Genomic DNA, 144,179 nt, shown 5'->3' with positions numbered 1-144,179 from the left:
TGGCCAAGACCTGCCCACTTGCTGACTGACACGGAAACTAACCAACCAGAGCTCCTGTTGTATATATGCACTTATATATATGTTTCAGGGCAGCTGTTACACCCTGATTTTTATGGACCAACATGAGATAGCCATTCTAAAAGCAACAAATACCACAGTAGCCAGGGCTAAAAGTTGATGTTTAATTATATAGGAAAAAAGAATATTACCAAAATAGAAAACAGCAAGAAATGTATTAAACAATCATGAATAAGGACTGGTAAGCTAACTAATTTAAACTTACTCAAAGGTAAAGGAAACTTCCTTTCTCTCAAGAAAAAAAAAACCCACAGCAAAAGTCTTCCGGGTCAGCTCATTGACTTTTGTCAAGTCAAGTCACCTTTATTTATAAAGCACTTTTAGCAATACAGATTGTGTCAAAGCACTTTACGGTATTAAATAGAAAATAGTGTGGCCACAATGCAAAAGAACAATAGTAAACACACAATTTTCAGTTAAAAGCAGTTCATCATTGAATTAAGTGATGTCATCATCCAGCTCAGTTCAGTTTAAATAGTATCTGTGCAATCAAGTCAACGATATCGCTGGATATTAAATGTCCCCAAATAAGCAAGCTAGTGGAACCAAAACTCTATCTGTGACAGAATGGAGAAAAAACCTTGGGAGAAACCAGGCTCAGTTGGGGGTCAGTTCTCCTCTGACCAGACGAAACCAGTAGTTCAATTCCAGGCTGCAGCAAAGTCAGATTGTGCAGAAGAATCATTTGTTTCCTGTGGTCTTGTCCTGGTGGTCGTCTGAGACAAGGTCTTTACAGGGGATCTGTATTTGGGGCTCTAGTTGTCCTGGTCTCCGCTGTCTTTGAGGGCAATAGAGGTCCTTTCTAGGTGCTGAACCACCATCTGATCTGGATCCGCGTGACTGCAGTGACCCTCTGATCTGGATACAGACTGGATCTGGTGGCTACAGTGACCTCGGAATAAGAAAGAAACAGATTAATATTAACGTAGATGCCATTCTTCTAATGATGTAGCAAGTATATCGGGTGTTATGGGACGTATTCCAGGTTCCAGTTGACCTCATTAATGCAGCCTAAAAATCCTTTAATGGATTTGATTGTTATAACACATGCAAAACATCCACCCCAGAAAGCATTACAATAATCTAACCTTGAGTTCATGAATGCATGAATTAAAATTGCTGCATTTGACATTGAGAGCATAGGTCATAATTTAGATATATTTTTGAGATGGAAAAATACAGTTTTACAAACGCTAGAAACTTGGCTTTCAAAGAAAAGATTGCTATCAAATAGCACACCTAGGTTTCTAACTCATGATGAAGAATTGAGAGAACAGCCATCGAGTTTTAGACAGTCACCTTTATTTTTTCATAATTTAGTAGTAAGAAATGACTCCTCATCCAGGTTTTTATATTGACTATTAATTATTTTCGTTTTTCAGATTCGTATGTTTCACAGGGCCACAAACAAATATAGAGTTGAGTGTCATCAGCATAAGAGTGAGAGCTAACATCGTGTTTCCCGATGATATCTCCCAGGGGTAACATGTAAAGCTTGAAAAGAAACGGCCCTAGTACTGAGCCTTGAGGTACTCCATTCTGCACTTGTGATCAATATTGCCTCATTCACTGCTATGAATTGATGGTGGTCAAATAAGTAAGATTTAAACCATGCTAATGCACTTCCACTAATGCCAACAAAGTTTTCTAGTCTATTTAAAAGAATGTTGTGGTCAATAGTGTCGAACGCAGTGCTAAGATCAAATAACACTAATTGAGAGATACATCCATGATCAGATGATAAGAGCAGGTCATTCGTAACTCTAATGACATCACTTTTAGTACTAAGATACTATGCTTTCTATGTTCTCGGTGGTAACAAAACAAGTAATCACTCACCATCCTAAAATAAAAGATAATAAGGGGAAAACAAGACCAAAATCAAACACAAAAGCAAAAGTTTCCAATTCAAGTTTAATATTACATATTAAACTATTATACATTTTTCTGTCACCATGTGCATGTAACTGAAAATCTCTGACTTAGCAACAGTTACCAAGGGGGCAAAGCTTAGTAAAGGCTCAGTTCCCTTTGAGGTTTGTGTTTAAATCTCAACCTGGTGAAGAGTCTGCCATCTAACAGCTTCCACTAAACACATGCAGTCATGCATGAGTGTGTTATTTTCACCGGTCGGTTTGAGCTTGAGTGAATGCTAAGGACAGCATTCATTGACTAAAACCTCACAGGTCTCAAGTTTATATAGCAAGGCTATTCATAGTACATGACCTTCACAGTGGAAAGACTAGCATGTGAAGGACAGATGAAACGCTCTCACACTGTGAAGGAAGACTGGCTTCATGTTTCAGCTCAACTGAGGCTAGACGTCCTTCCACCACGTCGTGAGCAACGTTCCATAATTAAACACGACCAAAGGCATGGCATATTCTCACCTCAGTGTTCACCCAGCTAACTCTTTCCAGACTCTTCAGCAATAATTTATAATAACTATACTCTAATAAAGTACAAATAATTTTCTATAATTAACTATTAGTTTATACGAAAAATAAACAAAATAACGACTTTGCTCAACAATTCTTCTAATCCTCCTCCAGTCAGGCTTGCTCCATTATGGATAGTATCAAGACATATGCGTCGTGATACTCTCTATAATGGAGACAAGCCACAGCAGACTGTATGAGGACTGATGTCGATTGGACTATTTTACTGATCTCCTTATGTCCCTACGGTGCTGGACCTTGATCGTTGTAGTACCCTTGCTGTCTTTGGGAGGGTCAACAAGCTTTCGGAATGGATAAAAAATCTTAATTTGTGTTCCAAAGATGAACGAAGGTCTTACATGTTTGAAACTATACATTTAACATCTTATTAACCATATTTAGTTCTCACTGTAGATTAAGTGACAGAACATTAATAACGTGTTTTAAGCCAGCCATTACTTATAATAAATCATCCACATATGCCAATGTGTGTGTGTGTGTGTGTAAACATTTTCAATTTGAAAAACTGTGTAAATGTTACTTATTTTGTCTTCTGGGAAACATAGTTACATAGAGAAGTTACATATCTTCTGTAGCCTTTGCGGGGGAGTACAGTACTAAATACTACTAAATAGTACTAAAAATATTATATTTAGGCAAAATAAGAAACATGCACACATCTTGATACTGTTCAAAAGTTTTCACCCCCAGCTCTTAATGCATATTAATTTCTTCTGGAGCATCAGTGAGTGTTTGAACCTTCTGTAATAGTTGGGTATGTGTCCCTCGGTGTGAAAGGATGGATCTCAAAATCATACAGTCATTGCTGGTAAGGGTTCAAATACACAAAAATGATGGAAAACCACAGAATTTGTGGGAGCTGAAGGATTTTTCTGAAGAACAGCAGACAGTTGAACTTTTCAGGACAAACAAAGGACTCATGAACAACTATCACTAAACAAAAAAACACAGCTGTGGATCATTCACCCAACAACACAGTATTAAGAATCAAGCAGATGTAAACTTTTAAATGGGTTCATTTTTTAAAACTCTGCTATTATTTTCTCTTGTGGACTATATGTCAACATCTTTTATGTGAAATATCTTATTCAGGTACTAAATAAATAATAACATGCATTTTATGATCCCTCTAACTTAACATTTTTGCAGATTCTGAAAGCGGAATGTAAACTTTTGACACTTAACTATAGCAACTAATGGTACTAAAAACTGTAAAGAGAATTAATTATAAATTATTAGTTCACATAAGAGTTATGGATCCATGTGGTGTGTTAGTCTTTGCTTGTCTCATACGGCTATCATGAGAACCACTTAAAAAAACAAAAAAAAACAAAGCTCAGCTGATAACTGCATTCCTGACACATTTCAGATCCTCAGTCAACTCTCAGATACAGATACAGACATAACATTGCCATGACATAAATACCAGAATAGATACACTAGTTTTAAGAAAACTATGATTACGTATTCATTATACACTAGAAGACGAGAAGGTTGGAAATATAACCCTTCAGAGCTAACAAAGAAAAAAAAACTCATAATTTATTAATCTTACTTGGTTTTAACATTTACTAGTACATTGTCAAAATAAAAACGAATGAAGACTCCTGGTGCATCACTTTGATGGCCGTGCACGGATACGCCAATTACCAACAGAGGCTATGGCACCTGATGCACTGTTGGGCAGATCCGGCTGGTTATGCTATGGGCAATGTTTTCTTGAGACACTTTAGGCTCCATTATCACAATCCCTGACAGCTGTTAGTTATCTGAACATTGTTGCAGTGAATTTCTGTTAATGCCTCCAAATTCACCAAATTGAAAAGAGAAAACCACCCTGCAATGTACAGTAACTGGAGGATCTGCCGTTGACATTATGGATACCCATAAAGATACTGGACCTCAGGAGATTTATCACCACCTCACAGAATCAATGACCCACCATGTAGCTGCTGTTTTATAGGCTAAAGGAGCTCTTGTGGGTTATTAGATAGGTGCCATAATGCTATAGCTATTCGGTAATGCTCATTGTTAGTTAGCAAACAAATTAACTAATGTTATCTAATAGTACCTTATTGTACAATGTTACCAAAAACACTATACCATGAATCCCCAGCTAACAAAAATATGTTATAAGAATGTTTTGCTAATGTTCCCATTTTTCACAATGTCACAAATGGGAACATGTGTGTTGTCAGGAGTGAGGAAACATGGAATGCACAAAACTCTTCTTTTAATTTCAATTGATAAACAGGAGCACAGGACACACACGGGTATATGAATAATTTCAGAAAAACATGAACTCAATAGACTTGGGAAACAGCTGTATAGAATGACTAAATTAATGAAGACATGGAACACATGGGGAAGAAACTAGACAAACCTGGAAACCAATTAACAAACCATGGAAGACAGAAACTGGGTCACGGGTGAAAAACGCACATAAACAAGTTAATAGTTTTGACATGGGTGGGAGCTTGGGGAGAGGGGGCCAGCAGACAGAGATCACGAATGGAAGAGCCAGGAAGGAGGGAGGAGCCAGGGAGGAGACTGGAGGAGCCCGGAGCAGGAAGAGCACAGCAGGACAAAGGACAAAGCCATAATGATGGCCCAAGTGGGAGCTAACGGTGGGAGTAGCCATGGAGGAGGAGCCCAAGGTGGAGACGGAGAGCCGAAGAGCCAGGTTGATGGGGAGTATCCAGAGGTCCTAGGTGGAACCGATGGTGGCGGCGACCGAAGCGGAGATCTGCGAGGCATGGACCCAGAACAACAGAAGACTAAGGGGGATGAAAGAGCCTGATTGAGCCAGAGGGACGAGATGTGTGAACATAAATGTGTGTTGGCAGTGTGTATACACAACCACCCAATAATGATAAAAATTCCACCCAGTGTTTTTTTTTATCTACTAAAATCATTACCCCATTCTCATATCAAACCATTCTCAGATTCTTGTCTGTGTGACATCACACAGATCCAGGCCCCTACCAAAATTGTTGATTGACACTGGTGTTTTACCTCAGACCCTCCCAGAGTGACTGTCATCAGTGTGCCATTGTTTCACTGCTTGACCAGATGTAGACAAGAATAAGTCAAGTCATCTTTATAAATAGAGTGCTTTAAACAAAAAAAAAAAAGATTGCGACAAAGCAACTGAACAACATTAATTAGGAAAACAGTGTGTCAATAATGCAAAAGTAGTTAAAGATAGTTAAAGGCAGTTCATTATTGAATTCAGTGATGTCATTATATCAGTTCAGTTTAAATAGTATCTGTGCAAATCATTTGCAATCAAGTCAACGATATTGCTGTAAATGAAGTGACCCCAACTAAGTAAGCCAGATGCGGCAGTGGCAAGGAATTTCAATTGGTGACAGAATGGAGAAAAAACCTTGGGAGAAACCTGGCTTAGTTCAGATGGGGGGGGGGGGGGGTCAATTCTCCTCTGACCAGATAAAACAATCAGTTCAATTCCATGTTGCAGCAAAGTCAGACTGTGCAGAAGAATCATCTATTTCCTTTGGTCTTGTCCCTGTGGGTGTCTGAGACAAGGTCTTTACAGGGGATCTGTATCTGGGCTCTAGTTGTCCTAGTTCTCTGCTGTCTTTCAGGGCTGTAGATGTCCTTTCTAGGTGCTGATCCACCATCTGGTCTGGATACGTACTGGATCTGGTGGCTACTGTGACCTCGGAATAATAGAGAAACAGACTAATATTAGCGTAGATGCCATTCTTCTAATGATGTAGCAAGTACATTGGGTGTTATGGGAAGTGTTCCCAGTTTTGGTTTGCCTAATTAATGCAGCCTGAAAATCCTTTACCGGATTTGGATTTTAGAAGCATGATTAGTGTGTTATGTGTAAGCCAGGTTAAAGAGATGGGTTTTAAATCTAGATTTAAACTGCAAGAGTGTGTCAGCCACCCGAACAATGTTAGGTAGGTTATTCCAGAGTTTAGGCACCAAATACGAAGAGGATCTGCCGCCCGTAGTTGATTTTGATAACATGGTTCCCCGAGTTGGAAATGAGACACTGAGACACTCTAGCTCCCTGCCATGCTTCAGACACAAACTTCAGACAAAGAAGTGAATGACGTGTTCTCCAGGCGCCTATTTATCCATAGTCGCGCAGGTAGTGACGTCAGGGGCTGCCGCCAGCCAAATTATTGGTGTTTTTTCAATGTATACTTCAGACACTGGTCAAGAAGAGGCGATCCCCATAGCAACCCCTAGAGGATGCAGTGTCTCATTCCCTACTCAGGGAACCATAGTTACATTCATAACCTGAGACGTTATTCCAGAGTTAAGGAGCTAAATAAGAAAAGGATCTGCCGCCCTCAGTTGTTTTTGATATTCTAGGTATTATCAAATTGCCTGAGTTTTGAGAATGCAGCAGATGTGGAGGACTATAATATAACAAGAGCTCGTTCAAATACTATACAATTACATTCTTTAAAATCTATACAAGATTTGATAGGGAGCCAGTGCAGAGTTGACAGAACCGGGCTAATATAGTCATACTTCCAGGTTCCAGTAAGAACTCTAGCTGCTGTATTTTGACTAACTGGAGTTTGTTTATGAAGCGTGCAGAACAACCACCAAATAAGGCATTACAATAATCTAACCTTGAGGTCATAAACGCATGTATTTACATTTCTGCATTTGACATTGAAAGCATAGGCCGTAATTTAGATATATTTTTGAGATGGAAAAATGCAGTTTTACAAATGCTATAAACGTGGCTTTCAAAGGAAAGATTGCTATCAAATAGCACACCTAGGTTCCTAACTGATGGGGAAGAATTGACAGAGCAACCATCAAGTCTTAGATAGCGTTCTAGGTTATCACATGAGTTTTGTGGTCCTATAATTAACACCTCTGTTATTTCAGAATTTATCAGTAAGAAATTACTTTAATTCATTCAGTTTTTTATATGAACTATGCATTCTGTAAGTTTTTGAAATTGGTATGTTTTGCCAGGCTGCAAAGAAATATAGAGCTGAGTATCATCAGCATAACAGTGAAAGCTAACACCGTGTTTCCTGATGATATCTCCCAAGGGTAACATGTAAAGCGTCATGGGTAACGGCCCTAGTTCTGAGCCTTGAGGTACTCCATACTGCACTTTTGATCGATATGATACCTCTTCATTCACGGCTATGAATTGATGGCGGTCATATAAGTACATATAACCATGCTAATGCACTTCCATTAATGCCAACAAAGTGTTCTAGTCTTTGCAAAAGAATGTTGTGGTCAATTGTGTCGAACACAGCACTAAGATCCAATACAACTAATAGAGAGATACAACAACGATCAGATGATAAGAGCAGGTCATTTGTAACTCTAGGGAGAGCAGTCTTAGTACTATGATATGGTCTAAATCCTGACTGGAAATCCTCACAGATACCATTTTTCTCTAAGAAGGAATATAATTGTGAGGATACTACCTTTTCTAGTATCTTGGACAGAAAAGGGAGATTCGAGATCAGTCTATAATTAACTAGTTCTTTGGGGTCAAGTTGTGTTTTTTTGATGAGAGGCTTAATAACAGCCAGTTAGAAGGTTTTGGGGACATATCCTAATGATAATGAGGAATTAATAATAGTCAGAAGAGGATCTATGACTTCTGGAAGAACCTCTTTTAGGAGCTTAGATGGAATAGGGTCTAATATACATGTTGTTGGTTTAGATGATTTAACAAATATATACAGTTCTTCCTCTCCTACAGTTGAGAATGAGTGGAACTGTTCCTCAGGGGATCTAAAATGCCCTCTCTGATGCAGTACTGTAGCTGATGGATGAATGGTTACAATTTTCTCTCTAATAGTATCGATTTTAGAAGTAGTTCATAAAGTCATTACTGCTGTGATGTTGGGAAATGTCAACACTTGCTGATGCTTTATTTTTCGTTAATTTAGCCACTGTATTGAATAAATACCTGGGGTTTGGTTTGCTTGTTTTTTAAAGAGAAGAAAAGGTTTTTAGGTTACACCAAGTGCAAAACGGAGGTATTTGGAGAAGCTCCCAGACATCCAAAATATCAACCCATACGAACTCCCTAGAGCAGAATGGCACAGAGACCTGGACCATTTACCTCCATGCACATATATTGACATTGTGAATTATCTTGTTTTTGGTCTAAGTTACTACACAATGTAGGAGTTTAAAACTCTTTGGAAAGATACGAGGCTTTCTGCTGTGATTGGGTGCAAGACTTGGCCATCTACGATCCTCCAGGTTGTGAAAACAGCGTTGTACTGGCCAAAGTAAGTTTATTCACATGCATTTTAGCATGTTGTAATTACATTGCATTTAGCAGACATTTCTTAACCAAAATGACAAAGTGACTTAATAAACTGCGACTGTTTCGTAAACACTTGATTGTAACAAGATGTTCATTGTACACAAAAGTTTCCAACATGTTTTGATCTAGGCTAAAGCTGTGTATGATTAGTTGTTTAGCCCAATGACACATACTGTACCAGGTTTTTGTGTTGGGTGTTGAGGGCTGTAAAGTGGACAAACCAGTTCTGGGTTAGCTAGGGTAGTTAAATGTGTGATTGAAAGATATAAATGTCCTGGTCAGATTAAAGCCATTAACAGTGTGAATAGAAGGTGATTTACACCATAAAGAAGATAATTCACAATGTCCATATATGTGCATGGAGGTAAATGGTCCAGGTCTCTGTGCCATTCCGCTGCAGGGAGCTGGTATGGGTCGATATTTTGGATGCCTGAGAGCTTCTCCAAATACCACTGTTTTGCGCTTGGTGTGAGCTTATTGCTGTAAGGTCCCCTTTCTTTCGCCTTACCTTTTTGCATTGCTTTGCTTTCTTCCTTTTCTTTCTCATATTCATAGATCCATTTCTGTTCCGCCGAAATAATACATTAACAAAAATTCAAGAGCTCTGGAATGTTTAGTCGTGCCTCTGTGAAGTTCTGAAGGCGTTGCCCCTGGCAACCGATAGAGTCTCCTACCATCAAGGCCAACCAGCTCAGACCCTGCCCAAATCAACCCAAATCGGCATGTGACTCCTCACTCTCAATACAGTAGCCAGTACAAACATCACAGGGGATTTATCATTAACATTTGTTTCTCTAGATAATGTTATATGAAGCACCATTACTTCAAACGAGTTATATTTGAAGTCTGTCCTCTGAGAAATCCTGAAAACATTGTTATAAATTTAAGCAACACCTCCCCCTTTACCTTTTGGACGTGGCTCATGTTTATAACAGTAATCTTGGGGGGTATTTCAAATAATGTAAGGTCTTAGCCCTGTTTCTGTCAAACAGAGCACATCTAGATTATGATCAGTGATCATATTATTCACAAAAAGATGGTCACAGATGGGCTACGACACCCACAGCAGTGGCCTCACCAGTCAACACCCCGAAATGTGACACACCTGACCTGAGCCAACTGAAAAACGAACTCCAGGCAGAACGTCACAAAGAAGTGGCAGAGCTACTGAAGGGTTTGAGTGCCTCCATTGTTGAGGAACTCCGCACGCAGATATCACCTACCCCCCGAATGGCCAGTCAGTCCACTGTCCCACCTTTGCCTGCCGTCACACCCCAACTGCACATTGGTCCAACTGTACGACCAAAACCTCAACAGATACCTCCAGTCAGGGGGTCCTTCCAATGGGATGCTGAGGGGATGCATATACTGTATGCAGGGACTGTGGAGGAGTGGGGTACATCCAGAGGTATTGTCCAACTTGTCGCAGGTTGACTTTGGGTTTTTAGTGTCCCCTGCCACAAGCCCCTTGGTTTGGGTGTCGCTGGGGGTGTCGTAGCACATTCGACCCAGTCGTGGTCTTTATGTTGCTGCTGGAGAGTCACAGCCTCAGTGCAGACGTCAACTGTGGATTGCGGCACACTTGCTGATGGATCTCTCACTGGATTGGACCTGATCTTAAGTTCAAGGTGATCTGGTCTAACAAGAGGTATTGTTCAACTCATCGCAGGTCGAATTCAAATTTTTTGCGCCCCCTGCCACCAAGGGGCATGTGGCAGGGATGGTCGCTCACTCTGCTGGAGTGACCACTAAGTTCCAGCTTGTTGGAGAATGTACACTCGTTGAGGTGGAGGCTAATGGAAAAATTATCTTGTGTGTCCTTGATACTGGCTCCCAAGTCACCTTGGTGAGTAAAGCCTTCTTTGCAAGACATTTTGGGGATAGTCACATGAATTGTGCCCATGACTCTCCCTGGTTAACTTTACGAGCTGTTAATGGAATGCAGATACCATATGTTGGCTACGCAGTTCTTGATTTTTCTGTTGGGGGTGTCCAGGTTCCACAGAAGGGAAGGGTGGTGGTTGAAGATGGCTGTATGGGAGCAGACCATGCCATTCTATACCATACCATACCATCTTTATTTGTTAAGCACTTTTTCAACAACCAAAGTTGACCAGTGATGTTCAGAAAAAAAAAAAATAAAAAAAAATAATAAAATAGATAAAATAAAATAAAATAAACATATGTACCATTTATAACCACACAATAAAAACATTCAAAGTAACAAATTGAATCAAGTAAATAAAGTCGACATCTTACTAGGTGTCAAAAGCAAAAGAGAAAAGATGTGTTTTAAGAAGGGTTTTTAAACTAGATAAAGAAGAGGCCTGCTTAACATGCAAAGGCAGATCATTCCATTGTTTAGGGGCAGACACAGTAAAGGCACGGTCCCCTCTGAGCTTACGCTTAGTTTTAGGCACAGTCAGGAGCAGCTGATCATCTGATCTGAGACAGTGGACGGGTTCATAAGAGTGTAAAAACTCAGAGAGGTATGGCGGAGCAAGACCATTTAGTGATTTAAAATAACAGAATTTTAAAATGGATCCTAAATTGATAGGCAGTGTAATGAAGCTAAAATAGGGGAAATGTGCTCATGTTTACCTGTGCCCATTAAAAGACGTGCTGCTGCATTTTGTATCATCTGTAGACGGGTGATGGAGGACCCACTAACCCCCACATATAGTGAATTACAGTAGTCCAGCCGTGTAGTTACAAAGGCATGGATTACAGTTTCAAAATGTTGTCTTGACAGAATTGGCTTTATTTTGGCCAGCTGCCTTAAATGAAAGAAGCTTGATTTGACAACAGCTTTGATCTGACTTTCAAATTTAAGCTCCGGGTCCACTTTAACTCCTAGGTTTGTGATAGAAACAGTCGAGCAACATAGAAGGACAGCAGCTTGTGAGTGTTTTGTCTTGTTTTCTCATCAGACTAGTGTGTGTCATCATTGCTAGGAAAGTTTTAGGGTTTAAATTGTGTGTCTTACCCTGGTTAATACGTGCTGAAAGTGGCGCTTGGTTTTGCGTTTGCCTATCGCGGGACTGCCTGGTTTCGATCTGCTAAATAGCGAGGCGTGGCCAAAGCCAGTGAAAGTACTTAATTAGCTGTTTGGAAAGCACTTGTCAGAAGAAACAGTCGAGCAACATAGAAGGACAGCAGCTTGTGAGTGTTTTGTCTTGTTTTCTCATCAGACTAGTGTGTGTCATCATTGCTAGGAAAGTTTTAGGGTTTAAATTGTGTGTCTTACCCTGGTTAATACGTGCTGAAAGTGGCGCTTGGTTTTGCGTTTGCCTATCGCGGGACTGCCTGGTTTCGATCTGCTAAATAGCGAGGCGTGTCCAGCTGACTTCAATCACAGGTAATCAGGCTAATACAAAGCACTAGGTTTCACCGCGGCAGCGGTCGCGGCAACCCTCGTGTGATCCCTCCTCGTGTGAAGACCGACGAGTGTAAAGACAATCGACTCTACCTGCGCGACTCCACCGAGCAAGGACACCGACGGGGCACTTGAGTATTGCTTTTCTCTTTATTTACTTTTTGTATAGCCTCTCAAATATCTTACACTTGTAGTCACTATGTGCTTTCAGATCTCTACTATCACTACTAACACTCGGAGAGCTATGTACGTCGCAGGAAGGCCTGTCTGACAAACCTACGCCATGTCCCTCTGACCTCTACTACTATGCTCTCTATTCCAGTTGGTCTCTGGAACTGCCAGTCTGCAGTTAACAAAGCAGACTTCATTTCCTCTATTGCTACCCATTCCGGTCTCAACCTCATGGCACTGACAGAGACTTGGATCAAATCTGAAGATACTGCCACCCCTGCAGCAATCTCTACTAATTTCACTTGTTCCCACACTCCTCGTACCACTGGGAGGGGTGGAGGTACGGGTCTCCTTATATCCAAAGAATGGAAATTTGAACTTCAGCCATCTACAGGTACTGGTTCATTTGAATCGCATGCCATTACTGTAACCCACCCTGTTAAAATTCACTTTGTGGTCATTTATCGTCCTCCAGGTCCACTGGGAAACTTCTTGGAGGAGTTGGATGTGCTGCTATCAAACTTTCCTGAAGATGGTACTCCTCTGGTACTGCTTGGTGACTTCAACATCCACTTAGATAAACCCCAGGCTGCTGACTTCAAAACTGTGCTCACCTCATTTGATCTCAAGCTAGTGTCCACTACAGCGACTCACAAATCGGGCAACCAACTTGACCTCATCTACACGTGCTGTTGCTCTGTGGACACCACTTCAGTTACTCCACTGCACACATCTGATCACTTCCTCATTACTGCTAACCTAGCACTTACTCCTGAAGTGGCACACACTCCAACGCAGGTCACCTTTCGACGGAACCTACGCTCACTCTCTCCATCTCACCTATCTGCTGTGGTTTCATCCTCTCTTCCACCATTCTCTCAGTTTTCTGCTCTGGACATTAACAGTGCTACGGACACTCTTTGCTCCACTTTAACATCTTGCTTGGACAACTTTTGCCCACTGTTGTCTAGACCAGCACGCACTGCCCCATCTGCCCCCTGGCTGTCCGAGGTTCTCCGAGAACATCGCTCTAAACTCAGGGCTGCAGAGAGGAAATGGCAGAAATCAAAAAACTCTATGGACCTCAGTGTGTATCAATCTCTCCTCTCTTCCTTCTCTGCAAATGTCTTCACAGCTAAAACATCCTACTGCCACAACAAAATTAACAGCTGCTGTGATGCTCGGACACTCTTCAAGACTTTCTCTTCTCTTCTTAATCCGCCGCCTCCACCTCCTCCATCGACTCTTACAGCGGACGACTTTGCAGCTTTCTTCACAAATAAGACAAGATCCATCAGTGACCAATTCTCCACACCGCAGACTGAGGAAAACTTCACAATGACCGATGCACACTCTTTATCCTCCTTCTCCCCACTCTCAGAGATGGACGTCTCCAAAATTCTCATGTCCAATCATCCTACTACTTGTCCACTTGATCCTATCCCCACTCACCTCCTTCAAGCGATCTCTTCTTCAGTCATACCTTCACTTACTCACATTATCAACTCTTCTCTTCAATCTGGAACATTTCCCTTAGCATTCAAGCAGGCTCGGGTAAGCCCACTGCTCAAGAAACCATCTCTAAATCCAGCGCTTCTTGAAAACCACAGACCGGTATCCCTGCTTCCATTCATTGCAAAGACACTTGAGCGGGCTGTGTTCAACCAGCTTTCTATGTTCCTTGGACAGAACAACCTCCTGGACAGCAACCAATCTGGCTTCAAAAGTGGCCACTCAACTGAGACTGCTCTGCTCTCGGTTACTGAAGCCCTGCGACTAGCAAGAGCAGCTTCAAAATCCTCGGTACTCATCTTACTGGACCTGTCTGCTGCTTTTGACACTGTTAATCACAAGATTCTCCTGTCCACCCTCAGAAAGATGGGAATCTCTGGAACTGCTCTCCTGTGGGTTAAGTCCTACCTCTCTGACAGATCATTCAGTGTGTCTTGGAGGGGTGATGTTTTAAAGTCACACCACCTTGCTACTGGGGTTCCTCAAGGCTCAGTACTTGGACCACTTCTCTTCTCCATCTACATGACATCTTTAGGATCTGTCATTCAGAAGCATGGCTTTTCTTATCACTGCTATGCTGATGACACCCAACTCTACTTCTCATTCCAGCCTGATGACCCGACGGTAGCTGCTCGCATTTCAGCCTGTCTGAGTGACATTTCTAGCTGGATGAATGACCATCACCTTCAGCTTAACCTTACAAAGACTGAACTACTGGTGATTCCAGCTAACCAATTGATTCATCACAACTTCTCTATACAGCTAGGCTCGTCAACCATAACTCCTTCGAGGACAGCCAGAAACCTAGGAGTTGTGATGGATCATCAATTAAGCTTCACTGACCACATTGCTACAACGACCCGGTCCTGCAGGTTTGCCTTATACAACATTAGGAAGATTAGACCCTTCCTGTCAGAGCAAGCAACCCAACTTCTTGTCCAAGCTCTTGTTCTCTCTAGACTGGACTATTGTAATGCTCTCTTGGCGGGCCTTCCTGCATGTACTGTCAAGCCCCTGCAAATGATCCAGAATGCAGCAGCGAGGGTTGTCTTCAATGAGCCAAAAAAAGCTCATGTTACTCCTCTCCTCATCAGGTTACACTGGCTACCAGTAGCTGCTCGCATCAAATTCAAGGTACTGATGCTTGCCTACAAGACGACCACTGGCACGGCACCAACTTACCTAAACTCACTGGTTAAATCCTATGTGCCCTCAAGAAGTTTGCGTTCTGCAAGTGAACAACGCCTTGTGGTGCCATCCCAAAGAAATTCAAAATCACTCTCACGGACCTTTTCCTGGACTGTGCCCAGCTGGTGGAATGACCTCCCAATCTCAATTCGTACAGCTGAGTCTTTACTCATTTTCAAGAAACATCTAAAAACTCATCTTTTTCGCCTGCACTTAACCTACTAACACCAGTACTTTTCCTTTTCTTGTCTCTTTTTTCATTTAATAAAAAAAAAAAAAAAAAAAAAAATTATATATACCTGGCTATGCGTTCTATACTAGACTAACTGAGACTTGTCATGGCACTTGTATTCTATTGTTGTTCTCTTGTTGACCTGACTGCTTCTATTGTTCTCATTTGTAAGTCGCTTTGGATAAAAGCGTCTGCTAAATGATTAAATGTAAATGTAAAATGTAATGTAAATGTGATACTAGGTTTAATATAGGGTGCCAAGGAGCCCAGATCTACAGCCAGGGTCCCAGTGGTGCCTCCAAAAACCATTACTTGTTTTTTTATCATTAAAATTTAAAAAGTTCAGAGCCATCCAGGCCTTTATGTCGTCGTAACAATTGAGTAGTTGTCCAACAGAGTTAGAATTTTTCTTTTTAAGAGGTACATAAATCTGACTGTCATCTGCATAACAGTGGAATTAAATGCCGTACTTTCTAAGTATGGAACCAACTGGAAGCAAATACAGAGAGAAAAGTAGAGGGCCGAGGACTGAGCCCTGTGGGACCCCACACAAGAGAGGAGCAGAGGAGGATACAGAGTCACCTAAGCTAACACAAAAAGTTTGATCCGCTAAGTATGACCTAAACCACTCCAGTGCTATGCCACTGATGCCTACCCACTGCCTTAAATGTGAAATCAATATTACATGATCCACTGTGTCAAATAAAGCACAATAATAACACAGTAACCAGAGTCAGTATCTAAAAAGATATAATTAAAAACTCTTAAAAGAGCAGTTTCGTTGCTGTGCAAGGTCTTAAAACCGGACTGGAAAACATCTACTATATTATGTTCTTCCAAAAAGGCCAATAATTGACTGTACACAATCTTCTCCAGGATTTTTGAAAGGAAAGGCAATTTGGAAATAGGCCTGAAATTAGCAAGAACTGACGGATCTAGAGCAGGTTTTTTTAATCAGAGGTTGAACTACTGCATGTTTTAAAATTTCAGGGACCACACACGAAGTCAGACTACTATTTATAACTGCTACAACAGATGGTCCTACAGTGGGGAAAACCTCCTTAAATAGTCAAGGGGGGACAGCATCATTTGGAGAACCCAAGGGCTTCAAATGACCAACAACCTCCTCTAAAGAGGAAAAATTCACCAGCTCAAAATGATCAAAGACAGCCGAGCAGGGGACAGAGATTGAAGGGTATCATCGCGAAAACAAAGACTAAAATAAAAAACTAGAACTGTCTCGCTGTGTTGTCTTTTGTTGTGTGGGCGTATTCAAGCCAGTGAAACATTATAATCTGAATAGGGCATTCAGTGCGGGGACATGGTCTCGTTAAAAGATAATGAAGGGATACGTGAAAAACAGACATTGCGTTGTTTTAATATGGATTACTTTATCAAATAATATTTGTTTTTGGCAGCAATTGTTTAGTTTAAAAGTAGATATGTCAAGCTTTCAATAGATATCTCTCTCATGTATCTTCGTTGAGTATTCACTGAGTTACAGTTAACTTTTTTCTAAATGAAGATCACCACAGACAAAGGCTGCAGACAGCACACCTTGTTTGTTATCTTTATTTTATAAATGCACAAAGTTTTATTGTTATTATGTCTGTATATGAAAAAAGTAGACCCTTTTCAGAATCGATTGATGTATTGCTCTTATCTGTACAATCAAAACTGAAAGTGTAATTTAAGTTCTTTTCAGGGTTATCAGGAGAAAATGACTCATAACACGTATACACGTTAGTCGACTAGAAAGGGTTAACATTTACAGATACTGGTCCATATGGAGATTTGAGTTGATTAATTTATGCTAACTTTGACAAATTCAGTGACTGTCCATATTAAAATGTAAGTTTCATTTTCATGACTGGATTTTGAGATTCTGTCCGCGTTCTCTGCTTTGTGGAAATCATAGCGCTGTATGTGTCAAGAACCGGGTTGACTGGGTACTCGGTACCACCGGTACTTAAAGAAACCTGGTACTGTGACATTTTAATTTTTTTAAGTACCGACTTGGTACTGAAGTACAGGTTCTTTTGACAACACTACCTTGCATGATGATGATTTTGGCAGAACCAATGCAGTACAGCATCAGATATCCACGGGTGCGGCTCCACCCTGTCGAGAGCACTACCGTCCCGTCCCCCTGACTCTTTATCTGGAACTGAGGACCCTTCTACAGGGCATGCTAGACAGTGGGGTGGTGAAAGCTCCAGTCCATGGGCAGCACCTGTAGTCCTGGTTAAAAAGAAAGATGGCGATTGGAGTTTTGTGTGGACTATCGTAAGCTGAATGTAGTTACCCACAAGGATGCATATCCATTACCTCACATCGAAGAGTCCCTTACTGGGCTGAAGATGGCCCAATGGTATTCCCCACTTGACCTTGTTAGGGGATACTGGCAAGTTGAAATGGACCCCCAAGACCGCCAGAAGACCACATTCTGATGGGCCACTATGAATTTGATTGCATGCCTTTTGGTCTGTGTAATGTACCAGCAACCTTCCAGATGCTCATGCAGAGGTGTGTGGGGTCCATGGTGCATGACGTTTTGTTAATTTACTTCGATGATGTGGTCGTGTTCTCCCCTGACTTTGACAACCATCTTCACCATTTGGAACAGGTGTTTCGGAAGTTGCATGATCATGGCCTGAAGTTGCAACCAAGGAAGTTCAAGTTGTTTCAGCAACAAGTAACCAAGGAGTAGCAGCTGACCTTCAGAAGACAGCTGTGGTAGGGGAATGGCCTGTCCCACAAACCATCAAACAGGTGCGTTCCTTTCTGGGCTATGCGGGATATTATAGGAGATTTATTCATGTATTTTCACAACTTGCTGCCCCTCTTCATGCCTTGCTGAAGGGAGCGGCCACTGCTCAACAGGGAAAAAATAAGGTGAATTGGACTTCAATTTGCCAGGACTCCTTTGACAGGCAAAAAAAAAATCCTTGGTATCTGCTCCAGTCCTTGTCTATGCTGACATCTCTCTACCATTCGACTGTTTACTGATGCCAGCCTGGAGGGCTTGGGAGCAGTACTGGCCCAAGAACAGGATGGACGAGAGAGAGTCATAGCTTTTGCCAGTCAGAGTCTGCACACCGCAGAAAGAAATGAACAAAATTACAGCTCATTCAAACTCAAACTTTTGGCTCTGAAGTGGGCAATAACAGAGAAGTTTAGGGATTATTTGTGGTTGGCCACCATCAACGATTTTACAGGCAACAGTCCACTTGTACATCTAGCCACTGCCGACCTGGGAGCTCTGGAGCAACGTTGGGTGAATCAGCTGGCCAACTACCAGTACACCATCAAGTTTCGCCCTGGTAGAACTAATAAAAAGGCTGATGCCCTTTCCAGGTTGCATGGTGAGTGTGTTGACGCTATGGTAAGGGTGGTGGCTGAACTAGCTGATTCAGCCCGTCCTGTGGAGAACATTCATCAGACTCTGGACCGGTGGTATAACTGCCAGTTTCAGGACCCAGGGTTGCAGCTCCTGTGGACCTGGAAAGCTGCAAACACACTTCCACCACCTCATGAACGAAAAGGTGCTCCTCAACAGGTAAAGCAAGTTCCTGCATGAGTGGGAATGTATTGTGATTCATGGCAATCGAATGCAATACTGATGCACCGACCCAAGGACTGGTGAGATATACTGGCAAGTGTTGGTTCTGGAACAGGAAGTACGAGAGATATGGCAACAATATCATGAAAGCTTGTGCCATCATGGAGCAGAGAAGGTCTGGTTAGTTATGAGGAGATGGTTCTATTGGCCCAGCATGCTGAAAAGCGCAGAGACCTGGACGGTGACCTGTCCTGGTTGTCTCCGGTAGAAGCCCAGACCTGAGGTAAGGGCTCCCCTGGCAACCATTTCCACATCCTACCCCTTTGAGGTATTGGGAATAGACTACCTTTCACTGGGAAGTCCTGGGGACCCTTTCCCTTATATTTTTAATTAACCTTTGTTGTCTCTACTCAGTTCCCTTTCAGAAGCTGATCAGAACCACTGTCCACAGAGTCTCCCTGCATTACTACAGGATTATAATAAGATACCCATGGTTCCATTGGTAGGACCCCTTATTTTATCGTCTTCGGCCAACGTGCGTGCCTCCCAGTGGACTGGGTTGTAACCTCATCCCCTACCATGCCAAGATATTCCCTGTCGGATTGGTTGAAGCAACACTACAAAACTCTGACAGAAGCCTACGACATGATAAAGGCAAATGTTGAGAGGCAGCAACAGAAAGACCAGCAAAGGTACAATCGACTTTCCAAAGTGGAATTACTTTTGCCAGGGGAACAAGTCCTCCCGAGGAATTTCCACAGGCTTGGAAAGGGCAAGCTGGCACCACATTGGGGTCCAGAATTTTTGGTGGTGGTAGCCCGACCGGTCTATGTAATTCATCCAGAAGGTCATGAAGGCCCCACTAAGACAAATCACCGCAATAAACTGCCCTGTGAACATGTCAAGAGGGGAGACGTCAGAAGGGGAACCGTCTACAAGCCGACCACAGGCCATGTCCTGGTATCCGGTCATAGTCACTCCACTCGTCCATCAGCACCAGCTCACTGGCCATACCCTCACCACTTCAGTCGTACCGAACCCAGAGAGAGATCTGCTGACTGCAGCTAGTGGAGTAGACTCAATGTCACAGACTCCAAGCCTATTGACCAAGAACTGACAGGTGAATCGGAGCATATAATACAGGCTGAAACCGTGCCCTGTCTGCCAAGCCTCCCTATGATGAGCCCAACAAGTGGGGCAGTAAGGCAGTAAAAAAGATCTGCCAGAGGGCAGCCCCCAACCAGGTACGGGCACACATATATAGTGTTCAGGATGACCATTGGAAAAGTAGGGGGGAATTGTCACCGTTGGACTCTGTACTTTTTACCTTTTAATTAGCAGAGACATTACACCTTAATGTGTGATGATGTTTACAGTGTGCATGAACATATTTGCACTCTGAATTCTAGTGGTTATTCACCGTGTGTGTGTGTGCATCAAATTTGTAGTAGGGTTTTGTTGTTGCTATTATTTAATCTGCCCTACTTGACTCTTTTTAGACACCTGCTCATTGACAAACCTGGCAACCTGCTTCCCGGTTTATTACCATGCCCATATTTGGACCGTGCTTCCTCCCCTGCTAATGTGACTTAATCTGTTATTAGAACTCGTCATCATGCACCACCTTTCTGCCCATATTTGGGTGAAACTTCCTGTCCTTGAGTAACGTTAAAATGGAGATAAAACGGAGCTAAAAACTGGATCTTTAGAAGAGAGAATAAGAGACATGGCTGGTGATGGTTGATCTGCTGCCATTGTGTTCAATGGACTTTCCTGCTCTACAAATGAAGCCCACGTTTCCAGGCCTCTCAGCTGCAGACACACCGCTGTACTGCAGCTGGATTTCTTTCAAAGCTCCCTAATGTCGCCTGAAGGGCCGTAATTATATTTTATTACCACACAGTGTGATTGTGTGTCCCTTTGCTATTTATGGTGTCGGTGTTCATTGTGGTTGCTTACTTCTAGCATCAGCAATACCCATCCTGTGGTTCCAGTGTCTGGTGCTGTCCTGAAGACTGTGTGGCTGTCCTCAAACCTCATTCAATGCTCACTATTATTTCCTGAAGGGCCATAACTATATTATATCGCATTACAGTCTTTGTGTGTGTGTGACCTCTGCTATCTGTGATGCTGGTGGTCATTGTTGGTGCTCTTTTAATAGCTTCTGGCTTATCCATTTTGCGGTTCTGGGCCCAGTGCTGCTGTGAAGACTGCCTTGGTGATGCCTGAATTTCCTTCAATGCTTGCTGTTTGCTGGCTAGAGTACCGTAACTTTCTCGTGTGGGTCTGACGGCTGCTGTGACCCTCTGGACGTGTCTGCTCGACTGTTTGAGGGAGGACATCTGGTGCCCAGAAGCCACCCAATCACTGAACCTTATCTTCTCTCTAAAGGGTTTCAGACACTTGATTTTAATGAACTTTCCATTACTTATTAGTATTTTCTATTTAGTGCTTGCTGGCCCATTAATAAAGTGCATGTTGTATTTTAACCTTGACTGTCTGTTGGGTTTCTGTGGTTGGGACCTGAGTTATTATTTAACGTTGGTCACTAGGTGACACGGGCACCACTTAGACATCCGCCATTGAGTGATGACAGTATGTATCTCATCACCATGGAAAGCAGCACTTTTAAATTTGCCAAGATCTCAGAGGCTCTGGCTCCTGGTAAACATTGGAATATGGTGGCTGGTGTTTCTATATTCACATTCAGTACAATAGAATCAACAATAACTAGAGCACTTTCATCAGGTTTATGAGTGGGTATTTCACTGAGAGGGGAGACGTTACGTTTGTTTTTGAAGAGAATGCTCCCCTGATCTACCTAAATGTGTCTATGTTCACACGAATCATTCATGATCCAGCTACAGTAGAAGTGAGTATATCAATCTTTGAAAATCACCTTTCCTAATAACATGTCATTTAGCAAGTTACGTAGCTAAATGCAGCAAAACTACACAGTCTCTCAGAGAACTGCGCATCACCCAAGCATGCAAGACAAGTCCTAAAAAGTGAAGCTATGGGGCCCTATCATACACCCGCCGCAATGCAACTCAAGGCACAGCACAAGTGTGTTTGCTAGTTTCAGTCGGGCACCATTGAATTTTACCGTCCAGCGCCACGTCGTTTAATTAGCAAATGCATTTGCGCCCATTTGTGCGCCCATGGGCGTGCTGGTCTAAAAAAGAGGTGTGTTCAGGTGCATTGCTGGCGCATTGCTATTTTAAAGAGCTGAAAATAGATTGCACCATAGACCAACTCAAATCTGGTCTAAAGTCAATGGCGCAATATGCTTTTGTTATTTACAGAGCGCATTGGTATAAAATGCGCCTCTGGGAGGGTCCACAGTGCTTTGAGAGATTCCTCCTTGACCCGTAGATGATCTGCTCACGTGCTTTAACTTCGCATATGAACAGATCGGTTTCTTCACTTGAGAAGCGGTCAGCTTTTCCGCCAACAAATTCCGCCATGTAAATAGCGATCCGCCCTGGCGCGAGCGCATCTCGGGAATGGGAGATGACACTCTGATTGGTGTATTGAATGTTACACCCATTACTCATAAAGAGAATAGGTACAACTCATTCCAAAAATACAACCCGGCGCACAGACCATTTTTCCACCGTTAAAATAGCAAAAGTGGATTTGGATATGCTCGGAGTGCACCTGCGCCGTTCGCTTTAAACTTTATGTTTTTGATTAGTAAAATAGGGCTCATGGTGTCTCAATGGCCCCCAGGTGACTGGCTGCAGTATAGGTCATAAACCCAGCCTTCTCCATGTTATCTGATGGGACATGAGAAAAACTAAATAATCAAATTACACATTTTCCAAAGATGGTTTCCATCATTTTAGGTAGTTCTTATCATGCAGATGTATGTTCAAGTCTTCGTTTTTCTTAACAAGTTTGCTTTTAGCTAGGTTATCCCCCTTAACACAGAAACTTTGTTTTAGTAAGCCCTTTTCTGAAAAAAACAAGCGCATCTGATTTCACTTCCTTAGTGATGTTGCAAAGGGATCTTATTATAATATTGTACGTTTCCACCCACGGTGCCTATCGTTCTATCTTTGGCTGCACAGACAAACTTAGGTCACTATTTAGAGTCCCAGCCTCAGAGGAAACAACAGAGCAGTAGATTTATTGATTATCTTAATCCAATCCAATCCATTGATCAATTTAATCCAAATATTGAGATTTATTTCCGGCTTTTAACCTTTGCAGACATAACTGACTGTTTTTGTAACTAGTGTATTTTTAAGTTAAAGGTGTGAAAATGAGAACTTAGTTTAGTACTCACATGCTGTAACAGCCACTTTCTATCCGTTAGCACTCAGAAAACCCTTTATCAGAAGTTTAAACTAATACGGTTTAAAATGTATGATTTCAGCGCAGTAGACATGATAATTAGAATCCAAACAGATGTTTTTTTAGCAGGTATAAGCTGTAATTGCATCTCTATTCTGGAAAAGGGGCGGGGAGCAGCAGCTCATTTGCATTTAAAGAGACAGGCATGGAAAACAGCGTGTTTCTGTTTCCACTCAAAATAAGCATTTTTTATATTTTATAATTATGATCTGTTGGGTATTTTGAGCTGAAACTTAATAGACACATGGTGACTGTGGACACCAGAGACTTATTAAATATTGTAAAAAGGGGCATGATATGTCTCCTTTAAATACATTTTAATAATGTTTTGAGAGCATTATTAAACATCAGATAACTTTGAGTGAACATTCTATTAATGTTACTTTGAACGTTTGTTCACAGCTTTGAGATAACCTTGCAAGAACATTGGCCAAAGTTCTGAGAGCTTAATTTTTCTGCCTGCCTTTGAAACGTTTGCACCCAATTCACAGTGTATTATGCATTTGAAGTAGGACACAACTGATATCTAGTGTGAGTGAGTGATGTGTGCTGCTCTTCAGGATCCTCTAGTGTTCTGATCAATGTCTCTAGCAGACTAACGAGAGCTGATTTTGATATTTGATTGTAATGGAGAGCTGAGACAAATATCAAGGTTTTATATGTCAATCATGCATGTCAGACTTATGTAATCTGTTAAGCACATTTTACCAGCAAACATACACTCGTTCACATCCTTCTCTTCACTCTCTGAGGCAGAAGTTTCCAAACTCATCCTTTTAAATCTTCCTACTACTTGTGCGTTTGATCCTATTCAATCTCATCTCCTTCAAGCCATTTCTCATGCAGTTGTTCCTGCAATCACATCATGAACACATCCCTCCACACTGGTGTTTTCCCCTCAACATCTAGACAGGCTTGTGTAACTTCACTACTTAAGAAACCCACCCTCAACTCATCCCTTTGAAGAACTACAGACCAGTTTCCCTTATTCCTTTCATTGCAAAAACACTTGAACTAACTGTTTCCAACCAAGTCCTTGCTTTTCTCAGACAGAACAACCTCCTGGATAGCAACCAGTCCGGTTTCAGAAGTGGACATTCAACCAAGACTGCCTTGCTCTCTGTTGTAGAAGTTCTAAGACTGGCAAGAGCAGAATCCAAATCTTCAGTACTTACCATTCTTGATCTGTCTGCTGCTTTTGACACAGATTAACCACCAGATCCTCCTGTCAACCCTACTGGCAAAGGGCATCTCAGGAAAAGCACTCCAGTGGTTTCAGTCTTACCTCTCAGATAGGTCCTTAAAGATATCTTAGAGTTGTTAGGTGTTCAAGTCACAACATCTAACTACTGGGGTGCCTCAGGGGTCAGTTCTTGTACCACTTCTCTTCTCTCTCTCCATGGCATCATTAGGTTCTGTCATTCAGAAACATGGCTTTTCATACCACTGCTATGCTGATGACACTCAACTCTACCTCTCATTCCATCCTGATGATCCAACGGTAGCTGCTCACATCTCGGCTTGTCTAACTGACATTTCTTGCTGGATGAAGGACAGAACTGCTTGTGGTTCCAGCAAACCCATCGTTTCATTACAATATCACCATCCAGTTAGGCATATCAACCATAACTCCTCTAAAAACAGCCAGAAGCCTTGGAATTATGATTGATGATCAGCTGACTTTCTCAGACCACATTGCTAAAACTGTCCAATCCTGCAGATTTGCTTTATTCAACATGGTAAATGGACTGCATTTATATAGAGCTTTCAACAAACCACATGGCCATCCAAAGTGCTTTACAATTTGCCTCACATTCACCCATTCACACACCGACAGCGGTATCTGCCATACAAGGCGCCATCCAGCTCATCGGGAGCAGCTGGGGTTAGGTGTCTTGCTCAAGGACACCTCGACACTTGGTCAGGTGGAGCCGGGGATCGAACCACCAACCTTCCAGTTTGTAGACAACCTACATGAACCACTGAGCCACTGCCGCCCAACATCAAGAAGATCAAGCCCTTTCTTTCGGATCATGCTGCACAACTCCTTGTTCAAGCTCTTGTTCTATCCAGGCTGGACTATTGCAATGCTCTCTTGGCAGGTCTTCCAGCCAGTTCCATCAAACCTTTACAATTAATCCAGAACGTGGAAGAAAGATTCATTTTTAATGAGCCAAAAATAATGCACGTCACACACGTTTATCAATTTGCACTGGCTACCAATAGCTACTCGCATAAAAATTTAATCCATTAATTTTTGCTTGCAAAACCGCCACTGCACCCTTTACCTGAATTCATTACTTCAGACTTATGTGCCCTCTAGCAGATTGTGTTCTGCAAGAGAACGTTGCTTTATTGTTCATCCCAAAGAAGATTACATTAACTGTTCCCTCCAGGTTAAATGACCTCAACTCAACTCAATCAGAGAAGCTGAGTCCTTAACCATCTTCAACAATCAACAATCTGCCAAAAATACATCTCTTTCATCTTTACTTGACCCTCTAACTCTAGCACTCACTATTCTAATTCTATTTGTTTACTTACTACTTTGTTTTCTTTAAAAATAATAATAATAACAATAGCTTCTCTATTCTTTTTGGATTCTATAGTTTTTATTTCTATCTAATTGTTAGTTCTGTGTGTGATTTGAAGTGGCATAACATTTCAATTAATCTACTGTACCTGACAGAGCAATGACACAGATTTCCAAATGTGTCCAGTCAGAGCAGAAGCTGCCATCAGCGACCAGGTGAGATCCAGACGTGATGGGAGACAGATATAACGAGTCTCTCTCAGACAGTGACTCATGTCTGTGAGCAACTGCGTCCCTCATCATCTCACACACACATCATCAGCTGATTGTCAGTCTATGCACACACACACACACACACACACACACACACACACACACACACAAAAGAGTCAGAATTGTGAGACAAGTCACAATTATCTTTGTTATTTTTTATTCAGTGGCAGAAAAGCTTTCATTGCAATGGAAAGATTTCATGGATGTTAAAGCTTCTTTAGTCCACCATTAATGCCACTAAAGGACCTTTATTTTTAACAGTGCAGTATTAAGAGTTTGTTTAGATCACTCACACTTCAGGTAGTTCAGGTAGATCACAGTACAGACCTTATAGGTTTAAAACTTAAAGGGTAGCTGATTATTGGAAAAACAAATGAAAGGCAGTTTTTTGTTCTATCCACTGGTTGCTGATTGAATTTAAAGAGTTGTTGTTTGTGAAAAACAGGAGAGAACACTTACTGCCCTGACTGTTCAGTTTCATTAAATTTTCCTACAACATTGATGAAGCTTTCTCTTGCCATTACAATCATTTATTTTTATTAGTGCTGTCAAACAATTAATTGCATCCAAAATTAAAGTTTTAGTTTACATAATATATGTGTCTATATTCTGCATATTTATTATGTATATATAAGTACAGTAAAAACACATGCATGTATATAATTTAGAAAAATATTGTTTATCTATGAAATATATTTCTATATAATCTAACAATAAAATATAAGAAACTAAATATATAAATGTATAAACATGTAAATAATTAAAAAAATATATACTGTATGTGTGTGCATTTAAATATACACAGAACACATACATATATTTGGGAAACAAAAACTTATTTTAGATGCTTATTTAGACTTGCTTCCGGCCTTGCTACCGTTTTGTCATTCTAGCTTACTGCTCTGCGCTTTGCTTCTTATTTCTCTAGGCATCACAGCACAGAGACAGCACTCATTAAGATAATAAATGATATCCGCTTAAATTGTGACTATGGCAAAATATCGGTGCTGGTATTGCTAGATCTCAGTGCTGCGTTTGACTCTGTCGATCATAACATACTACTAGAGAGACTGGAAAATTGGGTCGGGCTTTCTGGGATGGTACTCAAATGGTTCAGGTCATACTTAGAAGGGAGAGGCTATTATGTGAGTCTAGGAGAGCATAAGTCTAAGTGGATGTCCATGACATGTGGAGTCCCACAAGGCTCGATTCTTGCACCGCTCTTGTTTAGCCTGTATATGCTTCCACTGAGTCAAATAATGAGAAAGAACCAAATTGTCTATCACAGCTATGCTGATGATACCCAGATTTACCTAGCCTTATCTCCAAATGACTACAGCCAAATTGACTCCATCTACTAATGCACTGATGAAATTAATAGTTGGATGTGCCAGAGCTTTCTTCAGTTAAACAATGAAAAAACTGAAGTCATTGCATTTGGAAACAAAGATGAAGTGTTCAGGGTGAATGCTTACCTTGACTCTAGGGGTCAAACAACTAAAAATCAAGTCAGGAATCTTGGTGTGATTCTGGAGACAGACCTTAGTTTCAGTAGTCATGTCAAAGCAGTAACTAAATCAGCATACTATCCTTTAAAAAACATTGCAAGAATTAGATGTTTTGTTTCCAGCCAAGACTTGGAGAAACTAGTTCATGCCTTCATCACCAGCAGGGTGGACTATTGTAATGGGCTCCTCACCGGCCTTCCCAAAAAGAGCATTAGACAGCTGCAGCTCATCCAGAACCAGAAGATCTGAGCATATCACACCAGTCCTCAGGTCCTTACACTGGCTTCCAGTTACATTTAGGATTGATTTTAAAGTACTTTTACTCATATATAAGTCACTAAATGACCTAGGAACGAATCGAGTCAGTTAGAAATACCAAGGGTTCACACAAAACAAGGGGAGTCCTCCTTTAGTTACTATGCTGCCCGCAGTTGGAATCAGCTTCCAGAAGAGATCAGATGTGCTAAAACACTAGTCACATTTAAATCTAGACTCAAAACTCATCTGTTTAGCTGTGCATTTATTGAATGAGCACTGTGCTATGTCTGAACTGATTGCACTATATTTTCACTGTTTTTTTATTAAATGTAAAATCATTTTCTGTTTTAAATTCATTTTAAATAAGTAATTTTTTTAATAATTTTAAAAGTTTAAAAATTGCTTGTTTTATTCTTGTTATTATTTTTCTTCATTATTATTTGACCTTTTTTTAAGTAAAGCACTTTGAATTACCATTGTGTACGAAATGTGCTATACTGTATAAATAAACTTGGCATGCCCTTTCTTGCTATTATTCATGATTAATTGTTTGACAGCACTATTATAAACACATTTGATGCATATTTGATGTATTTTACACAGCCAAAACAGCATTTATTTGCCCGAAACTCCAGAATCTTCTGCAAATTATCAAATCTATATAATGTGGGTAATGTTTGGGATTCTGTTGTATTCACAATTATATTGACTAAAAATCTTCAGTATTTTATGGCTTTAATGAAATTTCCCCCAGAAACAGACAAGAATGAACCTGCTTTATTTTCTCTCCAGCAACAAAGAACTTGAATGTGGCAAACTCATAATAACCACTTGAGATGTGGGACGGAGAAAGTGTGTATGTGAAGTGAGCAAAGATAACGTGGGATAATAACAGGACTCAGTCAAGCCGGAAGGGCTGGAATACTCTCTCTCTCTGTTTTAGCAGCAACAGCTCAGTATCGGAGAAATCCTACTGTCAACATAAACCACACACACACACACACGCACATACACACACACACTAACACCTACTGCCTAAAATAGGAGCCTTTGAGAGTGGAGGATTCGGCCCAATTTATCTTCCAGAAAGATCCTCTTCATGATGCATCTATGAAACCAATCAGAAGCCCTGAAATACACAGTGTCTATAACGTGGGAAGATCCTGCCAACTTCACAATGCAATCAACAATCTTACCGATCTAGTGCCCTTTTTCAGGGGCCTTCAGACTTACAATTTTTTCAAGTGCTAAAACACATTTTTTTTTTTTACTTTGCCTTTTTTTCAAAACTTTACACACAAATCCAAAGTACTGCACACTCAAAATGTAAAATGCCCCACATCTCTTTACTGCATTCAAAATATCACAAACACATCTCAAAAGCAAACATTTGCAAACATCTGTGCAGTAATATTAATTCCTGTTACATAGAGAACTGCATGTTGTGATTTGCAAAAAGTGTTTCATGAAATTGAAAACAACAGAGAATTAAGCCGAGAATTAGTGTATGGTTTTACAGATTTGGTGTGTGCTTCTGCTGCTTGAGTGTCAGCTTTCAGAAATTGTGTGACAAGTAAAACAGAAAAAAAGTAAATAATAATAATAATTATAATAATAATAAAATACAAAAGATCTTACAACTTCAGAATCGGCAGTACTTTCTCTCTGAGTGATCATATTTCATCTAATTAAAGCTCTGTAAAAATAGTAGCACTGCAAAAGGATCAGCTTCCAGAGTTTCACTATTTATAGGAATGTGTTTGAGCAAAATGAGAACATTTTGGATTTATTCCATAAACTACTTCTCGTTGATGAAGGGCTTTTTTCTTGCTTTGCCTGACTTTAGCCTGGCCGCTAGGAGCCTGTCTCGAATCATCCTCGCTGTGCACTTCACCCCGGTCTCCTGAAGTCAGCCGACGGTTGATGAGTGACACTCGAATGAGTTGGTGCTCATCATAAATTCTCATGTCTGAAAATTTAAGGATGGAACTTAAAACTTTTCTCTTCAACTCTTTTGGAATGGTCAGTGGTTATTATTTGTTTCCCATTATTTTTGAAGTACTAATAGCACTGTTTTTGCTGTTCAGCTGCTCCTAATGCAAGAGTACAGCGATGACCACAGCAGTGGTTTCATACCTGTCCTCGTTAAATAAGATTTGGTTGAGATGATCACCTAATCAGTACTTCGTTAAGCAGAAAGAGGTGTTACTGTGCTGGAATCCAGTTCCATGAAAGTAGAGATGCTGATCTCAGAAACATTTGCAGAGGTCTCTTAATTTTTTGCATATTTTTGCCAATTTATGTCTATGGTGATTTTCTCAAATGAAATCCTGATTATAAATCAGTTTGAAAGTGACTGCTGGCTCACTACGTAACACATTTAGGTTCTAAACACATTGTGTGAACATTGTTTTTAAATGTTTCTAAATGCTCCGGGGATCATGTATTTTGTAGACCAAAACTAGTTAAGTCACTGGGTTTTTGGTTAAAAGCCTGAAATAAGGTCTGTATTTATTTTTCACATTTGAATCCATACATTAAATGCATCAGTAAAACCCCGGTGTAGCTGTTTTTTTTGTTTTTGTTTTTAACTAGGGACCAGTGTGATAAACCCTATCACTGCAGAACTCTATACTTTTCAGTACTGAATGTTTACCTTGTGTAGATGAGCCCTTAAAATGCTGTCTATGTAGGCAGTTCACTAGATGTCTTGCATACATTGGATGGCATGATTAAGATCCTCGTTATAGGCGATGGAAACAGGAAGTGTGTTTGCCTGCTAATTACTGGTAAGGCCTGTATAATCAGAGCTCAGCGGGCAGCTGCTACACTGCGACCGCCGCAGATCTCTGGACTGATACAGATGCACAGAAGAACCACACTCAACACCATGAAGTGTACAGCACATGTGCTTTATCCTGAGGCTCTTACGCTGACGGTGTGGCCAAGCAGATGCAGCAGTGTTCGACGCGCCGCTCTTCCTTCATGTGGTATTAATAGAAGCAGCAGCGGTGCAGGGTCAGTCTCTCGTGATGGGACATCTCTTACAAACACAGTCCTCACTGGGGAAAACATGGGAGATTTACAAAAGACCGGATTGAAACGAAGAAGCGTTTTGACGCGTGTCAGTTCCAGTAATAGCTCTGCTTTCAAATTAGCCAAAGTTTAGAAGTAAACGGAAATAGATACCAACTTCCTCAGGTTTTAAAGACACGAATATGATGATCCCCTTCATTAAATATAAAGACAAAAGCTTTTATTTCTCATTGTACCACAGACAAAATTCTTAACAAGTTATTAACATATTACAGTTTTTTTTTCAAGCAATTATAAACATCTTTAAAACTTTGCCAAAACTTTTCAAAACTTTACACACAAATCCAAGGATTGCACACACAAAATGTGAAATGCCTCTCATCTCTGAAGCACTGCATTCAAAATATCACAAACATCTCAAAAGCAAACACTTTTACCCAATTTAACATTTAGAAAACAGAAACACACAAAATAAAAACTGCAAGGATCACAAAATGAAGTCAAACAGCACACATTTATCCCCGTGTGAACATGAAGCAGCAAAACATATAATAAACATGATAAAACACAGGTCAGAATCTCATGATGAAATGAAGAAGATCACAAGTGATTTGGAAAATCAATCCTAGTAGTACATGGGAGACAATAAGGAATAGGAGGAGAAATGAATAATGAAGGGGACGAGGTCAAAGGTCATTTGTTTGCTGATGAAATATAAAGCGCTATAGTTGAGCATCATCTACAGGGTTTTTACACTTACACATAATTACAGTACTTCAGGTCAGAGAAGTGTCCCTGTTCTTTGTGCTGTAAATGCTGTAAATACTGTAACACACAGCCTCAGACTCATTACCGTTGAACTGATTCTAGCCAAGTACACTTTACACTTTACTTTACACTTTGCAGAACTACAAGATGACTGTCTTTTCTCAGAAGACTAAAAAACTGCTATAGAATAACAAATAAAAGTATTACTAATAGTGTAATGCAACTTGGCAGGGGATGCTGTATTGATTTATTTACAGTAACTGACAGTATATTCCAATGCGTGTTTACTATATATTCTGTTTGGTTTTTTACTTTTCTCTTCGAATGCTTTTCCTCTACTGTAAGATCTCTTTACAGTAGTGTGATGAGAGTAAACTTTTCTTGAAGTTTATTGCTGAATTTGACTGTACATTGATTGGTGTTTTCTGTAGCAGTGTTGAAGTGCTCTCACTAGTGTTCTCTAGGCAGTCAAGTAGTGTGTGTATTTGAGAGGTTTGTGTTTATGACTTAAATGTGTTTGCCTTTGACCTGGAAGTGTGAAGTTTGCACACGTTGGTGTGTAGTTTTGAGATTGTGTTTATAGGTGTGAGAAAATGGTGAATTGTTTCATTACAGAAAAACTGTAAATCCTGTTAGATTTGTGTGTAATACACAATAAATACTGCTCCCCTGAGTGTTCAGGTCACTGAAGATCGTGCGTCTCGTCCTCAGTGGATGTGGTCAAACTCCTAAAGACTGAAATAGCAGCTACATTAAAATTCAACATGTCAAGCTGCTATTTCCTGCCGGGGTTTAGGTTTCTGCTCTCGTGTCCGGCCAGGACCTGCGGTCTGTCTGAAAGCCTTCTGGAGGACCACTCAAATGTCTAATGTCTAACATGCTTAGAGGAATAGTTCAGCCAAAAATTAAAATATGCTGAAAATGTGCAGTTCATCAGTTCATCTGAGATCAGGAGGAGTGTGTTTCTTCATCAGATCTGGAGAAATGTAGCACTGCATCAGTGTCTGAGCAACGGATGCTCTGCAGTGAATGGGTGCCGTCAGAATGAGAGTCTGATAAAAACATCCCAATAATCCACAGCTCTCCAGTCCATCAGTGAACATCTGGAGAAGACACAAGATGAAACACATCCAGCATTAAGACTCTCTCTTGGACTCTCATTCTGACGGCACCCATTCACTGAAGAGCATCCATTGATGAGACACTGATGCAATGCTACATTTCTACAAATCTCCATTTTTCTCCATGTTTCATTGTGTGTCTTCTAGGATGTCATTATGAGAAACTTAAAATATATATATGAACACACGCATACATATATAAACCCAGATACTCTTCGGTTCACTGTGTTTGTGTGTGTCTGTGTGTGTGTGTCTGTGTGTGTGTCCCAGACAGCAACATAGTGTTGGCCCAGATCCGGCCCACATCTGGCCCGCATGAAATCCATGTGGGCCAGACCTGGGCCGAAACTGCTTGCTGTCTGGGGTGTGTGTGTGTGTGTGTGTGGTGTATGTTTCTTCCGCAGGGATCAATAAAAGGACTAAACTAGCCCTAAAGCTGCGTTCATCTCTCTGTGAAGTGAAGCTGTCTGCGAACACAGGAGCGTCAGCAGAGCGTGTGCTGTCAGACAGGAACACACCGTCCTGGCCTGAGGTTTAATTAGGCTTCAGAACATCCCCTTCACTGACAAACACTGCCCTCTTCATGAGATTTATCAATTATTCATCCATTATTCATCTGTGTTACACCGTAAGGCTGAATGAACCACACGTCCATGTTCACGAAACGAAAATGAGTAAAACACAGAAACAGAGAAAAACACGAGTCAGTACATACGCTCAGGGTCGCTTTTTAGTTTAACCTTCTGTCTTTTAATTGACTCATGACACCAAACCTGTAGCAAGTCTAATGGTGCATATCAATGGATAAAAAACTTATAGAATTTTAGAATTAGATTATTTTTTTATTGAATTTGCACATTTTAATGCTAAGAAGCTGCTGACAAAATAATAATAATAATAATTTAGGAAAGAAATGTAATAAGCTAAGGTTTTTTTTTGTGAAGTGACATGTGAGCTGCATCTGATTCAAATTAGTTGTTGATAGCATAAAGAAATAAAAAATTATTGTATTTGGAACCAAGATAGAGTTTTTGTTTAGTCCTTGACACTCGGACGACATTCTTCAAATCGTTTTCTGAGGGACATACACAAAACTCAAAACTCAAAAAACACAGCAAAGAGAGTCAAAAGGTAGGTAGTTAAAAAAAATTCATCTCATTTGGACACTCTCTTACTGAGAAACTGCTGATACAATAAAAAAAGCATGTGTGCTCAAGGGAAATTTAACTTATCTTTCTAATTTGACATGCAGTATCTCAGGAAGGAAATAAATATGTGTTCTGGTGAAGTTCCCTTACATGTGATCTGCATCTGGACCAGATTTTGTGGTGATAGTAAAACATAACCAAAAGTTACAACATTTAGAACCAAGCCTTTTAGTTTAGTGTCATCTGAGTTCATCACCTAACACACGATCGGTACAGCTTTCACGACATTTACAATGAGGTCAGAAATCAAGCATGTACGGGTCTGGGCACACTGGTTTGGTCTGAAGCTGCAGAGATGTCTTCAGTCTTCATAGAGAAAATCTCAGATTGCATGTTTAATAGTGAATACAATAATAATGATTAATAAGAAGAACACTTCACCAGTTTCAGCAAACTGAGCTTTGATGTAAAATATCATTTGTTTATGCCACGTGACAATAAAGAAAACCATTAAGCTTGGTCTAATCCTGTCTGCAGCAATAACCGTGTGGGAATATATCATAATGAATATGAAAATATACTTAATATAGTCTCTGATTACATTACAGCGCAGATGAAGATCAAAGCAGCACATAAATGTAAGACCCCTTCGGACTTATTATATTAGACTCGTGAGCAACGTTCTCATTCATGTCCATACCGTACTTCCCCGTGGAGATGGAGATTATGTAACGTGGCTTTTAGGAGCTCATGCACTTGTTGGTTCACTGAAAGCACATGAATTATTTACATGCAGCGCAGCATCTTAAACGCCGGCAGGGCTTCAGTGTGCGGCTTCATTCCTGCTCAGATAACATCACTCATAACCCCTCGCAAAATATGCAAGATGTTAAGAACTCAAGCAAAATAAGAGGGATGGCTTAAAAAAATGAAGCATTTTATTTTATTTAGTGCTGAACTGAATTCGCTGTTACATGTCAGATGGAAAACAGTAGCCTGAACATTCTGCCTAATATCTCCTTTCGTGCTCCACAGAAGAAAATGTTAGACAGCATGACACGAGGGTGAGTGAACTCTTCTGTCTCCCAGACTGCTGTGTCATTTCCAGTGTAAATAATTGATTTCAGTGTTGCATTTGAGCCAGAGAAATGCAACGAAATGACTGATGATCATCTCAGACGCACAGCATATGCTAATACGAGAGCTTCAGCTTCAGACGCTTATATAAGATTTAATGTGCATCTGCTGCGAGACACCGCCATATTCACACCCTTTCATCTGAGATCTGAAAACTCAATCAGGGCCTTCACAAACCCGCTCTTTCCATGCCGTATCCCTCCATCTCACGTTCCAGCCAGCTGCAGAAGAAGAAGGAATACTAATCCGGCATTACGGTCCGGTCTGAGCCCATCAGGAGGAATGATTTGAGATGTGAGTCCAGCGCTGTCATCCCTCTCCATTCACAAACACTCCTCAGACTCTGAGTGCACTTCATTCAGAGAAACGCTTGAAAATAGGGTGTGCACTGTTTAAAAGAGCAGAACAAACTGCATTTCTGTGGTGGAAGGCAGTCATGGCGTGGATGGGTTTTTATATGTCGGATGGCATGCAGCACGTGCCGAACGGATGAGGATTACTGAGGCCAAGCGTCAGGAAATCTGTCTGCTGCTGCATGTGACACATCTGCCTCACACACACACACACACACACACACACACACACACACACACTCAGATGCACGCTCAAATATGAATCGTTTCTCCTCGTAAGAGGCGAACATCTGCCGTCAGGAGACCACATCACCTACAGTAGGCAGTGTTTGCTAGCATCTACACAGAGCTTATATGCAACTTAAACATCTGCTCATCTTCAGAAACCGTGAATACAACTGCACAATGTAAAGAAGAACAAGGGCTTCAGTGGTTTTACATCACATTTTAGTTTGCATGTTTTTTTTTTTTTTGGTATACTGCATTGATGTGTACTAAAATAAAATATGCCTACTAAAGCAAAAGCATATGAGAACTGAGAAAACTGACTAATTTTCACATACTGTGCTTTTACAGTCATTCTGACAATTAAAGGGACAGTTCACACAAATATGAACATTCTGACATCATTTCACAACTGTATGAATACAAAAGAAGATATTTTGAAGAATGCTAGTAACAGAACAGTTGATTGTAGAGTATGGATGTAGAAATGCTGTAGAAGTGAATTGGTGCCATCGGCTGTTACCATGATTTTTCTAAATATGCTTTGTGTTGGCGACCAAACAGTTAACATTGACTTTCATAGTATGGTGGGGGGGGGGTTCCTATAGAAGTCAATGGCTACCGTCAACCATCATTTTTTGGTGAAGTTTCCCTTTAAGTCACATTGAAGTGTACTGTAATTTCCAAGTAAGCTTTATGTGTTAAATAGACTGTACTAGTATAAATGCACTACTACTTCTTGGAAGTAATTTGGTACACTCTTTAGTTTATTAAAATTTGGTAATTTGGTACACTTTTTAGTTTCCTCTACACAATAAATTTGACAAATGTATTAGTAGTATGTGTGCTATTTCAATACTTCTTGAGAATAAATTGGCCCACTTTTTAGTTTATAGAAGTATACTTTTAAAGTGTATGTCAGTAAATGTCGAGTACACATCTCTAGTATTACTGTACATCCAAGTGTTTCTTTAGTATTGTAGTAAATATACTATTATGATGAGCTTCAGGTATAATGTTAGTTTACTAGTTATGTATTTCTAGCTGACCTTGTTTATGATGGGACACTGACACAATAATCAGTAAACTACTAGTTAATAGTTTTATATTGCAAGTATGCTTGTAGTTTATTACTTATATGCATACATTATATTAACTTACAAACTTACTACATATACTTGGTAAAATACTGGAACTGTAAGGGCATTACAAATTGCAGCCTCAGCTATTTTGAAACTGTTTGTAAAATGGTGCTTGTGTTCATATAATTTCATGGCTGTTCCTCTATTTGTGACAAACACAGCAGAGTCATGTCTGCTTTCTCCTGACCTCAGCAAACGCACCATCAGCGCTTCCTTCCTCCTCTGATGACTAAAGTCTGGATGGCAGTGATGTAAAGGCACTCACTAGCTGCTTCACACACAAGGTTGCCATCTCTTGAGACAATGGCAAATATGTATCTCAGCAGTGATAGTGAGCTCAGTTTGCCCTCATTAGCTCCACTTGGCCTCCATAACAGCAGCTAGACAGAGGGAAAGACCTGATGTCTGTATCTCCGGGGCTGGATTAGTGATCATTACTGGGATTACATTTCTTGGGCACCTCGGCCATCACTGCTCCAGATCCCAGCGGGACCGCAGATCACCATTTTATGCATTTTACTCACAACATGAGTTGCCCATTCAGACGAGCACAAACTTGTGTGTGCTTCATTGTGCAGATCTATGTTGATTAATCTCACATATGATGTGTCTGAGTGAATTAACCTGCTAGTTAAGTGGTTCTGTTCACCAGCTTACATTGCTTTCAATTCCATTACATCAATCCACAACATACATTTTTATTTTTTTTTTCAAAGAAAATCAAGTCTATGTCCATTGCATATTTGCCATTGTCTCAAGAGATGGCAACCTTGTGTGTGAAGCAGCTAGTGAGTGCCTTTACATCACTGCCATCCAGACTTTAGTCATCAGAGGAGGAAGGAAGCGCTGATGGTGCTTTTGCTGAGGTCAGGAGAAAGCAGACATGACTCTGATGTGTTTGTCACAAATAGAGGAACAGCCATGAAATTATATGAACACAAGCACCATTTTACAAACCGTTTCAAAATAGCTGAGGCTGCAATTTGTAATGCCCTTACAGTTCCAGTATTTTACCAAGTATATGTAGTAAGTTTGTAAGTTAATATAATGTATGCATATAAGTAATAAACTACAAGCATACTTGCAATATAAAACTATTAACTAGTAGTTTACTGATTATTGTGTCAGTGTCCCATCATAAACAAGGTCAGCTAGAAATACATAACTAGTAAACTGCAGTTTTTTTCAGATCATGGATCTAATGACGTGGACGAGAACAGAAGTCCTTATATGAGCAATTCTCCCGGAAAAGCACACCCGCGCACACAAACACCAGAGGAGAGAGAGAACACGCACATTAACGTGCTTCAAAATCGTTGGCAGCGCCAAGCTGACCTATACATTATGCGAGTATCCAGCTCCCGTGGGAGGCCAGCGGGAACCTCCTTTTCCATTCAACGGTCGTCGAGGCTTACCCGTCCGATGCCGTGAGTACAAGCTCCCATTGGACATCCCCAAACCTACCTCTTCCATCCTACGGCCTGCGACGCTTACCCAGCCGATACAGCGAGCATGAAGTTCCTGTTAGATGCTGGTGAGAGCCTCCTGCTTGACAGTAGGCGAGGCTTAACCATTCGACACAATGAGTCTTGACCTCCTGCCAAATACTGTCTAAACTCGCTCAGCTATCCTCACATCTTTTCCCCCTGCCTGGCGAGGCTTACCAGTTCGATGTTCTGAGTTGATACCCCATTGGGTGCAGCGAGAGCCTCCCGGCACAGGTTTTCCTTTTCTCTCCCCATCCGACGAGGCTTACCCGTCTGATGTGTGTGCTCCCGTCAGACGTCGGTGAGAGTATTTGCCGCCCGCAAGCAAGTATCATCCATCCAATGCCTTGAGTATCGATCTCCCATCAGATGTCGCAAGAGTCCTCCTTGTCGGTCAGCCCAAAACTTTCTGTTGTCCTAAGACTTAATCTCCAGTTTGAGGCTTCATGGGCCCTCTCAGTCAGCCATTTGCCCTTTGCCCACTGAAAAGCAGGGGCTGTCAGCCTGTAGGGCCCATATGTCGATACCATGACCTATTCCAGTCAAGGCAACTCGAGCTATCACGGGCGGGCTATACAACCATGCTGCCCCTCCTCATTGGCCAGTAGGGCTCACCCACCTGTACCAACGCTGTGAGCTCCGGTTGAACATCGTCTCGAGCACGACCGACCGGGCACCCCAACCGAGTAGTCCTGTTCCTGCAGCCGGTAGGGCCTACCCTTCCAATGCTTAAGTCGCTCCCACCGGAGTACGTATGCGCTTCTGGCCTGCCAACCAGCTTACTTTTCAGGAAAATAAAATTAGCCTCCGCCGGTACTCACAATGCTATTTTTGGGGGGCATTCTTAATCTGGCAGTTGTCCTTTTGTTCAATTGCTTGGGGTACGCTATGTTTGGGCCATTCCCGAGCTTGGAGCCCTTCCCCGGACAGCACGCCAAATATGCATACCATACCTCAGCTAATTATATGTAAGCGTGAATTCGTGAAATTATTTTTTATTAACAAGGTTCGGGAGGAGCACGTCAGATACTTCAATCAAGTAATCAATCAAGTAATCAATACCACAGTATAAATACTGCTGACTTACCTCTATCCTTTGACGGTTCATCAGCATCTCTCCTCCATAACCCCATCTCCTCACTTTGAGTTCACTTTACAACTAGATAGGGAAGTGGGGGTACTCTAGGTTCGGGCCATTCCCGAGCTCGGAGCCTTTTCCCAGACAGCACAGCAAATACGCATTCCATACTTCAGCTGATTATATGTAAGCGTGAACTCGTGAATTGATTAATGGGTGGATTGGATTCCCCATATAAGAATATATAGATTTCAAATCAAATCATTGTGAAATTTAATTAATATTAAATAACATCTAACATAATAGAAATTTATATTATTGCTCAGCAGTATATTTAACATAAGAGACATGACCTACTTACATACAGTACACTAATGTGAAGTGATACATACTAGCAAATCTCAACTACGGGACTGTATATATCGTCACAAAATGGGGATAAATCTATATTATCTCAGCTGTAATCTATTGACTAGTCTATAATGCATGAAGATATTAAATATGAACATTAACATTGTGATTTTCTGTGAAGCTGCTTTAAATCGGTAAAAATAAAATGTAGAGGAGAGTCAAGTTCTTTCTCTTCTCTTATCTTGAATCAGTAACTGTGATCTGCTGCTTTGGTGTATTCCTCATTTATGAGGTTATGTTCATAACGTGTGCGTGGCAGCTCCAAGCCGAAACTAGCGATTCAGCTTAAACCCAGGGGTCAGGATGAGAAACCACACTCACCAGTATTCACAGTCAGGAACATGGGCAAACGCTTTAACAGAACCTGATGTTGTGTGCTTTTACAAAACTGCAAACAGATTCTTAACTGGTTGCTCAGCTAAACTATCGTGACTTTCTGTGCTGATGATTGTGCTTGTTGAGATTAATTAATTATCTTGCAAATGCCTGAATGTGGCCCGGCCAGTGTCGTTTTCACACTGTGAGTGTCAGGCAGGCGTATTTCACTGTTTTTACCAGACCTTTCATATGGTATCTCTTTCTCACAGAGATATGATGGTTGTACTGATTTACGGTGGCATGGTAATGTATTTGTAGATGATTTTCATTGATCTCAGATAGACGCTGAACACGTCAATGCTGAAACGCTTTACAGAAGCTGATTTGAGTAGCTGTGATCAGATAGTTCAGTCTATTTAGGGTGAGGTCATGTTTGTCTACTAATTACACATTTACCTAGAGATCGATGAAGAGTGCTTGTGCTGAAGTCACAAACCATCAACTCATGCATTTCTAATGCTGCAGATATTGGCTCTGGTCCTAATCCTCCTGACAAATATGGAGACTCAAGTAGTCGATACACACTGACACATACTTCTAGCATGACGTGATGAGTCGATATATACAGTATACCCTAATGACAGCTCCTGTAGATACTCGTTTAAAGCAAAAGGGAGGCATAATAAATACAGAAAAAGCGTATTGTTTCTATATCTAAAACTACACATTTGTCTTTACTCAAATATGTATTTGCTGACTTGAACTATTACTTTGTTATTGTATATATTAATATATATACAATATATTTAACCCCCTGGAGCTGTGTGAGACACTTCATTTGTATTTTTATGGAAGGGCACTTTTTATTTCACGTCTTTTGGACTGAAGCAATGTAACACCCACTGAATGCAATAATAAAGCTTGAAAGATCAAAGACATTTTTTTATATATAGCTTTGACTGGATTCGTCTAAAAGAGGAGAGTCATATACATCTAGCATGCCTTGGGGGTGAGTAAAACACAGCCTAATTTTCATTTTTGGGTGAACTAACCCCTTAAATTAGAAGTGGATTGTTTTCGCTGGGTGTGTTGCAGTGAGTTTTGTGATTGTCTTATGCATGAAGGACAGAAGCAGTACTGTGAGTAAAAGAAGATTTTATTGTTATTGGTAGGTTTATTGTTATTGTTTTACGTTTATTGTTACAGTTTGTCATTCCAGTAACATTTTGCCCATCTGCAACTTAATTAATTGTGCATACATACACCCCATACATGAATATGTAAAGCAGCAGGTCTTTAGTGCTAGTGTTGAGACTGATCTCAGCAGTGATAGTGAGCTCAGTTACATACAACTGCCCACCCACCCATTCATCCATCTATTATCCATCCATCCATCCATTCATCCAGTAGGGTTGAGTACCGAAACGCGGTACCAATATGTACCGGTACTGGTACTTAAATTTCATATGAAAACAGTAGCAGACCCATCTCCTCCCGGTTTTTCAGCGTGCTCTTCAATCCGCAGACCACGGCGTAGCAGCCCGAGGGGACTCAAACAGAAACAGAGGACACAAGGTGTGTGTTTATCGTTAGATTGTTAGAATATCTGTATCTGTGCAGTTTTTTGTCATAAATACAATTTACAAAAGGTCACGAGGGAGCAAACGGTTTCCCATCTACTGTAAAGTTTTCACTCCGTACATCATCACACCGCAGTTGTTTCCTCCAATGATAATCTAGCCCTTAACACATATGAACTCATATTTTAATTACACTTATTTAAATATGCTTAATCTAAATTACTTTATACTTTATACACACACACTACTATCCAAAGGTCTGTTGTCAGAATGCTTGTGCATTCAACAATCTCACTAGATTATTATTAAAATTAATGGCAGAATTAATGTTTGAAAATGTAAACTGATATTTCCTACTGACATACTAAAGCAAAAGATATAAATAACTGGCTTAAAACCCTTTTTTGGGGTGAAAATACTAATGTGCCTCAGACTGTATTTTACAAAACGACATTGTTGCTACTTTATAAAGATTGACCATACAGTCATTCACAGAACTGATTAAAGATAGTGACAGACAGATAGCACTCATTTGAACTCAATATCAGAGTGACTGACAGAGATACAGTAGAAACATTATGTGTGGTTTAGTATTAAATAATGACCCAGATCGTAAAATACATTTACTAGGCTTAGAGTAAGGGAAGCTTGGGAAATGAGAGCATCCAAAGAGCGTGTGAATGCTATGGATTTATTTTAAATCTTTTAAATGTTCTTTAATGTTATCCTTTTTAGGCTTTTTTATTTATTTATTTTTATAGAAGTATTGATTCAGGCACCGTTTAGGCACTGGCTACTATTTTAAAAGTATCGAAATGGCACCGGTATCGTATAAAACCCAAACGATACCCAACCCTACCATCCATCCATCTATTTAACCATGAAGCCAACTAACCACCCACCCATTTGTCCATCTACTTATCCATCCATCCATCCATCCATCCATCCATCCATCAATCCATCTATTCAATCATGAATCCACCCATCTAACTATGAATCCATCCATTCATCCATCCAGCCAACAACCTAACCCACCCATCCATCCTTCTATTCAACTATGAATCCAAACATCCATCAATCTATTCAACCATGAATCCAAAAGTCCATAATTCCATCAATCTATTCAACCATGAATCCATCCATCCAACCATCAACCCATTAATCTGTCTACTTATCGATCTATTCAACTATGAATCCATTCATCCACCCATCTATGCATCCACCCATCTATGCATCCACCCATCTATGCATCCATCCACCCACCTATCTATTCATCCATCCAACCATTCATCTATTCACCAATCCAGCCATCCACTGACCTGTTATTCCTCCATTTATTCATCCATCCATTATCCATTCACCAATCCATCCATCTATTGGGCCAACTATCCATCTATTATACATCCATCCCCCAATTATCCACTATCCATCCACCTATTAAACCATGAATCCATGCATGTGTCCATCTGTCTATTCAACTATTATCCATCATCCATCTATCTATTTATCTATTCAACAATCCACCCATCTATTATCCATCCATCTATGCATACATCCACTTATTTGAAAAAGCTGGCTGCATAAAACCAAACTAACTAGCTGATAACTTGTTTTAGCAGATGACTGAGTAAACACTATGTGGTATTCCTGCTGTGGTTAGTGCTGACCAACATGCTCCTTCACCAGATCAGTTATGAATACTAATTGTTATGTCTCGCCATTAACTTTCATGAGCAAAGCTGATGTTTTCAGATGGTTCCTGTGGATCTGCTGAAGAACTGTTTACTTTCACAGTAGCATGTGTTTTACAAGGGCTCTGAATAACACACAAAGCCTCAGTCTGGGTTTTGTGAACTGGTTATGACTGCACAGAACAAGACAATAACATTGAACTGTGTAAGCATGATCCCTCGTTATATATTTACAGATAGATATCACTCCTGAACATACCCACAATCCCACAGGCCTGTGCTGTAAAACCTGATAATAACTGACTGGCTGAATGTGGATGGAAATTTTATTTAACCATTATGCTAGATATAATGCAAAACAGTGTTACTATATTGCCATGTTAGCCTTTTACATTCCAGCTACATTGACATTTGTTCAGTCTCAATAATATCAAACAAATTATAGAGAAAGCAAAAACATACAGGTACACCAAATAAGAAAAAAATGATAGTAAAAAAAGAAAAAAACATTATATAATAAAAGACAAAAGGGTAACCAGGTGGTGATAAAGTACGTGATTTTGTGTGATTATCTGTAGTAGAAGACATAATAAGAACATAAAGAAAGTATAATAATCTGGAATAAAGTCTGTGACCTTTTGTGATTCCCTGAAAATATATTGTTCATTAAATCAGGTGACCACAGTGTTTGTTGTGTTTTTCACATTGTGAGAGTAGTATAAAAAGAAAAACAAGGACCCACATCACAGTGATTGTCCATACAACATGAGCACTTGACACAAAAGCCATTAGCATTAACAAACAATAACAATAACAAAAGTAACAGTGTTTGAAACAACAATGATGTGGAAACTTGTCAAAATGTAGTTTTAACCTTATATATTTGAGGGGCAGGGGCATACATTTTCAAACCTACAGTACTCATTATAAAGTACAGTAAGTACCTTGATTATTTTTCTTTAAATGTGTTATATGTTCACGTGTTTTTGACGACATATAAACATTATTTTTATCTTATTTTATTTTATTTCAAAAACAGAAAGTAAACTAACAAAGTGGGAGGGTGCAAACATGATAATGAGAGGAAAGAAGGAGGTCTAGGACACCCAGGCAGAAGAGCCCAAGTGGTCCATAGCAGAACCGTCAAAGGGATGACGGGATGACGTCAAAGAGCCTTGGTGTGATGAGGCCAGGTGAAACCAAGTGGTTGACTGACCGAGGAGGAGCCGAGAAAGGTGGATGTCCAGGTGGAGCCAAGGAGACAAAGACAAAGGCTCACACTGCTTGTCTTTAGGGCTGCAGCAGACTTAGGTTGAGCCGGTGAGAGCAAAAGCGATCGAAGAGACCAAGGTAAGGAGTACAGTGGAGGAATGAGTTGCAGATATAGACCGTATCATAGTACTGAGACTACTCTACTTATAGTTACAAATTATATGCTCTTATCATCTGATCATGGTTGTATCTTTCTGTTAGTTCTATTGGATCTTAGCTCTGCGTTCGACACTATTGACCACAACATTCTTTTGCATAGACTAGAAAACTTTGCTGGCATTAATGTAACTGCATTAGCATGGTTTAAATCATACTTATATGACCGCCATCAATTTGTTGCAGTGAATGAAGAGGTATCATACAGATCACAGGTGCAGTATGGAGTACCTCAAGGCTCAGTACTAGGGCAGTTACTTTTCACACTTTACATGTGATGCCTGAGAGATATCTCTGGAAGTACAGTGTTACCTTTCACAGTTATGCTGATGATACTCAGCTCTATATTTCTTTGCAGCCTGGCAAAACATACCAATTTGAAAAACTAATGGAATGCATATTCAATATAAAAACTGGATGAAGAGTAATTTCTTACTGCTAAATTAAAAAAAAAAAAAAAAAACAGAGGTGTTAATTATAGGACCAAAAAACTCTGCTTGTAATAACCTAGAACACTGTCTAAGACTTGATGGCTGCTCTGTCAATTCTTCGCCATCAGTTAGGAACCTAGGTGTGCTATTTGATCGCAATCTTTCCTTAGAAAGCCACGTTACTAGCAAACTTCATTTTTCCATCTGAAAAATATATCTAAATTACGGCCAATGCTCTCAATGTCAAATATAGAAATGTTAATCCATGCATTTATGACCTCAAGGTTAGACTATTGTAATGCTTTATTGGGTGGTTGTTCTGCACACTTAGTAAACAAACTACAGTTAGTCCAAAATGCAGCAGCAAGAGTTCTTACTAGAACCAGGAAGTATGACCATATTAGCCCGGTCCTGTCCACACTGCACTGGCTCCCTATCAAACATCGTATAGATTTTAAAATATTGCTTATTACTTATAAAGCCCTGAATGGTTTAGCATCTCATTATTTGAATGAACTCTTATTGCACTATAGTGCTCCACGTCCGCTGCATTCTCAAAACTCAGGCAATTTGATAATACCTGTAATATAAAAATCAACTGCGGGCGGCAGATCCTTTTCCTATTTAGCACCCAAACTCTGGAATAACCTACCTAAAATTGTTCGGGAGGCAGACACACTCTTGCAGTTTAAATCTAGATTAAAGACCCATCTCTTTAACCTTGTTTACACATAACACACTAATATGCTTTTAATATCCAAATCCGTTAAAGGATGTTTAGGCTTAGGAAAACTGGAACCGGGAAAACCTCCCATAACACAAAATGTACTTCGTTAGTGGCATCTACGCTAATATTAGTCTGTTTCTCTCTTGTTCTGAGGTCACCGTAGCCACCAGATCCAGTCTGTGTCCAGATCAGAGGGTCACTGCAGTCACCCGGATCCAGTACGTATCCAGACCAGATGGTGGATCAAGCACCTAGAAAGGACCTCTACTGCCCTGAAAGACAGCGGAGACCAGGACAACTAGAGCCCCAGAGAAGTGTCCACAGTTAAGCATCCATGTCACAACTGGCCATTTCATCCTTTATTCATAGCCGAATGTCTTCTCGAAGCTTAGATAATTTCTTATTTTTTTGTCATTGCCTGATGCTATATTGGCAAATATGCTATCAGCAAACATTGCTCGTTGTTTAATGCCAGTTGTTCTGTAGCATAAGTTACAAGGCATGCTGTTAGGTTTACTGGTTGTATTTTGACATGCTGGTACCCAGTTAAACTTATCATAGCTGAGGTATATTTTTAAAACTGTGGTTTACAGCTGTCTGATATGAATCAGGCTTTCTGCCTAAGGCTCATCTAGGATTGAGAATGCAGTTGCTTTAAACTTATCTGACTTTTATTTCCAAAAGACTGTGTTTAGATCAGCGATATGCTGCTGCTTAAAGCTATCTAGAGTATTGTAACATGCCTGATACGTAACGCTGTTATTGCTGTTCCGCCTTATTCGTGTGCATGTGTGATAACTGTCTCCACACACACACACACAAACACACGTCTAGACAGCTATCCTTGTAGGGACTCTCCATAGGCGTAATGTTTTTTTTTAATATACTGTAAAAAAAAAAATCCTATTGTCCTACACCAACCCTTCACCTAAACCCGCTCTTCACATGAAACTTTCAGCATTCTTACTTCTCTGTATGATTTCTAAGCTTTTGTACCCATGGGGACCTCAATTTAAGTCCCCACTGTGTCACTAGTCTACACGAGTCTGTGTATATTCCACACACACACACACACACACACACGTCTGTTAGCCAGACTAGCACCAAAGAGCACAGTGAGGCCTTTTGCAATCACCTGTTAAAGTTTAACTGGCCACCGGACACACAGCAGCCTTATCAGCAGAGCCACACCACAGAGACGAAATGAAGCGAGAAACACCCGAGAAAATGAAAGATAACTGCAGATATGGGTCTGTAAAAAAAGATTAATTATTCCTGTTAGGTAGCATTATAAAGAAATGCATGGATCGTAAAGATGTAAGCACAGCTGTGTGTCTATCTCACAGGTCACGGTTATCCATCTCACTGAACTCAAGCAGAAAAACTGCTGTATTGCGAAATGACTCATACAGGCTAACCAGTAACAGTGAGTGGATCTAATCATGTGAAATGAACACCAGCTGAACTAGGAGTTTGATCTTAATGCTCTCAAAACTCTCTATACACATATTGTGCATATAATCTTTTGATGACGGTATCATTACTAAGTCAGTGTGCTTGTGCGACAAAAATGTCCACGCATGTAAAAAACATTCGTTTAACAAAAGCAACCAATATTGCTAACAAGAAAACATCCACTATTTGAAAATAAGAATATGGCAGGCTAGAGCAAAACGTCTTGGGATTTAAGGACACAATAAGCTTCAGACAACAACGGCACTTCACAAACACTAATTGACTAGTGTTAGTTAAGCTTAGGCTCCGTTTACACCAGTGTGTTTTAGTTTTAAAACAGCATTTTAGAAATGCGTTTTCCGCATTTATACTGGCGTTTCAGAAACAATCTCAGTCTACACTACATAACCAAAAATGCATGCCACGAAACCATTCATGCACACTAAAACCAGATCAGCAGCGTTTTCAAAAGTCTCAGTTTTCGACTGTGGAAAACACTGGAGTAGTGTAAAAGCAAAAGTTATGCATTTTAAAACGCAAACGCACTAGTATCAACTAACCTTACACCAGCCTTATCTTTAAGTCATGATAATATATTATCAACTATGATAATATAACTTTTATATTAAACACACAAGGGTTTGTGTAGCTCTGTGATCTTGATGGCAACAAACACACCTACACCCTTCAAGTCCACTTGACATTTTTAGAGTGAAAGGAGGCTCATGGCTACGTCACGGTCACTACACAGGAATGGGATGGTCATCAGTGATGAAGGCATGTGCGCTGACACATGCCTCACCTTGTATTGTTCTTGCGAGGCGTTGTTAGCGTGCCACGCCAGCATTATGTAACCTGGGACAGCTTATGTCTCTCATCCGTAAAGTGCACAAGCTCATAGTAAAGATTCTTCTCTATAACACTAGGCTTGTTATGTTGATGTCATTGGCAGGTCACATCATGTCACGTAACTTGTTTAGGTAGAGTTAGCAACAAAAAGATGATAGATTACACATGTCCATATTATGACAATTACCTTCAGGTTCATTTGTGTGTTCTGCTATATTTAACCTCGTTTACTGACTGTATGTTATATTTCACTGCTATAAAAAAAATGAAAATAAATGAGAATGCCAAACACCCATCCACATGATTTGGTTGGAATGATTATACTAGTTTATCAAACATCTATTTGAGTGATATCAGTGGTTGGGTTGCAGGTCATCACAGCTGTACGAATCAACAGCGCAGTTGCCAATGAGATATTATCTTTATATCACAGATCATACTAATATATAATAAGTATCCAAATAATAAGAGTAATATTTCAGACAAAACCAGAAAAAAAATACCTACGCTGTTTTCACAGTAAAGTTCTAAACACAGTATTTTACTGTACCAAATTAGTATCAAGTTAATTTCCCGCCAGTGTATATTTAGTTTATATTTCTGATTGTTCATGTAAACATTTGTTTATTATAATGGCAGAGTTAATAATTTCCAGAAAACAGGTTTGGAAGAGTAATTCAGTAGTAGAAATATTCAACTCAGGCATGCAACCTCTTACATATATAGCAAATGTAAGTCGCTTTGGATAAAAGCGTCAGCTAAACAAGTAATATAATGTAAAAACAGCATCTTTAATCAGTAAGATTTAGCTAGCAACACAACACATTTAAGAACAATCACAAAATCCCAGGTGTTTTATGAGATTTCTGCCCACAGGAACACTGTGGCTTATTCTTTAACCCAAAAACAAACCGGATGAGCAGGATGAAAAGATGATGAATGAAGCCTGTGGGTAAAAAGAACAGCTTCTTCCAGCCGCCCACACATGTTGTGTAACATGAAGTGTTTTAAGTGTCATAAGTGCTATCAGGAAGAGGATTTGTGCTTCATTCTTCGCTCCACTGGACGGATCCGAGCATCTATGACCCCCTTCACTCCTGCTGTAATATTCACAGACTACATTTCTGAGAAACATTCCTATATATACAATTCAATGCAGTTTACAGCAGAAATGAACAACAGTTGCAGTTAAACACTAACAACTTTTATACTCTTTCACACAAATCAAGGTTACAAGAGCAGATTATTGATTAAAAATGACTTAATTTCATGTTGTTCCTTACACAATACTGTGTTGTGGGTTTAAAACACTTTTACTGTAGTGCATGATATGTAAACTAATACTTCTTGACATTTGCATCACATAATCAGCTCCATATGTGAGGCTTTTCTGATGTGGTAAACTTGCTCGATAGCGCACCCGGTGCAGCATTACACATCACTGTTATGAATCTTGTGAAACACAAGTCATTATAAAACAGCTCAAAGGTGTGTAATAGCAAGATAAAGTGACACGGCTGCCTAAACAAATGTTCCTTAATCTCATGTTTGGTAAAACTATTAGCTAGATTTAGGGATGTTTCTAATGTACAGGTAGGTGCTACATTGTATTTCAATGCATTACCTTTCAGCACATTTCAGTTAAAACTGAACACGCTTTAGTTGTTTTGTCCATTTGTTTAAAGCAAGGCAATAAGACATTTTGAGATTCTACTTCTTTACTAGCTGTTGCAACCCCCATATTCCAGATTTCTCTAGGCTGACTAATTCTATTCCTTCAGCAGATGCATTCATCCAATGCAATCTGATAGAAGATAAATGACATTATGCCACTAGCATATGACTGTTCGTTAGCATACAGAATGCATTAGTTATCCCTCATCATCTTTACATCTGGCTGGCACACTGAAGTTCCCACACCTGTTGCCAGACCTTATCAAGCATCTCACGCTAGATTATTTCCAAGCCGCTGTCACATTTGAATACGCCGTGGCTGCCAGTGCACGTAATGTTCAAACGTGCTAGACTTCACAGCTTTGCTGTGAGGTTTGGTTTGTTGTGTCATCATGTACTCAGATGAGCGCTGGAGTCTGTGGTCTCTCTGTGTGAATGGAGGTCAGGGGTTAGCAGTCCATGGGAGCTCAGCTGTTCTTCACGACTCCTGGACATTGCTTTAAATCTGGCTAATTAACACCTGTCGGGCTGCTGCCAGCACCAGGCTTAATGGTGCATTGAGGCGGTACAGCAGAGAGCTTGTGAGCGCGCAGCTCGATGTGCCGACGACACTGCTGAGCTATTAATAGTGTCTCAATGCACAACACAGCCTGAGCCACACTCCACAACCAACAACCAGAGCTGTGTGTGCTACACATATTACACGTTATTTGTTAAAAGTGCATTTTCTTTTCCCGGTTGTACCAAAAATGTGCCTTCTAGCTTGAAGCCATGCTCTTTTGTTTGTCGTCAAAAGGTTGGTCACTGCTGTGTCCGTATCATGTGGAAAAATGTGTTGAAAGGTCCTACACAACAGTAATAGATTGATTAAGCTGCATACAAGTTCTTTATCAAATATATTTAACTATATATGTAGCATGGAAAATACTGTTTCTCTGGCTTGTGTTTGTAGCTGGCATGATTCCCCCTTTCCTAAAGTAACCAGTGTCAGGTGTGATAAAAGTCTGTTCACTGAATAATCTTAGTTTTCACACATTGTGTAATTTCCACTCATATTTTGAAAAGCTGCTGAAGGGAATCGTTCAACATCATTGCAAACATGTTTTCAGTCATGCATTCTTCATTTGAGACATCATCTGACAGATTCCATACTGCGAGATGGAAAATAAGTGATGCTCCCCATGTGCTACTGTGTCACATTGTTATGCAAATACAATGCCAAATATTTCAGAATCATGAATACTAAAAAGTACTCCGAAAATCATCTCTTCAGTGTCGGCATCAGAGCCCACATTAAATTGATTCTCCTGGAATGACTCAGAGTCTATATAGGCTCCAGAATCCTGCATCGTGCCAAGCAGATCTGGCCTCATTCCAGCTTTCTGTGTTTGTGTGGGATTCGCTCCTTTCTGCTTCTGAGAATCAGGAAAGAAAGCGCTATGAATAAAGAGACAGGTCACAGTCAGCTTCACTGACCTCTAGCAGTTCCCAGTGTCAGAAGTGGATTATAGTTGCTGCTGTATATCTGTAGTTAAACGGCTCAGTTCATGATGTGAAAATGAGACGAGCACACACACTTACAAACCTATCCTCAGTTATTTAACCTTTGTGTACCTCTCGTTGCACAGCTTCAACTTCAGAGTATTTTTCCTCATTAAGTAGTTATTTTTGCACCCTACTTGAATTGTATTTTTAGCACAATATCCCTTCTGCTTTAATTAACACTGCTTTCCTCTGGTTTATTAGTGTGGTGTGAATGAGACTGTGAAGGTGTCATCGTAGTAAGTTGTTGAACTGGCCAGCGTCTCTCACACCTACCAACTCATCAGCCATTAAACGTTGGTAGTATATCGTAAGCACATCTTGGCTAACACTGGAGAAACTGCAGCAGCCGCGAGTGTGTCTTTTTGCAGGAGTTTCTAAAGGAATTTTGTGTATCTGAAGCATAAACCTCTAGCAGTGAGTTACGTGCTGTTGATAAACGCACAATAGGTCCATCTACAAGTCAAAACTACACTGGTGTGAACACACCAACAGCTTACAACGAATAGAAAGCACATCGTGTTAGCTAAAGCTTCAGACTTACCTTCTGAAGAGAGAAGTGAGTCCCTAACAGTGAAATTAGTGCTGTCAAATTATTAATCACCAAACCAACCATACCATACCAACTTTATTTGTTAAGCACTTTACAACAACCAAAGTTTACCAAAGTGCTGTACAGAAAAAATGAAGACATCTTACTAGGTGTCAAAAGCCAAAGAGAAAAGATAGGTTTTAAGAAGGGTTTTAAAAACAGATAAAGAAGAGGCCTGCTTAACATACAAAGGCAGATCATTCCATAGTTAAGGGGCAGACACAGTAAAGGCACGGTCCCCTCTGAGCTTACGCTTAGTTTTAGGCACAAGCAGGAGCAGCTGAAATGCCGTACTTTCTAAGTATGGAACCAAGTGGAAGCAAATACAGAGAGAAAAGTAGAGGGCCGAGGACTGAGCCCTGTGGGACCCCACACAAGAGAGGAGCAGAGGAGGATACGGAGTCACCTAAACTAACACAAAAAGTCGAATCAACGTTTTTGTTTACATAGTGTATATGTGTGTGCTGTGTATATTTATTAGAAACACATGCATGTATATATTTAAGAAAAAATTGTATGTTTATGTATAAAATAAAAGAATATACATATATAAATGTATATGCATGTAAATATTTACAAAATATACTGTATGTGTGTGTGTTTATATATACACATAATAAATAAACACAGTACACATACATTATGCAAGCAAAAACTTTTATTTAGAATGCGATAAAAAGTTTGACAGCACGAAGTGATATGTATCCAAAGATGAAAAAGGCAAAAATACATCAGTTCCTCACCAAGCCACCGTCAAACCCAACTAATGCTCTTCTTCCTTACCGCTCTTGTCAACACATCCTTATTCTGTGCAGCGTCCCATCCAACAGAAAGCTTTAATGAACCCTGCAGAGCCAATGTGCATTAAAACTGGAACTGAAATTACTAACTGGTCTCAGTCATACTTTCATGGAAGTAGCTTTGGTGATACACCTGATATTTTGGGAGATAATCATGAAGTTGATATTTCTCTTGGATGCTGAACTCTTCTTTCTCTTCCTGTTGCTTGCCTGTTTTCTCTAGTTCAGGACGGTCTAATTTTGCAGAGCCCAATCGAACACAGCTAACCGAGGGCTTCAGGATGAATAGAAACTCGCAGGCATGTTGGAGCAGGATCGGACACGTCTGCTCTAGAACATGAGGAAAAGAAGGACTTTGCATCACCACTATCTGCTGCACCTTGCTGTCATTCACAGATCCCTTACTGCGGCGGCTGAGATCTGAATGCCTTTAACCCTCAGAAATATCTTTGCTCAGATCTTCACACTGACTGACAGTGTCTGCTAGACTTCCTCAACATCCTGTTCCTGGATTGCAAATAATCTGTCCTCCACTCCTGTCAAGCATAATCAAGGAGATCATCCCAGACGCTTCTCATAAGCAAGATCACCCGATCGCTCCACACGACAGGCTCACACTCGTTTAGGCGGTTAGAGTTTTCCAGTCCTGCCCTTCACTTCAGCAATGAGCTAGGACCTAGTTATTTAACAGACTGAACACATTCATAACCAAGAGCATGTCCTGCATTGTCCATTACCTGGGAGTCCTTCAAACAGACACCCAAAATACAGACTGGAGTATGTTGAGCTGTAATACCACTAATAAAGGTGCACAAAGCAATTTATGAAAAACACTTTTGACCGCAGTGTCAGACCAAATCCCAAAACACACTTGGAGCCAATCATCATGTTTTGGGTGATGTCTTGTAATGATAGAGAGAAGAGAGTGTACAGGACGGATAATAGCAAATCGAGTATAGATGGAGAAAATTGGAAAATAAAAAAAGAGGAAAATATCTGAGGAACAAAGCATTAAACAGTTTGAAGAGTAGATATTTGAAGAGTAAATTTGAAAAAGACAAACTCTAGCACAGTGCAGCATTGAAGGAGTCTCTGATCTGAGAGTGCACGTCAAATTGACCTTTAAAACACACCAAAAAATGCACTCATTCTAAGAACATAAAGGACAAGGCTGATGTGTGTAGCCTGGACCCATCCCTGAAGTCGTGTTCACACTGTAAGACCGGAGAAGAACCGGCCCCTGACCGAGACTGGTTCTCCCAAAGTTTTTTCTCCAATGCTTCCTGATTGGAGTTTTGGTTTCTTCCCACAATCACCTTTGGCTTACTCAATGGTGGATTCAAAAATATTCATATCCAGATTTATTGATTTAGCTGTACTTCACTTCACTTCACTGAATGAGGTCACAGAGGAAATAAAGTAGCAGATATGTTGAAGTTGTAATTATAACTGAAATGAGAGTCTTTCAACTGAACAACTTCATAACTCTGATCCTGTTCCTCCCGTTTATTATGTAAAGCTGCTTTGAAGCAATCTGCATGGTTTAACGCTATAAAAATAAACATGACTTGACACAGGTTACAAAGAGGAAGCCGAGCGGTGATAGTTTCAGCAATCAGATGTGGTGTCATCACATGCTTCAGAAACCATCTGTATCTGAAATTAACCACAAGGCAACAGGAAACCAATCCCTGGAGTGGGTGGGGGGAGGAAGTCTCATCTCATGTAGGACTCATGTTACAGAAAACATCCGTGGGGTGCCGTTTCCAAGAAGAGTACCAACTCATGAAATAATGCTGGAATCAGATCAACATTTACGGGAGAAACATGGCGGATCCTAATGGAGAGCACTTCTGTCTGAGCACTAACCATCTTTTTATAGCACCCTTGAAGGGTGTTATGGGAAGAGAGAGAGACTGATAGCACATGGGGGATGGACACTGTAAAACAATCTTAAAAACGGCAGAAAAAAAACACACCAAACCAGATCGGATAACCAAAAAATAATTCAATATTTATTTGCAGTACAAACAAGTCTTGTATTGGTTTTCATATACTATACAATACATATGGACAATTTTATATCCTTCATAAACCAGAAAAATTTAACTGCCCGGTTACCAAGCCCAGTATTATACACATAAGATAGATTGCATCTTAAAAAAAACAAAAAAAAAACGTATACAGCACATATAAAACAGCTCTTTGACATTTGAAGCTGTTTGAACACGATGCCGACGCATTGTCAAATAAAAATCCCTGAAAAATTCCTCTGTGAGGTAAGATATACAGTTCCTTATTCGCTCATCAAGTTCCTGTGTGTCGTTCGTTTTCGTTCCTACTGTTATTAATTGCAGAACCGTTGTGTAGCTACAATAAACGTCCACAGAAAGCCTTGCTCCTGTGTTCTGGCAATATACGAACAGATAAAAACATGAACGGTTTCTCTTTCCCATGGATACGGATACAAACATTCCTCCACAAGAAGCAGCTTGAAATCAAGATGTACGTGTGAATAAAGAAGCCAGGAAATGAAGCGCCTTTCCATCCCGGGGTGACGCGAGAGCGCCGTGTTGTTATTGTGACTGGGTCGTTTCAATCAGGATGAGATTATATATATATTGGGGGGGGGGGGGGGCGACTCTTGCATATCTACACAAGAAGATTATTACATTTTATATATGTATGTATACATATATTCAGATATACGAAAAGGCCACAGGAGTCAGTATATAGCACGTATTTTGTAAATTAAAGAAATCTGTTAAAATCAAATTGGAAGAAACACGAGCGAGCGCCCAGCACCCAGACGCGCTCCGGACACCCCGGGCGAAAAGCTGCCTCCGTTTCAAGCTCTATCTCTGTGAATCTCTAGTATCAAAAGTAGAGGAGTCAAAAACCCGAGGCCATTTTCTAGAAAATACTGCAAAGGGTTGTTGGGTATATTGCAGAGTAACAAATACAACCTTGACTGACCCGTTAAAGACCATTAGTCGTCTATTATTATTACTACATATTGGTTTCTTTAAAAATGAACAAACGTCTTGGTAATACAATGACTTCTAAAGTAAGATACAAAGAGAGTATTGAACAGTCAGAGTAAGAAAGAATTAAAAAGGTTATATAAGGCCAGCTTAAAGCAACCCTGTTAACTCAAGCACTCGTCCGCTCGGGTCCAGTCGCTCGTTCCTGAGGAACGCCCTCGCTACACACTGTTTGCCGCCCGGGAGCAGCAAGAGTAGTTAAAAAAACAGTCCTCAACATTCGGTGACGTGCCACGTCTTGAGAGGATTGCATGCCCAAATACATCGAGTGAATATATATATATACTCTTACGTAGAAATTAATACAATATATTCATACTGTAATGAGAAACGCCAAGGCCAGAAGGTGAGTGAGCCCGGAAGTTGGGACACAAACGTGGATCTGTCGATCTTGCGGTTAATGAACAATGAGCTTTAAGTGCACGCGTCGTCCCACGCAGCTGCAGGGTCTCGTCACAGCCTCGGACTGGCAGCTCCTCTGAATGTCTCTTTCTGTCCGTGTTGGAGTACCACTTTTAAGTGCCAAGAAGAGAAAGGCTTCGCCACTGTGCAAAACGCATTAGGTCATTGCAAACGTAGAGCGAGAGCGAGAGAGAGAAAATAAAGAGGGGGAGGGCTCACAATGTTTGTTTGTGTTGGTTTGGTCGCCAACACCATCACTACTTTGGACAACATGGTTCTGCACAGAGGAAAGAGACAAGGGTATAGAAATGGACAGAATGCATGTGGTGCACCTCTCGGCTTTCGCTCGGAGAGCGAATCAGACCCTACGTTCTCGTCCGGTTAGAAAAGCAATATCCCATGTGGTGCGTTGGCAGCCTTAGAGACGGGAGGGCATCTGCAATCAAAGCTTCCTTCTCTTCGAGCCAATCGCTGTGCAAAAGTCTCACGTATCAAACCGTGACCGAAAAAAAGAACAGTCTATTCCATGAAGGCAAGAAAAGCTGCATTAAAATCCACCGGAGGGCTTTAGAGGGGCCCGTATGCTTAACCACCCTCCGTTCCTCCTTTCGCCGCGGCTGCTGGCCTGTCCTCCAGGTCAAAAGCTCCCCTGGAGATGGGAGATAAACATTCAAAGGGTGGCTGCTCCCACCCAGCATCCTCTGCTGGCCTTCATGTGGACTCCAGCGTGTCCAGCTGGAACATGTTGTGATTGGTGGGCGTGGTGAAGAAGAGCTGGTCGTTGGGCGTCGAGCGGTTGTCGCAGGGACTGTTTAGCCCCAGTGTCCTCTCGAAATCCAAAAGCTGCCCCATAAAGTTGAAGTTGGGCGAGATGTTGGACTTCTTGCGCTTGACAAAGTCGTAGGCGTCGTTGAGCGACAGGTTGAGCTTCTGCATCAGGTACGCCACCGTGACGGTGACCGAGCGACTGATGCCCGCAAGGCAGTGCACCAAGATGCCACACTTTTTGGAACGAGCTTCATCTGAGGAACAGAAGAACATAAAACAGATGAGCCTCGAGTGCCAGAGCAACTAAATCTCACATTTACACAGATTACAAGAATGACCTCTGCATCAGTTTGGGAGCATGAAAGAAATCCCACATCCAATTACAAAAAATGTTTTGAATGCGGAGGATCACTTTGTGGACTAGCTTTAAGATACCTAGAAGATTTAATTGATAGATTTTATGCATTAATAAAAGAGCTGCATTTAGAGACTTGGCTTTGGCTTTTAGTGTTTTAGTTTTACTTTGACAAACCCAACAGCTTCAGTTATACATTTATAAGACAACTACAGCTCTGTTCCAAATTCAAAGCCTGTTCACACCAAAATGAGTGTTTGGTGCATACATTCAAAAGAAATCTTTATACCATACTTAATGTGTCTGTTCAGACCATCGCAAAATGATGTTTCCTTTTCGGAAAGATGTTCCAATCGGTTTCCCACTGGACCACGAAATAAGCTGCCCAACCAGTAGAGTGCATAAGTGCTGTCCATTTGTTTCTGAACCCATTTCACCCCCATTTATTCTTCCCCATAGGAATCATGAAAAGTCTTTGTTAAGGAGTTGAATTCCAGCATTACAACAAACTTGATTTGAAGCAATGAAAAAAAAAAAAAAAAAAAAAAGAAATGTCTACTTAAATGGCTTTAATGAGGGGGGGGGGGCTGGAATCCCATCAAGCTTTATAGATAATAATAAAAAAACAATGAAATATAAAACTGTAAAATGTGTTGATTACATAGAGAACACATTTTACAGTTACAGGGTTAGTTATTGTTCAAAACCAATTCCTCTAGTAAATGAACAGTATTTTTATTTCCAGAAGATTCATGTTTTTGATCACATGCCCAGAGATGCTACTGTTACATAAAAATTCAGCTCGAGTGCTGCTCACGACCAAAGCATCAGCGAGTAGCACAGGAAGAATAATTATATATTTTTGTGTGTGAACATGACTGTGGACAGACACCTTTCTCTGCTGCGTTTGAGTTTTTAATTGGCATTAGCATCGTCTTTTAAAGCTTAAAGTCATGACGTCATCACACAAGAACCAATGAGGTTTGATGCTATGGACACGTTTGATTAAAATTTTTACTCTGCTATCATACAGAGCCAACAAATGGTTTCAGAAGCACTGGAGTTGTTTGGATTACATTTTTGTCACCTGTAGAGAGCTTGAAACTTTCAGTTCACACTGACTTTAACTGTATGGACAAACACCGTCAACGATGACAATGTGCATTTTTGGGTAACCATGCTTTTAAGAGAAGTCTCTGATGGGAGTCTGTGTAATCACACAGGGCTTCCTGTAGACCAATTAGTTGGGGGTTGAATCTCAACTTCACACGGCTCCACTGAACTCCTGACATGGTCAATCACGACACCGAGTCTGCTTCAGTACAGAAGCGTTCAGTGGCCGATGATAAGAGCGCGGAGCCATGAGCGATTCACCCAGACAATGGTTAAAGTCAAGCTAACCCATTGCAAACAGGTCACATGACAAAGCCCTCTCTAAAGCCTTCTTCTAGGTCTGACCCGTGACTGGGAAGACGTACAGCTATACATTATTTAGAGACAAAGTGCATCTGGTTTTGTGGGGCATGACGTACTAGAGCGCCATTAGTGCCAGGCGAGAGTAAAGTGGCCATTTCCTCTTCCCCGCTCGTGATGGATGTGGTAAGAGCGCTCCGAGCCCAGCTGAACCCTGAAACAATGAGGTCACTTCCCCCAGAAACACTGGCTCCACCACAGAGACTCTTCAGAGCTTCAGTGAATTCATAAAACACAACGTACAGCGTGTAAAACAACTACGACCGCTGAGCTCTCCAGCTTCTGCTGTTTTTCATCTAAACAGGAAGTTCCTTTCAGCAAAGCTTCCTAAGGTTCAATAGGAAGCAACAGCACAATTTACACAAACAATCACATGAAAAGTGTGTTTACGCAGCAGAAGTGAAAGTGTTCAGCGCGCGAACAGCAGCGTCCATCTGCATAACAGGATGTTGTGATAGTTCAGTGCACCAGTTCTCTCGTACCTGATCACCTCATGACCATAGGATAATGCACGGTTAACCACTATTTCAGATCATGGATTTACTCCATTTACGTCTCTGTTGGAGTTTCGGTTCCTTGCCACTGTCGCCTCTGGCTTGCTTAGTTGGGGACTCTTTATTTCTGGCAGTATTTGTGGATTTGATTGCACAGATACTATTTAAACTGAACTGAACTATGGTCGCAAGAGTTCATCAGAACTAACAACCATAGTTAACGATGCTTTGCACGATGACATCACTGGATCAACGATGAACTGACTTTAACTGGAAAATGAGTGTTTACTATGGTACTCTTGCGTTATTGACACCATTTTCCAGTTTAATACAGTAATCTCCATTGTATAAAGCACTATATAAATAAAGCTGCCTTGACCCAACATTGAACCTTCGGTCATCATCTCATTCAGCCTCCTTTATGAGTGAACTATCCTTTTATTACCATTCAGTTACACAGTTAACTCATCAACCAGATATTTCCCACGCTCTCAATTCATTTAAAGGTTAAGAATGAGCGGCAGAAACCAGAACAACAGGATCCAGTCAAAAGCACATGTATGTGAGACGCCAGACTGCTGTCACAAGAAAACAGCTCCAGTGCGAAAGGCACGTTATTTCACTTTCAAAGACGGCTGGTGTTTCAGTAAAGCTGTACATGGTCACATTAAAAAGGATGTAAACAGAGAGCTCATACGCTTTCTAAACCTACCACAAACACCACAGTGCAGACTTTACCATTTGCAGCTCTTGAGCAGACCAAACTGAGCCTTTGTAATGCAGATATATCCTCAGACTAGATGTTTTTAGGACATTACTTTTAGAAAGTGTCAACCGTGATCTGCCGCAGACAGCACATAAAAACACTGACATCAAACCAAAACCGTTTCAGTCCTCATTTATCTGGAGTGGTTTTATTTTAAATGAACAGGTTTGCTACCCATTCAAAGCAAACGCTGAGGTTTAATCCGTGCGTGCTTTGTCTCAACATTAGCGGTGGCGCTCTGTGATCTATGGCCTACATCGATCACTTCTGTACAGCTCTCTGAATCAATTACATCCACTTCCTCTGCTGCACCCTTCCAGTAATGTTGTGCCCTTGTTTCACATCAGCATGGGAAAGCCTGTCTCTGACCTGACCCGAGCTCGTTTGCTTGAGAAATGTCTAGAGATGCCTATCTGTCAGATTTAAACAGTGCTGTTCTTCGTGTAGACCAAAGGTGGACCGGTGGAAATCCAACCCAAACGGTCTTTGAGAGTCTTGGCAATGCCTCACAGTTTGATTTGGAGCAATAGGAAACAATACATTAGATGGGTCAAAATTTGTTTTTCTTCTACGCCAAAAATCATTAGGATATCAAGTAAAGACCATGCTCCTTGTAGATATTTTGTAAATTTCATTCCATGTATATATCAAAACCTAATGTTTGATTAGTAATATGCATTGGTTAGAACTACATCTGAACAACTTTAAAGATGATTTTCTCAATATTTAGATTTTCTTGCTCCCTCAGATTCCAGATTATAATAGTTGTATCTCAGACAGACATTGACCCTCATGACTGGTTTTGACGAATGGTTTCGCAGCCCTAGACGCTTGAGTTTGGGAAGTGTCCGGAGCTCAACACATCCTGAGGTCACTTCCGGACACACGGGAAAAATAACAAACCACTCTTGAGCTTCTCAGATGTCAAAGTCCAGGAGGCGGAAACTTACCGATAAAAGAAATGGCTTCAGGGAAAAACTGAGATAGGTTTTGGCTCCAGTGATCAGAGATGGGGATCTGCTTGTACTTGAATTCCCCGTCGTGCTCGAACATGTTGGGCAGGTTGGGAGTGACGTTCAGGATGTACTTGATGTTGTACTTGCCCAGGACGTCCAGGTTGGCGGAGTCTTTGGCACAGCCCAGGTACAGATAGGGCAGGATCTGGACGGGGAACGCTGGCTGGTTACTGGGCAGGGGGCTGCCCTCGGACTCGGTGGCGCTGCCCGGTTCCCGATCCGACTCGCCGTCAGAGCAGTCCGAACTGATCCTCAGACCCCCGAGACCCAGCACAGACGCCGGAGGAGAGCTGCTCGGACAGGAGCAGTCCAGATTCGTCTCGCAGTGCTCTGGGTATTCAGTCTGAAACTTGTTAAATCCTCCTAGAACACGTCAGATAACACACACACACACACACACACACACTCATTAGCCAGCACATCCTCATCAGATCATCTTACTGTACACTACATTCATACACAAACCACAGATTATAATGCTGGAGCATGCATCACTTAGATTATAATATAGAATTATTAGCACGTAGTCTGTCTGAATTTGGTTATTAAAATGGTCTATAGCAAGATTATATGATTCCATACAACTAACTAGTGTATATATATATATATATATATATATATATATATATATATATATATTAATGCATTTTAAAGAAGTCTCTTCTGGTCACCAACGCTGCATTTATTTTATCCAAAGTACAGCGTAATATTGTGAAATATTTTTACTATTTAAAATAACTGCTTTCTATTTTAATATATTTGAAAGTGTAATTTATTTCTGTGATCAAAAGTGAGTTTTCAGCATCATCTTCAGTGTCACATGATCTTCAGAAATCAGAATAATATGATGAATCACGTTTTAAGAAACATGAATTATTACTATCAATATTTAAAACGATTCCCTAATTTCTTTCAGGATTCTTTGATGAATAGAAAGATCCAAATATCAGCATATGTTGTAAATAAGAAGCTTTTGTAACATTACACCATACAAAAGCTTGGAGTCAGTATAATTTATTTTATTTTATATATATTTATTTTTTTACTTTAATTTAGCAAGGATGCAATAAATTGTGCATGTTAAGAACATTTATAAAAGTTGCAAAAGATTTCTATTTAAGATAAATGCTGTTCTTCTGAACTTTCTGTTCATCAAAGCATGAATTCCATCTGTTATTAATTACAACAGCCATAACGACTAGTTATTACATAAGACAAAACACTTAACTAGCGAGATGAGACATGTTACAATTAAAACTGGAATAACTGTCATCAACAGCTCGTGTATTGAAGAGCTTGAGGACATATTTCACCCAAAAATGATCATTCGGTTATAAATTGCCTCTCATGTCCTTCCAAACCTGTTTGACTGTCTTTAGTTTTATTTCTGTTTTCCCTTTAATATCTGAACTTCAGGTCCTCGTTAAACTAGTGAACTATGAACTAGTGTAACTAAAAAAAAAAAAGATTAGTCACCATTTGTGTTGAGTGGGTACTAAATCAGATTTTCTGTTAAAGTGTGTTGTGTGAGCTGCTCGGAGATGAATGTTATGAACGGCGCTCCATGTCTTTTTTGTGAATGGCGGAGAAAGCGATAAAAATACAGCTAAACAACATTTCCACGACAAAACGCTCCACATATGCGTACATCCGAGCAAAATATCGCACAGAACGCGTGTCTTAATCGAAAAGAGTGAAAGTGCGTCGTGATTGAGAGCTTTCCGCCGTTCATTCATGAACCGCTTTCCCTCAGAAAGACAACATGGCGGAGCCCTCTCAGGAAACTAATGGAAAACATGTTCGTTTCTCTTTTTTTGAAGACTTGCTATCGAAACACGACAGGAGGGATAAAAATGGCCTATCGTACGGGAAATTGAGCACATAAAAGTAGTTCACGTATCGAGTGCTGTACTGTATTGGTGAAATAGTTCGTCTAAATCACGTTAAGTTCAGCGTTTCGCCTCAGCGCTTGAGAACTTTTCTCACGAAGTTACGTTAACGTTACTTGAATCCCAGAAAAACGTAAGGAGCGGGTCAGGTTCAATCCGTTTCTTTCACAAAGCGTTTAGAGCTCTCGGAGTTCTGAACAGTAACGTTAGACCACACGCACGGTTCCCCGGATAAACCGTTCCCGTGCGCACCGGCGTCGGTTACCGTACCTTCCAGGTAGTAGGCTTTGCAGCCGTCGTCCCGCAGCTTGTGCATGAGGAGCCCGAGCACGGAGCTCTGCCAGTCCGCCGCCGCCGCCTCGTCGTACAGCAGCACCGTGTCCGTCTTACAGCGCCGCACGAAGCGCTCCTTGTCCTCGGTGTTGGGGATGATGGAGCGGATGGGCAGGTTGCCCTTCTTCAGCCTCCGCAGCATGAGTCCCGGGATGGCCAGGTTGATGGCGGACTCGATGTGCGAGGACTCGTAGAGCTCGTGTGAGCGGCAGTCGAGCAGCAGTAGCGATCCTCCGCCGGACTGGAGCTCCTCTTGCAGCCACTCGGCACTTTTGCTCGACATCATCGCACCGCTCCAGACGCTGTTTTTCATGGGGAGAGAGGGCGAGGCTGCGGTGGGAGCGATCAGGCGCTTAGAAGAAGTTCCCCCGTGGGCAAATCCATGCGCGTCGAGAGGTCTGGCTCTGCTGCTTCGGTGCGAGCTTCGCTCCGCTCGGCGTCCATAAGAGGCGGCTGCTGCTGCGGGGAACGCTCCGTCAGATCCGCGCCGAGCGCGCTGGACGCGGGGTAAGAGAGCAGCTCATGATCACTCGCCTGTTTGTCATCTTCTGACGCCTGTTTGACAGGCTGTAATAAACCGACCGCGTCACGCCGGTGGGCGGGGTCTGCGTGGAGCATTTAAAGGCGCAGCACCTCTTTATTTTCCCTCGCAAAATATTCAGTCATAACCCCATGGATTCAAGATTTTAATTTGTCACACGTTTATATTGAGAGCTTATGACCAAGTGAAATGTAAGTCAGGTCCGCTCCATGGACAGTGCAATTATTAAACAATACAAACACAATAAAAATAAAAATATATAAATATGGTATGGAAAAAGTGAGAAGTGATTAGTGCAGATAATGTGTGCAAAAAGAGAGAGCAAAAGAAAGTACAAAAGTAAATTAAAAACACAATCTAAGCGGAGCGACCTGGACGGCATCCGAACTCAGCGCAGCCATCTTGGAAGATTATTAGTCCTGAAGTAGATTGGTATCTCTTCGAGATCAGATGGGAATAAGAGGAGGCTGATTTAGAAGATGTTTTTGAGTATGTTACGTAAGTATATTAAAACTATACACAGATCTATACTGATGGGACTATGAAGCCAGGGACAGGAGTAACAGGATTTGGAGAAAAGGTTCCAGCAAAAAGAGTTGAAGTTAATAGAAGAACGTCTAACAGTTTAGCACTATGAAAAGCACGAATGAAAAAGTAGATAAGGTGGCAAAGAGGGCATTGATGAAGAGAAACATAGAAATGCAAATAAGAATCAATAAAACAGAAGTCAAAAGCATAATCTGGAGAGAAAATAAAAATGTGGCAAGAAATGTGGGATAAAGATGGACACGGCAGACATCTATACCAAATTCAAAAGAGTATTAAAGAAAAGAGGGTATGAATTGGGAACAGGAGAGAGGAAACTATGTTGACTAGGTTAAGGCTCTATAAATAAAACATTAAAAATTAACTTTAAATGCCTGGATGATGCTTAAATAACCGGAAAAATGAAGTGTGCTGAACAATTTAAGTAGTCAACTGTCTCAGATTTAATTACGTATCAGACTATGATTATACATGACAAAATAACCTTATAATTCAGGAACTGTGTTGAGTAAAGTGCATAAACTAGTGTATAAGTACATAGTGCATAATGCATCATTTGGGCCACAGTTATTTTTCCGTGTTACATCAGCTCAACAATTGACAGCAAAAGTTGAAAACATTATGAGCAGGTCAGGGTGGAGATATTTTTAATTTACTGCGGATGAAAACGAGGCTATGAGTGATAGCCGCTGAGGTCCTAGATCACATTATTTCCACTGAAAGTCTTTTGTAAAGACGTTTGGTCAGCTGAACAATCAATATGTCACTAAACACCTGTACAATCCACTGAAAGCACTGTTCAGTGTCAGTGTACTTCATTCCTGTCAGAGATTAAACACGACTGAGGTCTGCTTTAACATCTCTGCCTCACTTCTAAAAAATGAGAAAAAAATTATTTTACCGCTGGGACAAGATTTTACATTTTTATGAAACATTAAGACACATTTGTAATAATGATGACTCATTCACAATAAAAATAAATAGGGTGCATTTCATGATGAGTTTGTAGAGCCCCAGTTAAATGTTTTGGTATTGATGCATCTGCTTGAGTTGAGAACTCTGTGTGGATTGTGAATGAAGTTTAAAAGTTAATCTCATTTACCATCAACCCCCTTTCACACATCCAACCATGAAAGGTCTGATTCTTGTGCTAAGGCACGGCTGCGTAACATCTGATGGTTAAAAAGCGTGTGAAAGCCATGTGACACGTGTTAATTCATAACATATGAGAGAAGCCTGAGATAGCGTAGGAATGAGGCCAGCGTCACAATCATGTGACTGAAGCTCAGAACTGATGAGATTCACATTACCTGGACTTCTGGACAGAGGCATGATGGGAGCAGTGAGATGCCCAGGCCGGACACAATGGTCTTTTATGCTTGCAGATGAGTTGTAGTTCCTCCAAACTGTCAGCTCCTTGTGTCTCCATCCTCTCATCCGAAAGGCCTTTCCACACCAAATGAACAGAGCTTCTCATACACGAGACGAGTGTTCAAAACACAGAGCCAGGTCTTTAAACGCTTCTGTTGGCCTATTTTTATTTCTTTTTCTATTTCAGGACACACTGGATGAATGTGGTAAACACCGATATATCACCATAACCGCCCCAGATGATTGATCACAGCACCTTACCACAACTGTTATGCATCACGTTTTCTCAAAAGTTCAAAGAAAATGAGGCACTATGACATATTTCTATCATGTTCTCAGACATGACGAAATCAAGGCTTTGTGAAGAACAACCGATGCGTTCTGGTTGATGTGAATCACGCTGCCTTTGTGCCTCTGTCCGTCATTTGTAAGAGCAAAGGATGATGGACTGGAAACCACACTTAGCTTTAATTTCCTGCTGGATCCGGGTCCATGCCAACTGTACAGCCGGCTAAACGTGCATCTGACAAGGACACGGACGCTCTTCAGAGCCGAGAGCCTCGTGCTTGTCCTCACACAGTGAAAGAGCTCCAGCGAAGTGCTTGAGCATTAGAGCGCTCTCGAACGTTAATGTCAGAGCGCTGTAGCCCATGGCTTGATGAGTGACATTGACCCTAGCTAGGGTTTCACCCTCACAGCGCCGACTCCCACGCCTCGACTGGCATTTCCTAGCATCCATTTCAGCCTGGAAAACCCATTAATGTAACCCCAGCGGTCCTGGAGCGGCCAAAGAGGAGATTCAGGAGTGAAGCAGAGATTCAGAGTCTGAAGTGATCTCAAACACAGTCGCACACTAAAGCACTATCTTGCAGGTGCATCAGAGTCGGCCGGGGTGCTGTCCTTCGTTAAACTGTTCATGAAGCAAACGGTGTGTTGTGTTGTTCAGATCCTTGCTCTGTGAGTCCTTAGAGAATCCAGACAAACTGTTAAGAGTCTGGGATTGGGATTCTACTCTGAGCTGCACTTGTTTGATAAAACATTCATATTGGGAAACAGTACAATTATAAAACAGCTGTTTTCTATTACTCCAGAAAACAAACTAATGTGTGACTGAAGAAATCTTCACCTGATCAGTCATGCAGTCAAAATATGATTTACATTGAATCAATTCATCATATAAAGCCTGTATGACTAACCTCTGTGCAACCCAAGACGCTTAGAATAATGCACCGGTCACTTTTACCCATTCGATGACAATTAAAGAGATTTTTTTTTTTTTTTTTTTTACAATTTTGTTGTTTTTGTTTTAAACCGATAGTAAAAAAATAAAAAATTTATGATGATTTAAAAAAAGGAAAATTACTGATGATTGTGAAGCTGCAAATGTGCTCAACAGTGTAAATACGGTACTATACATATTTAACTAACCAGCAGGTTTAGAAAATTAAACTTCTGTGGGTTAATTCTTCAGTAAAACCTCTTCATATGAGCCGGGGTTATTCTGCAGAATCATTGGAAGGCTGTTTTTCTTTGTGTTTGAGGGCTGAAGCTGGAAGAGGCGAGTGGAAACATCATTCTGCAGCTCATGCGTGGGCCGCTCTGTGTGGTGCTCAGGGGGAAGACAAGGCCTGGGTTCCCAGACAAACCTCGAGCTGATCCTCGAGCAGCGTTAGCAGTCAGGAGGACATCGCTACTGCTGCTCTCTGATAAACACCTACTGGCCTACAGTTAAACACTTCTTAAAATAGACGTGTGTGTCATACGGCACACAGAACTGAACGTTCAGTCTGCCAGAACACAAAACCACATCGCTCGTGCTGCTTCCCATTCACCACTGAACAGAGACGTCATCAAGACATCTACAGAAGAAATCACTGCTGTCAATCAATCAGTCTGCATAAACCCCGCCCCTTTCTTACAGTCCACTGCAAACTCGCATTCAGATCCGCCTCTGACCAACTAATGTCCTGCCATTCATGTTTTTTAACAGTGTTAAAGGAATAGTTCTGAGTAATGTGTGGAACATCTACTCCCCCTCAGATGATGCAAGATCAGGATGAGTTTGTTTCTTCATCAGAAATGTAGCATTGCATCAGCGTCTCATCAATGGATGCTCTGCAGTGAATGGGTGCCGTCAGAATGAGAGTCTGATAAAAACATCACAATAATCCACATCACTCCAGTGCACCAGTGAACATCTGGAGAAGACAAAAGATGAAACACATCCAGCATTAAGACGTTTGTAACTTTAAACTACTGTTTCCAGCTAAAATACAAACTTTAAACTAAAACCATCAACCCTGTTAGCTTTCTGAAGACACGGTTATATTCTGACATTATTGTTTATCATGTGGTTGGTTGATTATTATGTGGTTCTGTTGTGGGTCAGATTGACTCATATTTGTTTCCATGCAATGCGCCAAAAATGAAAGAAAAAAACGAAAACTGTGGCTTGTCGGAGATTAAAAATAATAAAATATCTGAGAAATGTAATAATTCGCATCAGTTTCATCTATTGTGTAAGGGGTCTATTTGACACGCACATTATTATGTTCAAAACAAGCTGCACACATGCCTTTTTTCATGACCACTTTACACTTTTTACACCGAGGTGCAAGTATAAATTTTTTCTTTACCTTAATGTTATTTGTAATTAGTGTAGGTAGTATTTACTGCTATTTGTACTTCCTGTTTTTGTATGTCTTTTTCTTTTCAGTGCTGCAACAGTCATTCAGATCTAAACAACTAACTAAATCAACCTTTGACAGATCGTTTGACTCATGTATATCATATATCAGTGTTTGGCAAGTTAAAACAAATGGTTTTCGTATTTTTTAATTTTTTTACTTTAGTGTTTTTCAAAGTGCTTGCAAAACCATTGGGGGTCAAAATGTCTACAATTTTTGTACAGCCTCTCCAAAAGCACATCTGTTTATCAAAACTTGCATGTTGTAAATGAGATACATTTACAAAATTTCAAAAAGTAGTAAATCATATATTCAGTATTTCGAGCAGTTTTTCAAACTGAGCGTGGGTCATATTAAACAGGGTCAAAGACTGCTTCTTCAGCAGTTTGGAATCTACTTTTAAATCACAGAATGACCCTCCATGTCCTCAGAGAAAGACACTCATCTGACGGCGACGGCAGTTCTGGGGAAAACACATCCAGATGTGATCTCCATAAAGAGCCAGAGAGAGGGAGAAAAATGAGGCTGACTAATTCTTCCCCGGCCCACGGACCACACATGTGCAGCACGAGGCAGGGTAACACTCGGCTTCTCTTCTCTCACCAAACACACACATGCACACACACGCACACACACACACACTGAACAAGCGGTGAGTGACGGCCGATTGTAATTAAAGGCCCTTCGTTAGCCTGACTGCATGATGCACTCTTCAGTGGGTTTGTTTGCTGCTCACCTGAACTAGAGCGAACTCATTCACCTGGAAACAACATGATCTACAGTCAGGCACAGATGGGGGCTTCTATCATAACACATTGCTAACATGTTGTAGAATTAACACGGTATCAAAGTCACAGTATTTACATGATCCAATGTAATAAAAACATTACATGAAATATATTATATTGTGCATTCTAATAGCCTGTATTCCTGTTTTCTAAAATCAGTAAATCCACTGTGTGTCGTGTCTATCACTCTCCAGCTGACACTATATTCACTATATGACTCGAGCTCTTAAACCTCATCACTTTGTTACAGCAAAGCTTAAACAGAGAATTAGTAATCAGTATTCAGGAACACGATTAGTTTCACAATTTACAGTAATAAACAAAGAACAACAGTTACCACAGCATGATAAACAAACACATTTACTAGCACGGACAACAAGTGAAACACAACAACTGTAGAAAGTCAAAACAGCAGAATAAAAAAATTGACAAGTTTAATATAAAACAGGACAAATGCATACTACTTATCTAGCATGTACAGAAAAAAAGGCTTCACGTTATCAGATTTTAGCTAAGTATGAGTTTCAGTTTGTGGTTTACGGTTGGTTTACAGTAGAGCTGAAGCTGCGGCCTGCAGCATGTCCATCCTCACACTGCTGCTACTGCAAAACAACACAAACATCTGCCTCCAAATAATACAGACTCTGGCATTCAATTCACTCTGATCACGGTGGCTCTTTAACATACACATGTTGGGACGAGAACGCAGTTTTAACAGTGGTTTGTGAGCTGTAAACTGTTTGGGAGGTGACAGTGAGGTAGCTGTAGCTTCAGTAGATGGTTGCATCAGTTCTCAGAGATGGACCGACGCTGCATCTCCATACACTCCTTCAGTTTATCCTCAGTCAGAGTCAGTCGCTGCTCCAGAATGGCCACCGTCTACAAAACAAGAACAGAACAGTCACTTCAAATCTGAGCTTATGTATAAAAAAAATAATAAAAATGTAACTGAGTTGGTGTATGAACTTCTACAATTTGCTGTGTATGAAAAAATGATTTTATTTTTTTATGAAAGGCCTAACCCTCAGTGTGGCATAAGATATCAAACAACTGGTCACGAATTATCATACCAACGAGATACATTTTAGCAGTATCTTGAAAAGTGCACAGGATTTAGCGGTCCGGATAGTGTTAGGAAGATCATTCCACCAGCAAGGAATAGTGAATGAGAAAGTTCTGGAAAGTGATTCTGTACCTCTCTTCGGTTTCTGTGGTACCATCTTTGTGCCGTAAGAGCATCGCAGTATTCCAGTCAAGAAATAACCAGGTCCTGGAAGAGGAGTTGGGGGGTCTGCTCAGTTAAGAAGGACATTTCTAATGTTGTGCAGCACAAACTTGTATGCTGGTCAGCATAGATTAGCTCATGATTTCTGGCTGTTGGGATTATTTATGAAGATTCTAGCTGGATGGTGAAATTGTGCTTTACAGTTGGAGATGCTTGGAAGACTAAAGTTCTGTCTCCGCAAGATAGTGTTGCAGGAGATGACAGGTTTCATGTATGCCAAGATGTCTGCCAGGCAGTCTGAGAGCTATTGGGGGAATCATCTTTACTGAAAATAAAGATAAAGCTTTGTGTCATCAACATAGCAGTGGTAGGATAAACCATGTGCCTGTATCATGGGTCCCAATGATGTATTGTATATGGAGAATAGGAGGGGTCCTAGAACAGATCCTTGATGAACCTCCCTGACCAGATGATGTGTTTTGGACTCTTTCTCTCTTCCCTCAAGGCAACCCTGTAGGACCTACCTGTGAGATAAGATTCAAACCAGAGAATTGGAGTTCCTGTGATGCCCAGTGGTGAAAATTAGTTGGACAGAAGGATTTGAAGGTAAACAAAGGCAGATAGAGCTAGCAGAATGAGAAGTGATGTTTTGGAATCAGCTTTAACAAGCCAAGGGGGTTTAGAGACAAGATAGTCTCAGTTGTGTGTGACCACTTAAATCTTGATTGATTGTTGCCCAGCAGGTTGTTTTGTGAAAGGAAAGATGATTCCTGGTGGAAAACATCTCATTCAGATGTTTGAATGAGAGAAAGACTGTCCGTAAAGTCAAGTGAAGAGTGGGTCAAGCAGTAGAGTTACCGAAGCCTGCTTGAATGCAGTACTGTATTTTAGATTATTTAAAGGGGCATACATTTGTTTTATTTACTGTTACATTCAGTTATCAAAACTCAATTAAGTGGTAATTACACACTGAGCATCTGACTGAAACACTGGCAAAACACTGATTTTCTTTACATATGTTTCATGAACAATCCATGCTGAAGTATGCAAAACAAATATATCATCCCATGAACAGGCCTTTCGTTAAAATGTGTTGATACAGTAAAAAATCCGTCCTGAACTGGACAGTACTGCGCACAAGTCCGGGAAAAAGTGTAAAGGACAAGCAAAGTCGTGGAAGTGTTGCTAGAGGCGGTCTTGTGCTGACACATTCTGCAGTGTGACATCATAACGTGGGGAAGCACAGGGCGAGTTGTTTTTGCAGCTGGATTCAATAAATGAAGAGGGTTCGAGTTCCAAAGCACACTGTATAGTATGTTTTCATAGTACAATAAACTCAAAATCTAATGCTTTAAAAAGGATATGTGATGAGGAATCAAATAATATGACAGAAAATCATAACAATGGGTATTTACATTGTTTTAAAGGGCAAAAAGCCCTTAAATATATGTAATACAAAATGCATTATGTGTCCATGATAGTGTGAGAAGCTAAAGTTTTATAGCATCTCAGTAGTGAGCTACTCAGATGGATTATGACGGAATGGAAAAGGAACAGAGTGAAGAACCATAAGGAAGCAAAATGAAGGACAAAGAAAAAGTGAGGGAGAGAAAGACATTCAGATTTAAGCGTGGGAGGGAGTCATAATCCATCGTCACAAGAATGCATGAATGGCATCTATTTTGGCCGACCCCAAACAGATGTGCCATTCTCCTCGTAGACAAACCCGCGGGTGGAATACTAGCCCCCTAGTTCATGGCATGAAGCAGAAACCGAACACCACATCCTCTATGTGGGGCAGAAGCACAGACGGACCCCTCAAGAAAGCGGTCTTCTCTGAGCACGGCTGAAGAGAGGTGAGGAATGGAGGCAGGGTGTCTCGTGCCAGGGTCAGCATGATGTAGTGGGCTCATGGAGAAACACACTGACCTTAATGTAGTCTGGGGGCTGGGCCATTCACAACAGCACATGTGCGGTAGCAGCACTGAGAGAGAGTGTGTCCTCAAAAGAAGCTCCCCGGGAGAGATGAGCAACTACCGCTCATGCGTCGCTTTCCTTACATTCAGTCCAAGATAGAAAGCTGGCAGCTCTTGAGAGGATATTACATTACAGAGACCATTTGTCACAACTGATTTTAATTTAATGCCATCCAAACCTTAAAGGGATAGTTCACCCAAAAATGAAAATGTGATGTTTATCTGCTTACCCCCAAGGCATCCAACATGTAAGTGACTTGTTTCTTTAGTAGAACACAAACCAAGATTTTTTAAATCAAACTGTTGCAGTCTATCACTCTTATAATATAAGTGGATCGGAATAAAATAAATAAAAAAATACACAAAAAAAAAGGGGAAAAAAAACAAACAAAACCAAATTAAACCCTGCGGCTTGTGACGATACACTGATATGTAAAGACACAAAACAATCGGTCTGTGCAAGAAACTGAACATTCATATTGTTGTTTACCTCTGATTCAGGCAATATCAGAACTGTTAGAGTGTGGGGTGTCCTCTTCTTCTTGCTTTACGGTGGATCGCAGACTTATAAGTGCATAAATTCCACCCATCTCTCAAGTGGACCATTGACACTCTATCTACAATCTCAATTAGCAGTGTCAATGGTCCACTTGAGAGATACGTGGTGCTAATGCACTTAGTCTTATATGCGCTCTGCCATAAAGCAAGAAGAAGAAGATGCCTCATGCTCCTGCTGCTGAGGACGCGCTCAAGAGAGCTCTAACAGTTCGGACATTGCGTGAATCCGAGGTAAAAAAACGTAATAAATACTGTACAGTTTCTTGCACAGACCAATTGTTTTGAGTCTTTACAAATCAATGTATCGTCAAGAGCCGCAGGGTTTAATTTGGTTTTGTTTGTGTATGTTTTTTAAATTTTTTATATATTTTATCCATGATTCCAATCCAATTACATTACAAGACTGATAGACTGCAACGGTTTGACTTAATCTCAGTTTGTGTTCTACTGAAGAAAGTCACTTCAGAAGTCACTTAAATCTTGGATGTAGCAGATAAACATACAATTTTCATTTTTGGGTGAACTATACCTTTAATATTTATGCCAGAACCTTGATATTCTAAAATATTTTTTATCCCCCCAAAAATAAAATATAGGCCTAAAAATAGGCCTCCTCTATCAGGCCAGTGTAAGACATGGATAATAGCAGGTCAGATAGGGCAAACAACCTCGGACCTTAAGTCCTGGGGTCAAGAATCAAGCTGTGTTTCACTGTCTGGCTCAGAGTGCTACTCTAGAACCGGTCCATAACATGCCTCCATGGGACAACTTCACACAACCCCACCATCACAACAGTGAGGGCGAGATGAGTAGATAAAGACCTAGCCCTCCAGCATTGATACCAGACTACTGATAAAACCTTACAGTAACTGTAATCTGTTAATTTGTGTCAGTAGTCCACATCAAACATGCTTAATCAAACTGATGTTGATCATTTTCACATAAAAAGAGTACACACAGGAATTAACAAAACAACTTAATTAGGACTTTTAGGTCCGTAGACATATAAACATCTTTTCTATTGCACTATACTGTTATCCTTTCAGCCAGAGCGACAGAGGGAGCTCACGGACAGAAAACCCGACTTATGATGTAATTGATTAAATATGAAGATGCAGGATTTTGGTATCAACAAAGGCTTATGTAAGAGACAAAAAAAAATATGGAAGCAAATGAATACAAATCAATACAAAATTATAATCATATTAGCTTGTTTTTAATATGAAGTACTTTAAGATGTATCAGGTTTTTCATAAGCGAAAGGTGGATTCGTTATAGCAATTGTTAACAAATTCAACCTTTTAGCACCTCATGTAAGATTGCCCCTGGCTGTTGGCCCCAAAGAAGCCCCAATGAGGAGTGATCAAGCCCATGAGGTGACAGTAGAGATGCCTGCTTCTGGCACACACTGATATACTCGCTTTTGACTCAATGTTGGAAATGTGGCTAATCAGGAGTGTTTCTCAGGGACATGCAAATTCTAAGTGTAGCCTTAAATTAACCCATAAAAGTAGCATCTTTAAACTCACCCACCTTAAACGCCTAAAACAAAAAGTTAACAACACACAGAATCCAGATTAATGCGGCCACATGCTCAAGTAACACATCCTTCTAAATCAGTGGCATTATTGTGCCATCTTCTGCTCTCTAAGAATAATTTTTAATAACACACTGGGAACTGATCACTATCCTTGGGTCGAAGTGTTTGATGGGATTGAGCCAAATTATGTTCTTCCACACCCAACTTCTATATGAGCTTCCTGTTATGCCGGTCATAATGAACAGGAAAGGGCTGTCCTCAAAGCACAGAATTTGTAAATGTCTAGAAAACCATAAGAAACAGTCTCATTCTTTTATTATTCTTGGCCAATCATTGGCACGATGCTTTTGGGCAGGTAGTGTTCTTCTTGGCCTCCCCCAAAACCAGATTTGTCCGTCAGACTGCCAGATGGTAAAGTGTGATTCATCATTCTGAAAATCGTGTTCACACAGCTTCAGAGAGCAACGGCAGTGAGCTTCACACTACTCCAGCAAACACTGAGCATGCTGATCTCACGACCACGGACACGACTTCATGAAGCTCCAGACAAACACACTGTGTTGACAGCGCTTCCTGAGGCAGACTGGATCTGCGCATTGACAGCTGATGTTTTGACCGTCTGCTTCACGACGGTACATAGCGTTTGCTCCAAGACATTTACATTTAGCAAAAACATCAATCTGCCGACCACTCGATCAGGGCAGACATCTCATGCACAGACTTGGCACCCACAGTCCTAAGATGAGTGCTATTTTAGTGCATCTGTCTGAAAGGACAGCTGTGAAAAAGACGACTGAAATGAGAATTACAATCAAAGTGGTGGTACAAAAGAAACTCAAGGGTTTCGGTGTCCTAGTGGGCCATGTTGGTTTAATCGTACGGAAGTGGAAGCCAAACCAACCAGACACTGCATCGAAAAGACCAACCACTGAAACTCTGCACAAACAAAGGAGCACTTGTTAGTGCAACTACAGAGAGGCCAGTGATCACTTTGAAGGAGTTGTAGAGTTGAGCTGCAGAGAATGAAGGTGAATCAGTCAACCACATCAAGAGCTCTGGAGAACAGAGAGGCACAGAAGAAGCTATTACTCAAACAGACCATCAGCAGATCCCCCACACTGCTTTTAAGATGGTAATGGCAGAGCATCGCTCAAGTACCTTTGAAATACAAAACGAGAAAAAAAAAACAATTGCATCGGAATGTTGCAAAATGGAAACACGTCTCTGGGAAATCTTTAACCGCTTGAGAGGCAGATGAAGGCACATCCACATAAGTGGTCCTGGTGAAACCAGCATCATAGTGATTTCATTCAAGAATATATGAAGACGTTTAATGCAGGTTTGATCTGGGAGCACTTTGAACCACAGAATGATGGGTTTGGGACAAACAAGGTACCGCAACAGAAACACAAATCCCAACATCCTTCTTTGTTTCATACAACTGAACTACTGAATATCAATTCTGCTCCATTTATGGGAAGCTGTTATTCTGTGAAAGATCTGACTGCAGATTGAAGCCTTTGGCCTGTTCTTATACAGTCGGAATCAGAACGAGACAAATCCCTGGGATGCTAAGTACGGCTGGAGAGTCATTTCTAATCATTCTTCCACAGCGCTCTTGTGTTCAGTGTCTTCCCTCTATCCGTGTTTGAGCACAGCTCTCCTCCTACAAGGACGTGCTTGATGTTGGGCTCCGGGTGAGTGAAGCCCAAGGATAACCCCCAGAGTGCATGTGCTTCAGAACGTGGGCGAGACGGGCTGATGCGCAGTAAACAGGCTTCCTGAGCCGCCCCCTGAGGCCTGGGAGGCAGAGCTCCATAACATCTGCTGGTATTTCATGCTAGAGGGAATGGGTTTTGCATTTCCTTCCTCTGCAAGTGTGCTTTTCCGATCAATACGAGCAAGAGCTTATCTGCTCCTCTGAAAACACTGGGTAGCAGTATACTCTGGTGAAGGTCACTGGAGTAAGCGCAGGTAAAATCGTGATGATAACACACTACACGAGAAGCATGCTGTTTACAGGAGCCGTGCTGAAAATGATGCTGATACTCTCTGAGTGTGAGCTTTGAATTGATTCCTCTTTTGGTTGATAGGACAACTATCTTACTGTATTTGTCCTAACAGGGCTGAGGGCATCTGCTGCACAGAAATTCACTGCTGCTTCGTCACAGATCTGAAAATGTAAACAGGCTCTCGTGTAAACCAGGTTGTGTTTATTCATTTTTTTCTTTTTTTAAATGCACACAATATAGGCAATTTGCATAAAGTTCAGATAGATATAATTTCACAAACAAGGTTATCTACCACAGTCTGCAATCCCAGAATTCAACAGAAGCAGAGGAAAACAGTGAATGTCTTTTTCATGTGCCCTGTGAACCCGCATTATAGGTTCATTAAACCCTCTCCAGGTTTGATCCAGCTCTATTTTCGTTTCTCAATTGTCCAAATATCCCATCAGTGGTTGTTTTTTTAATTCTAAAAGGAGTTGTGGACATTAAACTACACCAAACATAGTAATGATGTTCGGGCTGTAATACACTGAATGTTACTAACTGTCATTTGCAGTGTGTACGGATGATTCGGGGAGTGTGTGAAAGTGTGTATCTTAGCACATTCTCCCGTCTCAGGTTCAGAAGTGAATTATTCATTGAGTTCTTCCAGCAACTGGATCCAGCATTTTCTTCTAGACAGCACTTGCCGTGTTCATCAGACATGCCACATTATCCAGTGCACTCCGAGATTTATCTCGCTTTGAGTTAACATTGTGATCAAATGATGGCCAGGAAGATATTGAATGTCATCTGGATGTGCACTTTATGGAAACATCGGATGCTGGACTGCAGGGTCAAAATGACAAGATTTAGCATTTAACTATCTTTAAACAATGTAAAAACAAGTGTTTCACTGAGCAGCAGAACAACTGAATTGCAATAATATTTCACAGTATTACTGCTTTTATTGTATTTCAGATCAAATAAATGCAGTCTGAACAGAACAGACTTGAGTTTGACAAATGTTTCAATGGTCGTTTACCAAGTTATAGAGAGGACAATGCTGATAAGTTCCTCTCTAGTTGAGGGTGTTTGGATGAGATCTATCTTAACTGGATGCTGATGAATCAAAGCCGTGTCCTTGCTGAGATTCACCAGCTTTAGTGAAGCTGCAGGCCAAGGCAGACGCCGGTATTTGCATGAAGGTGAAGGTTAGCATTCCCTGCATGGAGAATGTGAATCTGGAATATGGATAAACGCTCCCAGATGACAAGAAGCCCCCTCTGAGGCCCGAGCGTTTTCCACATGCCAGAGGAACAGCGTTAGGAAAGAAGGTGGTGTTCTTCTGCAATGGAAACCATCTGGTGCTGTCTAATAACTGCAGCGTGAAGTCCACGATCACACAGAACAGGGGCAGGTCGGGTGAAACTGCTGAGCCTTCACGTTCCCAGCCAAAGATGAGTCAGAAAACAGCTAATCATATGTAAAATGATAACATCAGACGGTCAACAGACCTCCAGGATCTATATACCTTCCTCATTAAGCCATTAGAACATGTTAAAACGAGACTCCTCAAAGTAAATAACACACCATTTGTAGATTTTTGTGGTAGGGCTTTTCATTTAATGTGTGTATTTGGTGCAATTTACTTCCACAGTCATTCTGATTAATATGATGTAGGAGTCTATTACAATAAAGTTATACTCTAGATATGATGGCAAAAACCGCTTATATTAATATCATGCATAAATAGCGCTGTTCTAGTACAAATGTGTTATTGATTTTATACAAGTTAATATCATGTTACATTTTAGACACAATATTGTCAGTTTTGATCAGTTTCACAAATGAAAACCGCTCAAAGCTACAGCAGAACTGTTGTGATCTCTGATCAGCGGTGATTGGTCACTCAATCAATCTCTTGAAGGGGTTCCTGGACGTTACAGACATGATTTGTGAGGAATAAAGGCTCTTTACATGTTTTGTCAGCAGTATCTGTGAGATTCTGTCGATATGCCTCAATGAAATTATTACTGAAAACACACTGATAACAGCCAGGTCTTGACTTTTATTAATACTGTTAACACTCAAACTACAGTGAGCTGACGAACTGAATGGAAGCTAATGCAGCATTAGGAGTTTCTGCTGGCTTCATGCTTTCAGCTGCACTTTCACACGTGACTTACCTTCATTAAAAGCTCCTTCATACATGTATAATTAGAAATCATCAAGTCAGTTACCTTACACGAGCTCTTAACAGCAGAGACTGATCTGATCCCACACATATAATCACTGATGAAAGCAGATATGAAATAGACCCGTATATACAGTATGATGGGAACCAAAGTAAAAAAAAATATTTCATTCACACTTTATTTTCAGGTCCAGTGCTCGCTGGTAACAAACCATTAACTATGACTTTTGCCTCAATAGACTCCTAATTTGCTGTTGCTTAGTAAAGTAGATAAGATTAGCTGTTGTATAGGATTAGGGATGTAGATTATGTGCTTTATAAATGCTAATAAACAGCTAATATGTTATTAATAGGCATGCTAATAAGCAACTTATTAACAGTGAGAATCGGTCCCTATTAGGGATGTCAGTTTAACAGGTTAACTTAATTAGTTATGAAAAAATAACATGATTAAAATATTTTAATGCAATTAATGCACTGGCCCCGCCCCCAGATCTGTACATCATCATCTTAGTCGACTGTTGCCAAATTTGATGGAGGGCAACTCCATAGATGCAGTTATGTCCTAAAATTCAAGATTTTGTGCAAAAACAGTTATTAGTTTTTGTGTCATATCACAGTGATATCACACGAGCAGCGAGAGCAATATCACACGAGTGCAAATGTGATTTTATACAACAGGTCAGTAAATAATACATTTTGTGTTGTTTTTAAACACAATATTGTATGTTTTTATTCAGTTTTGCCAGCAAAAACATAACCTATAAAGCCAACGCAGAATTGTTGTGTGCCTGTGAGCAACACAGCAGTGTTTAGTTGAATGAATCAGTCGTTTGAACGAATCATGTGAATCAATAATTCAAAGAGAGAGATGTTTACTGAATCCCTGAATGAATCATTAGTTTGAACGAATCATGTGAGTCAATAATTCAAAGAGAGAGATGTTTACTGAATCCCTGAATGAATCATTAGTTTGAACGAATCATGTGAATCAATGGTTCAAAGAGAGAGATGTTTACTGAATCCCTGACTGAATCAGTCGTTTGAACGAATCATGTGAATCAATGGTTCAAAGAGAGAGAGATGTTTACTGAATCCCTGAATGAATCAGTCGTTTGAACGAATCATGTCAATCAATGATTCAAAGAGAGAGATGTTTACTGAATCCCTGAATGAATCATTCGTTTGAACGAATCATGTGAATCAATGGTTCAAAGAGAGAGATGTTTACTGAATCCCTGAATGAATCAGTCGTTTGAACGAATCATGTGAATCAATGGTTCAAAGAGAGAGATGTTTACTGAATCCCTGAATGAATCAGTCGTTTGAACGAATTATGTGAATCAATGGTTCAAAGAGAGAGACGTTTACTGAATCCCTGAATGAATCAGTTGTTTGAACGAATCATGTCAATCAATGATTCAAAGAGAGAGATGTTTACTGAATCCCTAAATGAATCAGTCGTTTGAACAAATCATGTGAATCAATGGTTCAAAGAGAGAGATGTTTATTGAATCCCTGAATGAATCAGTCGTTTGAACGAATCATGTGAATCAATGATTCAAAGAGACAGCCGTTTACTGAATCCCTGAATGAATCAGTTATTTGAACGAATCATGTGAATCAGTGATTCAAAGAGACAGCCGTTTACTAAATCCCTGAATGAATCAGTCGTTTGAACGAATCATGTGAATCAGTGATTCAAAGAGAGAGCCGTTTACTGAATCCCCGAATGAATCAGTCGTTTGAACGAATCATGTCAATCAATGATTCAAAGAAAGAGATGTTTACTGAATCCCTAAATGAATCAGTCGTTTGAACAAATCATGTGAATCAATGGTTCAAAGAGACAGCCGTTTACTGAATCCCAGAATGAATCAGTCATTTGAACGAATCATGTGAATCAATGGTTCAAAGAGACAGCCGTTTACTGAATCCCCGAATGAATCAGTCATTTGAACGAATCATGTGAATCAGTGATTCAAAGAGAGAGCCGTTTACAGAATCAAAATGTTTTTGTTTTTGCTTTATGTTGGCCCGCTGTAGCTTAAACATTTAACACAATAACAGCTTTAAATGACCTTTTGAAGGTATTTTCACAGCACCCTGTAATTAATTAGATTACATTTTAATCGACTGACAGCCCTAGTCTCTATACTAAAGTGTTACTGTTTTTTCTTAGATGTCCGTTATATGAGCAGACAGTCAGTAAATAAACACGAGTGAGCCAGATGGTAACAGTGGAGCCCTCTTTAAAATGATTGAAAAGGATAAGAGTAACTTCATCAGTAGATTATCAGAGCAGTGTTCTGCTCATATGAGGTGTATTAGTTTATGTGTGTGGCTAGTGAAGAGGTCAGCAGAAAGACACCTTGTCTTTGTATAAGTATTACACATCCTTATCTTTTCCTACTGATGGGATTATTTATAGTCTACACTCCCCCCATCGATCTGATCCACATTTTTATTCAGATCCAACTTGGCTGAGGCATTTACATGAAGTATTTTCAGTTTAATGAGCCATCAATCTGCTTAGGCAACATTGTGTGGCCCAAATCTGATATTTTTTGCTCACCGTCACATGTGACTCAGATCTGTTTTTGTCACGACAGTGTGAACAGCACAAACACCACGTGATCTCATCTTTTCAATTCTGACCAAAACAATTGTTCTTGTGTGAGTAAAATTGTGTCAGATTTGGGCACTTGTGGCCTGCAGTGTGAATGTAGCCCCTGTGTGCATCGTTCTTATTCACATACGGTTCAGTTCAGACGCATGATCTGTTCACACTGTAAATCTAATATTGGCCACATTTAAAACAACAAATGTCAACAGCTCTACAAATAAAATCAGATCTGAAAAGACATGCATGCAGTACGCATGTAGAGACGTGTTACCTGTGTGAGCACGTCCAGCTGTCCTACGATGTGCTGGAGGGTGCTGGCGAGCGCAGCGGGAACGCTGTCCGGCTGACCGTCTCCAGGGCTGACCGGAGCGGTGCTGCTCTTCTGTGAGGACACACCGACGGCTCCGGACTCCTGCGGGAGCGATGGGAAACTGTGAGCGTCTCTGAGGGCTACCAACACCTGACTGAACGTGACTCAATGAAGAGCCAGGCAAGCTCAAGATAGTGACAGATCTTTCCTTTTGTATAGTGACGTGTGTCTGAGCATAACAGGGTATTGAAGTAGAGCGCTAGGATTTCTGTGATGCGGAACAAGAAAACAAGTAATGTCACGGAATATGTCAAGGTTTGGATGAATTCATCAAAAATAGGTCATTACACTTAGATGAAATCACGATATGGAGTAGTATCATCTCACAGAAGAGAGGGGCGGGGCCAGCAGAGCTCATTAGCATTTAAAGAGCAAGGCACTGAAACGGCTTGCTGAAAACAGAGCTGTGGGGGTTTTGTTTTACACAACCTTCTGGAAATTTTAACCAATGTATGTTACAGACTTTTCATTAAGACCCTAAAAAAAAAATAGTGTGCATGTGCCATTTAGAGTAAACTAATGTGTGAAAAAATGACTGGCTCTTTAATCTCAGCGGTGTGATTAATTTAGTAGTCCCGCTCAAATTTTAAGATTGCATGGGATCCTCTGGGGAATGTCCCTGAGCAAGACACTTAACCTCTAGTTGCTCCAGAGGCGTGCGACCTCTGACATAAATAGCAATTGTAAGTATTTTACCAGAATTTATTTAGCTGAAAAAAATTAAACCATATATGTTTACCATTATTATTTATTGAAATCATTAATATGGAATCCGAAAAATAATAATAATGGAAAATAGAATTTGCCAAAAAAAGAAAAGAAAACATTACTTAGGGACTTAAAATATAGAAAGGAAAAAAAATAGAATCCAACAAAAAATAAAATTAATTTGTACAGTAGATCCTGTATCTAAAGTCAGTTTTCTCTTTCACAACAGATATGGTCATGTCTTGCTCAACCGTGTGATGAGAATCCTTCTGGTTAAAGCGAACAGGTTTATAGCAGCTAGCAGGAACACACAGTAAACACGTACAATATGACCTTATGTATATGCACTTTAGCCAAACATTCACTTCTGCTTTGTTGTGCAAAGTACATTTCTGACCTTACAAACCAATTCTGAAACAAGTATCTTCTGCTCAACAAGGCTGCATTTATTTGATCAAAAATACTGTAAAAACGGTAAAATATGATTACAATTTAAAATAGCAGTTTTTTCTGTGAATGTGTTAAAGTGTAATGTATTTCTGTGATGCTCCGCTGTATTTCCAGCATCATTCCTCCAGTCTTCAGTGTCACATGATCTTCAGAAATCAGAATAATATGATGATTCACTGCTCAAGAAACATTTCTGATTATTATCAATGTTGAACAGTTTACGGTTTAATATTTTGTGGAAACTGTGATGCATTTGATTTTTCAAAATTGAATAGAATGAAAAGAAGGTTCAAAAGAACAGCGTTTATCCAGAATAGAAATGTCATCATTATAAGTAACATGTAAAGTGTGTGATGAATGAAGCTTACTAAAGTCTCAGCCTCAGCCAGAATGAGCCCACAATGAAAACGGTTCTTCAACAACCCAAATGGTTTGCATATTTTCACTGTGAAGCATCTCAAATTCATCATCAGAACGGTGTTATCAACAGACGTGGATCTGATGTGGTCAGAGAGTACAGCATCAGGTCTGAGAGAGGCAATGGGGAAAAACAAACACGCTGTCGGCTCGTCCACACAACGCCTGCTGGACACATCTGGCAGACAGGTGCCACTCGAGGGCCTAGCTAGGTCAATATTTGGCTGTGTGACCCTGGTGATTTCCAGGCAAACAGCACACTTACTGTAGACACAGAGAGACTACACCACAGACGACCATGAGATCAGCATCCCTCAAAGCCACGTAACTCACCCCTCAGCGTTTGTGAACCTGCTTTCACAGAAACTGCAGCTTTCTGCCAAAGTCAAGTGAAGGAATTGAGACAGGAGTATTAATACAGGTAAATCAGTGCAGAAACTGAAGTGGAAATGGGTATGAGCTCTTAACTTTGTGCTCCAAGTGCATCAGATCGGTGCATTTAACTTTTTAAAGATCTCTTAGACCAAGGTCCACCGCTATCCTCAGGGAAAGACTGGGTGTGCTAATTAAGATATTTTTTAATAATACTGAGCGCTCTGTGTATTCAGTAGAGTTTACGCTCAGGATTAAACGTGTGCTTGCTGAACGTAAACAATGCTTCAAAATGGTGGAAGATGGTAACTTGGAGACAAGAGCTGTTTAATAAAGTATGTTATTATTGTTTTCTTTGATGTAGTAGCTTTGTAAAATTACGGTTGAACCAATGAAGTCACACATGGACTGTTTTATCGAAGTCCTTGTAATGTTTCTGGGCCTGGGAACATTTCAGCTGCATTGTGATCTTTGGGATGGTCAGAGAACTCTCGAAATTAATTATAAATATCTTAATTTGTGTTCTGAAGGTTACAGGTTTGGATCAGGGTGCGTAATTAATTACCGAATTTTCATGTTTGGGTGAACTACCCCTTTAAAGAACCATCTGTTTCTTTCCTTTTTTTAATCTGAAGAACCTTCTTTCACCACAAAGATGTTAAAGGTTCTTTATGAAACCGTTTAGACAAAAAACACCTTTTTTAAGTATTATTAAAAAAAAATGTGTGCATCTGCGAATTTTCCAGAATCCACAAATTATTCAAAGTTATGTCCAGACGTAAAGTGTGAGGCGGGGTGATTGAGTAAGTATATGAGGTGCAGTCAAATATGTATTTACAATAAGGCATAGCTTTCTATAAACCACACTGCAGCTCTATATTTAACCAGACTGTGCTGGATCAGAAACAACTGGTCACACACGAGATCCTCATGACTGGAACAATGGAAACGTTTGGTCAAGCTGCAGGAGCTTGAATTATCTGTCCTGAAATCAGGTGGCTGTTTGTGACACGCATTAAATTAATTACAAGTCATTATTGATCAATGTGACAAAACCAGTTCATTTATAATAGTGTGTGTACAGCAAGAGCTTTCAAAGGATTTCAACTGAATTAATGATATGACTGCGGATTAATCAACTTTATTGCGGCAGTAAAATAGACAGAAAGAAGAGATTTCATTTCAATTAACACTGAATTTAAACATCGTCAGAGAAAAATATGAACCGTGCTTTGAAAACCACTGATTATAGTTTGCCATACCGTATTTTTCGGACTATGAGTCGCACCTGAGTATAAGTCGCATCAGTCCAAAAATGCGTCATTATGAGGAAAAAAACATATAATCGCACTGAACTATAAGTCGCATTTATTCAGAACAATGAACCAAGAGAAAACATTACCGTCTCCAGCCGTGAGAGGGCGCTCTATGTGTTCAGTGTAGACTACAGGAGAACTGAGCAGCATAGAGCGCCCTCTCGAGGCTGGAGACGGTAATGTTTTCTGTTAGTTCATTTCTCTCGGTTCATGTCAAATTAATTTTGATAAATAAGTCGCACCTGACTATAAGTCGCAGGACCAGCCAAACTATGAAAAAAAGTGCGACTTATAGTCCGGAAAATACGGTACAATGATTCATTTGTGGCAATCCATCACAATATCAACATTGACCACCACAAATAGATTTGCTAAAATTTATCCCAAACACATAAACATATATTTTTATCAACAGTAATTTTACACTTGTCTAGTACAAATATATAGATTGGAGATTAAAATAATAGCAGATTTGTCTAATTTTTAATGAATAATAAAAGCTGAAAAATTGAGTTAAGCGAGAATTACAATTTTACTGTAGTTAAATAATTTATATTTATTATTCGTATATTCATTATTATATACACGTGTGTGTGTGTGTGAGATATAATATATATAAAATCGGATTCAGCCAAGAAAACTGCAATCAGTGAATCTCTAATAATAATTGACACTTAACTCATCAATTTTCTTAAAAATGGTTTAAACTGAAATGTGAAGTTTTTTTCTTTAAAATAAAAAAAGCTAAGAATATTTTATAAAAGTTTGTATCTGTATTTTTTTACAGTCATATTATGGTTTAATATCATAGACATTGCTTATATGATATTAACCTTATTTGTGCAAGTCTTAAATAAGGTGTTAAAAAAGACTTGCATTTGATTTTAAAAGACTGCAGAGACGTATGCTAACTGATATCGACTTTAATGTTTGCATTGAAGCTTTTTTTTTTTAGCATTATAAAAAAAAAAAAAACTAAATAAAAACTGGAGCTGTTACCACAAATAAAGTGCAAGTCTGTGGGAAACACTGGAGATGTATGCAGATGCAGGCCATGAAATTAATTAATTAATTCCACTAAACCAAATTTGACCGTCCTAATTTGAACAACATTATCTATAGTTGTGCAGATGCTGGAGGCGTGCAGAGGCGCAGATACTGGAGCTGAATGTGAAGGAAGAGCCTGACGAAACACACAAAAACATGAAAGCTGAAGAGAGCTTATGCTGAGCCAACAGGCTTCCAAAGAGCAGGATTAACTCCTGTTGAGAGATGGACTTACTCACAGCTCAGCAGTAAAACAGCTGCTCAAACACACACACACACACACACACACACACACACCATGAATCACCTGGACTGGAAAAACCAACAATGGAAAATTTCCTGAGGCCCCAGTGAAACTCTGAACTGCACTGAGCTGACGGATCCATCGATAGACGCTTCCTCGTCTACAAACACAGTCATTCATCAGGAGCCGCCCGACACACACACACACACACACACACACACACACGCACGCTTCCTCATGCTGCTGTAAAAGAGGGAATGCACATGTAATTAACAGCTGCCAAAGGCCTAATATAAAGCTTGTAATGATCAGTGGATGTGAGAGCGTTCAGTCGATTCAGTGATTTCACAGTGATTCAGTATCTTTCTAAAAACAAATAAATAACAGGCCTTTGTTGAAGTATTACACTGGGTTATTAATGCAGATGCCACTCATAAAGGATTTTACATTTACAATGCTTTTGCTTTCATACTCAATCTTTAAAAACATTAATAATTTAATGTAACTCTTCAAATGCAAGCAGCAGATCTTCAAAAGGACATTTAAAATGAAAGTTCTTTAATATCCTTAATAACAATTTTCGGAATTTGCCCCGTGAACCGTGAACATGCATCGTTACACACTTACTTCAGAGTGTTATGAATCTTTGACAAGTGTAGTGTAGAATTTCTCAGAGGTTTATGGGGTATCAGAAGTGTACGGTCGATGCTTCACTAAAAACAATGAAAGTGAAAAAGCTAAATCTAAATTTTTGAATAATAAATGAATCGCGTGTTAAGAGAGTTGTCTCCTTCATTCATTGATAAAAATGCGGATTTGTTTTACACTAAGAAAAAATTATATATGGCAATAATGATTATTTTTATAAGACAATTACATTTTCTATTAAGACAATTATATATTACGGTCAAATTCTTAATAGTGGGGATAGTAAGACTTTAAACATGTTTCTTTAAATAGTTCTCTTCTGCTTACCAAGACTGCATTAATTTGATAAAAAATACAGTAAATGCAGTAAAATATCTAAATGTGAAACAGCTGTTTCCTGTGTGAATCTGTGTTAAAGTGTAATGTATTTCTGTGATGCTCCGCTGTATTTTCAGCATCATTCCTCCAGTCTTCAGTGTCACATGATCTTCAGAAATCAGAATAATATGATGATGTACTGCTCAAGAAACATTTCTGGTTATCATCAATGTTGAACACAGTCGAGCTGAACAAAATAGTGTTTTGGAAACTGATACATTTTATTTTTCAGGATTCACAGATTAATCATTATAAATGTCTCTACTGGCACAAAAATAAATTCTTTAAAAACAAAAACAAAAAAAAAATGTACCGACCTTCTGAACAGTAGCGAATAATTTGGCCATTTATTTTTCTTGTATATTAGTATACTGACAGTGCACTTTTTTTTTTTTCTTCCTAATATATTATATTCCTACTTTAGGCATCCTACAGAACCCAACTAAGAATACGGAGGTCAATAAGATGTGTGATTAGTAACAAAGGTTTCAGAAGTGGCAGATCATTTTTCTTTAATAGAGAACAGCAGCTGAATTAGACTCAGATAAACAGACTTGACTCTGCGTTATGTTTGTATCGTGTGTTCATTATGTACTGCATCTCCATTAGTCAGCGTGCACGATGAGCTTCAAGCTCAGGTTCATATGAGGTGGGAGGAGAGAAAGACAAAAGCAGCGGAACAGGAGAGAGAGAGAGAGAGAGAGAGGAGCACAGGTCTCTCACTCTGCTGCTCTTTATCACTCTGCCCTTGTTTCTCAGAAGAGCTCTTCAAGATCAGCCTTTAGACGGCCGGAGAAAGAGAGCATCCTCACATAAGAGCCTCAGACCTGTCAAAGGCAATTCTGTGAAGTACAGCCAAGCAACTGCCGCCAGGAATTATGGGATTTCAGTTTTCTCCAGTAACCTGACAGAGGCAAATATTGATTGTGCAGAGTTGAACTTTATTGCAAGCAGTACGTCACGAGAGCTCAGCGAAAGGCCAGCGTTTTACATTTGAAGTTCAGACTTTGCGGCAAAAACTGCAGACAAGTAAAACAAGACTTTTATCACCTAAAGACATACTTAAATCAGCCAGAACAGCTAAGAAACAATCATATGAGGGGTGAGGAGTGTGTTTTACTGTTGCTTTCGTTTCCTGCATGTGTCGGGACTTGTTTGGTGATTTCTGCAAATGTAAACCGGGCAAATTCACTAAACAATGGTATTTCCACGTGCAATTCATGACCCACCTGCAAACGTGTGAATGCATGTGCAATCAGTGCTCACAGCGTTTACACTGAGCCAATGTCATGAGCACAGGCCTCTTTTCCATTCAACACTGTGCTTTATTTCTATTTTACTCCTAGAAAACATTTGAGCTTTTCTAGTGATTATCTAGCAAAGTAAACCAGCTGATTATGACCAAATGTTGGAGAATCAGGCATTTATCCAGACTGGCTACAAAGGTGAAGGGAGTATTCTTCATCGTTTTGGAGAAATTTAAATAAAGCAGAAATGTTGTTTAGGTAGCAATGTTTTTTTGACAAAAGCACTTTCCTAAACTAATCCCCAACTGTAAAGCCAGCCAGATTATTTAAATGAGTGCACAGTTTAAACAATACACGTTTTGACAAAAGCACGTTTAAATGATGGGGTGTTGAGCTATTAGAATATAATGCACACCCAAGGTGAAGAGGCCATGGCACGAAGTGTGCATTATTGTCTAATAATTCGACAGACTTGAGGCAATTGCAATGAGCTCAAGAGCCGCCTGGAGCTACTTTAGTCAAATAATTGCAGGATGTTCACCAACCAATCAGATCCAAGAGTTCAACAGCCCTGTAGTATAAAATGATAATCATGTATTAGGCTGAAATGTTAGTGTGGTTTATGTATGTAAGGGTTATATATGTATAGGGCCCTATGATGCGGTGCGGAAAACACGGACAGAATCACGGAGTCCAGTCACAAAAACACAATTTACTTAACACAGAACTGTAAATGTATTCACGGCAAGATGCCAAAATAAAAGTCTGGTTTGATTTGAAGACATTTGTAATGAATGAAACAAACATTATTTTTTAGGGTATATATCAAACATAATTTCTTCCATGTTTTCATTTTAATTGTAAATCCCCTTTGTTTGCCAAAAAATAAAGTTAGCTTAATTTTCAATAATTAAAAGATAAATTAAATTTAAGTTATATACCTTCATTTGAGGACCATAAAATTTGAAATGCACAGCACAGAATTTCTGAGTTACAAAAAAAAAAATTGAGGCTGTTTTAATAAATTTTAATAAATTACATATGCATTCAAATAAATAGATATGCTAAAAAATGAATTTTATAATCAAACATATGTTGCAAAAAAAATTAACATTTAATAGGGCCCTAATCATGTAATTTTTATGTTTCACGATTTTAATTAATAAGACATGATTTTTGATTAATACAATTTAATTTAACAATTAAAAAGGAGTCCATAAAAATTAAAATGAAAAAAATGTTAAGGATGTTAAATTGTTCGGTTAAAAACTGTTTTGTTCATATCTTGCTAATATTTTAAATGACAGATGTCATATTTTCGTACTGTATTGAGTATTGACAGCAAAATGTTAAACAAATTTTGTATTTTGATAAAGACAAGTAAAAATATTTTAGGTTGTACAATTTTTGTACAACCTAAAATAAATAGTTTTTCTCTGTGACACATTTTCCTATTGTGTTGACAGCCAAATGTAAAACTAATTTGATCCTTGACAAGACAAATAAAACAGCAGATAAACTTTTTGTGCAGACTACATTGTCATCTCTCTCTTTCAGTAGTGGAAATTTATTGCGATAAACCACCAAGCTGCATGATTTGTTGCGTCTTCACCATGGTAAGAAAAAATCCCATAGTCACAGCCCTAGGAGAGGATGGATCAGGAATGATTCGTGCAAACAAACACATTTAGGCAGATCATGCCGCATTCCCTTCAAAACCAAAGTAATCCACTGAGTCTTCAGCGGCTCAGATATTGGGAGTAAATGAAGACTGCCGTGTAATTGTTGATGTGTTGATTCTGTGTGGATGTTCATTATTACATCCAACAACAGTTATTGTTTGAATTTCTTTGAATGCTGAGAGTCCTGAGAGCCTGTTTTATACCAGAAGTAACCTGCTCTGTCTTGTCTGTCCGCATGCTTTCAGATTCCTCTTTACTCTTCCATGTATTTCTCGCTGTGAGGAAACGTGTATCTAGTGTGAAACTAGGACACTGTTTGTCAGAGATAGCAACAGTAACTAAGGAGGGTTGGTCTTTGTGAAGGGTCAATTGTAAAAGTTTTATCTACTGTTCTTAGGGATGCATGATATTTGATTTTTGCCTATATCCAATATGCCAGTAATTTCAATTCATTTGGCTAATAGCCGATACCAACATATAACTATTTTTATATTTGGTTATTTTTTTAACAACTTTTTTGTTAGAATTAAATAAACAATAATAAAATATATATTTTTAATATAATGACAGTCCATTGAAGATTTTAAAATAACTATAAATAGGGGTCTATCGATATATCGCCAAGGCCGATATATTGGCCGATATTTGGCATGTTTAAATATCGGCCAATAACTTTTTGTGCTTAGCCGATGTGTTCTTTTATTTATATTGACAGCGCTGAGAACTGCAGCACCTGTTTTCAACTACAATATAAATATCAAATCTATGAACTTGAATATAAATATTATAAATTATGAATATATTTACACAGGGGTACACTTTCCTCAAGAGCTTTATTTTTGAAAACCTCATGAAAACACATTTACACATGAGTGTATGATGCTCACACTGATGGGCTAATCTGGTGCAGAATAGCAAATAAATAATAATATGAAATCTGTTTTATTTTTTCCCAAATTACGTTTTAATTTTTCTCCACTCCTTTTATATGGTTAAATTAAGCTGTATTAATCAAAAAGCAAGTCTAATTCATTAAAATCATAAAACTTCTACATTTTCACATCAATTTATTAAAAGTTTTACAAAAATTACATATTTACATATGAAATGTTTTATTCACCATATGTTTTATTGTTACCTGATTCTCTGTTTTAGCATGTCTAATTATTTAAATGCATAAAAACAACTTACATTTATTCAAATTTTTTTTTTCCTTATGAAATGTTTCCCCCCTCAGGAATTCTTTTGTGTATTTGCATTTTTCTGGTTATCAAATGAAGCATAAACATTAATTAATCTTATAATTGTTGAAAATTAACTTTATTTTTATTTTTAAACTTTATTTTTTGGTAAACAAAGATGATTTACTAATAAAAATAAAACATGGAAGAAATGTTGTGCGATTTAAACCTTAACAAAAAATATGTTTGATAAGCTATGTACATTTTGCTGAACATTTATGGCAAACACTTGTCTTTAAACTAAACCGGACTTTTATTTTGACGGGTTGACACGAACACCTTTACAGTTCTATAACATACAGTTCACTGTATGTGATGATGCTAGTTTAACCCAAATCAAACGGTCAAATGCTCCTGAAGTGACTCTCAGAACAGTTCTGGAGATGTTGTTCATGTGTTCACGTCTTTATTTAGTGAGACAGCAGACGCTGAAATCACCGGAGCGTCACGTGCGTTTCAGTGTGTTAATAAAGGAAGTCGCACTTCTGCTCAATTCAATAACAGAGACACGCAGAACATGCAGGATTAATTTTTAAATAGACTTTTCTGGCTTAATATTTACAGATACTAGTCCATATCGCTATTTGATGTAAGTGCAATGACCAACTTTTGCTTAATTCATTCAAAATTTGGCAAATTCCGTGACATTCCGCGTTAAACTGTGAATTCCGTTTTTATGACTGGATTTTGCGATTCCCTTCGCGTTTTCTGCATCGTGGAAATCATAGGGTCCTACAATAAGAAACAACTTGTAAAACCCAGTATAGATTAGCAGCAGGTACAGTATAAAATCAGAAACAGTTCGTTTACGAAAATGATCATATCTGCCTTCTCAGGCAGGATGCGTGAGTGTTCTGGACAGATAACGTTATTATCTCCTGCGGTGGAGAAAACACATTTGCTGGGTGTAGAAGAAGCAAAGATGGGGCACATATTTATTTCTACTCCATGAACTCGGAGGTGCTTTATCATGTTCGACGTGCACCCTCCTATGCACGAAACAATCTTGATACAAATGTTGCATTTTGCCGAGATTTCGTTCTGTTTAGCAAAGTGAAGCCACACTTAGGACCGCTGACGCACTTTAAACCGTACGATTCTGGGAAAATCGCAAAGCTAGTCCCGGTTCCAATCGATACTCCATACCCAAGCCTAAGCACCAGAGCACAGTGCCTTAAAATTGACAAACAGTAAGTCTTTGAGAAAGGGTTTAGCAAGCTAGATGGTGCATTAGAAAAGGGGCTCATCTCCTGTTTCCAAAATGCATCACAAAGTGCTTGAAAAAGTGGGCCCTGTTTGAAATAGTTTAATTTGTATGTTAGTTTATTTTTATTTATTTGTGCTATTTACACAATGTTTAAAGAGCCACACAGATGGGAAATCAAAATTACCTGTATCACAGTGTATGATGTAGCTGTCCATCAGTGTAAACAATGTGCAAAGTAATTAAACCAAAAAGTACACGATTTATAAAGTTATTGGCTTCTAAAGTGAGGAGTCGACTCTGAATCGCTGAAACGAGTCGTTATAGATTTCAAATCTTTTGCCCATCTCTATGTACGTCACTAGGAACACTTTGCATAATAATCTCTGCCTACCGTCTTGGGAGAAACAAAACTCTGACCTTACCATGAAGTTGTGTGCGGAACAACCAATCAAAACTATGTCAGTTGACCAATCAGAACACAGTATTTTACAGAAAGGTGGGGTTTAAGGAAACTGAATCTTTTGAACAGCTTTGCGCGAACCATTTGGGGATCTCTGAGAATTGAGGTAATTTTAAAATGATATTTTGACAAAATGACAATGTTTTTTAACCTTGGATGGATTTAAACCTATTGTACAGGACTTATAAACAGTGATAGGAAGCTTAGAATTTTCATCTTACTGGCTCTTTAGGTTTTTTCAAGTTTGTAGGTATCAAGGTACAGAAACCAAATAATTAAATGTAAAATAGCACTGGATAGTCTTTAATGTAAAAATGAAATATACAATCAAACCTACATTTCAGTTTTGCTGTATATATCAAAAATTATATCTGGTGTCTGAATAAGTTTTGGTTTGACTATTACAACTACAAAGTAATTCAGTCAAGAGCAGTGAGTGATTTTCATTTTCATTTTCTTGGATTAACATTACAGCAGACAGTCGCTAAATTAGGCGCGGTCCCTTTAAGAGATGATGAACGCATCCAATATAAACATCTCATTTTTTTCCTCAACTGTTTACCTTCACTTAAGAAATATCTGACCGTTTTTTTGAGCCTAATTTCCAAGGTGGATATTTTGATTTATTTTGTATGTATTTGTATTTGTCAGCACAAGAGTAAAAATAAGCAAATTCGATGTTCAAGTGTTTTGAGACGCCTTTCTCTGCGTTAGCTCTGAACACCTGAATACTGCGAGTAGTGAATTGGGCTCTTTCACATCTTTTTGTTTGTTCAAACTGCGATTTGTTTTTGTTCGTTCAGGTGCAGGAGGGACTTCGAGGAGAACTTCGCAGAAGAGAGCTCGGTTCAGTGTCGCTGTCTGTGATACACGGCTCTCTCTCTCTCTCTCTCTCTCTCTTTCTCTCCGCACCGAACAGAACGCGTGAGTAACAGCTACTCTCTTTAGCTTTTCCGCGTCTTGTGTTTGAATGCTTTAATGTTTAAATCGACGAGTGGTAAGGCTTAAAAACACGTGAAAAAGATAAGCTTTCGTGACGATGCGCAGCAGTGGCCCGTCAGCTGTCCGGAGCATCTTTTTAGGCTGTCCTCAGCGAGTCAGTTATATAAAATATCAAGGTGAAAGTCATCATAGCTTGCTTAGTATAGACCCAGCTCCCAACCCAACTTTGAGAATAGATAAACGGCGATATTTTTTGTATCGCCCGATAAGAGTCTCGCGTTAACACAGCACGTTAACGCCGATAACGGCCCACCACTAATATATATATATATATATATATATATATATATATATATATATATATATATATATATATATGCCATCAGGCACCCTGCTCTCTAAGATATCGGCAGTAAAAACAAAAACAAAAAAAACAATATCGGTCGACCAAAAAAAAATGTAGTGGTAACTAGACTTGTGCCAGTATTCGGTAATGCGATATATTGTGGTGATTATTATGCACGATATTGTTATTGTGGGCACTTCTAAATACTGTGAATAAATATACTTGGAATTTGGAACGCATTAAGAATAGTGTTCCCATCAGCTGCTTAAAATGCACAACATTGCTGTATGTTGCTTAAAAGAACTCATGCGCTCTGATGTTAACAAGCACACATGAGAAGCACATGGAGGAACACGTGAGAGACGCGCTGAATGAAAGCACATTCACTTTTTGACAGCAGATGGTGCTAAATGCAGCCCTTACTCTGTAAACACCGTAAATAAAGCAGCTGTTACTTTCTAAACCATATTTAAATAATCTTAAATAACCATTCAGATTTATGTTTTCCCTATGGTGTTTATTACAGAGCCAACTACTAAAATATTTAGACTTAATAGGTTCAAACATTCTTTTTTTTTATTTTTTTATCTGGTCTACAAATGCCCTAGATAATTTGAAAGTGTTTTGGTCTTTTATTGTTCATTCACACTTTACACTATGGCATATGTCATTAGTTAACATAAACTGCCAATGAAAAAAATATTCTGAACATTCATTTATCTTAGGTATTCCAATATTTCATAACACATTGTTAAAATTGAAATTTGCAACTGTTATTTAATGAGCTAACATGAACTAAGACTTGTATTTTTTAACAAAGATTAATAACATCTTTAGTAAATGTAGCTATTGCTCATTGTTTAGCTGTGCATTTATTGAATGAGCACTATGCGATGTCCGAACTGATTACACTATATTTTATGTATTGCACTGTATTATGTAAAAATCTTTTTCTATTTTTCAACTGTCTTAAATTAATTTTAAGTCCATTTTTAAATTAAAGTTCATTTTCAAGTTCTTAAATTGCTTGTTTTATTTTTGTGATTATTTTTCTTATGACTTTTTTTTACTTTCTTTTTGAATTACCATTGTGTACGAAATGTGCTATAAATAAACTTGCCTTGCCTTGAATGTTAATGCATTAACTAAGGTTAAGTAATAAGGTATTATTGTAAAGTGCACTTTAATGTGTAAAACATTTAACTTTTATATATTTTTCTGTATTTGCTTTATTGTTTTAAATGTTTAGTTATTTTTGTTATAAGAAAGTTATTTACATTTATTCATTTAGCAAAAAAAATTTAGCAAAAAAAAATATATATTTTTTTATTTAACCGGTTATACTGTATTATAAACACTTTTTGAAAACAATTTCAATACCGTGATAATACCGTATACCGTGATAAAAGTATAATCAATTAACCACAAGAGGAAAATTTAATACCGGCATATCCCTAGTGGTAACCTTAACATTTTACTTTATAATTTAACATTTGTAAATGGTCTAAAGCAAAAGAGTTTAGAACTCATAGTTTGTTTAAAAAATATAACATTACACATTAATAAATAAACCATCATGTATAAAATTATTTAATTTATTTCTTAAATTTATTTAATTTTGTCTTGTCTGTGCTTTTTTTTTTCATGCGAGCTACCTTTAAATCAAAACATATTCATGATTTTATGGCATCAATTAAGTTACTGCTTTATTTAATCAGAAACTAAATATTATTTGTGTATTTTGCTTTCATTTTATTAGAAGTAGGCCAACAGTGCCCCCTACAGAATTAAAACTCCTTGTTGAGCAGGCATTAGGACCCAGGGGAGGCTGCCGCTGCACTGCTATTACGGTTTACTCCATCACACACCAAACCAAATTCTGTAAGTGCATTCTCAGTTTAAATGCAGCGATCAAATGAGCCACAGTGCTAACGTGATCTAATCGCACTGTTGACGTGATCTAATCGCTAGCACACCCTGAGCACAAGTGAGTTAATGTATTACTCTTATCGGCAAGTAATATCTGCATAATTTTTTATATCAGGCAGATGCCGATATTTACATTAAAAGTTATTATCGGCCAATTCCGATATTGGGCCGATAATATTGTGCATCCCTAATTGTTCTTTATAATTCTTTGCACTTTTAGCTAATTTTTAACATCGGTTTACTTTTTCAGTTTTTTGTATATTGCTTTATTGTATGTAAATGTTCAGTTCTTTTTGTTTTAATAATGTGTATATATATAATGTGTATGTATATATATATATATATATATATATATATATATATATATATATATATATATATATATATATATATATATATATATATATATATATAATGTGTGTGTATATATATATATATATATATATATATATATATATATATATATATATATATATATACGCACGCACACACAATAACACTGTCAAATGTACAGGGGCCACAAAAAAAAGAAAATAAACTTAAGTAAAGATGACAGACTGCAGCCACAAAATAATAAAATCTTGCACACAGCTAGTACTATCGGTGTTGTCTCTCTTCCAGTGTAAGGAAACTGAAACTCGTGATTTCTGTGTACTGTATAATCTTCAGACGGGACTCAATGTGACAATTAATAAAGAGTGTGAAGCAGAACTCAATGTGCAGACAGCGATTTACATACACCTCACTAATCCAGAGTCTAATGAACTCGCCGTCGTCACTGAACAGTCAGACTACGGCCGAATATTAGCGCCATTTAACATTTCCAGGAAATAGGGACAGAACATTCTTAAATAGATGTGTCCAGGTTCCTCTTATTACCTGTCAAGTGTAATGAGTCTATCAGAGGCCATTAAGAAGCCTGCAGAAAGTACTTCTGTGAATTACCATGTATTTGAGTTTGACATTTACAGCACACACGGTAATGGCTGTATAGAGCATCACAGAAATCTCTCATCCACCTCTAAATGGACCTGTGCAAAGCCACGCTCATGATTAGCATGAACCTGAAAGCTCTCAGTGCAGCGTGCGTGTGTGTGCGTGTGTGTGTGTGTAAGAGACATGGCCAGAGACACGCTTGACCACTGATTACTTGTGACATGCTCAAGAGTGACATCTAATTCTTTTTACTCATCTAATAAAAATACTTCCTTTTTACTTCATGACACAAGTGATGCTCAGAAGAAAAGGAAAGTCCTTTCAGAGACAGAGTAAGTTAATAGTTTGACCCAAAATGGGTTAGTTTGTGGAGAAATGCAGCATTCTGGAGTGGTGTGTATTACGTGGATTATTGTGATGTTTTTATCAGCTGTTTGGCATCCATCTAATCTTACTGCAGAGCATCCATTGATGAGACACTGATGCTATGCTACATTTCTCCAAATCTGATCTCGGACAGTCTGACATTTTCAGTGTTTTTTTTTCTTCATTTTTGCCTGAGCTTCTCCGTTAAGGCCAGAAGAGTGTATTTATGAAGTAAATAGGGTTCATTATGATTACAGTCTGTCTGCTGTTACTGAGACGCCCAAACCACAGGATTGCAAGAAGAGTGGTTTCCTTTTACATCCTCCCTTAAAAGCTCAATGCCATTGATCTGCGTGAAAGTGAGCTCAGGTGGGCATGAGACTCATGGGATCCAGAGACGGCAGCAGTTCAGTGCCCTCGCTGGTGTGAGTAACACCGCAACCCTAAATACAGAGATGAAACACGACACGAGCCCGTCCACAACACCTAAACCTAATGACAGCATTTAATATTTAACCTCCGAAATGATGGCCCAACCTCGTCAAACTGCATGTTCAAAGGAGCTGGTAAAAATAGTCAATCGATGGAGGTCTGGAAGCCATTATCTGAACTTGAGACCTAGTGAAGGTCAGTCTTCCTTCTCGTCACGTCCAGAGCGGCTGAGGCGATGCAGATACCTGCCGTCAGTAATTCACCTCTGCACTGTCTAATGTAGGGATTCTGTGATATGTAGGTCTGTCGCAATAATCAATATATCGACTTATCGCACAATATATGTACATGACCTCAATTTCTGCTGATGCAATATATCACCATTGTTTTTTTGGGGTTTTTTTGTATCCACTTGCGCCTGTGTCTTTTGCAGCTTAAAGTTTAATCTGCAGATATGGCCTTGTTTAGGGATCTGTGCCTTTGTGCATGCGGACATCTGACTGTGAAGTAGTGATTGTGTCTTTCAGCAATAGTGTGCACTCTTAATTCACAGACAAATTAAGGTCGGTAAAAGCTGTAGATGGAGAAGTTTTTTTTTGTGCGTTCTTCTTTTTTTCTACTTGTTACTGTGCACTTTTTGTTAGAAACTGTTTACTATTTTAGTTTGCAATTTATTCAAGTTTTTTTTTTTTAGATATCTAATATTTTGATACTTAATTTACATGATCTAAATATTCTTAAGTATTAAAAGTTTGTTGTCATTTGGAAGTGTGTAGGCCTTCTTGAATTATTATGCTGTTACATTATTATTATATATTCAGTGGCATAAAATGTTCTCTAAAATGACAATAATATCACTTATCACAATTCACCAAAAATCACAGTAGCGCCATTCAGTTTGTTGATGTATATAGGTCTTCAGATCTAAATTTGTGAAATCAAATAAAGTAGTCATTGTGTTGTGCATTAGAACAGAGGAAGACAGATTCATTTTAGTTCAAGCACTTCAAAAGGCTGATATACATTTGAGTCTTCACTCCGAAGTGTTCCCTTGCACAGTGTTTACGTGAGTAATGAGAGAAATATTTCATTATGGTTCAGATATTAGGCTGTTTGTTATAGTTTTATGTGTTCGGGCACATCTGATGCTGTCTTCTTGACTGAGATCATCAGGTTTTGTACAAGATCAATGCTGTTCTCTGCATCTTTATAATGTTCCTTTAATGAACTGCTTTAGATGCTAGGTGTTATTTGGATGAATTAAACAAAAGTAGGACTGTACAGTTAAAGGGAATATTAATTATTACTAATTAATTCATTATAAAGATGTACGTTTCTGGGTCTGGGAACATTTATTTTGCATTGCTGTCGACGCAGGGTCAGAAAGCTCTCAGATTTAATCAAAAATAATATGTCAATTTTTACCTGAGACTCAGAGCCAAATTACAGGAAGATAAAAATTTCAGAAAGTGCAGCATCATTGTTATTCTTACACAGAGATTGGTTGGTATATAGTAAAATCTGCTGACTTTGGCAAAAAGCATTTCCTCTGTAACTTGAGAAGTATTTCTCTCTTTATCGGTGGGCGGGGCTTAACAGGCTGTGGTGTAGAATAGTAGGTGGGGCTAAACAAGCAATGATTTAGAATTAGCTGGCAGGGCTAGACTGGCAGTGATGTAGAATGGGTGGGCGGGGCTAAACAGTGACATAGAATCAGTGGGCGGGGCTAAACAGTGACGTAGAATCAGTGGGCTGGGCTAAACAGGTGGTGATTTAGAATAGGTGGGCGGGGCTACGAAGGCAGTGATATACAGTACAGACCAAAAGTTTGGACACACCTTCTCATTCAAAGAGTTTTCTTTATTTTCATGACTATGAAAATTGTAGATTCACACTGAAGGCATCAAAACTATGAATTAACACATGTGGAATCATATATGGAATTATATACATAACAAAAAAGTGTGAAACAACTGAAAATATGTCATATTGTAGGTTCTTCTTTTGCTTTGATTACTGCTTTGCACACTCTTGGCTTTCTCTTGATGAGCTTCAAGAGGTAGTCACCTGAAATGGTCTTCAACAGTCTTTAAGGAGTTCCCCGAGATATGCTTAGCACTTGTTGGCCCTTTTGCCTTCTGTCTGCGGTCCAGCTCACCCCTACACCATCTGGATTGGGTTCAGGTCCGGTGACTGTGGAGGCCAGGTCATCTGACGCAGCTCCCCATCACTCTCCTTCTTGCTCAAATAGCCCTCGATGCCTTCAGTGTGACTCTACAATCTTCATAGTCATGAAAATAAAGACAACTCTTTGAATGAGAAGGTGTGTCCAAACTTTGGGTCTGTACTGTAGAACAAACTATTACATTATTACGGAGTTGTACATTCCAAAAGCTGTGGTTTTGGTGGACTGCTTCTTTAATATAAAGCCGCTTTTCCACTTCTGGAACTTTACCCAGGAAATGTAGTTTTAAAAGTGTTTCTGGCAAGAAAGTAGTTGTTTAAAACTCAAATTTAGTTCAGGTTTAAGTTTATTTATTTAAAAAAGGTGTTTAGCCGATTTCGGAGATGATGAGCGGAAGCTTAGTGCTCATGTTTATTGATGCGAGCTATCTTGACTTGGCTAGTCCTTCTGACATTTACCACTTGCTCTGATGTCTCTTTAGTGGTTAAACATAAAATGTAATTCATTTGGGGTAAATCTAACAGGTAACCTTTGGTCTTTATTCAATTTATCTATATGTTAAAATTAAAATAAAAAGAGGCAATTGATATAATATTTTGTTTGATTGTAATGTAGGCTGTATAAATACGCATTTCCCTGAACTACATTTCTCTGACTATAAATGTGTTTAAATGAAAACAAAAGGAGGCAGTGGTGTTTGATATCATATTTCGTCTTACTGTAAATATACAGAGAGGAAAATAGCAGTAGCCAAGGTGAGCTGACTGATGTTATCAAGAACACTGCTGTTTGCAGAATTACCAGATTTGCGTCATCGCGGACATCACACTCCCGAGTTGAACTCACAAAGTCCAAACTACAGAGGATGCAAGTCCGAATTTTGCTTACTTTGTATTGAGAAACGTGCACAGACCTACATCACCAGACTATTTGCCTAATCTTCACGGTACTTTAGACCGTTTTGGAAATGCAGTAAGCAACAGATCTGGGGGGGAAATAGTTCCTGGGAAAAAAAAGTTCCTGGTACAATTGTTTCCGGGTAATTTCGGTGGAAATGCGGCATAAGCTGTTTCTAGACTAATGACAAATTTCTGAAACTTGAGTTCTGAAAACAGGATGTTTTTATAGTACACTGACCTCTTAAATGTCAAAAGATGAAGGGAATTTTGGTTTCACAGTTCAAGACCTCTTTAAAAGAAAAGTACTATCATCTGTATGCAAAGTGTCCCACATTTGGTTTTTGATCATTGAAAATGTGTACAATTTAACAGTTTACTCCGGGACCCGTATTGAGATTCCAATTTAGCTAGAATTGAACCAGAGATAACCTTAAAAATGAAGATGCCAAAAAGAAAGTTTGTTAAGACCAAAAATCTAAAAGGGCATTAAGATATCTTACATAATTCTTGAATTACAGGCAAATTTTGGTGCGTTAGCCATTTTTACATGATCACCACTGGTATTTATTGTAACACAGACTGCTGAAATAACATAACAATGCTGCAATCTTTATCAAGTCATTCTTATCCTCCTGTGATTTGGCTCTTAATCTCAGGTAAAAATTGTCCTTTTGACCCCTTCTACAAAATTGTGGATTAATCGGTAAAAATACATCACTGCCTTTAAAATTTTGGCATTCCTCACTATTAGGTGTGTAACGATACGCGAATTCGTATTGAACCGTTCGGTACGAGGCTTTTCGGTTCAGTACGCGGTACGCATTATTAACCGAACGGTTCGTTGGACTAATTAATTATATTTGGAAAAGAAAATTGTGAAATATAATGATATGCGTTCAACAAGGTAGCCCAATAACCCAAACGACGTAACAGGCAACGCCCCTGACACCCCCGAAGAAGAAAAAAACACCAACTTATATGTTAGGCTACTCAGTCAGGCGCTCGCTCACTCAGTACGCGCTGAAGGCTCATTGCAAAATGGCCAATGCGTTTAACAGACCAGAAATAGAAGATCCTCCAATAATCAACAGGTCTGGTGTTTGGGTGCACCTTACCAATCGATCGGGGCATCCAAACAAGCACGGAAATCAAAATGGACTAGAACTGTACTGTGTCGGAATTTCCTGAGCAGTACGATACAATTAACAGGCCTGAATGTTATTAGATAGAAGAACTGTTATAAATAGAACGTATGCACGGGCAGTTTTGAAAACTCCATCTACTTTACTCTTGGCGTGGTGCAGTGCAAATCGCGTTGTATCTGAAGGGCAACGCTGAGCCCAGGGTGAAAAGACCCTTTAGCCATTTTGCAACGAGCCTTCAGCGCGTATTGAGTGAGTGAGCGCCTATAGTGGAAAACGCAGGTTTTAAGAACATGCTTAATGTAATTGAGCCCCGTTACAATATTCCTTCATGAGCCCATTTCAGCCAGACCATAATTCCTGCTTTGTTCCAAAAAACATAAGCCCTATAGAGAACCAATTGAGTAAAAACACACTCAATATAAAGAGTTATAGAGTTCCATATAAAAAGTTACATCTTTGTATTTGTTCATAACTACTACAACAATATAACATTTTCATTTTTTTTATAAGGAGCTGTTTTTGTTTTATACAGTATGCTGCTAAGAAAACACCATAGAAGATGGATAAAGAATAGCTCCATCATTGTTTAATGTAAAAAAAAAAAAAACATACTTTGTTAGTTTTAATAAATAGAACATTTTTTAAAAATCAAGGAAATTTATCTGCCAATTTTTTCTTTTTGCTGTATCTAAAACGTACCGAACCGTGACACCAGTGAATCGTATCGAACCGAACCGTGAATTGTGTGAACCGTTACACCCCTACTCACTATATATGTTTATCTTTCTTCAGAATAAATAGTTAAAATCAAACATTTGTGCCGGAGACCACTTATTGAGTTGATACGAAATGACAGTCTGGATGTTGTGCCAAGTGACTAGAGATGGTCCGAATACCATTTTTTGAGCTTCGAAAATTCGTTAGTAATCAACACTGAATATTTGAAGCTTCGGAGGGAGGGGCTGAACATATTCTTCTCTCTAATAAAGGCAGGAATCTCTGTGTGTCTGTTTGCATTTATATTATGTCTAGAACCGTTCATCCAATCAACTTCACACGTGGCAGGTGCATTTTGGTGCAATATGGACATGCGGCATGTTCAGAATTAATCAACTTTCCATAAACTACAAAACAGCGCGAGCCAAAAGCAGCACGCCTCAGGCAGACAGGGGTTATATGCTCCGAGAACAGACACCTTGGATCAGTGATGAAAAACACACGTCTGTTAAGAGCAATACTTTTAATATAGTCAAATTATTATTTAAAATTAAGTGCACGTATTTATCATGTGTAAAATTACTGATTAACATGGAGGATAAAAGCAGCTTGTTTTTTTACACCAACAATATACTACAGGCATACTACTTACAGAACTTGGGTGATCTTTCAAACTTGATGTGTTGTTGTCGTAGGACAGTTTCAAATCATACACCTGGCACACTGCCTTTGTCTGGTCTTCACTGACTCTAAAGTGCTCCCACACAGCTGAGGTCTTCCATATGAATGAATCATGACGTTCACTCAGGTGATTCATAAGCTGCCTTCCACCATTGGGCCGAACGGTTCTCTTTGTACAACTGTAACCATACAACCGTTCGGCCCAATAGTAAAAAACCTGACTATATTCAAGCAAGAATGAAGACCGTTTCATGGGGGATTCTCAAAATTAACCCAAAAAATGTAATGCCAACCCATCATATGAATATTTGAATAATCTGATATCCTGGTCCAGCCATAAATTTTTCACTCATTCATTCTGGTGAGTGTTTACATCCCTCCGCAAGCGCACGTTTAAAGGAACTCTCTGATCAGATCACAGAGACAGGACAACAACACCTGAACTCTGTTCTAAACAATCATTCTCTGGGACTTTAATAAAGCAAATGTTTCCCGTGAACTGCCAAAATACAGACAGCACATCACATGTCCCACCAGAGACAGTAATATATTGGATCACTGTTACACTACAATAAAGGATGCTCTGTTCCACAAGCAGCTTTGGGGCGCTCTGATCACTGTTTGGTTCATCTTATACCGTCCTACAGGAAGAAACTACAATCAGCTAAACCTGTAGTAAGGACTGTGAAGAGATGGACTAATAATGAAGCAGAGCAGGATTTACAATCTTGTTTTGACCTCACTGATTGGAGAGTTTTTGAAGCTGCTGCCACCGATCTGGATGAACTCGCAGAGACTGTAACATCTTATATCAGTTTCTGTGAGGATATGTGTATTCCTACCAGGACTCATCTAACTTACAACAATGACAAACCTGAGTTTTGTTCACTACAAAACTTAGATAGCTCCGTCAGGCCAAAGAAGATGCTTACAGGAATGGGGACAATGTCTTGTATAAACAGGCAAAATACACACTGGAAAAGGAGATCAAAGTGGCAAAGAGGAATTATTCTGAATAAAATAAGGACTCTGTTCACTTCCAGCGACTCGGAATCAGCGTGGAAAAGAATGAAAGAGATCACAAAACACCACCCCCAGTACTGTGGAGAATCAACAACTGGTAGACGATCTGAATGATCCTCTCCAAAAAAAATGTTCACACCAATAACAACTCCTGCATCCCCCCTCTCCCCGACACCTGCAATACAGATCAGCAAAGAGGTGCGCCAGTTCCTCTGGACGCAGAAAAGGAAAAAAGCACCAGGCCCAGATTGTGTTACACCAGCCTGTCTGAAATCCTGTGCTGACCAGCTGGCCCCCATCTTCACACAGATCTTCAACAGATCGCTGGAGCTGTGCGAAGTCCCTTCATGCTTCAAACGCTCCACCATCATCCCCATCCCTAAGAAACCCAAAATTACAGGACTAAATGACTACAGGCCTGTGGCTCTAACGTCTGTAGTCATGAAGTCATTTGAAAAACTGGTGCTGGCCCACCTGAAGGACATCACTGGGCCCTTGCTGGATCCTCTTCAGTTTGCCTACAGAGCAAACAGGTCTGTGGACGATGCAGTAAACATTGGACTGCATTATGTTCTGCAACACCTAGACAGACCGGGGACTTATGTGAGGATCCTGTTTGTGGACTTCAGCTCGGCCTTCAACACGATCATCCCAAACCTCCTCCTGCCCAAACTAAATCAGCTCTCCGTGCCCACCTCCGTCTGTCAGTGGATCAACAGCTTCCTGACAGACAGGCAGCAGCTAGTGAGGCTGGGAAAATACACATCCAGCACCCGTACAATCAGCACCGGAGTGCCCCAGGGCTGTGTCCTCTCCCCACTGCTCTTCTCCCTGTACACTAACGATTGCTCATCTAAGGACCCCTCTGTCAAGCTCCTGAAGTTTGCAGACGACACCACACTCATCGGCCTCATTCAGGACGGTGACGAGTCTGCTTACAGACAGGAGGTAAAAGAGCTGGCTGTCTGGTGCGGTCTCAACAATCTGGAGCTCAACACACTGCTGAGTGAATCATCGGTACAACCCTCCCTTCTATTCAAGAGCTGTACTTATCCAGAGTGAGCCAAAGGAGCTGTTAAAATCACTCTGGACCCCTCACATCCAGCACACTCCCTCTTTGAACTGTTGCCATCTGGTCGACGATACAGAGCACTGAGCACTAGAACGACCAGACACAGGACCAGTTTCTTCCCTCAGGCAATCCATCTAATGAACAATTGATAATATCTGTGGAACACACACACCACTATACAAACATACACTTATTTACCTAAGACACACACTTAGTGTACACTTCAAATTTGCACATAATATACCTGTGCATACAAAACTGTCTATTGTAATATACCTGAACATAGAATTGTCAATTTGTATATTGTTATTCCTTACCTACTTATTTGTAATTATTCATTTATTATGTGTTTTTTGTTCTGTTGCTGTCATTCTGTTGCACTGCGGAGCTTCTGTCACAAAAAACAAATTCCTTGTATTTGTAAACATACCTGGCAATAAAGCTCATCCTAATTCTGATTCAGAATTTACTTCTTGGAGTAATAATAATAATAATAATAATAATAATAAAAGTTCATTAAAAAATATTTTTAAGGAATATCACAAATTTTTTCTTCCTTTTTTTATTTAAACAGTAAGCATCTGTTGTAAAGGACTTTATTTGGCAAAAAAGAGGAAACTTTGTAATTAAGAAAAAATTATGAGAATTGCATTGTAGGAGTTAAATGCATTCATTGGATTGCCACTGATTTTAATTATACATTTGTATTAAACTATAAAAAATAGAATCCATAAAAAACCAAGTAACAACACAGAATGTCTGAATTTTAACTATGACTGTTTAAATAAAAAAATAATAATAAATGGGATTTCATAGGGCTCTAAAAAGGTCAGTATCTACCGGAGTGCAGTGGAAAAGTGAAAGAATTAAAGTCTGTCCCATGCATATATTTCACAAAGAGTGATGTATTTTTATATTGAATTATTAGTTTAGGACACAACTTCTGTCTAACGTCATTCACCTACAAATTATTATGTAGTTCCCACACACTCGTCATCAGTGAATATTTCTCATACACGTGTCAAGAATAATGAGTGCTCTTTACACAAGAATCTCATGATCCACACGTTGCCATACAAATAAGTCTGATGAATGGTTTGTGGACATAGTACACATACGAATTAGACTTTGAATTCTGCTTTCTGAAAGTTCCCATGGCACAGTAACAGTTCAGATGAGTCACACGAGGCCATTCGGAGGGGAAGTGAGCCGTCTGATTCATCTCAGTGACTGCGGTGTCCACTTCTGACTGATTAGCCAATCACTTCCACTAATGCACCTTGAATCAGACCACATGTTGTGTTGCATGTTAAAGGTTTCTGAGAACATTCAGTGTTAGAAAGTGGTTTATTGTTGATTTCAAGTCTCTCTCTCATACAGTATTCACAAGTTCACATCTCATCTAAACTAAATAAAGCAGTCGTGCTGCAGATTGAGGTGCAGGAGACACTCACTCACAAGATCTCACTCATATACACTTGTCTTCACTTGACAAGATGCGAAGGTTTGTTTTAAAAGCTTTAGTTCATTATGTTTGTATGGTTCCGTGAAGGTGTTAGTCGAGTGAAGCTGCGGTGAGGTGATCATGTGATCCTCTTACCTGTGTGTCCGACGGCTGGCTATAGCTCCTGTGAACCGAAGCTTTCTCATCTCTAGCTCCTTTCTGTTCCAGCACTTCACTGTAATCCACGCTGTCAAAGTTAGTCCTCCACAGCATCACCTGCAGCAGGTCACAACATCAGCACGACGCACACTCACGAGCAGAAAACACCTGAGCTCACCTGTTCATCTGCACCTCCCGAGGCGAAGGAGTCTCCGGTCCTGGAGAAGGACACGCAGCTGGCCGGACCCTACAAACAAGCACAACAGCAGCGTTCAGTTCTGGAGAATAGATGTGACATGGAAAACTGCAGCTTGGACGTTCTTCTAAACATCGCACAGAAGAAAGTCAGCCATGGCTTCAACCATTCCTTTGAAAACTACTTTGTGTTGCACTGTAATAACTTGGTTTAAAGAAAAAGCACTAAGACGCCAGTCGTTTCCCTTTACACATCAGTGCCAGCGGAGAGGAGTAGAAAAGCCTTGGCCAGTCTGTAGGAGGAAAATTACAGCGTCATGATGCCATATTGACTTTGGTTGAAGAGAGCAAGTTAAATTTAGGCACAGAACACAAAGCAGACACTGCTCTGGCAAAGCCAAAGACATGCATTGACACACACACACACACACACACACACACTCCACCCACACAACTGACACAGTGTGCATATACACACACTATACACATTAGTACTATTCCCCAGTCAACAGCATTGCTGAGAATTTTCTCATTAGAACTAGTTTAAACGCACTTCCCTTTCCATCAGTCACAAATGTGTAACACTTCCTGTCAATCTGCAGGACGTCAGGGCTTTATATATAATCACCACTGGTCAAAGGTTTCTATGCACTATTTGTTTTTGCAGCAATGTCGCTAATCATAGACACACACACAGACGAACACAGTGGCCAATCAGTTTTTAGTGATTATAAAGGGATCGCTCTTTGCAAAATTTCTAAGCTTAACAGTTTCATTCAGAATTTGAATATACAATATGTAACAGTGGATTACGTCCAGATTTAATGGTATAACAAAGTCTCATAAAAAATTTTATAGCAAAATTGCTAAGGCAGAAAATTTCCACAAATATTTTTGTGTGAAAGACGCTAAAACGCATGTGAGTGCACAACTACAGAATGAGGATGTGTTGTGCCTTTTTGCGTGTATACAGCCAAATAGATACAAAATTATGTTAAAATGCCTATCTTGAGGAGTATTAATATAAACTAGTGGTGGGCATAGATACATTTTTTTAAATCTAGATTAATCTCACTGTGATCTTGAAATTAATCTAGATTAAAATGGCTTATTCGAATTCTGCCGAAGGCATTCAGAATATGTGTGATACGCAAGTAAAATTGTCAAACAGTAAGTCTTTGAGAAGAGGTTTATCAAGCTAGGTGGTGCATTAGAAAAGGGGCTCATCTCCTGTTTCCAAAATGCATCACAAAAGTGCTTGAAAAAGCTGTAAACTAATTACACGTTGCACAAGGTGCAAACAACCTTACGCCTGTTTTTCACACATACACTTGTACCAGTGGGCCCTGTTTGAAATTGTTTAATTTGTATGTTTTTTTTTCTTGTGCTATTTATTTACACAATGTTTAAAGGGGGGGTGAAATGCTATTTCATGCATACTGAGTTTTTTACACTGTTAAAGAGTTGGATTCCCATGCTAAACATGGACAAAGTTTCAAAAATTAAGTTGTACGTTTGAAGGAGTATTTCTGTTCCAAAAATACCTCTTCCGGTTTGTCACAAGTTTCGGAAAGTTTTTTTCGAGTATGGCTCTCTGTGACGTTAGATGGAGCGGAATTTCCTTATATTGGTCCTGAGGCACTTCTGCCGGAAGAGCGCGCTCCCGTATAGCAGAGCACTGAGAGCACAACAGACTTCACTGATCAGAGCCAGAGCGTCACGAAATGTCACAAAAGAAGTGTGTTTTTGGTTGCCAGGGCAAGACAACCCTGCACAGATTACCAAAAGAGAAACAGCATTAAGGGACCAGCGGATGGAGTTTATTTTTACAGAGCATCAACGGAGTTGTGCAAGTGTTTGTGTTTGTTCCCTGCATTTTCGAAGATGCTTGTTTTACAAACAAGACCCAGTTTGACGCCGGATTTGCACATCGTTTATTTCTTAAGGACAGTGCAATCCCAACGAAAAAGGGTCACGATCGTGTGTTGGAATCGCAGGCGGTGAGTAAAACTGCTTAAAATATCTCTGCCTCCTTGTTAGTGCGTCCGCCTCCCATGCCGGAGACCCGGGTTCGAGTCCCGCTCGGTGTGAGTCGTTGCTGCTGCTGCTCTCGTTCAGTTTCAGCCTCGGGATCTGATTCTGGATCATAAATAAACGTCTGAATCTGACTGTTAGCCATGGTTTGTTTTGGTTGGTTTTTTTCCTCACGGTAATGTCACAGCTTCCAAACGCTCTCAACGCAAAAGCCTATTCGCGCTCGTGATTCTTTAGCTCCGCCCGGTACAGACTATCTTTCTCTTATGAATATAATAAAACTAAAGACTTTTTGGAGTTATGAAGGATGCAGTACTACTCTATGTACTCAAGATTAACAGGAGATTGAGTGAAAACAAGCATTTCACCCCCCCTTTAAGTTTTTTCAAGTTTGTAGGTGTCAAGGTACAGAAACCAAATAATTAAATGTAAAATAGCACTGGATAGTCTTCAATGTAAAAATGAAATATACAATCAAATCTACATTTATTCAGACACCTTCAACATTTCTCACATTATTACAGTTTTGCTATATGTATAAAAAATTATATCTGGTGTCTGAATACTTTTTGGTTTGACTGTTAAAACTACAAAGTAATTCAGTCAAGAGCATTGAGTGATTTTAATTTTCTTGGATTAACATTACAGCAGCCAGTCGCTAAATTAGGCGCGGTCACTTTAAGAGACGATGAACGTATCCAATATAATACACATCCCATTTTTTCGCTCAACTGTTTACTTTCACTTAAGAAATAACACAGTTTTTTCGAGCATAATTTCCAAGGTTGATATTTTGACATGTTTCGTATGTATTTGTCGGCACTACAGCAAAAATAAACAAATTCGATGTTCAAGTGTTTTGAGACGCCTTTCTCTGCGTGAGCCCTGAACACCAGAACACCAGAACACCACGAGTACTGAATTGGGGTCTTTCGCATCTTTTTGTTTGTTCAAACTGCGATTTGTATTTGTTCGCTCAGGTGCAGGAGGGACTTCGAGGAGAACTTCGCAGAAGAGAGCTCGGTTCAGTGTCGCTGTCCGTGACACACGTCTCTCTCTCTATCTCTCTCCGTACCGAACACCAGTAACCAGCTCTGTTCAGCTTTTCCGCGTCTTGTGTTTGGATGCTTTAATGTTTAAATCGACAACCCGTAAGGCTTAAAAACACGTGAAAAAGATTAGCTTTCATGATGATGCACAGCAGTGGCCCGTCAACGGTCCTCAGCATCTTTTTAGGCTGTCCTCAGCGAGTCAGTTATATAAAATATCAAGGTGAGTCTTGCTTAGTATAGACCCAGCTCCCAACCCAACTTTGAGAATAGATTAACGGCGATTTTTTTTTATCGGCCAATAAGAGTCTCGTGTTAACGCAGCACATTAATGCCGATAACGGCCCACCACTAATATAAACAGTTGATTTGTACTAAAAATTGTCATAAACAGGATATTACATGAATGTACAGTTGAGAAACAAAACTTATGTGTAACAGTTAGATCTGTGCATGAGATCTTAAAGGGACACCAACCTAAATAAACCTGCTGCTGTCTGTCATTAATGTTTATTTATACATTGAATAAATTTATAGGTTGGATGACTGTAGTTAAAAAATGTGTCTAAAATAATACCCTAGCTGAAAAAAAAGGTTAATGGTGATCAGAGCGCTTGCATATCAGTTTTATAAAGCTTGAAGCATCAGAATTGGGATCGGTATTGGCTACAAAAATAATAATCGGAGCATCCCTAGTTAATATTGACTGAAATTTCATTCTGTTTCTCATAAAAGTATCAGTTTGGCTTTGGAAGGAATATAGCACAGTGTTCCTGTGGAATTTGGGATGCAATGAATTGCACTAGGTAGATAAGTTCAGACTACTCACTTGTGTACTGACATTGGCAGCTGTTAATGCACAATCACACAATGGTAGCCTAATTATAAGTGCTTTTTAAAAGACTCGCAATTAAAAGACTGAAACTTTTTGGATATGTAAATGTAAAATGTAAATAATTAATGTAAACTCAAGACTTTATTGGAATTTTTGTTTAACTTGTAACACAGATTTTCTCATGTAAACAACATACCTGCAATAAACCATCAATATCCTCCAAATTAACTGTTGGCTTGAAAGCCATATTTATTACAGAAATAAAAACACAGGCATGTAAGTACCATTTGAATTTCAAAACAATCAATGCCAATAAAAAACAAAAATGATTTCCATGATGAATTCTAAGTGGACTGCAAAGAAATTCCAAAGTATAGTCATTGCCAGTGCTTTAAGTGGGCCGGTACCCACCGGTACTCAGTACCGCCACTTCCAAATATAGTTCTTGAGCATACCGCCACCTCTCCGTGCGCCCAGAACGTGCTTGTAGCGTACCGGTACGCTCATTTGGACATCTGTTTTAATAGAGGTTTTAATCTTTTACCTGCACTGCCGATTTTCAGAGCGCCCTTCACAATGCAAGCTTCCTAATTCATCCCACCCAGAGCAGAAACTACATTACCCATTCAGCCTTAAGTTATACAAGTGAATAGCGCATGTGTCGCTTTTCCCACTGTTAAGTGTCAACAACTCAACGTGGCCGGAGAAGGTGTGTGAAACTCGTTGGGAGTTATACTAAAGCAAAATCTTGAGTATTTATTGTCTGATAAACATTAAAAACTGTCTGCGGAGGTTGAGTCGTCCTGCAGCCCCCGCTGGCTGTTCATTGGCTGCAGCATCTTTTTTCTAAGTTCTAAAAAAATACCGTAGACGGCAAGGCACAAATTTAGATATTCATTTATCTAATTAATCTATAGCCTATGCACAAAGACAATATGATCTTTTTGTCCCCTTTTTGTTTTAAAGCTTGATGAAGAGAGAGAGCGCAAGTTGCTGCAGCTGAGGAGGACAGTGATGCACGCGTACAGGAGTGATTGACAGTTCGCGGCACTGTGTACAAAAAATACTCCGCTACACAATTATTGCGTTATTTTCGTTTAAGCTTATTAACGTTAGCGTTACAGAAAGGTCTGATTTACGCACTGTTACAGTCATTGTTTTTTTTGTTTTTTAAACAATGACATTTGAGTTCATGATTTTAATGTTGCTGTTTCTTGTGGCAGACTGAATGAAGAGTAATGTTTCTTGTGGCAGACTGAAGAGTAATCCGGCAGAGTTTTATACTGAAACTTTCCGTCTAAAAGTCCTTCCTTGGTCTTATCCATATTTCTTTGCACGTTGAACACACATAGGCCACAACTGGAAATAAAAAAACTGCAACCGCGTTAATTGCGTTATTTTTTTTAACGCGTTAAATATTTCAAATTAATCGAATGCGTTAACGCGCTAATTTTGACAGCACTAAAAATAATACAAAAAAAAAAATGCTCATAACAATAAAACAAAGAATTTAAAAACTTTTAAAATGGTTTAATTTTATTTAAAATGAACTTAAAACGGTTAAAAATAGGAAATGATTATATATATAATAAACTGCAATCAGTTCGGACATAGCACAGTGCTCATTCAATAAATGCACAGCTAAACAGATGAGTTTTGAGTCTAGATTTAAATGTGACTAGTGTTTTAGCACATCTGATCTCTTCTGGAAGCTGATTCTAACTGCGGGCAGCATAGTAACTAAAGGAGGACTCCCCTTGTTTTGTGTGAACCCTTGGTATTTCTAACTGACTTCATCCCATTTAAATGATCTGAGTGCTCTGTTAGGTTTATATTCAGTGAACATACCTGCTATGTATTTTGGTCCTAGGTCATTGAGTGATTTATAAACAAGTAAAAGTACTTTAATCAATCCTATATGTAACTGGAAGCCAGTGTAAGGACCTGATGACTGGTGTGATATGCTCAGATGTTCTGGTTCTAGTCAGAATTGTGTTCTGGATGAGCTGCAGCTGTCTAATGGTCTTCTTGTGAAGGCCGGTGAGGAGCCCATTACAATAGTCCACCACACATTCATTAATGAGAGAGTCCCTGACGACGGTCTGTTGTGTGTTCTGACTGTTTTTGAAGTCTAGCAAGTAACTTTGTTAAAAAAACAAACAATCCTTTGTAGAAGTCTGTCCTCAAAGAATCTTCTTTTTCATAGTATTTTTCCAGTTATTAATTTAGTGTTTTTGTGCCAAAAATGTGTTGTTTGAGCACTGTGCTGATGTGCTGAAGTTAAAAGTACATAAACGGGGAGCAAAGCGTAGAGAAGTAAGCAAGTGTCTGAACAGTAGCGAAGCCAGACAGCATTTGTGTTCCCAATCACAAGTCATTTACAGTACACTGTTTTCAGCTAAAAACTTCAAACCTATGATGTGTTTTAGCTCTTCATTTAAATGACAAGAGCATTTGGGGGTCTGAAGGGGGATCTTGTCTTTGAAAACATGAATTTGTGAAGCGATCACATCATGCACATGTATATTATGTGTTCAGGCTATAGAAATGCGTGAGTTTCCTTATCAAGTGACATTGTCAGATTCTGGTCAGCCATGAATAAAGAGCGTTATTAGTTGTTTTCACTGATCCGTGTGAACTGGGATCATTTAGACAATGTTGTTTCCTGGACGCTAGGCTTGCTGCGATAGTCTGCGTTTACTCTGTTTACAGTCTTAAGCTGCCTTATCACTTGCCCAACGCAGCACTTCTCCCCACCATCGGTTTGATTTAAAAGAAAAAAAATGTTTATAGTAATAAAAATAATTTTGTTCAGTTCAGAGTACAGACAATACAAAAACTGAACACGTTTTATTAACGCAAATTTATCACGTAAGGAGTTGAGCTCACTGACAACAAGAGTGAGGTGAGAAAGACGAGATGATGGCAGAAGATTTAGTTTCTAAATTAAATGCAAAAGCACCTGTTTGGAAATATGTATTGATTTTGAAAAGTTTGATGACTTTTGCCATTTATCTATTGGAATTTGGGAAGTTTTTTTTTTAACTTTAGTGTCTTTTTTTCCTTTCTTTTTTAAACTGTGCTAGTTTTTACTGTATTTAAACTTTTCTAAATGCTATTTTACATGAAGGTATATGGCGTTCCTCCAAGCTTTCTCATTTGTTTTGCTAATAAACAATCTATGTTTCTTACTCATTTGGTTCCACAGTGTTTGGATTGATACCAGTATTATCAGTGTTATCACACGTAGATTAACCAATGGAATAATTTCCTCAACATCACAGCCCTACTGGATATGAAACTATTCATCATCACAAAGTGTTATGTCCCGTGACTCAAAAGGGGACGCAACAAAAACTGGGACATAAGGAAGCCAATTCATAAAAAAACGTTTTATTTAGATCAAACAAATATACCAAAACGTCTTACGATAGTATTCAAAAGTCAGTAATGGCATCCTAAAGGTATGTGTGAGAATGTAATATCCTGTGGTGTGGTCTCGTGATGTGTGCAAAAAGAAACATCAAACCATAACGAAAAACAATCAAGTTGGGCGCCCCTCCTCTGCCATCAAGCTTGCACGGTGTCACGGATGCAACCAGGTTACGGGGGGGGGCGGAGTCATCCGACTTCTACTGGAAAAAAGCCCAATGAATACCCAGGTCGTCACACAAAGGAAAACCTTTTCCTTTTTACACTGTGTTGTGTAAATGTACTCGAAGATGTCCATCGAACTGAAAGCATTGATATAGGCTGTGTTGCTGGTTTCAGAGCAAAGCACTAAGCTGACACTTCATTCACTGTGAATTGACCCCATCTGAGAATCTGAAACACTCTTTATTTACACAGTGACATACTGGAGTCTAAAACGGAGTCACACTCGAGTCTAAAACGGAGTCACGCTCGAGTCTAAAACGGAGTCACGCTCGAGTCTAAAACGGAGTCACGCTCGAGTCTAAAACGGAGTCACGCTCGAGTCTAAAACGGAGTCACGCTCGAGTCTAAAAGCGAGTCACGCTCGAGTCTAAAAGCGAGTCACGCTCGAGTCTAAAAGCGAGTCACGCTCGAGTCTAAAAGCGAGTCACGCTCGAGTCTAAAAGCGAGTCACGCTCGAGTCTAAAAGCGAGTCACGCTCGAGTCTAAAAGCGAGTCACGCTCGAGTCTAAAAGCGAGTCACGCTCGAGTCTAAAAGCGAGTCACGCTCGAGTCTAAAACGGAGTCACACTGGAGTCTAAAACCGATTCATACTGGAGTCTAAAACAGAGTCACACTGGAGTCTAAAACAGAGTCACACTGGAGTCTAAAACCCATTCATACTGGAGTCTAAAACAGAGTCATACTGGAGTCTAAAACAGATTCATACTGGAGTCTAAAACAGAGTCACACTGGAGTCTAAAACAGAGTCACACTGGAGTCTAAAACCCATTCATACTGGAGTCTAAAACAGAGTCATACTGGAGTCTAAAACCCATTCATACTGGAGTCTAAAACAGAGTCATACTGGAGTCTAAAACCCATTCATACTGGAGTCTAAAACAGAGTCATACTGGAGTCTAAAACAGATTCATACTGGAGTCTAAAACAGAGTCACACTGGAGTCTAAAACAGAGTCACACTGGAGTCTAAAACAGAGTCATACTGGAGTCTAAAACAGAGTCATACTGGAGTCTAAAACCCATTCATACTGGAGTCTAAAACAGAGTCACACTGGAGTCTAAAACAGAGTCACACTGGAGTCTAAAACCCATTCATACTGATGTCTAAAAGCAAGTCCAACTGGAGTCTAAAACTGGTTGTGCATAAACTAATTTGCCAGCATAAATAAATAAATAAATTTTGTTCATTTGTAAGGACATGAGACCGATCAGTATCGCGGATGGGGCAGGCTTCGGAGAGTTCTGTCAAGCAATGAAACCGAGGTTTGATTATTTATCATTTAATTTCAAGGAAAGTTCCATGTTTACCAAAGCACAGATCGCTCGGAGCATTCAATGTCAGTTCTATATGCTGTAAAACTTCAATTAATATTAATAATATTTGTTTCAATCACTGAATAAAACCTGCTATATTTGGGACAACAGTCGTGACCTTAAATTGCTTGCACAAAACTCTTGATCAGCACTCAAAATGTGTTTGTTCATTTAAACCGTTATGCGCAGAGAACGTGAGGTCTGCAGTCTTGGACATTAGTTGATTTCCTTGTTTTTGTTTAGGTAATACATTGTCAAATATGTTTAAACTTAAATAGACTACCTATAAAAGTAGTTATGTCTCTTTGTATTATTTTGTCCTGTTATTGACGTAATGTGCGTCATTCACAACATGCGCAACCAGATGTTCGAATATTCGTGTTTTTTTTTTTTAGAGGGAATATTCGAACGTCATTTTTGAGCAATTTTGACAGCCCTACATTAAACCAGATGTGTTGTTATTCAGGCACCGGCCATAAACATATCAATAGTTCAACTAACAAGACCCTCTTCAACACATGCACCATCATAACTGACATTCAGCTGATCTGAACAAGAACAGTAGTACAGAAGAACAATTATTGCTAATGTCTACTTGGCACCATCTCAGTTTGTCATCTGAGTAACACATTATTCACACTTATAGGAGTAGATTTAACATACAGTAAAGCAGAGAAAAACCGTCTGCTACAGACTAGCGTGCCATTGTCACTGCATGTCCAGAGGTATGCTTCAACATGCTGAGACTGAACTCATTCCGGTCTGAAGCCATGTCTAAGGATTAGAGACAGCAGCGGAGAGGTTCAGATGACAGCTGATGAAAATGAGGAATGTAAACCGTTGGAGTAATGTGTCTTCTGCCGAACATGTCTGTAACATGTAGATTGACACACATACACCCACATGCTCAGAGAGGCCCTTGAAAACACCACTGTGGCAATCAAATCTGGCATAAGTCTTGAGTAAACCATGTATACTATGTACAAAAGTGGGTTAAAATGACAGACAATCTTTGCTCTCACTTTCACCCTGTCACTGTCCACACTGCATAACATATACTTGTAATATCTAAAGAGAGAGAAAGCATCCAGTTATGTTGACATAAAACTGGGCACGTCAGTGCCTCTCTCGCTTTCTTATAAAGTAGGAAATCCACCTGCGCTCTGAACGGAGAGGTTAGGCTACTCACTACTCAATATGCGCTCCGCAATGATAACGTGATCGATGACTACAGTCCAGGCTGAAAGCTGTTCTGGGGCAGTTTCAATCTGGGAAGCGCCACCACAAGAAGTCTTGAGTCACTGCCGCTCCGGTAAGACAAAGGACAAACAGTCGCAGTTTCAAAAATTCCCTGAAGCAAACCCGGTGGCATCTTAGCTGCATCCATGTTAGAACGACACGTTTGATGTAGTAATTTCACAGTAAGCATACACACCGGTTTAAAGACTCGTTCTCACCCCCTACAGATTCGGCTAGGTATACATCCGCGCTAAAATATCAAGGTGAAAGTCATGGCTCGTGTAGTATAGACCCAGCTCCCAACCCAAATTTGAGAATAGATTAACAGCAATATTTTTTTTTTACGCCGATAGCGGCCCACCACTAATAAATAGAAATATAACTTTTTTGTCTCTTAAAAAAAAAGCACATTTGATTAGGGCTGTCACTTTTGAGAGAAACTTATTCAAACGGATATCGAATATCATGCAATGCATTCGAATATATTTTAATATCTACGTGCCAGCCAGTGATGCGCGGGTCAATGTATTAATAACACGCATCCGACCGACATTTTCAACTAACCCGCCTGGCGCCCGCAAGTCGGACTGCAAAAAAAAGAAAAATATTGTAACCGACCCGCTTCCTGACCCGCAGCTTTTAAAAATAGTAAATTTTCATCGTAGCATCATTGGGCCATAGACATAGGAACTAGGCAAAAAAAAAAATTCATTTATTCTACTTTTGTCAAGAATTATAATAAATCGTCAATAAGCTCATAATTTGTACCAAAATAGTCTAGTCTGGCTATGTCTATTTTGATGTTTCTGCAAGTTCAGCAGAAAATGAGGTTCGGGTTTGTTCAGATCAGAGCTCGCTCGCTCATTCCGTGGGGTCTCGCTCAACCCAGAACGGCCTGCTGGCTCGAAAATATGCAAGGAGACATTTAATTGTTTAGTAATAAACTGGTGTTTTCTGTGTCACTGCAAAGATGAAGTTGACAATGCAGACTCGCCATGAACGCCAGAGAGAAATGTACATTTCATATGGATTACATAATCGGAGAGTAGCCTATTTATTTTGGTTTGAATATTTTCGATTAAAAGAAGACATTTCAACTTTCAGTAATATATTGCTCATATTTCTCAAATAGTACTATATAAATTACAAAGGTTTAATTTGCATCTTTATTTCAATCAACCCGACTGACCGTGACCCGAATATCATTTAAAATATTTTTGGATGACTCGTAACTCATTTTGGATCAACCCATGCATCACTGATGCCCGCCCCTGGGATTCAAAAAAAAAAAAAAAAAAAACTAATGGAGATTCAGTCAAAAATTTACTAACAGTGACAGTCATAAACAATACTGTCTGGATTTTTTTTTTTTTTAACTTAATGTTTGAAACAGCAGGTTATCAATGAATATCAACTTTTATAAGTGCCACTATGCATAGCCCACAACATTAGGCTACATGAAAAAGAAAAACAAAACCGCTTCGGAACAGGCAAAAACAATAACGTGACAACTTAAACAGCAGCAGGAGTAAGGCATATAGCCTAGCCCAGGGGTTCCCAAACTTTTTAGCCCGCGACCCCATGATAAATGCGCTGCTGCCCCGCGACCCCCCCCCCCCCCCCCACAAAAAAAAACACCTCTGGTCGCGTGAAATGTACAGCAAATCGATTTTATGTCCAGTCTCAAAGCACACGAATTTATATTTTATTGTTCTTCGAACTCGTTCATTATTCTGCCATCAGGAACCAGGCGAGTAAGTCTGAGCTGCTCACACGCGGCAGTGGGGCGGCAGTGGCTCAGTGGTTCATGTAGGTTGTCTACAAACCGGAAGGTTGGTGGTTCGATCCCCGGCTCCACCTGACCAAGTGTCGAGGTGTCCTTGAGCAAGACACCTAACCCCAGCTGCTCCCGATGAGCTGGATGGCGCCTTGTATGGCAGACACCGCCGTCGCTGTGTGAATGAGTGAGTGGATGGGTGAATGTGAGGCAAATTGTAAAGCGCTTTGGATGGCCATGTGGTCTGTTGAAAGCGCTATATAAATGCAGTCCATTTACCTTTTTAGGGAAGTCGTGGCCTAATGGTTAGAGGGTTGGACTCCCAATCGAAGGGTTGTGAGTTCTAGTCTCGGGCCGGACGGAATTGTGGGTGGGGGTAGTGCATGAACAGTTCTCTCTCCACCTTCAATACCACGACTTAGGTGCCCTTGAGCAAGGCATCGAACCCCCAACTGCTCCCCGGGCGCCGCAGCATAAATGGCTGCCCACTGCTCCGGGTGTGTGCTCACAGTGTGTGTGTGTGTTCACTGCTCTGTGTGTGTGCATTTCGGATGGGTTAAATGCAGAGCACAAATTCTGAGTATGGGTCACCATACTTGGCTGAATGTCACTTCACTTCACTTCACTTCACGCGTGCTCACACCCGTGCGCGCGCACACACACACACACACTCATGCTAATCCGCTAGATGTGTCACTTTATGCTTTCCATGGTGACGCGTCATTGCTTGTCACGTGACATACCGCAGCAACAACAGAGCTGAATGAATGATCTGCTTTTGTCATTTTTCCTTTTTTATTCAAAATATTAACAAATTTGCTAGATATGGCATGAAATAGCTGATATTCCGATTGTCAAATATATGCAAGTGGAAGTGTTTTGTTGTTTAAACACCTTTATAACGATCGCGTTAGTTGAGCTGTATGCGCGATGGGCGCCGCCATCTTAGTTTGTGCCGCAGACGCAGTTCAGAGAATCAGATCTGTTGGATTTACAACACGTGAATTCATCCACTTCTCCCGAAATACATAAGTAAGTGGCTGGTGAACTGGGAGAATAATGGAGTAAACTTTAAAGTTACTTACACAATGTGTATCTGATATGAATAAAATGTGTCTAATTATAATGAAAAAGATTATTATTGCCTCTTCCTTTGACATCAGTGTGTATTTTACAAACTCTAAATGTATTGTTTTTTCTAGTACTTATATGTCTGAAACCTAAAATAAACATTATGTGGTTGAAAACACTGAAAAGTTGTGATGACAGCTCTGAGCGCACTTGTCTCTGGCTCAGCGCCAGCCAACTCGCGAGAGCACATTTCAATTTCACGTCATGCACTGACCGGTGTGGTCGTACACTCCAGGGACTAGCCTAGACTGATCACACCGGTGTGATCGTATGTGCGATGTGAAAGAGTTAAATTAATTTAAACAAAAATATATAAAGCCTATATCGAAATCATCTCGCGACCCCTCCGCCGGGGTCCCGCGACCCCTACTTTGGGAACCACTGGCCTAGCCTAATTAATTTCCAGTCTATCAATTTGATCTGGATTAAGTGCGGCTCTCTTTTTATTTACGATGTTTCTCACAGTGGAGAACACACATTCGGAGAGCACAGACGTGCCTGGCACACACAGGTAGTTGCATGTCAGTGTTGAGAGAAGTGGGTATTTGTTGCACCCTTATGTCTCTCCACCAATGCAGCATGTTGCCGTCTGCAGGGAGAGGAGGTTCAGTCATGTAGTTTTTAAGCTCCTGGATACCAGAGCAGTTACTGTTGTAAAATAAAAAACAAACTGTCTAATCATAGACTGTAAAAAATGCGCTACACAAGGCATTTTAAAAAACAGATCATTTATTTATAGTTTGGTTACGGATATTTCACGTCATGCAAATTCGAATATCGAATAAAAAGTGACAGCCCTACATTTGATAGTAGCTTGAGGTAGGATGCAGAGGTAAATTTTTGTTCATTATCAAAATGAGTAACATCTGTAAAAATTTTAACAAAACCAGGTGAGATCATTAAAAAAAATTAAAGTGCTAAAAAGTTAGACGCTTACATTTACTGTAAAAAAAATTTACTGTACTATTTTTATTTTATATAAAATAAATATTTTACAACAAAAATTAGCTATAAAATTAAAGTTAAATGTCTAAATAAGTTGTGATGCAAATTTGAAGATGATATATAAAAAATTTAGGTTCCTATTCAATTCTGTTCACGCGTTATACCACAGATAGCCACCGGGTGCCATCCATACTTTTTAAATGCATCTTTCTGTCACAAATGTATCAGTTTCTCTCAATATTACTTATATCACCAAATATGGAATCTTGAGACTCAGACATTTCCAATGATATGTATTTTGTCAATATTATAAAAAGATTTGATTCTAAAAGACCGTAATACATTTGTAATATGACACCTCACACTAAGGGGGAGGAGCCCGCAAAGAATATTTGAAAGTATGATTTAAAAATGTTTTTACAGGGTGTATTTTGAGGTTTTAATCATTCAAATTATATACAATTTATGATACTAAAACGTGATAGGGAGACAGAAAAAGAAAATATGTTTTGTGACAAAGGACAAAACTCATGTTATGATGTATGTTTTGATGTGCACTCTTGTCAGATTAATTTATTACTGTTCCCACATCATTTTTAACCAACAAACAGTGCTAAAATATCTATTTAGGAGTCTTAGACCTTTGCAATAATATACAGCATGTCATGTCATGATAAGGATTTAATGGTAATATATTGAAGTTAACTTGGGCGTCCCGCTGGCAGGACAGTGACAGTTAAGACAAACATTAGGCCTTTCTTCAGATCACAGGGTCTTCAGACCAACAGCTCATTGGTAAAATGATTTCATGCATCTTAAATGGAGCATTTCTTACGCCAGCCGGTGTGTTTTGTTGAGCACCAAACACTGGTAAACAGATCTACTGGTGAATAAGCCACAAACAGAGCTGCAGAGCACATGTGAGAGACAGACTGTCCCAGTCTCACTGTCCACAGACACAACATACCCCGTGTGTCGTGTGTTAGCATGAAGCATGCTAGCAGCACCTGCTGATCTAATCAGAGCCTAGACCAGCAAGCTACAGCTAATGACAGCTTCTCGAGAGACAGACACTTGATGATGACTACAAGAACCCAGTGAACCCTTATGAGCCGCTCACACAGACGGCATCACACTATCGCTTGTGAAGTACAGACTTTCCTCGAAGCATGAGGTTTAGCCTTTGGAGTCACAAAACATGGTTCATCAGATCATCACTGTAATGCATCAGTAAAGGCACGTTCACAGGACTGCTGGATGCTAGTGCACTTCTACTCAACTACAGCTTTATATCAATAAATTCATCCAGACTGCAGATTCTCTGAGTACTGATTATGTACACTTAACTCTGCAATCCGATTAAAATATTAACTTGCTTAAATGCACATTACAGATGCACAGGGATAAAAGCCCAAAAGTAGTAATTATCATCTTAACTTGGTCTAAAAATGTGCCAAAAAAATCATCTTTATCTGTTTGTTCTAAAGACAAATCTTAGGATAGTTCACCCAAGATTTAAAATAAAGTCATCATTTACTCACCTTTGTGTTGTTGTAATGCCGTATGCCCTTCTTTCTTTTTCAGACCACAAAAGATGTTTTTTTTTTATTTCATGTCCATATAATTTTAGTATATGGAGATTAATATAAAAATAATTGATAATTATAAAGCGCCTTTCCAAAACCTAAGTTGGCTTTACAAATCAGTTTTAAGAAACAAATAAATAGGGTTGCATGATATTATCGGAATTATATCGTAATCGGCCGATAATGGCTTTAAATAATAATAAATAAAATAATGATAACAACAATGGCTGTGTCAATTAATGGACCATTTCCACATTTCTGTATTCCTCAGCAGCGGAAGTCGTCACAGTTGGGTTCACTTGAAGAGCAGTCAATGGGAGTAGCACGGATATATATTTTGCATTCCCATTTGCTCACATAGCAAAAGAAAAACCCCACGACAGTGTTTTCGTGAATAAGGTTTATAATCTTTTGAGGGGCCTGGGTCTGTGTGACGTCAATTTAATTGCAACATATAATCATTGCTGTTACTAATATCCATCATCTATTTGATTACGTCATTAACTGATCAGTTTTACAGTCACCTCTGACAAGCTACTACTAAATATAATGTAGACTTGTACCTTAATTTTCTGTTAAGCTATTTGCAATGATTTGTATCTTGAAAGGCGCTATATAAATACATTTGAATTGAACTGCTGGGAAATCACCAGTGGTTCGAGTGCGCAGCTGCGAGTGTGGACTGAACGAGAGCCTTTCAGTGGAAGTTATGCAACAGGCGTGTAGGAAGATGAGGTCAGCGAGGAGAGGCCAACACAAGCGCTTCACAGTCCAAACACCAGATGGGACAGAGACCTCAGAGCCTCCAATCAGCCCCAAAACACATAAATGTGTCAGAGACCGATCCACAAACAGGCCACTGTTGGGTCAGCGAGCACGTCGAAGGTCCACACGTGAGTTCAGCTCCAGTACCGCAGGTCTCTTTTCCTCTCTGAGTCTGAAGCGTCATCGGTGTGAGGCCTGGCAGCAGCTGGAGCTAGTGAAGCGCTGGGATTTAACACAGAAACACCTCCGCAGACACAGCGCTGCTGATGAGAAGAACGCCAGCTGCTCTGAAGATCACTTATTTGGAGACTAGCAGCAATGAGAAATGCATCACGCAATAATAAGCAGTGAGCAGGAGCATGAAAACGTAATTACATCAATAGCGGTTCCCAGACATGTGGAATTGTACGCCAGTTCACCCCAAACCACATTTTCAAGCAGACTTGAGCACGGTTCGCTGGTTAGACACAGGCTGACCGTCCAATCACAGAGCTCCATTCCTCACCAACTGCATTTATTTCCAGCTTCTTTTAGCTCTCCGTGTGTTTGTGTTGAAGGCTGAGGTTCTTCACTCATCGCACTCCCACTGATGATAACCAGGAGCATTCAGGTTTCTACTGCACATGACTCACCGTCAATGGGTAGGCGGTCAGTTTTAATACTCTTAGGACAGGACTGATTTAGCCTACGCTCCACTGAAGTGAAAATACAGCAGTGCTGGTATGAACAGATCCTCATCCCTTCTGCGATGCGATTCATTCATTTGCACAACGAGAGTAGGACAACATACATCATTTGTCCCATTAAACAAAAGCATATTTCACAAACGCTTCATCAACACGGTCACGTGAAGTGCCTTGAAGATTAATGTTTATTCACATGTATTTATTTGACAGACCCTTCTCTCCGAAGCAACATCATTGTCATTGCTAGCACCAAATCTCTGTGCTTCATGTAGTAATGTGTCTTTTGGAGCAACCGGCCTGTTTATAAAGTGCAGCAAGAAGGTTGCCCAAAACTACTAATTTTTTTTTTACCAAATTACACTATATTCATTGTTATTTACATTTACATTTTTCTGGACTCATTTTTAATGGTTAAACTACATTTTATTAAACAAAAAGCATGTAACTAATTTATTAAACGGTTAAAAACGGTGATTTATTTATTCTTCTGCCAAATTCTGTGTTTAAGCATGTGATCATACTTTATTTTAAGGTCCAGTTCGCTCAATTAACAAACCATTAACTACGTCTTTTGGCTTAATAAACTCCTAATTTGCTGCTTATTAACAGTAAGTAGAATATTCTCGTACAATAAGTGCTTTATAAGCACTAATATAAACAGACATGCTAATAAGCGATTAGCTAATAGTGTGAATTGGTCTCTATACTAAAGTGTTACCCTGCAGTCCAATGAAATGTTTGTTTGTTTTTTCCTCACAAATTCTGTTATGTATTTTTCTGAATATTAAATGAAGGCATAAAACATTAATTTAATTTATCTTTTAATCAAATGAAAATGTATAAAATGTTAATCAAATGGAAATTAAATGAACCAGCGTGTGGCGTGTCACCTGATGGCCGTGGAGCGTGTACAGCAGTCGTCCCTCCAGCAGGTCCAGGATCTTCAGCGTGGAGTCACTGGAGGCCGTGATCAGGTAGTTTCCAGACGGATGGAAGGACAGGCTGTTCACCGTCGCACTGTGAACTGAGAGAGCACAGCCATTACTCACTACAACTCTGCAATTCATACAAATATGGATTTGATTTCAATTTCTGCCTCCAACGATTATGAAAATACAGTCAGAGATAAAATGATTATTCCGTCCTCTTTCCAGTGGTGTGTTTTCGCTCCTCCATTAAAGCACAATTTCAGGTGCATATGTGATTTGCAAAATGGTGCATCCTTGATTTACAAAAATGCATTAGATTTATTAATGTTTTTAAAAGCGTGAAAGAGAACTTGTGCGGTTCCTCAGGAGGATTTCTGTGCATGTGCTCTGAGACCAAACAACACACAGTTATCATAGCATCATTAGCTCAAAGTGTGCGCCTAAATACACGCCAAGTTTTGTCACAAATGTGAAACTCAGTGATTATATAGTTACCCTAAAGTACCCTTAAAATACATATTTGATATACATGTCTATCTTTAAGAAAATCACTCATATGAAGTTCATATGACCCACTCATAATCGTGTTAAATAATCTTAACCTTCATCTTAATATACAATACTGAACAAAATAATCATCATAATCAAGCAGCCGATCAGTCTAACAGTGTGTAGCACAAATATAACCAAATATAAGTTCATTAATAATATTACGTTATGTAGCGTCTGTGTTATTTTGTCCAATCTGGACAAAGCTTGCCTTGTCATGACCTCAACACAGTTTTTCCTCTTGTTTTTTTTTAATACTGGCTGCTTCACATGATTTTGATTTAGAGGACCATGTTTTCCAAGCATTAATAAGCAGTCAAAGAACCTATAAATAATAATAAACCTAACCTTTTAAAGAATTTAGTTCTTTAAATGTTTTCTTCTGTCCCATGATATCAGAACAGTTGCATCACCCTGACATATTTCACTGCACACTCCCTAAAAATGTGAATATGAATTTTAATTAAAACATTTACAGAAGAGGTGTACTGATTGTACGTGTGACCTGTGTTGAAGTATTTTTGGATAATACAGATCCTGTGACTGTGTGCAGATGTTCTCATGAGCGTGAAGTGATGAAATGCAGAGGTGGAAACTGCTGAAGAAACAGCTCTGTGGCATGAAAAGAAGACATTATTCATTTTTGTATTATTAATTTTCTTCTTTATGATGAGCTGAAGTGGAGGTTTCACAGAATAGAACAATTCCATTTAAGTTCTACACGCTCAGTTGATCATTTATTATTTATTTAGTTGCTTAAATTCTGTGCACTTGATAAGGTTTGCCAGAATCACATTTGTGCAAGAAAATGTTGTTTTAACTAATGTTTCTTTGAGGACCTGCAGAGGGCACTCGTACTGTTACTTTTGATTCCTGGAAATGTTCAACCGAATCCAGGGCCTGATGTTGTCACAAAAATATTACTTTAGTTGTTTGCTATAGGCCACCTTCAGCAGTAAATGAAACCTTATCTTCCTTGATACCAATTACATCAGATCTACACGTTAGAGAATTAGTCCTGAACGGTGATTTCAATTGTAACTGGTTGCAACCAGTATCTGATGATTTAAAAGCATACTGTAATTCGATGGATCTTTTTCAGATCATAAATAGCCCGACTAGAGCAAATTTAAAATGCCCTGAAAACTCATCATTCATTGAATTCATTATAAGTAATGTCCCTCATAAATATTCCATGGCACATGTATTTGCAAATTATATAAGTGACCACTGTGTAGTTGCTACGATTAAGAATACAAAAAAATCCCAAAGATCATGTATTACTTTTAGTAAACATGATATGAAACATTTTAAGAGACAAGCTTTTTTTTTCTATCATTTTGATTGGGGAAAATTAATCTTATTGCAGAAGTGGAAAGTGCAAGGCGTTATTTTTATGAAAGTTTTACCCATTTTATTAATACGCATGATCCTTTTAGAAAGTTAAGTGTTAAAGGCAGATATAATATATGGTTTACCCCTGAATTGTCAAATTTACTTCAAGAACGTAATTTGGCTTGGTCTAAAGCCAGAAGTACTAATCTAAAGGAAGATTGGCTGATCTACTTTCTTTTAGAAACTTCTAATAATCTAACAATTAGAAAACTTCTTGGGAAAATATAAAACTCTCATCGCAAGTAACATATTAGAAATATTATTAAAAATCACATATTAAGGATTCATGTAAAAATTTGGATAAAGCTAAAATAATAGATTTTTTAAACTAATATTTTGTGGCCACTGGTACATTTTGTCATAAACATAGTACAAACACAGCAATTATAAAAGTATTAAATGATTTAATGGTTTCATTTGATAATAAAAAAACAAAGTACTGCTCATTGTTTTGCTTTATCCAAAGCTTTTGATTTCGTAAATCATGAAATTTTGAATCAGAGGTTTATCAGTAAATACTGTTGGATGGTTTGTCGATTACTTATTGCATATATTTCAATGTATAAATATAGAGGGACTCACTTGTAGTACCCGAATGTAAGTATCGGTGTACCACAGGGATCGGTCCTTGGGCCATTATTATTTATTTTATATATTAATAATATTGGGAACAAACTCGCACATTCAAGTTTTCATCTATATGCTGATGATATGGTGATTTACTCCTCTGCATCAAAACTAGATCAGGCTCAGAGTCATCTTCAATCTGACTGTGATGCAGTTCAGCATACAATGAGCGATTTAAAACTTGTTAAAAATTTTCATCACAAATTCAAAAGCCCTTAATCATCATTGTTTATTGTACTCTCGGGTTGGATTGCCGGCGTTGGCATCTCTTAGACTTAAGCAATGGTACTTATTTATACATAAAATCATTTTAGGTTTACTTACTTCCTTACAGCAGAATATCTTTCAAAAAAAGTTTAAAGAATTATGGGCTTCGCTCACAAAACTTATCTTTTAAATATCCCTAAAGTTCGTACTAATATGGGACAACAGGCATTTAGTTATGCTACAAGATAAGTTATGCTTAAAAGAGTGGGTATCGCTAAATGATTTTAAATGTATTTGTAGAGCTACCGGATTATAAATATTTTGAGTGATTTGTGTATGTTTCTGTGTATGTAAACAAATGTATTTGTTTTGTGTGTAACTAAATGTGCTCCCTATCCTGGCCAGGATCCTCTTGTAAATGAGATTTTGAATCTCAAGAGTTTTTCATTTCCTGGTTAAATAAAAAAAAAAGCTGAGCAGGCCTTTGCTCCTTATGATGTCAGCCTCATGAATTTTGTAAATATACATACTGCATATTGTAGGGCTTCACTATTTGCACTATTTTCTTTATTTTAATTTAAAAAATTGGTTAAATTAAAGTTTTAAAACCGAGTAATTACATGGTTTCATTGAACAACCCCGATAAAAGAGGCCTACATAAATGTAAAAAGCTTACACAAATATGAACATAGTGAACTTAGGTTTATTATGTATTATAATTGTGTTTCTGTAGCTCAATTGGTAGAGCATTTCTTTATCAAGCGCAAGGTTGGGGCTTCGAATCCCCGGGAACACATGATAAGTACAAATGTATAGCCTGAATGTACTGTAAGTCGCTTTGGATAAAAGCATCTGCTAAATGCATAATTTTAATTTAATTTAATTTAATTTTAATTTATTTTAATTTATTTTAATTTATTTTAATTTAATTTAATTTAATTTATTTTAATTTAATTTAATTTAATTTAATTTAATTTAATTTAATTTAATTTAATTTAATTTAATTTAATTTAATTTAATTCACCAGCAGAGGGCGCCTACGGCCTGGCGATGCTTCACTTTAAAGTGTGATTCAAGGACTTAAAAAAAAAAAATCCATGTAAGTTTCATATTTGGCCACCAGCAAACTCAGAGCAAGGGTTTGAACTTTTATTTTAAAATCGCGATGTACAACAAATTGCATACTTCGAAATATGTAGATGAATTCTCCTGTGTTGGCATAGGTTTATAAATGATTTATGTTTTAAATCTAGTGAGATAACATGCACAAACAAACAGCACATGCAATAAAGAACGAAAAATATGTTGCAAGCGCTATCAAAAGTTTTACCACAAACACAACTTAAACTAACATTGCGAGACTGCTTATCATCTTAAGGTGTAATATTGCGTGATCTCGGGGACAACCCTAAAACGGAGACCGACTCAATCCAGAAGAACTGTGTCTCCAAGACGCTTCGAGAAACCTTTTTCTAAATCTAATCCTTGTAATGACTTTGTCCAGCGCTGCTGATCTGTGTTGTGCAGTGACCCTCACCTGGATAGTGCTGCAGGAGTTTGTGCGTGCGGATGTCCCACACCTTCACAGTGTTGTCGGTGCAGGCCGCTGCGATGCAGGTGCCGCTGGGGTGGAAGTCAGCGTGATTCACGTATCTGAAAGAAGAGCGCAGACGCTGCCGTGACTGCTCCAGAGCCGTCGATCAGCTCAGTATCTGTCTCCTTCACTCACCCGCCGTGCTCGCAGAACGAATGAATGCACTCCCTGCTGGTCTTGTCCCACAGCTTCACTGTCTTATCATCGCTGGCAGACACAATCAGACGCCCATCCGGTGAAAACCTACAGGAAGATAGTTCATCGTTACAAACAGGTGCTGCTGGTTAGACACATCAAGCTCATCAAGTCTCGTTTCACGGTGCTCTGAGGCTGAGGTCTTTTGAAAGGTATATACTTGTGACTACTTCATGAGAACTATTCAAATTAACCCATCGGTATCTTCAAGTGTTTCTCTATAGCGCTGAAACCTACAGATGTCTTATTTCCTATCCCCATGCAGCTGATGCTCGACTGCCATTGGCTAGTCTGCTTTCGAGGGGAGGGGCTTACCGATAGCTCAACTGTTTGTCCACTTTACTTCAAGTACAGAAGTGTTGTGCGATCGTGTGACACTGTGGGAACGCACCTGGCGCAGCGCACCCAGTTGATGTGCTGGTTGAGGGAGAAGAGGAACTTCTGCCGGTGAACGGTCCAGACTTTGATGCTTTTGTCATCAGAAGAGGTGAGGAGCGTCTGTCCGTCGCTGGAGAAGCTCACGCTGCGCACGGTTCCTGTATGAGCTCGAAACACCGTCGATTCCCCTTTCCTGACATCCACAGAAACTCTCACTTATCCTCCATTTAAACACATACATACCTGTCGTAGTTTACTATCTATAACAAAGCTGTTCATTAATGTCATGTACACTCGCTTATAAATAAATCACTAAAATATTACTCAAACATCTAGACTACAGACTTTTTTTTTCATAATACTTATTCATCATGCATTACAATGACAAAAAGTGTCAGTAAAGACATTTGTTACAAAAGTTTGACATTACAAATAACAGTTGCTCTTTTCAACTGTCTGTGCATCTGTGAATCCTGAAAAATAAAACGAGTGAAGGTTTTCACAAAAATGTTGGACAGCAATTTTCTAAAAATTTTTTTTTTTTTCATCCTCAGATTCCAGATTTTCATGCATTGTCCTAACAATCCACACATCATATATATATATATATTATTTAATTTATTTTTTAAATACTTACGACTGGTTTTGTGGTCCAGGGCGTTTATTTTTACCATGGTACTGAGGTGTGCTACATGTGTGGCTTAACTGTGTTACCTACTTTGCTATTATGGAAGACCAATGGTAAAAAAAAAAACAGGTGAATAATTAGAATAATAAAAAAAAGAATAATTTTATTTTGCTATATAAAAATTAGGTTGCAACAATTTTTACAGACGTTTCTGTTTTTTATAATTAACAAAAATGGACATCTGCATCCTAACTCAAGCTATTACTACCATCAAGTGTGCATTTCCTAGAGAGAACATGTTATATTATTATTATAAATATTAACAAGCAACACGTTTTGAATCATTCATTAGAACACGCAGAAACTAATAAATTAATGTCTCCATTAATAGATTTATTTTGTAAGAGGAAAAGTGTAAAGAATTTAAAACATGAAGTGCTTGTGGTGTTTCTGAACACAAAGAGCAGTTTGAAACCACAATTACTGCTCTGCTTTCTTTAACTTTCACTTTGAAGATTTGATGTTTATGGTGATAATTATCGTTATCGACTGATATGAACATTCTTTGGCCATTTCTCCCGGCCCTATGCAAGTAAATGACAGCGCTCGTGTGTCTCAGATCTGACAGCTGAAGTGTTTCTGAATGAGCCTCTGGTCAGCTCTCCACATCTTCAGTGTTTGATGGAGAAACGCTCTCTGTTTCTCATGTCTCTGCAGTGTCTCAATGCGGTCGTGACGAGACACGCTCAGGCCTTCAGACAACATGACTATCAGCTTGTGAAGCAGTTATTTCTGTGCCAACACCCACAACCAGCATCTCCCCGATTGAGAGAAAGGGCTTATGGGAGCATTAGTCACTAGCAGAACCGAAGGCTTGCTTTCTGAGCTCGAGTATGAAGAGCAGACAAGGCTCTTAATGTGTGTATAGAAACACTGCAGAGACGCTTGTGGAAGAGGCATGACCGTACACACGTGTGACGTGAGGCGTGCTCATCTGTGTGTGTGTGTGTGTGTGTTTGAGCCACACGCTCACATGAAGAGATGCTTCAGATCATGGGGTTTCACTGCCATCTAGTGCCAACATCCCAAAATATTATTTATGAGTATATATTGAGGAATATAAGCTGCATGCGAAGTGACCCACATTTGTTTTTCAAATATTAAAAATGGGTAAACCACAACAATTTGGATGTGGAGCCAAACTGAGAATTTGGGAATGAACCACACAGGGCTTTAAACACCTCTCGACAGGAAGGTTTAGTAAGAACCAACGTCTAAAAGCAGATTGAAGTAGGTTTAATAGTCACATGTAAACATCAGAAAAATAAGACAGTCCTCAGACAGGTTCAACACATTTGTCTGGACTGAGGAAAACAGGACTACTTCTTCAGATATTGTACATCTTGTCACACAGCCGCTTTTACGCATGGTTCTGTTTGTATTAGAAGTCAGAAATGAGAAGGAGACAGCTCCCCGCAGTGTAGAGTCAGTGGAGAGCGTGATCATGAAGTGTGTGTCTCAGAGATGTGGTTTTAGTGTGAACAGACTGATTGAGACTTACACACTGGGCACCCAGAGCCGGACCGTCTTGTCTCTGGACGCCGAGGCCACGAGATGACCCGAGGGAGAGAACTGGACACAGGTCACCGCGTCCTTGTGTCCCACAAACCTGTAGGCCCTCATCTGAGGCCTGGTGCTCCAGATCATGACACATGCATCCACTGAGCCACTGGCTGAAACACACACACACACACACACACACACACACATACGTGTCTTTATAAACCACATAAACATGCTCACTGTCACACACAAACACTCTCTCTCTCTCTCACTCACTCACACACACACACACACACACACACACACACACACATGCACACACACACACACACATAAGTGTCTTAATAAACCACATAAACATGCTCACTGTCACACACAAACACTCTCTCTCTCTCTCTCTCTCTCACTCACACACACACACACACACACACACACACACACACACACCGATGAGAGGAGGCAAACACTGCCAACTCCTGCCATCTATACAGTTACTTCAAGGCTTGGCTTTGATATATACTATATATACTGGGTTTAACTGTACATTCAGACAGTAATATTTCCCGCCTGTGGACTCAGTTGTTGTCAGAAGGACCCACCTATTTGCTTCCGGTTCGGGCTGATGTCCAGGCTGCTGACGGCGTCTCTGTGACCCTTGAACTGCCTCTCAAGTGTCGGATCCTCCTGAACCAAACACAAACTGAGCTCACACCGAGATATACACCTCTTCTCTAGTAGTTAATGATAGTTAGAGAAGCACTCACCATGACAGAGCTCATGTTCAGACTGATCTAACTTTAGAGTAGTGAAGGAAACAAACAAAGAGTACTGTTAGTCAGTCAGTGCTCCATTCATTCATCTGCGCTTTGTTTACATGCTAACGCTAGCTTCACTCTGCAGCTGTCACGCGCTCAGTCTCTAGCACACAAGTTACAGAAACGGCTTCGGACGGACATACAGCTGCAGTCTCGTCTTGAAGACCGGAGTCGTGTTTGATGAAGCTAACCGGTTGCTAAGGACTGACGGTTGGTTGCTATCAGCTTTCGTTTTACCCGCCGTATTTGGCGCGTGCGCGTAAGTCGCTCGGGGCTCCGCCCACAAACGTCACGACGCGGCGTCTTAAAGGAGACGCGACCTCTCAGAGACTCAAATGTGCAAGTCATGATGAACGGTCCACTTGTTGCTGTAATTTAAATGCCTCGTTTTAAAGCCAGGCTGTCATGGTCACTGTTGCGATTGATATTGTGTGGCTAGGCTTAATGAAAGAAGCGATAGTCATCATCACATTCTAAAAGCAAGTCAAGCGATGAACACAGGGGGGCGGTAAAGACCTATGATGCTTTGCCACACTGGCAAAAATATTACTATAATAAAAAACTAAATCTACTTCTGTCATTTAATGTAATTAGTAATAATGTTAAATATTTAAAAAATAAATATACGCAATTTTTGATTTGGCTTAATATTTATTTATTTCTAATGATGTATCCTTTTTAACTCCATAAGTGTCAACCCCCATTTTTTAACACTTTAGAACGCAAATAGAATCATTTCAAAATATGAAAGTACCAAAGATTACAGACATTTAAAGTGACTGTAAAGAAAATGCACTGTATCAATGTTTTATTATTTTATGTGTAATAAATATTTAACAAAGAAAAAATAATCCAAACTGGGTATAAAAATAAAACTTTATGTTTATGTAAGTTTTGTTCCAACTAAATAATAATAATAATAATAAAATCCAATGACATGTTATTTATGACGTGATGTGTTATACCACAAATAGTCACCAGGGGGCATCCAAACTCCACTGAATATTTTAATGCACTATTCTTTGTCACAAATGTCTACATTTCTCTGTCAGTATTACTTTCTACCACAAAATATCCACCAAATATGGAATATTGAGACTCAGACGGTATGTGTTTTGTCAAGATTATAAACAGTTCGGGAGGAGGAGACCGCTAAAAGACATTAAAGTACCATTTCCATTTAAGCTTTCAAATGATAAATCAAATGATATATAATTTATGATGACTTCTAACATATGTTAAAGAGAAAAAAAAGACAATTATAAAAGAGTGTAGGCCGGTGACACTTAAGGGGTTAATATAATTTAATACACTATAGTGTATGTCGACCTCTGACCTCTCCTGGAGTTCTGCTAACCTCTGTACAGACCTCCCAGTCATCATGATTGAACACATCTTCTGTACTGTCTGTGTGCTGCTGAGTTGTGGCTTGTTTCTGTTTGAGTGTAATACCAGTCAACAGTGTGACGTAAGACTTTATAAAACAGCTGTTTATCGTCCCGACTGTGTAGAGTCTCCATCACATGTCAGCATTACTCATTTAAAATATTCCGTTTTAGTGAAGGAAAATGAATATGCACGATTCAACCAGGAAATGAAACCCAGAAAATCTCATGATTGACAGAAAATTAAAGGCAGGTCAAATCAGGAAATGCATGGACTTTATTACCTGTGCTGTTTTTATTTCTGTTTCTTGTTAGTGTTAATAAATGACCCTGCATTAATAAATGGCTTTTCCATCTCGTCTTGTCATTTATGAGCAGGAAGTGTCTAGTGATTGATTCTGGGCTGTAAGTCGTGTTCCTGTCACAATGAGGAAACATCAGTGTTTTATTCAGCTTTACGTAGTGTACAGTCACAAACAAGCGTCTGTGAACTCTGAACTCCTCCTGGCCTTGAGCTCTCTTCAACAGGGTTAATATTACACCTGTTTAACTCTTCACCTGTTTGGCACTTCATACTGTTTCGCTGAATGATATCTCAGCCATAACCTTATAAGGGGAAAGGTTCGACATTGCCTCAAGAAGATTCGAGAAATGACATGTCTTGTATTATTTATTTAATCTTAGAAGCCCAGTGCTTCTCTTCCCTTGAACAGATGCAGTATATACACCCAGCAGATAAAGCCTACAATGTCTTTATGAGCCTCCCACTAGCAGGTGTGGGGTAAGTTGTCACACCATTCAATCACTGTATTAAGAGGAAAACTAGACGCATCTTTAATGAAGCAGTGAAGATGTGAAGGTAGCACACAGAATAACCAAAGCACTGCTCTGGAGGCTCGTTCGTGTCCGCTATCTCTGTCCATTGTTTCTCATCTTCTCCTGCATCAGTGCCAAATCTCCTCCACCCCAGGATGAGAACGTCAAGTCAAAGTCAGAGGTACACCTTGTACCTAAAAGAGCTCTTAGTGGTAAGATAAAATGCTTTGTGAATACCTGAGGAAGAAACAAGCTCGTCCTAATCTTGGATGGGCAGAGGATGGGCACGTGTTCGTTTCAGAGTGATCCAGCACAGTTTATTAAAATATGAGAGCTACTGGACTTTAATAGCGGATGTTCATAGCGGTGCATCTTTATTTGATATTAAAAGCTTCATGAGAGCCAGGTCTGTTCATGCTTTATATAAGCACATCAGAATGAGTTCAAGCTCGATTCAGTCTGTGAACACTGCTTTCTTTTGTTTGCTGCTTGAAGAAAGGAAATGGGTTTCCTATGTTCGCGTGACAAAGCGCTGTTTTCAAAGTCCTGTAGTGAGGAGGTCAGTCAGACATCTGAGAGCGGAGCTGGACCAGCGCCAGCAGCACAACACTGTCACACAGCTTCATTAAACACAGCCGAACACACGCTCTGTCATCCTCATAACTGAGACGCTGTTTCCCAGTACTGCTCCTCGTCTTGTCATCTCGTTATTTCTGTGATGTTGTCATGCTCCTTGTGGTTTCGTCTGCTGGTGTTGTGTCAGCTTTGCTGGAATCTTTCTGGGTGTGAACCTGAGATCTTATCAGTTCACTACAAAACATTTCAGTGTGTCGTCTAAATGTTACCTTTTAGTTAACTCTTGTCTCTATTGTAGCATCTGAACTTTTAAGACAAGACACTAAAGGAAACTATAAATGTTTTTTCATGTTAGTTTTTGGCCTAATTTGCTTCCATAACATGTCATATTTCACACTAGTGGAGGGAAAACATCTAGTGCTGTCAGATGATCACAGTTAATCGCATACAAAAATAGTTTCTTTTTACATAGTATTTGTGTGTGTATTGGTATATTTCATACATTTATAATAATGTGTGTGTGTGTGTGTGTGTGTGTAATAAAAACTATATGAATATAAATATGTGTTAATGTGTAAATATATTCAAAATAAATACTGTATGTGTGTGTATTTATACATGCAGGATAAATATACTCAATACAAACACATATTACGTAAACCAAAGTTTGATTTTGGATGCAATTAATTGTGATTAATCGTTTGACTGCACTAATAAAATCCAAAAGATAGATTTAAGTGTTTATTTTGTTTTATATTGACTTTTTTCTGTATATTATAATTCCAATACTTACATTTAAAGGTTTGTGACAGTAAACATCAACTTTAGCAACCAAATAAACAAACAGTCAAAACGAAAGAAAGCAGCAGTCCCTAACGGATGACTACAACACAAACATACATGAAACAACAACTAAAAAGTCCCAGGCTTGGTCGTTCCTGCTCCTTGTGTCCCTGTGGAGCTCCTCCGTGGGGCTCGAGACCAATGAGGTGCAGGTATTGCTCATTAACACTCCGCTCCCATGAGTCTCGGCCCCGTCCCAATCATCACACTTACCCCCATCACTTCCCTCGAGACTGTGCTCACCTGTCCTTTACACCAGGTACACATCATCATGACTCCAGGATATATGAAGGTTGTAGAAAGTAGCTATAGAAATGTATAACAATACATTTCTATAGCTCTGATAACAAATAGTAATTTTGGTTGCATCGGCCATATTGGCATTTGGTCAGCAGTGGGCATGCGTATATATATTGCATGGAACAAGGCATTAAGTGTCTAAAATAAACACTCACAGTTCAAATAAATGATGAAGATTACTTTAATCATATGCTTTGCACAAAATAAACACACTGTACACCGAAACAAAATAACAAGAACATGGCTCATGGTTTATCTCTGAATTAGATGCACTTTGACTCAGACACTGATCTGTGCTTTCAAGGTGTTTTTTTTTTCCAGAATTATCTTTGGCTGAAAGAAAGGTAAAAAAATAGCATTTCATTTTAGATGGAAATAAGATCAAGTCCATCGATCACATCATGATCTATTCTGTTAAAAATATAGGCCAGTTCCATCATAAAAATAAAAAATTGAATAATTAACTGGTTCATTAAAATGATCTCACAGAGAGAACAGACATATGATGACTATTAGCAAGCAAGAGTTGAATGGGTGCTTCTCAAACACAGATGAGCTCAGTAGCCTTCCTTTTCTTTCAGTTTATTTTCCTTCAGCCGAGATATGCAGACTTCCGTTTGAGAGGAACTCATAGATAAGCTTTGTTGAACTGAAAACTGCTCTCAACGAGGAAAAGAGTTCCCCTTGATGGGAACGATTCCAACCTGTGGAATCCACTCTAGATTGCATATGTTTTTCACCTGTGTCCTGTTTGGTCTTAAGTTTTCCCTTGTATATGTCTTTGTATCATAAGTTGTTTGGTTATTGTCATTGTTTATGGTGTTCTGCCTATCTTGCGGTCTGTTTCTGTAAATAAAATGTTTCTGCGCCCACTGCGGGCCATGTGCTAAAGCCAGATCCTGCTGAATCCTCCATCTCTTTCCAGCCTGCCCCGTGTCCATCCCAGAACTGGGATTGGAGGAATCATCGATTTACCTGTTTTCTACTGAAACAGTCTGCACCCTAATCCCTTGAACTCCTGCTGTCTGCTTTACCAGGTCTCATCCAGCTTAAAGGACTCTCTGGGCCTGACCATTTGCTTGACTGTTCCTCCTTCTCCCTATTCTCCTAGTTCTGTCCTCTCTGCTGGGTTTATCCTGTTCCCTGGTTCCTCCACTGTTTCTGTTCACTGCTCTGCCTCCACCTCGACCCTCAGAGCCCAGGACTACACCTAGGCCCGGGCTAGGAAAGTTCGGTCCTATAGAGACCGGTTCTGCACAGATCAGCTCCAACCCTGAAAAATAAACCTTGTTTGCTGATAATCTTAGTAATCCTGAAGACAGTGATTAGTTTGTTCAGGTGTGCTTGGACTCTGCAGGACTCTATAGTCCTGATTGCCTATCCCTGACCTAGGTCCATTGACTCATTGGTTCAATCATGGTTCCCCGGTCTCTCGGCTCCACTGTGGCCTGTCATCCCTCCAGCTTCACTGAGATCCCTTATCCTACCAATTTCACCTTGATCTGTTTTTTCCTGGCTTCCTTCCTGCTTCCAGACTTGTGGCTATATTTCCCTTTACTCCTTCACTTCTACCAGGCTCCTCCAACCTTTCAGCTCCAGTGTCATCCTCATTACTCCACCTCAGCTCTCCTAGTCGTCAGTTCCTCCTTGGCCCTCTGCTCCTCTTCGGTCACCGATCCAGCAGTGTCACCCCGGTCCTCTACCTTGGTCTCCAGCTGCCAAGACTAAACCTCAGCCTTCCGTCTCCCCAGCTCTGCCTTGGAGCTCCACCATAGGGCTACATACAATCAAGGGTCTACGCCAGTGGTTCTCAATCCCAGTCCTGGGGCTCCACTGCTCTGCACATTTTGTATGTCTCTCTTATCAGACGCCCTTGGTTCAGTTCATGGATCTCCCTCTTAACGAGATGATGATCTGAATGAGGTGCCTTAAATAAGGAAGACAGGCAAACATTTGAAGTGTGTTCCAAACTGGAGGTGTTTCTCAATGTCAAGGAAGGATCCTCAGAAGCCAGTATTTTGAGGATGCTACGTCATCGACATCTGATCCTCGGAATTTCAACCAAGGACTGAGTCCTTCGTTCGAAGAATATCCCATACACAGGAAAGGATGCATATGTGTATCCTTCACGCTCTTCGTGCTCTCACATCACCCACAATCCTATGCGCGCACCTTTGCTATCTAACGTTAGTTCAAAAATTCAAAAATGTCGAACGTTAACGTAGTCGGAGCGTTAACGGTTTTTATTTACGTTACCAAAAATTTGTTATAACTGTAGTAAATATAAGTAAAGTTTGACGTTTAAATGCCAGTACAAATTAATACCATATTGCAAATTATACAAATACAAATGGTTGACTGAACCGGACCTGTCATTTAACAATTGGCTGCGTAAACGGCATTTCTTTTATAAATAACTAGTTAAGTTGTCCAAAGTAATTTAATGATACCATTAGCGTTATTCAAACGGACCTTTTCACTGGCATAATGACGCAATTACGTGCACTTGCTAGCCTGTTCCATTTACGTGTTCTCCGAATGCTAAAGAGGAGCCTCACCTAGCCTCTGAAGGAAGTGACTTGGAAGGATCAGTCCTACCAAGAAAGTATCCTTGACATTGAGAAACGCCATGGGTATATCGCCCCCTGAGCGGTGGATGAAAACAATCATGGCAGATCCAAACAAAAGTGCTCAAACCTGGCCACTTCTAAGGGCCATTTGCAATGAAGGATTTTAAAGGCTCCACTTCTGGCCCTACATTCAATTACACAGATTATTGCCATGATGATGGTTCCTCCTCATGGGCATGGGATGCAGATACAGAAGGGCTCTTCAAGAAACAGTTGTTTGGTACCCTACACCTTTCAACAGAAAACAAAACTTTTTGGTTGTTTAAAAAGGTGCGCTCATTCAAAACAGTTGCATTCGATCTTTCACTGGCAGTGCTGAATTTAATCTAGTGGTTCTTTTGTGTTTGTGTTGCAAGTTCAGTGACACAGGTAGTTACGATTCTCTTCGGCCAGTCTGTGATCAGCAGAGTTTACATGTCACGGTTTGGTAGTGTTCATGGTACCGTGCCTTACCATAGAGTTGCCTTGTTGACTCCTTGGCAGTACTCCTTCCAAGAGGTCCATCACCTCCCTCCTCTTTCTTGTTGTTTCTGTTTGCAGTGCAAGGAGGCACAAAGTGAGGCGAGAAAGCTACAGTGACAGTCAAATACTTTTTTTGTTTATTTCATCCAGTTGTTTCCTTAGTCACCTTGGACTTTGATTAAGTCCTATTTTTGTTTTAGGGTTGCCTAGGTTTTTTTTACCTGTGTTTTTCTTGATTGTTAGTTTTCTCATCTGTGTTTGAATCAGTGTTATTTGTGTTTGTAAAGAAAATTTCGCTGTAGGTTGATCAAAGCCTCTTCTCTCTCCTGCCCTACAACGTTGAAGTACAGTAATTAGTCAGCTAGGGAAGTATGGTGACACCTGGGCTGCTTTCCAATCCGTTTATTTATGCCCTTCACTCCGTCTTGTTCACTCAATGTACGTCATTGATTATGTTGCATGAGTGCCCACTTCTAGCTGAACCCTTGCAGTGGGCTGAACTGGAGCATCCTAAAACCTTGATCATGTAAATCCACTATGGAGTTGGTTTATTGTTTACATTTTTCTACAAATTTGTTTGGTGCAGCATTCTATTTGTATATAAGGTATGCTTTGGCTATTATAAATGTTTAAAAAATTTTTTTATATATAATAGAGTTGTTTGGAGTTTGGAGTATGACTTCACAATCGTGTTGCATCGTGGTCTATGTAGTGGCCTGAAGTGTGCATATAAAGCAGACTCGCTCTCTCTTTAAAGAGGTCATATGAAGCGATTTCAATTGTTCCTTTCTCTTAGGAGTGTTACAAGCTCTTTGTGCATGAAGATGACCTGTAAAGTTGCAAAGCCTAAAGTCTCAAATCCAAAGAGATATTCTTTATCAAAGTCAAGACTCTGCCACGCCTCCTAAAACACCTCATTTATAAACACGCCCCCACATGTCTACATCACTGTGTGGAAATATAAATGCGTAATGTGGCCCAAATGTTCACGCAAAGAAAGAAGCTGTGGTTTCAGTAACCGCAGTTAGTATTGAAGCAGTCATGTCAGGGAGGTGTGTGTGTATTTAGGAGAAAGAACAACACTTTATTTGTTCTTCTGAAAGTAGATGCAGTGTAGTCAGCTGTGTACTGCAAACACATCCGAGCTCCATCACTGTGTCTGTCACGAGACTCTGTTCCTCTTTCAGCTTGAACTGATGGTAAAACTATGGAAATTATTATCTGTCTTTACATTTATTTTGAAAGATGAAGCTCATGATTATGGAAAGGGGTGTTACATTTCCAGTGAGTGCTTGCAGTGTTCGGCCAATCACAATGCACTGGGGTCAGTTGGCCAATCAGAGCAGACTGTGCTTGTCAGAAGGAGGAGCTTTGTAGAAAACTATGTGTTAAAGAGAGGCGGTGCATATAGGACCTACAATAATGTACAGTACTTGAAAAATAATGTGTTTTTTGAACATTAAAGCATGTCAACATATTCTGTTACACCAAATACACAAAATAATGATTTTAAAAAAGCATCATATGACCCCTTTAAAAATCAAGGGTTTGTCCACATAAAGTTCCCTCGTCCGCTTCAGGGATTCCCCTAAGGGGAAGTGCTTAGGGAAGTTGTCTAAAAGTGGACTGGAACGCAGCAATGTTAGTTAAAACATTTACCCTATTAACCTGTGACTCCTTGCCTTGCCCTTTTGTAACATGCTCATGAGCTTAAAAAAACCCACACATTTAATCTTTGAATAAAGGAAATGTTTACAGTGACAAGTGACTCGAGGAGGTGATTTTACCATGTTTGCTCACATTGTGCTTATAAACACAGCTGACCATTCCTGAAATCACGAACACAATGAGCGGCTTATTGCTGAAACTCATGGCAGCAGCTATGCGATAAAACCAGAGATTTATTCAGTTATAAAAGTTCATCTGCTAATAACTGCAGCTGTTGAGTAGCTTATTTCTGCATCAATGCAGGTCTGTGTTTTCACAGTCTGACCTAGCTGTGTTTTCTGATGCTTTATCATGACAACTCTGGCCTCTAAAGAGCAGCTCCATGACTGATTATCATGTGCTTGACATTTGACTTCATAATCATCTCAAACGAGCCGTAGACGTGTCTGACTGCACTGGATTTCATGCAGTTGTGACGGATAGTGACATTAGTTTCGCGGTGACGATGGATTACTTTCATGTTACAGAAAACACACACAAAATCTGTCTGTAAATCCAGTGCGTGTGTGTTAGCGTGACTGCAGGTCCCTCTGAGCTTTCTGCTGGAGTGGTTTGGAGAGACGCCTACGTGACCCGAGGAGTGTGATGCTGAGTCACATGACCACATTCCAGACGGGCCTGGACCCCGGTCAAACACGCTTTAATGAGCTCTGCCTGCTTTCAGATATAAACTCTGTGTGAAGGCATGTGGGAGTTTCCTCCATGAAAGCCACATTGTTCCCGGCCTCAGGTGTGTGTGTGTGTGTGTGTCAGCGGTGGATCAGAGGACACACTGACTTTGATGTAAACGAGCCTGAGCTCTGAGATCTGAGATCTGCACATCACGTGTGTTTGACACCTGCAGATGAAGGAGGAAGTGAGCGCCAAGTGTTTCCTGTCATGCTGCTCATTGAGGGCTGCTGAGGGAGGCAGAGAGATTCATTCGGTGTGTGTTGAGAGCAGACGTCAGCATCAGATGATGCTTTAATGAGTGTTTGGCAGAGAACCTGTCCAAAACATGTGCACAGCACACTTCATGTGGAGCAATGAAGGTGGAAAAAACACTTGTACTTGTACTTGAGTTGTAGTGCTACGTCATTCTAGCCTTTTTATTAACATTTTTGATTGCATCCAAGAGTCAGCTAAATGACTGAATGTAAATGTTTAAGGGTGTGTTTAGGTGTAAGGGATGGGTCAACAGTTTAACTATAATTACAGATGTTATTGCATGCAGGTATTTTAATGTAAAAATGTGTTGTACACAATGATTGTGTTGTACCTGCATGGCAATGATTAATTTAAATCAAAATAAATAGTAGGTAAGGCATCCTAATTAATTACTGTAATTTAACTGGTTTCTTATTTAAATTATACTAGTATACCATACGTGTCTTTGGGGTTGGTGAGATCTTTTTATGTTTTTAAAGTCTCTTATGCTCACCATCGCAGCATTTATTTTGATGAGAAAGTCAGGAATACATTTAATATTGTGAAATATTATTTCAATTCAAAACAGCTGTTTTCTGTTTTAATATCTGTTACAGTGTAATTTATTTATGTGATGCACCGCTGTATTTTCAGCATCATTACTTGAATGGCAGTGTGTGCTACTTATTTGTTGAGCAAAGAAACCAGAATGATTGTATCGGACAGGTTTGAATGAGACACTGAGTTCTGTCAGAAGCGTCTGCTCTCGTCATGTCTGTCAGGACACACACACACACACACACACACCACAGCTGCATCTGACAGACACACAATCACACACACACACACACACACACACACGATGCATCTTCGGTGGAGATGGGGATTCAAACAAGCATCTCTCTTACAAGAGCACTTTGCATATTCTATTTCATGGACTAAATTACTTATTAAAAATATTTGGTAGCAACATTTTCATGCAGTATTTGAGC

At 39.6% G+C, this 144,179-nt stretch overlaps 2 protein-coding genes across 4 annotated transcripts; both read right to left on the bottom strand.

The window, feature by feature from the left end:
• Positions 1–54,796: 54,796 nt before the first annotated feature.
• Positions 54,797–63,909, bottom strand: dusp7 (dual specificity phosphatase 7). Its single transcript, XM_052569210.1, has 3 exons — positions 63,281–63,909; positions 61,056–61,484; positions 54,797–57,271 (listed from the first exon to the last, which is right to left on the bottom strand). The coding sequence occupies exons 1-3, from the start codon at positions 63,654–63,656 to the stop codon at positions 56,961–56,963; spliced, it is 1,116 nt and encodes a 371-aa protein (XP_052425170.1). The 5' UTR covers positions 63,657–63,909; the 3' UTR covers positions 54,797–56,960.
• A 5,711-nt stretch (positions 63,910–69,620) lies between these two features.
• poc1a (POC1 centriolar protein A) lies at positions 69,621–133,815 on the bottom strand. 3 transcript variants are annotated; one of them, XM_052569897.1, is made up of 11 exons: positions 133,491–133,814; positions 133,326–133,407; positions 132,725–132,896; positions 130,549–130,728; positions 130,098–130,205; positions 129,906–130,021; positions 125,552–125,685; positions 107,628–107,696; positions 107,447–107,566; positions 81,658–81,798; positions 69,621–70,155 (listed from the first exon to the last, which is right to left on the bottom strand). In XM_052569897.1, the coding sequence occupies exons 1-11, from the start codon at positions 133,503–133,505 to the stop codon at positions 70,063–70,065; spliced, it is 1,230 nt and encodes a 409-aa protein (XP_052425857.1). In that variant the 5' UTR covers positions 133,506–133,814; the 3' UTR covers positions 69,621–70,062. The 3 variants fall into 3 exon arrangements, with proteins under 3 accessions (XP_052425857.1, XP_052425856.1, XP_052425858.1); XM_052569896.1 differs by having other exon boundaries at positions 133,326–133,410; positions 133,491–133,812; XM_052569898.1 differs by lacking the exons at positions 69,621–70,155; positions 81,658–81,798 and adding an exon at positions 106,512–107,125 and having other exon boundaries at positions 133,326–133,410; positions 133,491–133,815.
• Positions 133,816–144,179: the final 10,364 nt, after the last annotated feature.

This window comes from Carassius gibelio, chromosome B11 (genome assembly GCF_023724105.1).
Source record: "Carassius gibelio isolate Cgi1373 ecotype wild population from Czech Republic chromosome B11, carGib1.2-hapl.c, whole genome shotgun sequence".
In the NCBI taxonomy this organism is placed as follows: Eukaryota; Metazoa; Chordata; class Actinopteri; order Cypriniformes; family Cyprinidae; genus Carassius; species Carassius gibelio.
Note: the sequence above shows the minus strand (reverse complement) of the source record. Positions and strands in the feature narration are given on the sequence as shown.

What these genes read in the sequence shown, in the direction of transcription:
- dusp7 (XM_052569210.1), bottom strand. Translation starts at nt 63,656, where the DNA reads ATGAAAAACAGCGTCTGGAGCGGTGCGATGATGTCGAGCAAAAGTGCC. An exon ending in CAAAGCCTACTACCTGGAAG is followed by an intron (nt 61,485 to 63,280) that starts GTACGGTAACCG and finishes GACGTGTTCTAG; the next exon opens with GAGGATTTAACAAGTTTCAG. An exon ending in TGAAGCCATTTCTTTTATCG is followed by an intron (nt 57,272 to 61,055) that starts GTAAGTTTCCGC and finishes TCTGTTCCTCAG; the next exon opens with ATGAAGCTCGTTCCAAAAAG.
- poc1a (XM_052569896.1), bottom strand. An exon ending in CGGCTCTGGGTGCCCAGTGT is followed by an intron (nt 130,729 to 132,724) that starts GTAAGTCTCAAT and finishes TGTGGATGTCAG; the next exon opens with GAAAGGGGAATCGACGGTGT. An exon ending in TCGTTCTGCGAGCACGGCGG is followed by an intron (nt 130,022 to 130,097) that starts GTGAGTGAAGGA and finishes CTCTTCTTTCAG; the next exon opens with ATACGTGAATCACGCTGACT.